General features: G+C 42.7%; 2 protein-coding genes and 1 long non-coding RNA gene across 9 annotated transcripts in view; 1 reads left to right on the plus strand and 2 right to left on the minus strand.

The window, feature by feature from the left end:
- The window catches only part of LOC309525584, a 7,000-nt gene extending 35 nt beyond the window's left edge, over positions 1 to 6,965 (minus strand). Inside the window, exons 1-3 of the long non-coding RNA XR_014216443.1 lie at positions 6,878 to 6,965; positions 219 to 348; positions 1 to 64 (exon numbers count right to left, since the gene is read on the minus strand). The exon at positions 1 to 64 is cut by the window's left edge and continues 35 nt beyond it. This is a non-coding gene — a long non-coding RNA (uncharacterized lncRNA). The remainder of the gene's footprint in view (positions 65 to 218; positions 349 to 6,877) is intronic.
- A 29,845-nt stretch (positions 6,966 to 36,810) lies between these two features.
- NINJ1 (ninjurin 1) lies at positions 36,811 to 60,935 on the plus strand. 2 transcript variants are annotated; one of them, XM_082210851.1, is made up of 5 exons: positions 36,811 to 37,252; positions 47,907 to 48,138; positions 54,298 to 54,453; positions 57,385 to 58,363; positions 58,609 to 60,935. In XM_082210851.1, the coding sequence occupies exons 1-3, from the start codon at positions 37,178 to 37,180 to the stop codon at positions 54,441 to 54,443; spliced, it is 453 nt and encodes a 150-aa protein (XP_082066977.1). In that variant the 5' UTR covers positions 36,811 to 37,177; the 3' UTR covers positions 54,444 to 54,453; positions 57,385 to 58,363; positions 58,609 to 60,935. The 2 variants fall into 2 exon arrangements, with proteins under 2 accessions (XP_082066977.1, XP_082066976.1); XM_082210850.1 differs by having other exon boundaries at positions 57,385 to 58,360.
- A 5,207-nt stretch (positions 60,936 to 66,142) lies between these two features.
- CARD19 (caspase recruitment domain family member 19) lies at positions 66,143 to 102,044 on the minus strand. 6 transcript variants are annotated; one of them, XR_014216122.1, is made up of 7 exons: positions 101,888 to 102,044; positions 87,584 to 87,726; positions 83,787 to 83,940; positions 79,995 to 80,131; positions 76,466 to 76,525; positions 74,300 to 74,371; positions 72,305 to 72,372 (listed from the first exon to the last, which is right to left on the minus strand). XR_014216122.1 is itself a non-coding variant. In XM_082210799.1 (6 exons), the coding sequence occupies exons 1-6, from the start codon at positions 101,901 to 101,903 to the stop codon at positions 72,257 to 72,259; spliced, it is 561 nt and encodes a 186-aa protein (XP_082066925.1). In that variant the 5' UTR covers positions 101,904 to 102,042; the 3' UTR covers positions 66,143 to 72,256. The 6 variants fall into 6 exon arrangements, 5 of the variants coding, with proteins under 5 accessions (XP_082066925.1, XP_082066929.1, XP_082066927.1 ...); XM_082210799.1 differs by lacking the exon at positions 79,995 to 80,131 and having other exon boundaries at positions 66,143 to 72,372; positions 101,888 to 102,042; XM_082210803.1 differs by lacking the exons at positions 79,995 to 80,131; positions 101,888 to 102,044 and adding an exon at positions 96,150 to 96,401 and having other exon boundaries at positions 66,143 to 72,372.
- Between the last annotated feature and the right edge of the window lie 5,256 nt (positions 102,045 to 107,300).

Genomic DNA, 107,300 nt, shown 5'->3' on the forward strand with positions numbered 1-107,300 from the left:
ACTGATATAGGCAGTATTTGGCACTATTGTACCGCAAAGAGAGAAATGTAATTTCCACTTATGCCTCCAGTACTCAGTGGCGTAGCGTGGGGGGTGCAAGGGGGGCTAGCCGCACCGGGCGCAACATCTGGGGGTTAGGGTTAGGGGCGCAAATCCACGGATTAGGGGGCGCAAATTACTTGCCTTGCCCCGGGTGCTGACAACCCACGCTACGCCACTGCCAGTACTGCATAGTTCTTCAGAAACTATGGCCACCTCCAAACCATCAGGACTTTGTGGAAGGGATTCAAGAACATGCTGGCAAATGTAGCTTCCTGCATTTAAAGTGGATTGAAGTGCTTTGTCACCCTAGTGCAACAAATCATGTTTTAGAAAAAGAAAGACTTTTGGAGTTAGGAAAGTGAAGGGGAAATGCATTGGAAAGTGTAGAATGAAGAAATACATAAACACCCCACAAACAAATCAGGATGATATTCATTGTCATATAATCTCCCTGGTAACAAATCAGAAGGAAGGTTCAATAAAGAATGGATTTAATCTAAGCTCTGCATCGGATTTGGGACAACAAAATCAGGACGAATGCTCAATGTATTGGCTGTCTGGAGAAGCACTATACCACTCTGTGCATTCTAGCCATACAAAAGTCAGAGGTTTTTATTCTTGCCACGCACACATCCTCCTGTTTTAGATTAACAGCATTCCCACAATGATTCCTTATTTAGAGCTCTACTTTGGAGCTTTGATGGGGTTTGTTGTGGCACATGCAATAACTTAGCTGGATACAGCCTAGTATATTATTATTGTTGTGGTCATTATTAATGATAGAACTTACATATTATTATTATTATTTATTTGATTCCTTACCTACCCTTCACGCTAAGGTCCCAGGGCAGGTGGCAACAATTTAAAACCCTAAAACAATTTAGAACACATTACAATCATGGAAATAGGGCAGGTCCTGAAAACATGCATTTGATGCGTCAAAGGCCAGGGCTTCTCATGTTCTTTCTTTGTTAAGCTTCCTTTTCCAAGTGGTTTTATAGACAAAAACACACATACACACACACACAAAGTGTAGCCATAACCTGTTAAAGATATGCCCCCCTGGGTTGCTTGGCAGCTGAATAATATTCGTCATGTGGCAATCTGGGAGAGGGCTTGTGGCAGTGCCCTGTCCTTGGAATGCCCTTCCCTCCAACAAACAGTCAGTGAACCTTTGCTAAGCTAGCCAAAGAAACATCTTTACACCCAGGCTTGTGGTTGAGGCCTGCATTCTTCTATACGCTGCTGTCTGAACTGTGAATAAGTTCTGTTCGTTTTAATGGACCTCGCCCTGTTATCGTTTACTTAGTGGAGAACAGGTGATAAATCCTTTTTAATAAATAAGAGGAAATAAATAGCCTGAGCACGGTGCAAGAGTTCACATAGTCCTTTGATCAGCTTCTAATAACGAGAGGGGTAATTTAGAAGTTCACGCTAAAGGTATTTGCTGCTGGCAAAATGGCATTTGCTGAGGTGGAATGAAGTGGTTCTTTTAAAACACATGATTGCAGTAGGCAAGATGTATTCTCCTTTTTATGGACTATTAAAGTCGCTGGCCTATGACACCGAGGGCCTGAGAATTAAGAAAGCCTTTGAAAACCAGAATTCCAGTCAGCCAAAGTCACCTGACCATTGAAGAGAGCCACTGTGTGGGACACGGTGACCAGACTACCAGCCTTGAATGTGAGCGAGCCCAGGCTGAAACCACGGCTTCTCACAGGCACAAACCTCAGTGGGTGGCCTTTGGCTAAAGCGGCCTCCTGCGTTAATTGGGAAGGCAAAAAGAGGGAACTCTGTGTACACCAGCGGAGGAAGGGAAGGCTATAAATGCGAGAGATAAAAGAGAAGCCCTCATTCCGCATATAGCTAAAGGCTGCAGTCTAAAAGATCATATGCACACCATCTGCTGCTCCACCAAACACCTCTGCTCGGAGCAGCTGCCTGCCTCAGAACCACCCAAATGAGGCTTCCTACTATTTGGAATCATTTCAATAATTTGGATTCATTTCAATAATAAATACATGGCTGTGGCGGCTGCAAGAGAGATTTTGGATTGTATATTGCATTAAAAAAAATAAAGTTCTTTCTCTTTCTTTTAGGCATCTGAACTAATAAAAGAAACTCCAGCCTACAGTATGTTTTAAAAAATAGCTTGGAGATAAAGTGTGAACGCTGCGAAGAGCCATCTTCGCTTTAAGTTTGGGGGAGTTAAAAACAACAACAACCGTGGGGTGTTGTTCCTGGGAGGCAGATGCGGGGGAAACTTTCAGGGGGAAAAACTCCTGTTACTTATGCAGATGGAACATACATGCCTCCCTGGATTGCAGCCAACCAAGTCAGCTCTGGTAAAAACATAATTCTAAATTTAGCTTTGGTTGTAAAGAATTAGAACAAGGATCAAAGGAAATAGCAGTTAAATTTGGTCCCTTTCCCTTCCTTCTCAGGCCATATGATCTGTGCTTTCCATCATTGGTTACATGGGAATGGGGCATCGTGGGTGACTTTTGAGGCCGAAATGGCTGCCTTTGGGCTTGCCCCCTCAAATTTTATTGGGATATGTGTGTGAAGACCCCTCAGCCCCTATGAGTTGGCTCCTATGTCTGAGCCCTATTTCCCAGGACCCCTTTCCTGCAACCCAGCACTAAAGGAATAAAGAAGAGAAAGAAGCTTTGGATTTTTTGTTTCCCAAACCCAGTGGACACAGAACTTATAAAACCTTGTACTGTACAGTAAAACATTCCTCCTCACATCTCAAGGGATAGCATTAATGACCATGCAGTCAGTACATGGGTAAAGATTTTAGTGAGAAATCCCAGAAAATTGCCTTTGGAAACCAAAGAAGTGAAATGTCAGAACATAAAAGAATTTTATTAGGGGAAAGAGGGGAAAGGAAGGTCAACCATTCCTTTCACACACTTGGGTTTGCAAAGAAAATCAGTCTAGCCTAGCTTGCTACATTGTTAGCTGCTTGGGTAGAATCTTGGGTTCCAGAGCACGTGCAGAGTTCCTTGCAGAAGAGAGATGCAGAAAGAAAAAGAACATCTTTGGGTCCCTTGTCAGTTGTTTGTTTGTTTGTTTGTTTGTTTGTTTGTTTAACAATACCTAAGGTTGCATCCAGTTCTGCCATTCTGCTCATGCAATGGACTTCCTGCCTGCTCAGCTGCCTCTGCCACTAGTGGAGAAGCAGTGCCAGTTTCCTGTGAGATCTTGCAGAAATCTCACGAGATCTCACCAGAACCCACGGCCACCACCACTTTCCAGGCACTGCCACACAACCCAGGTATGGTAGGCTTCGCAGGGGGCGGGGCAGGGTAGTGGCATTTTCCCATTTTGCCCCAGGTGGCAAAACAGGACATTCCCCGCCCCCAACAGATTGTAGCACATCAGGCCTCCTGGATCTTCACTTCCCCACTGTTTCTTGTTCTCACAAGATACAAGAGCCATGAAGGGAGAGTGGTGTGTGGAATGAGAATTGAGTGAGAAATCTTACCACCAGTTTCCCCTGGGATGTTAAATGCATGTGAAATAATTCTGCATACTTTAAGAATATAACAGAAGACAAAAATGGTACACTGTGTGTGTGTGTGTGTGTGAGAGAGAGAGAGAGAGAGAGAGAGAGAGAGAGAGAGGGAGAGAGGGAGAGAGAGATTTGGGGTCGCAAAATGTTGATTGAAGACAAGGCTATGCCCCCTGCCACTCATTTTTTGATTGTCTCCAGTAGGCACAGCCTTTCACAATCTACATTGGCTGTTTCGTTACATGTCCTTACATGTAATGTGTAATACAGACCTTAGGTTTGGTAAAAATAAAATAAAATAAAAAGCAATGCTTGCCCCCATTTTCCTTCTCTGAAGCAAAAAGGCTGAAATGTTCCTTTTGCTGCCTCAGGGCTGCCATTGCTTCCATCAGCAGCAACATTTGCCAAGCATTGTGTCACAAGCGAATTAAGCTGTGCTAAAGGTTATTGATTTTAAACCGGTTGTCTTTTTTTAAAAAAAAAATTATTAAAAGAAGGACGATGCGTTGGTTTTTAATAAGGCTCCCCCCCCCTTCTCTGCTCAAACCAACAAGGCCAGATTAGTTAAATAAATGGTGAGATGAATTGTTGCCTAGTTCCATTTCATTCCTTGCTATTTAATGAATTATTAATCTTAATAACAGGGGATGCAAAGGACTGTTGGCAGCTTTCGCTGGAAGGTGTCGCAGTTCTCAGCTATCCCTGGTCTAATAATTAAATGGTAGCTTCTGGCACTAACTTGTACCTGAAGTAGAAAGTCCCAAGTTCAAAATATAGAAGTATAAAAAAGCGAGGTGTGGGTAAGTGAGTGGGGGATACACAAAATTGACAGCTTTCATTCAGACTGGTGAGTTCCATTCACAGGTATGAGCATGCGAAAATACTCAAGCACACAACCACATAGTCCTGATTCTGGAATTGTAAGTGGGTTTTTAAAACCTCTCATAGGTTACCACTTGTGCTTAAGGCTCATGGATTTCAATTGGATCACTATTAGGCCTGGGCAATGTACCCAGAACCGGTTTGAGGGCCAGAGCACAATGGCATCTTCACTAGAGGGCATATTGAGAGTGGGATTTGCCTGAGCCTGATTCCCCCCACTGCAAGTGCCCAGTGTGTGGAGGGAAGAACAAGCTGCATTGCGAGGCACCAGGATCAAATTGCCCCCACTCCCACTGAGGGAGCTATAGTTCGCTATGGGTGCTGAGAGGTGTCAGAAGACCCCTATTCCCTTTCCACAGTTACAATTTCCAGAATGGTTTAACAGCCAGTCCCTCTTCATGGGAAACTCTGGGAACTGTAGGTCTGTGAGGGGCATAGGGGTCTCCTAACAAGTCTCAGGACCCATAACAAACTACAGTTCCCATAATTCTTTGGGGACTGTTTAAAGTGGCACTAGAATGCATGTTGTGAAAAAAGCAGGTTCAAAGCTCCATTCACTGCAAAGCTCACAGTGCATGTGACCTCGGATTAATCACACAAGATTGTTACGAGGCTAGGAAGCGGTGGGTGGAAGACCTTGTGTGCTGCCTTCAGCTCCTCAGAAGAAAGTGGGCAGTAAATAAACAATGAGATTCCTCACCTCACCCCTGACTTTGGATTGATGCAGCATTTGCCTTCTTACCATGCTGTATTTGTGCTGTCTTGTCTAAATACAGCCTAGCTGTCATATGAACCATGTCTGGCATATGAACCATGATGATGGGGTAGGGAGAGTAGGGGGTGCATAGGAAAGAGCAAGCTTCTTTTCTCCTCTGTTTGCTGACTTGAACCGCGGCCAGATGAAGGGATCTGACCAAACCCCTTCCCTCATTCTTCTCGGTTTATTCAGGAAGCAATAATTTGTCAGCAATAATTTGTCACTGGCAAAATGACATAATTGAGGACCGTGCCAGCAAATTCTCTCCGCTTGTGAAAGCTGCAGACTGTGCTCTCTGTGTTACAGCAGCTTCTCAGGGTTCAGAGCGTTAGCATAAAGGGAGAGTCCATCTTATGAACACATGAGGTTTCCATTTAAGCTCTAATGATCTAACGAAGGATTATCTGGAAGAAAATCCGATTGTCTCGAGCCCTTCAGTGTGGTAGGCGTTGAGCCAATTAATCTAGTTTATGTGTATCCTCTTATTTCTTCCTTCACAGACTGGCTTCTTTTTTTAGTAATTGTGCAAAAGAGTGTTGGTTTTGACAACACTTGTGGTCTGAAACGTGCTCAAGGTATCACAAACGCCACTGCGTCACTCTGCTTGTGCATGAGATAAAATGAAATAATATAACATGAATAGGTACTTACTAAACTAAAGCTTTGTCCTCCCTCTATTCTCTGTGTTAATCCATGTCATGTGGGGATGTATATGCAATCCTTTATTATGCTTATTCAGAAAAAAAAGTATTGCTTTGCTCAGTGGAACTTATCTCTGGGTATGTTATTTTATTTATTTATCTAGGAGCTCAAGGAGGCATACATGGTCCCTCCCCCCATTTAATCTCCACAACAAGCCTGTGATCTAATAATAAGGTGAGAGAGGCAGTGACTGGCCCAAGGTCAACCAGTGAGCTTCATGGCCAAAGTGGAGATATGAACCCCAATCTCTTAGGTCCTAGTCTAACCCTCTAACCACACTGGTTCACACAAATGGACATATACAAAAAAAACCAGCCTGAACATATTCTAAGGTAACAGTGGTACCCAATGGACATTCTCCAAACCTTAATGGTACCTGCCCCTGCAATATATACTGTAGCATGCAGAGATAAATGCCTGTGATTATTATGGGCTGTGATTATTATTTCTTGGAAGTTTATTTATTTTAAATAGTTACTACCTGCTCTTCCTTGCCAAGGCAATCCCAGAGAAAGGTATGTTAAAATAGTAGGCTTGTATCCACCCTAAATATAATTCTAGGCTCAGGCCTAGCCCAATGCAGTTTGCTGGCTGGCCACATTATTTTGGCACCTAAAACCAAAACAACCAACCAACCAAAAAACCTACAAGCCCCACTCCCTGGCAAGAAATTTACAGTAATAAGTAACGGACAATCTGCAGCCCTTTCATGACACCCCAGACCAGCTGCTTCACTCTTCCTAGTGGCAGGCCTGAACCTGATTTCAGTTCATTTCTTTACAATTCTGGAAGGGGATGCCAAGTTTGTAAGGCCCTGGGAAAGTTGCCATCTCCAGTCACACACATCCCAAGCTTTCCAAAGGAGAAAGAGGGGTGGGTGGGTGCGCACCAGACAGCAGGATGGATGAGCAGTGATGACTGTGTGGTCTTCTCCCAGCTTGGTGCTGTAAAGAAAAGTAAATGGGCAAGGCTCTCACCAGCACCCCTATCTGCAGCAGGGATGGTGAACCTGAGGCCCTTCCAAGGCTGCTGGACTCCAGCTCCCAGCATCCCTCACCACTGGTCGTCCTGGCTGAGGCTGATGGGACTTGGGAGTCCAAAAAGATCTGGAGGGCCAGAGGGTTCCCATCTACATTACCCATAATGCCTCTGGAAGCTGACTCCAAAAACCAGCAGGGCCCAAATATATTGGTTATAATGGCAGCTGCATCCACCTGGCCCAGAACTTCCCTTTATTGTAGTGTTTTTCCAAAAGGAAGTCAGCATTAGCCATGGCAGGTCAGACCCTCCAACACTTCTACGATGAAAATAGAGTTGTCATATTTATGAAGAAGAAGAAGAAGAAGAAGAAGACGACGACGACAACTCTGGGCAGCTTCCAACACTTATAAAAACATAATAAAACATTAAACATTTTTTTAAAAACTTCCCTATACAAATTCAGATGTCTTCTAAAGGTTGTATAGTTACTTATCTCCTTGGCTTGGGGGGTCCATATCCTCCAATATTTCTCTGATGAAAATAGGGATATCCTAAGGAAAAGTGGGACATTCCAGGATCAAATCAGAAACTGGGGTGGCTTCTGTAAATCCAGGGCTGTCCCTGGAAAATAGGGAGATTTGTTTTTTTTTTTTTTTAATAATAATTTTTATTACATTTTTTCCAAATTACAAAGAGAACAAAAAGAAAGGCAGAACAAAGGAAAGAAAGAAAAAGAAAACAGAAAATCTCAACCATTTCAACCACTTATTTCAAATTTCCATTGGACTTCCCCACATCTCCCACATGGATGCATTCTTGATAATAAAATTATCAGCAAATTATACCCTTATTTCGTGTGTTTCTTTATATTTTCAGTTGCAATTTAAGTTTAAATCTCTTATTCTCCAAATACTCTGAAAATATTAGCATAATATCCTTTTTACCCGTTTAAACTTTGATTCTTTCATGAGTGTTATCAATTTCATAAATAATTAAATTTCATTGCTGGGGCTACCATTCCAAATCATACGACGTCTTATGTTTCATACAACTTATGATACTTCTGCAAATAGTCTTTAAATTTTTTCCAGTCCTCCTCCATTGCCTCTTCTCCCAAGTCTCGGATCCTTGCAGTCATCTCGGGAAAATAGGGAGATTTGGAGGGTCTGAGGTCTTGACATTTGCCTCTGCATTCTGGATGCCAAAGGAAGACCTGTCAGAAACTCTGCAGATTGCTAAAATTCACAGAGAAAGCAAACTGGCCATTTTTCTTTTCCATGTTAATATATTTCAATGCGTACAATTTTATACACTGCCCTTCAACTAACATTGAAGCTAATCTAAAAATAAAATGGCTGAGTGACAGAAAAAAGAGAGGGGTGGGGAAGAAACTGGTTTGGCTGGTTAAAAGCAGGACAGATGAGCCTTGCAACATCCCCTTTCATAGCCTTCCTCTGACAATCAACTTGGCCATGACTTTGTTCTAGTGGGAAAAGCCAGTTTTATTATTTGTTTTACAACAAATTAAAATATACACTATGGCTATACAGTGAAACAGATTATGCAACAGAAAAGTCAGAGCACAACAGTAAAAAATTAAATACATCCATAAAACTGAGACCAACACAGAGATCTACAGAGCATTCTCCGAGACCAACAGCCAGCCTATAAATCAGTCAGAAGATTCACAAAGCCCTTGGAAACAAAGCAGCCATTGTCAGGCATCTAAACACCACCAGGGGGGAAAACATCTCTATTAGAGGAGTCTCAGAGTTTTGGTACCACCACTGAAAAGGCCCTGCCTGCAGTAGTCATTCGTTTCACTGCTAGACAATTTAGCCAAATGTATAGAATAAAGCTGTTTCATTTCCTCCCCGCCCCCCAAAGAAATACAGCCACAGGAGTTGGACATTTTGAGGAGATGAATGTTGTATGTTCCCCACTGGTTACCTTTCTTGTAAAATCACCACGTCTGTTTTCCACTCACCATGGTTTCCCATGCCAGACTTCTGAACTAGGCGGGGAGCTCTCCAGACATGTCAGCAGTCCAAGAATCTAGTGCTGAGCAAGAGAGGAGCTGTCCAGACAACTGCTAGGCTAAGAGCAGGTCTATGAATGCTGTTGTATTAGCAGCTTCCAGGAAGTAACTGAGGAAATGCTGCCCCATCCTCCCTGGCTCCTCCTCCCAAGCAAGACAGATTATGGGAGTGCCTTATATTGCCATGTGAGTGCTGACTGAGGCTCATTGATCTTGCTGTTCTTCATGATCCATTGCTGGCTGTGGATCATACAGAGTTGGGGAATGAGCCCCACTGGGGCGGATAATGTCCTTCAATTTGTCAGCTTCCCTGTGTGTTATTCTCTTAGGGTATTGTCTTAGAGGTTACCTTTGGGTCCTCTGCTTTCCCCTGCTCCTGGTTTATGCTAGGGACCCCTGGCAATTTCCTTCCAGGTAGAATCATAGAAAGATTTACATACTTGACATCAAGGCTGCAATCCTAAACACACTGAATAGAGTGGGGCGTACATCTAAAAACACATACAGGGCAATAAAGTAAGGAAACCAGGGAAGTGGTTAGATTAAAAAGAATGGTACACAGCATAAAAAGCATTAGTTCCAGTAAAACGGGTCATTCAAAGCTTTCTGAAAATTCTTGATCAGCCTAGACAGCTGATCCTCACCCAGCAAGACGTTCCAGAGATGTGTTCAAAATGATTCATTTGCATTGCCTGAGAACGGTTGTGTGGGATACACACTATATTGCCATTTCCATGTAGCTGCTGGGAGACTGCGGCTGGCTGAAGGATAATGGCTTTGCTGAGATCACATAGCTGAGATAGATGAGCAGATAACATCTAGACAAATAAATCACAGCCTGTTCAAACATCCCACAGTCAGGAATGGAGGCAGGATTTCTGTTGTGGTGAATTATTCATCAGTTCCCTCTCCTAAGTCCATACTACCTGCCTAGGCACATAGGGCATAAAAAGACAACTCTGACTTGCTTCGTTAGTATTAAAATATAATCTTTTGCAAAGGAGGGAGCTTCGCATCAGGCTTAACACCACCGCCACAAAGCAGAAACTCTGGGGGAAGAAATACGCCCATTCTAACTTCTCTCTTGTCCAGGGCGTACACACAGGCTAAATTAATAATCATGCTAAATATGTTACAGAGAAGGAATTCCCTGCCAATGCTTATGTACTGACCACTCTTCTGTATTGTTCTGTATCGTTCTGCAAACAGTGTATGTTCAGTGATCCCATAATCACAGCTGTGCTCATATTCCTACAGGTTGAAAAATTTCAAGTAGTCAGTTCATGAATAATTGTGTTCAGTCTGGCCCTTCTGCACAGCCTGTACCATCACAAATTTCTGAGTTTCTTGTTTAAAAATCGCCCCCAAGGTTCCTAAACAGATGTTTTATTTCATTTTATTTCAAAAAAGCAGATTGGGGGAAAGTAAGACTGACGTGAAATGAGGGCACCATTCATTAACGCCCTAATACCCCTCCCAATTTGTTCAGAAAATTTTAGTGCTGTCATCGATCAGGGTTTTAAATACTGACAGCTGGGTGATAGATAAGCATCTTTAAAGAGGTTCTGATTACAGCTATCTAGACAAGAGATGAATAAAATACAAAGTCAGATTATTGACAGACCATCTTTTCTAGCGTGGCTGTGTGACTATATTGACCATTGCAGCAGGAGTTCGATGGTTCAAGTAAGGCTTAACTGTTGCAGGACTGACAAGTACCTCCAAGCTACAAACTTAAACCTTCATGAGGAAATGAGACCCCATCCAGAACTGGTCCTATTCCCGGAACAGAAATTCTATTGTACAGAAATGCTATTTTGAGAGGGATTTTCCTTGCTCTTTGTTGCCATTGCTAGAAAAACAGATCGTGATTACCAACCTGATATCTTCTTCAATTCTTTGAACAAATAAATAGGGGGGGGGGAGAGATGCTATTAAGAACTGTTGTCTCTTTCACATTCCAATCCCTGTTCTCTTCATTCTAAGAAAATTATATCATGCCTGCTTTGCCAATGCCAATATTTACTTCTAAAGGCCCAAGAAATTCAACAAGTTTATCCTGACTCTGTTTATTTGGGCAGCGTACCCTTCTGCTGCATAATCCACCTCTCTTCAAATTCTTGGAATAAACAGCAGATTTTAATTTTGTCTTCAAAGCCTGCACCTCCTTCAGTTCCTTGTTCAATAAAAACAATGCTATTTGCATTTGTTTCAAAATGAAATGTTGTGTCACCTGGAGCACCTAATCAGTTCCTCTGACGTTAGACCAGGCTTCCTCAACCTCGGCCCTCCAGATGTTTTTGGCCTACAACTCCCATGATCCCTAGCTACCAGGACCAGTGGTCAGGGATGATGGGAATTGTAGTCTCAAAACATCTGGAGGGCCGAGGTTGAGGAAGACTGTGTTAGACTTTCTGAGAATACATCATGAAAAGACAAAAGCAGCTCCCAAACTATGTAAATATATTTTTAAAAACTTATTGTTACTTAAAACATCTGAGAGAGAGAGAGAGCACTGCTGTCAGATATGCACATTTTTCTAGAATATAGCATTTTCCAGATGTACGGTGACTTCCCCACAAATAATGTAATGCTGACTGAAATATGTCAGACGCAAATGCAGCATTTGTAACAAACGCATTTTGTGAATGTGTGCATTGTACTAGCTGTATGTGCTTTTTCTAGGACAAGGGATGCCAATGCCAGGTGGTCCCACAGTGTCTTCTCTCATCTCCAAAATTAGGTTCAAAGGATGCATTCTGTTTGGCCAGTTGAATAGGTTGTGGTGTGAACTTGGTTGTGGGGTGCACACAACAGTTTCTCTGACTTGCAAGTGGGCGCCCAAAAGTCTGGCAACCTGTGTTCTAAAGCTGTTCTTGTTGGCATCCATCTGTCTTGAGAGACAGTGGAGTTGGTCTCTGCAGGTGAAGTCAAACCACTGTGTCAGCAACACCGAAATGGCCTCCCTGGGGCGCAAGCCTGGGCAGTGTGTATGGAGGTCCTGGGCTGCCCCACTCTCACCCTCACTGATGTGGTCCAAAGGAAAGCAGAGGGATACATTTGGCACCAGCTTGGCTGCAGGAGTTGACCGAAGGCGGCATACAAGGTGCTAGTCAACCGTCTTAGGGACTCCACTCTGGATTTGTGCAGGGTTTACTCCTTAACCTTTTCTTCTCCTGAAGATTTTCTGCAAGGCAGCGGAGGTTTAGGATCAGAGTTTTCCTTCTACTAGATGGACTACCTTCCCAGGTTGGTGAGCCCCATCTGCCCCATAATTCCCTCTCCAGCATGCGCAGAAACCGCCTTCTTGACCACTGGACCTATTACTGCTTTCATCTGCTCATTCTGCCAGAGCCTGTCTTTGCATGAAAGGGAAGTCCCTAACTTACCAAGGGCTTGAGACCCATTGGCTACCTTCACCCGGTTTAGCCAGCCAACTAAGCCATTCACAGGGTGTGGCCACTGTCACATGCTGAAAGCTTCTAGGAGCCACAAGTGAGAGCTGAGTGTAGGGTTGGGATCAAAAGCAGACAGACTACCCCAAAAAGAGCACGACATGTCCCCCACCAGAGATACTAACCCTCCCCTAAGACCCATACACCCTGATTATTCCGATAGGATAAAAAATTTCCCCTGATTATTATAGAAAGAATATGGTGCCATCTCCTGACTCCTATTGAAAGTAACAAGTCAACAGACTGATAAGCAATTTAGGTCCCATTAATTTCAATAGGAAGAGGATGCTACCAACATTCTGTGGATTGGAGTCACACTCCCCAAAAACCTAGGAACCAATTCAAATATGTGATGGAATTGTAGGTCTGCTTCTTTGAAAACATACATATGTGAAAATTGCACCCCTCATTAAACCTTTCTCCTCTGAGGAAGAATGCTTTTAGCCAACAGTCGCTGAACCTTTCTGTTGGTTCTAAGCAACTTAACATGAGAAATCTGTTCATGAAATTGTCTGGAGATGATGGCATACCTGTCATTTCTCCTTTGGTTACATTTTTATTCCTCTTTCAGTTCATCTTCAGTGATCCCAATTCAATACGGCCCTGCAGGCCACTGCAGACATTCTTTTGTATAGAATAAAGGATTAGCCACAAAGCTCATTTCCATTTCCTCATTATCCTATTGTACTAAAGTCAGCTGATATCAGCTATGGATGGAAGTGAAAGTTTTTTTGGAGTTTATTAGTAACATGTTTTGGACTGCTTAGGAATGAAAAGGAAAAGAAAGCCAAAGAAGCATACAGGTTGCAGTTAAAAAACACACACAAAAGCACCTCTGTAAGCAAAATCTGAACAAGATTAAAAACCGGAAGTGGAGGCCGGAGAAAAGCAACACAAAACTTTTCAGAATAATCCTATGCTTTAACCAAAAATGCATGGAATCTTTCTTTGTTTATTATTTCAAGTGTGTAACCTGTTCGACCTTCCCAAAGTGGTTCATAATAATAAAATTACATTAAAAAAAATTCAGAGCAACACTATAATATACAGTGGTACCTCGGGTTAAGAACTTAATTCATTCTGTAGGTCTGTTCTTAACCTGAAACTGTTCTTAACCTGAGGTACCACTTTAGCTAATGGGGCCTCCTGCTGCCGCCGCACTGCTGCCGCCGCACGATTTCTGTTCTCATCCTGAGGTAAAGTTCTTAACCCGAGGTACTATTTCTGGGTTAGCAGAGTCTGTAACCTGAAGTGTCAGTAACCCGAGGTACCACTGTACTACAGGCAGCAGCTGAAACCAACAGTGTAAAAAAAAAAAACCCTCCATAAAACTGCCTGCCACCTGCCTGGATAAATAAAAAGACCTTTAGATGTTTCCTGAATGCAGGTGTAGAGCAGAACTGCCTGATTTCCTTTGGGATGGAGTTCGCATATCTGGGGTTTGGTCAAATGAGCAGATTGCAATGCCAAAGAACAGGACCAGCCTTACCATTAGCCAAGGTAGTGAGGTGACTGACTTGGCTTAGCAAGTGCTGGGAGTCAGGCCCTGGGTTTTCCTTCAGAGTCCCCAAACCATACCTCTCTGTTGCCACTTGGCCTGCCCTGAGCTGGGTAAACTGGGGCTAAAAAGGTAAGGAAGCATTTCATTCCTTTTTCATGAGAACAAAAAGTAGTTTCTGATTGAAACATAGATATTGTCGATCCAACTGAAAAGTAAGGTATTGTAAATCCTGGAAATAATGGTCATTGTTGGTTGTACAATTGAATTTCCAACAGGGAATGTTGCCTAGATACTTGTTGAACCAAAATGTAATTGTTTTGCAGAAAACTACAGATCTGGAAATACTCAGAAGCGACCAGTCTTCGTAGCTTTCCATATAATGGTATAATTGGACTCAACTTCGCTCTGAACAGAAATCATTTTTCAGACATTCTTCCTATTTCTTCAGCTCACTTTTTGCTCTACTTTTGCTTCAACATATGTCAGGGCCATAAAAAACTAGGTCCTTTTTGTTGAAGTGCCCCGGAAGAATAGAATTGCACGGTGAGGGCAAACCACTAAGCTTGGGTAGGCAAGAGGCATATAGTAGGCTGCCATCAGAAAAGAATAAAATAGTTTGATAGTTTAAACCAGCAGTTCCCACCACCTGCTTGGTTCCATAAACTCATCCCCAGTACCCCTTCTCTGTGAAAAGCCTTATTCAGAATAGCGGTTTGCATGACCCACTGAGGAAAATAATAACACAATAAAATTCAAAACAGAAACAATTAATTGCACATTTATTCCAAATCCCATTAAAACTGTTTCATTTAATCAGCAAAATTGATGAATTTGATCAGTGATAATCCTGCCATCCCCCGAAGTGTCGAGAATTGCTGGTTTAAGTGTAAACCTAAAATAGTGGCCACAAATCAAATCCATGCAAGGACTTCTGGGACAAGTTTTGGCACACGGGTTAAATGAATATAGGACAAAGTATCACTTGCTAGTAGTGAGATACTTAGCTTCACTCTGCAGACACCCAGAACCAACTTGATAGCTTCTCAACTGTCCTCTTGCTGAGTACAGTGGTGCCTCGCAAGACGAAAAGAATCCGTTCTGTGATTCTCTTCGTCTAGCAGTTTTTCGTCTTGCGAAGCAAGCCCATTGAAGGATTAGCGGATTAGCGCTATTAGCGGCTTTTAGCGGCTTATCTGCTGATCGGATCAGCTGATAAGCGGCTTAGCGGCTTAGAAAAAGGGGGGGACTAGCAGGAACCCGCAAGACATTTTCGTCTTGCAAAGCAAGCCCATAGGAAATTCGTTTTGCGAAGCACCTCCAAAACGGAAAACTCTTTCGTCTAGCGAGTTTTCCGTCTTGCGAGGCATTCGTCTTGCGGGGCACCACTGTATTTATTGAATTAATTCCCTTGCTTCCTAAGGAGTCAGATCCACAGTCAGTTTCCTAACTAAAGCATCAAGGACCTGAACATAACAATTAAATCAAAGGACACATTCTACTCATGTAAAAACACACTGATTCCCGGACAGTCCGTGGGCTGGATTGAGAAGGTGATTGGGCCGCATCTGGCCCACAGGCCTTAGGTTGCCTACCCCTGCTATAAAAGAAAAACTACAATTGGAAGAGAAGAGTAAGGAGCTCCTGATACCGAATTATGTGCAAACCATAAACTGTATATCCAAACTGATATCAATTATCATTCAATGGCACTCTCTGGGGACTTATTACCCCATAAAAACAAAGCAACATCAATGAAACAGAAAATAGCAAATGAGCAAATACTTTTAAATATCAAGGGCAACATCCAGCAAAAGCTATTCATTAATCAACTAAAACCCCAAAGGCCTACAAGTATGGGGGCAGGATCCTCTCTCTCTCTCCAAACCTTCCACTTGATGTCTGGATGGAGGTGGGGAAAGTGGGAGGGAGATTTGACAATGGGGCTGGCAGGCTCATCCCGGTAATTAGAACCACATGAGGAGATAATAACCAATTAAGGCTTCATGTTTCCTGGACTCTGTCCTTCCACCACCCCCAGAAAAAAGTTTAAATAAAATACAATGTCAACATTTGCAGTATGTGTTGTTGTTGTTGTTTTTTAAAAAAGCATTATATCTGGCTTTCCAATGTAAACACACATCTCCTATTTAATTCACAGGCTTTCTTCAGTTCAAATTTACAGAGTCATGCAGGAAACACATCCGTACAGTTAATTTGTGCCTTTGCCTAGCAACCAGTCTTCTCGGTGCTCAATCCTCTGAAGAACGACAGTTTCATTAACAACTAGGATTACAGTTCCTTTAAAAGAAAAAAAAAATCCCCACCACTGATGACAGTAGAGAAAATGGAGTAAATGTTCACAGGGAAGGTCATATGAAGTTTATAATGTATTTTAATTGCTGCTGTGTGAACTAAATCACCAGGCCGTACTAATGACCTAATCCTCGGTGACATCACCAACTATAAAAAAAACCACCTGTTCCACAGTGCACTGTTTTTTATTGCTCTGCATTAGGTCAGAATGAAAGTCTATAATACCAAGTCTCCAGAGAAAGTCATATTTTAAATGATTTGCATTTAGAAATAATGAGAGGAATTCAGAGTCACGTTCTTCTGACTGTTCCATGAGCAAAAACATTGCAGCTTGCCTGTTGGGATCATACACACCCCTTCTGCACCCATGCACTGTTTTGCGGGTTCACACATTCCCCCCCAGAGCCAATTTTGGGGGGTGGGATGGGGGAGGAATTCCTGTTCCACAAACAGAAGTCCATTTTTGTAGCTTGAGGTATACTTTTAAGTGCCAATACCATAGCCTTATATTCACATGTTGGTATGTGTTAGCCCTGACTCCTGAGTGTTTCCCATAGTTCTGCAGGCAATATAATTCCAGGCACTTTACTACACCCTAACATAATTAATTTTTTTGACACCTTCTTTTCCTTTATCCACTGCTCTAAAAAATTTAATATATATGGTTCTGTTTTCTGGGACGGATAGGGAGACATTTTGACAACCGGGCAAAATTCTTGGCAAGATTAAATTGAAAACAACCAGGATTTATTTATTTTTAAAAAGCCCTGCATATGCTAAGGAAAAGGCAACAACTTACACCTTCACATATTCAACAGTGTTTTCAAAATGCCTACCTGAAAATACATACAGTATCTGTACTTTACTGAAATAAGACTGTAAAAATAGATATTATACCTTTTTGAAGCACATGACCACCATATATATATCATCAGCAAAATTTCTTGTCTAACATTTTCTCAAGGTTTAATACTATTATGTAATCCAATAAAAGCATGCTATTTTTCTAGCAAAGTGGTGCTTCTTTTAATACTTCCCTCCCGCAGCCATTTACAGAGCAATGCTACACTCCCATTACACCAGACGGAGAGATACTCTGCCACTATGCCAGCACATGGATCTCTTAACATAAGAGCATAAAAACATCAGGATACTGTTGCTGGATCAGGCCAGAGGCCCACCTAGCACACAACATCCTGCTCTCATATGGCCAACCAGATGCCTATGCGAAGCCCACAAGCAGGAGATGATTACAACATTTCCCTCTCAACTTGTGGTTTTGTGGCGGTAGAGCATGACTAGTGGCCAGTGGCGTAGCGTGGGTTGTCAGCACCCAGGGCAAGGCAAGTAATTTGCGCCCCCTAATCCGTGGATTTTAGCACTCGAGTGCGAGCGCGCGCCCCCCAGATGTTGCGCCCGGCCCCCTGCACCCCCCCCACGCTACGCCACTGGGGCTGGGGGCGAGTGAAGGAGCCAAGGACCCCCCCCAAAGGCTCAGCAGGAATTTATTAAATTTATTATTTGCGGAGCCCCCGCTGGCCGAGGCAGCCGAAGCCCCCTCCCCTCGGGTGCCTCCCCGCCCCCTCCTCTCCTTGGGCTGTAGGTGGAGCTTCAGATCCGGGCTTGGCGAACGCCTCTCCTCCTCCCGGCCGGCTCCTTCCAGCCGTGCTCCGTCCTCGCCCCCCCCCCGCGGCTGAGGCTTGCGCTGAGAGCCGGAGCCAGCGGCGCCCCCTTCTGCTGGGAGACCCTCGCCCGCCCGCCGGCTTCCTCTCAGAGGGTTTTGGGGAGCGCAGGGCGAGGCCCCTCGGAGCACTCCTCCCTCCCAGTCAGCAGAAGCAACCGCCGCCTGTGCCTGGGCCGAGGGGATGGCGGCGGCGGCGGGGTGCGGAGGCTGCCCGTGCCCGGCCAGGCGTCGGTGGCGGCGGCGGCGCTGCTGCAGCGGCTGCTCCTTCTGTGAGCAGTGAGTGGAGCACAGCCACAGCGACGGCGGGGGGCGCGCGCGCTAGGGCGCAAGGCTGGCGGTGGCGGCGGGGAGCCCGGCGGAGGAAGGAACTTGTCCCTTCCCTCTGGACTCGCGCCCCCCCAGATGTTGCGCCCGGTGCGGCTGGCACCGCTGGCACCCCCCACGCTACGCCACTGCTAGTGGCCATTTTAAAGAAATCCAATTGCCGTCACTACATCCTGTGGGAGCAAATTCCATAGTCTGACACTGTGAGGAAGTTCCTACTTTTGACTGCCCTGAATCTTCCAATAATCAGCTTCTTTAGATGGTTTGAAGGATCCTCGGAATGACTGCTGGACCTTGCATGGGTAAGCTCAGCTTGAGGCCAAACTATTGCTGAATAAATATGAATCCTCCACTGACACAGAGTAAAAGCATATGGCAACTTACCAAATAATAACGTTGTGTTCATGTAACCGTTTGATAACCTCATCGTTGACAGCTTCCCGTCAAGTGGTGAGGAAAATCTTGCTACTCCCATGATTGCTTGGGTAACTGCTGAGATTTCCATCACTACTAAGATGGGCAATACAGATGACCAATTTACCAAGCGGCTACATTCTCAGCATGCTAATTTACCACACAGTAAAGCAAGAGGAAAATGGCCGACCCTCACACTGTCGTTTCAAACTGTCATTTTCTGCTTTCTGTGCTACCTTGATTTCATTGTGGGTCTAAAGTTGTTGTTTTTTCCTGGCAACATCCCCCTCCCCAGCAGTTGAGTGCTGTTGTGACAGGCTCCTGACACAGAAACTCTTAAGAGCCGCCTGGGCTGGAATCTGTGGTTGCTGTTGGGTTCTGAATCTCTTCACTCCCCATCAGGAATGAGGGGAGTTGTAGTCCAACAATATCTGGAAGACCACAGGATTCCCTCTTCTGTTTCAAGCCATAAGAAAGCTCTCAAAATTCACACATGCAACCTGGAAAGGTTATATGCCCATATTCATTATAAATTTCTTCCCTGGTTTTAACAGGCCTGATAGGACTTGGTTTTAGGATTAGGTCCAGGATGTGCTTTTTCTTGTTGTTAACAGCAGTGAGTAGGGATGAAGCCATGAAAGGGCACTGCAAAAGAAGAGGTGTAAGAAATGGTGAAAAGAAAGAGAAGACAGACAAAAGGGTGCAGTCACATAGAGCCATTTCCCTGGGCTGTTGTTCATTGGCATTGTAGCCTTTGCAGGAACTCCAGATAGCACATCATCTTAATGACAGTGCCACGGTGTGAAGGCAGGGGGCCAGCTCAGTGCAACTGCTGTGAAGGGGATGCTGCTGCTGCTGGGGCAATAGACTACTGCTGTCTTCACTGACAGCAGTATAGGATGGAGTTGGAAATGGACTTGCTGTCAAAAAGCAGATGTGCTTCTCCTTCATCTGAATATGAGAGTTTATGTTGCTTCGCTTATGCGCAGCCGTCTGAAAATTATGTACATGTTGGCAGAGGCATTTGCATTCTTTGACCGAGAGAGTTTTGACTCACTTGGTGGTATTCGAGTAAGTTTTGCTCAGAGTTAGATCTGTTGAAAGTAATGGACTTAACTTGGGGCTCATCCACACTTGTCATGTGCCTAGAAAGCACAGGTTCAAGCGGTTTTCTGTTTGTCCCACTAATTTCCCTGGGGAAACCTGCTCATTTGCTCCAGTTCAGAGTTAAAGAGCGAGTTTTCCCAGAGAAAAGCAGCGAAACAAGTGCCAGTCTGGATAAGGCCCCAGTCATGTTCATTCATTTCAGTGGGTTTAACTCTAAATAAAACTTAGTTGAATGCCATCCTCTTTATAGATATCAATGACACACGTAATGTCCTTTTTCATAGCTCATTTGAAAATACAACTATTGATGTTGTTATTAAAAACAATCAGGCTTGTGATGTGCTATTTGGCCTTTTCTTTTTATGGATCTATTGTTTAGGAACTGTGGTGATCCAAAGGCCTACAAAAGCTATCAATATGAAAAATTGCCCCTTTTTTGCATTTTTATTCATGGGTTATTAACCTTAAAGGGAGGTACATTTGTAAGCAACAGAGGAATCTGTTTTCCTCTATTAACAAAGCACACACACAAACCAAGTTGTGACAAAAACATGTCCACAGACTGCAACAGCATTGTTCACTCTCCACAGATAACACAGCTGCGGAATAAGCTTGAAAGGATTATGGACTTGTTAGCACATTGGAGACAAAAATTGATGGGACAATGGAGCAGCCAAAACAATGATAAGCAGAGGCACATTCACAGGCAGCTAGAAAGAATCAATTCACACACATGATCATATTGCCATAAAAACAGAATAATGAAGCAGAGGATTTGCTTCCCTTCCCCACTTTCCCTAATGCCAAAGGAATCTTGTTTTTGTGTACAGTGAAGTAGAGTAGACTTCACTGTTAGGACTGACAGCACTTCCTCAGCAACCTGCTAAAAGGGAGAGGAGGTTTGTACATTTGAGGGGAAAGTTGTTGTTGTTAATATTACATTTAATTGTGTTAGAGCTGGAGTTAGAGTTGATTCATTAGTCAGTTAATGAATCAGAATATTCAAGCAAAGCTTTTTGACTAAAATGGTGCCCCCAGTTAATGGATTCGGACTCTTGAGTTTTTGGTTCCCCTGAAGGAGATATGGATGCAGACTCCTTATTTCAGCGCAGCGGAAGTCTCTTCACCAGAGCACTGGTGTCCAAGTGTATCGGATAACCCGTGCCTCAAAGCGGCTCTTTGTACTTGTTACTACAGTCCATCTGAAGTCAGCACACAATAGGCCCTGTGGTAAGGCTAGCTCTGTATGATGCCTTGTTCTTTGTTTTGCCTCCTTCAAGGCAGAGTTTCAGAGTTTTGTTTTGGAACTTGATCCTGTAGCACCCACAGCACTTGTATAAGTCACAAGGAAGGCATCCAGAAAATAGTCCCTTAGTCACTCTATAGAACATTGTTGCTTGGGGTCGAGGGATGGGCAAATCTGTCAGTGTTGGTTTCTCTCGGTTTCTCATTTTTCCAGTCTTAAATTTGATTCTCTGCATTTCCACATTTTGTTTTATTTTTTCAAGTCCTCATGAAAATTCATCCCATTGTCGCATGCACTTTCCTCTCATACTGTATACACATTTCGTGCAAAGTGTTTTTTTCCTTATGTAAAGTGTTTTTGTATGCTATTTTCACTAATATATACCGTATTTTTTGCTCTATAAGACCCACTTTTTCCCTCCTAAAAAGTAAGGGGAAATGTGTGTGCATCTTATGGAGCGAATGCAGGCTGTGCAGCTATCCCCGAAGCCAGAACAGCAAGAGGGATTGCTGCTTTCACTGCGCAGCGATCCCTCTTGCTGTTCTGGCTTCTGAGATTCAGAATATTTTTTTTTCTTGTTTTCCTCCTCCAAATACGGTACATTCACATGAACATTTCACCCTGGTTTATGCATTTCTGTGTACGTTACTTGGCTGGAGAACTGTGTTGCAAAATTTGGAGAAATGTGACTCTGGAATGATGGCTGTGTTTCAGTTGGTGTTCTGTTTCAGAAAGTGGAAGGAAATTCACTAAGTTCACCTGTGAACTAGTTTTTCCACCATCCCTGTTGGGGCACAATCCACCAGCACAGGTCCCATTAAAATACATGTGCAAGAGGACTGCTATGAAGCCCTTGGGGACAGAACCTACCCTGACATTCTGTAACGCAAGATGCAGTACAGTAAATGGGACATGTACGAAATGTCAGTTCATGGAGCAACTTTAAGTTTTTGCATGTATTTGCATGTTTATTGAAAAATATGTATAGTCCGCTTTTCAGTTTAAATACATTCTTGCAACCAAAGACAAATCCTTAAAATATACTGAAGGCAATAAACTATAACAATACACCAGCCTTCGCCAACCCGGTGCCCTTCAACTGTTGACAGGGGCTGATGGGAGTTGTAGTCCTAAACATATGGAAGGTATCAGCTTGGCAAAGGGTACAATACTCAAGAGGAAGAAATGCAATCAATACATGTAGGCTTTCCAGTAGCTTTTAAAAAAACCTTTACAAAAAAATCTTCATTCATATATGTGTGTGTGTGTGTGTGTGTGAGAGAGAGAGAGAGAGAGAGAGAGAGAGAGAGAGAGAAATTAGAAAGATAAAGTTTTTGGCAGCGTCATCTGTCTGTCTCCAGAGACAATGGAGTGTGCCTCCAAGGGCTAAGTCAAACCGCTGTGTTAGCAGCACTGAAGTAACCTCCCTAGGGTAGTGGGTATGGAGGTCCTGAGCTGCCCAGAGAACAAGGCCCCCCTCTTGTCCTCACTGAGGTAGTCCAAAGGAAAGCAGACAAATATGTTTGGCACCAGCTTGGCTGCAGGGGTTGCTGGAAGGAGGCATACAAGGCGCCATCCAACCTTCTTAGGGACCCCATTCTGGATTTGTGTAGAGTTTATTACTTAGCCTAAGTACACAAATAAAGAGAGTAAAGAAAATAGAATTATCAGGCGTAAGACCCATACCAGCAATGTAATGAACATTATTCATGGCATTAATCACATTGTTTGCCCTTGAGTGCAATATTTTTCTTTCACAAACAGAGCCACAGTCCCTTCCAGATCAGGACCTTGGGGTGAGAAGTATCACCATCATTTTTACTCAGTGTGTTTCTAGACTTCAGGATCACAGCACAATTTTCAATCTTCATATTACAACAATAAAAACATCCATAAGCTAATAACAAATCCAATTCAAAAGTTTAAAACACTGTGTCAAATGCAAAGCAGAAAACAGCGTTTCAGTTTCATCGAACAACTCAACTCAACATGCCCCCCAGAGGCCTAAGGGAAAAGGCAGGCGTTAAGGCCATTACAAAACCATACTAACTAAGGTATCCTATGTAGGCTGATGACTCGAGCTGCTGTGGAGAGTAAGTGGAGGATGAAAGGGTACAAGACAAGAACATAATGTGCACATTTTGCAGCTTCATAGAATAAAAATGCCCTTTATAACTTACTAGAGTTGCCCACTTAAGTTTCCATGAGATCAAAGGACCTGGCATGTGAATGGAAGAGGGGACTGTTGTAGAGGGAAGATGAAGAGTGTCTGGTGTGGTGTCTTTGTTTGAGTACTGCCCGGTCCCCTGCACAGGCAATGGTTCACTAGGCTGCAGGCCTCAGTGAGTGAGTGGCCACTGCCAAATAAAACACAAATGTCCACATGGGAAGAAATCTATTTTCCTGCTGCACACAGTCTTAGTGCAGGTTTGCTCCATCTGCCCAGTGCCAGATTTTCTCAGTCACGCTGTGCATCAAAGCAATCCATTAATTTTCAGGTATACACCAGCAGTTCTGTATGATGAAGCATTTTGGGTTCTGCAATAAGCAGGAGTTCAACTTGCTATTGCAAGTAGAAAGGTTTCAACCTTTTGCCCCTCCTGCAGTCCTGGTCCAGATCAGACCACTCTCACCTGCTGCTTGCGTCAGGGAAGGGGGTAGTCCAGGTGAGGGAAGTTCCCAACGGGCAATGTTTTCCCATGCAAACAGCAGGCAGGAGGGATCAGGATCTGGAATAGGATCACAGTTGGTGCAGGGTCTAGTAGAGGGTCTCGGTCCAGATCAGGGGCCCTGTGCTGGCTGCTTGTGGGGGGGGGGGAAATACTGCATTCAAAAACAAGCCACATAATTAATGTGGCATGGAGTTTGGTCCTGAGTAAGGCTACATTAAACCTAACAGTAAGAATAAGAATAAGGCTGACCTAGACAGCATCTTAAAAAGCAGAGACATCACCTTGCCAACAAAGGACCGTATAGTGAAAGCTATGGTTTTCCCAGTGGTGATGTATGGAAGTGAGAGCTGGACCATAAAGAAAACTGATTGCTGAAGAATTGATGCTTTTGAATTATGGTGCTGGAGGAGACTTTTGAGAGTCCCATGGACTGCAAGAAGATCAAACCTCTCCATTCTTAAGGAAATCAGCCCTGAGTGCTCACTGGAAGGACAGATCCTGAAGCTGAGGCTCCAGTACTTTGGCATGCTCTGGTCCATGGGGTCACAAAGAGTCGGACACAACTAAACGACTAAACAACAACAAGGCTACATCCACACCATGTGTTTAAAGCACACTTATGCCTCTTTAACAATCACGGCTTCCTCCAAAGAATCCTCCAGCCAGATGTTGTTGTTGTTGTTGTTGTTGTTGTTGTTGTTGTTGTTGTTGTTATTATTAAGCTACAGTTACCAGCACCCTTAACAAACGGCAATTCCCATGATTCTTGGGTGGGGGAAACCATGACTTTTAACCTGATTTATATCAGTGCTTTGGTTGTACTGTTGTACCTTGGAAGTCGAACGGAATCTGTTCCGGAAATCCGTTTGACTTCCAAAACATTCGGAAACCAAAGCGCAGCGTCTGATTGGCTGCAGGAAGCTCCTGCAGCCAGTCAGAAGCTGCGGAAGCCCTGTCGGGTGTTCCGCTTCCAAAAGTAGTTCGCAAACCAACAGTCACTTCCAGGTTTGCGGCGTTCGGGAGCCAAAACATTCGGGAACTAAGCTGTTTGAAAACCAAGGTACGACTGTACATGATTCAGGACACTCTCTTGGGGGATGCTGTGGCATAGCTTCACCAGTTGCCCACAACCGTGTATACAGGATCTGAAAATTGCCCCAGGCTGCATCCTCAGCAGCACTGCTATGGATGCTAGACTGCCCTTCACAGATGCTACATGACTTTGCTGGCACCCTTAAACATACTGTCCCCTCCTCGTGGAGTTGCAGAGGCCTGGCTTTTGTTTTGCGCCCTCCTCTCCTGAGGCTTGTGCCCTTTCATTTCCGCTGCCTCACAAAAGCTGCTTTTTAATCCACCAGTTTAATCCACTTTGGCCCAAGTTATTTATTTTCTTAAAGCTCTTCTGAAGGAAACTGTAGAAACCTTTCTGAACGCCTAATTAAATTACTCACGCCAAGTACCTCTTTATCAGCTGATTGGAAATCCTACCAAAAAATGTTAATATACTCAAAGAGTGTGCTATGCTCCCAGTTATGCTACTTTGTCACCCTCCTCTTAGGTTTATTATGCAGCTATTCGAGCCTCGTGTTAATCTCTTCTATATTACACGTTTAATCAATTTCACAAGTGGAGCTAAACAAACTGCCCTGACAAGCAGGAATCTTAACTGTAACCAATGCAAGCCCAGGACCCTTAAGCCAGTTTTATGAGACATCATGGTGAGTCTTTGGCGGCAGAAGAAACTATTTCGGTACCAAAGAAAGTTGTGAAATGATGGATGGAGGGCAGTTCTTTCCTTCTTCCCATCAGTGAGAAAATGCCTCATTTTATTTTTATTTATCAGGGGCAGAGCCATGGGTATGAGCCTTCCCAGCCTTCAATCAAGTGGTGTATAATTTTTATGAAACAAACAAACCTGATGCCCTCCAGATTTTGACTGAGGCTAATGGAAGTTTTAGATCAAAATGGAGGGCACTAGGCTGGCAAAGGCCACCATCCATGGAGGTTTGGTTCACATTACCACTTAGTACGCATCCATGTCCTGATTTTCAAGGGACAGTCCTGGAATTACAAAAAAAACATCCCAGATTCTGATTTGATCCTGGAAAGTCTGCTTTTAAGGACTGAACCCTGACAGGTATCCTGACATCTTTTCCTTTTGCTAAGAGGTGCTGTGGGATGTGTATGTGTGCATGTCTGTGATCTGGATTGGGGCCATGGTGCTGGGAGAGAAGGAATCCAGCATTGTCCCCTGATGCAAATTACTCCCTGAAGTTGCTGTTCACTGTGGAGGGGGAAACATGCAGACACAGCAGGAGTATTTGCATCTGTCCTGAAACTACTGTCATCGTTTTATAAGCCTTTATCACATTATTTATTTATTTTCTGAACTGAAAAGCCCCGGGTGCTTTAGCCTTTCCCCATGAACGTAAGGGAAACGTGAGCTGCTCTGACCTAATCTAAAACAGGAGCAGTGTTACACTGACACTGCATAGCACAGGGCAGTCAGGACTATGTATGTGAGGCCTGTTGCAAGTGCTGTCTTCCTTGCTGCTGCAAGTTTATTCCATCAGTGCCATCAACGCTTCTGTGGCATTATTTCCGCTCGTTATGTTAATTGCACATTAGACAAGCTAGAGGGCGCTATGTTCTTTAAGCTGTTTTGCAAAACGGGGGAGAGAAAAAGAAAATGTTTTAAAAGAAATGAAAAGCATGCTTTTAACTTCCTCATTCTAGGGGGCCAGCTGCACAGTTGCAGGCTATCTAGCATTCGTCACGAAACACAAAGGCAATATTCAACCTAATAGTTTGTCAATAAAATTGGCAAAGCTCAGTCTTCCAGAGACACAGAAAAGAACAGCCAGCTTTTTCTAAATGGGTTCCCACTCCTCAGACACCTCTAGAATGACAAGACTTCTCTAAAAACTTGGGGGATAAACACAAAGTGCTGTTTGGGACTCCAAATATTTAAGCACCAATTTTAAATCTTATAAATAGGATTGACTAAAACCCACAGTGAAAGCGATATCTTAGTTGCACACCCTCCAACATTTCTCTGATGAAAATAGGGACGTCCCATTCCTTAATGAAAATTTTTCTATCTTACTGGGTTGTCCCAGCATTCTGGGCAGTTTCCAACATATATAAAAACATAATAAAACATTAAACATTTAAAAAACTTCCCTATGCAGGATTGCCTTCAGACGGCTCGAGGGTCAGATAACTCCATACCCCCCAAAATTTCTCCAATGAAAATAGGGATATCCTAAGGAAAAGTGGAACATTCCAGGATAAAAACAGAAACTGGGACAGCTTCTGTAAATTAGGTATGTCCCTGGAAAATAGGGACACTTGGAGGGTCTGTAGTTGTAAGGGGCAGCTTGAATGTCACGCAGGAGTGGAAAAGATTTTGAGGTCTCCAGAACTTTTCTTCAGCTGAATGTGAAGCCAAACAAGTAGGCTGGGAGAGTGAAAAGCCAGGAGGCATGAGGAGAAACCGCCACACTTTGCTGTTTTGTAAGAGTCCTAAGATGGTGGGTTGAGAAGTTGAATCCATTTCACATTTAAGGGAGAATCAAATTTAGCACTTTCTGAAATAATAGGGAAACCAAAACACTGTTGTCCTTCAAGATTCATGCTGCCCTGCATTTTTCAGTGTCGTTCTCCAGCCAAGCAACGTTGACAAAATTCATACAGGAGAGTAACATGTGCATTAAAATGCTTATATTAGTAAAAATAACATTCAAATGCATTAAATTAGGGAAAACTGCCTTACAAAAAATGGATGTATTTGGCAAAAATGCATACAAGCCTTCAAAGGCATTTGCTGATGACTTTTCATGAGGACTATTTAAAAAGCAAAAACCCAAACTGATGTGAGCACCCCCAGGGCTGTGCCCAGTGCAACCAAACCAGTCACACTCCTTTAAATCTGCCTCTGAAACTATGCAGAGATGGGCTGGCTGTCAATAGACTGCAGTTTTGGTCCAGGGTAAGGGATGAGATAAAAACATGTCCCTGTTCCAGCTACTAGGTCACATAGTGGCTCACATGCACCCTTTGTGTACACGTCTATGTTGCCGCCATTTGTTCCTATGTGGAAAAGTAACTTACTGCACTTGAACACAGGGCTGAAACCATGCTGCTTCCCACAATGACACTGACAAGGACCCGGCAGGGTGGGGGTGCATTGTATCGCTTTGTGCAGAGTGCTCAGGCCACCCTCAGGGACTCCCCCCAAATATACCTCGCTGCACATCGCCTGCCCCTTACAATGCTGGTTTGTAAACAAAGAGCCTGGCAAGCAGAATACTTTTGCCAGCACTGCACAAACGCCCTTGTTTGCCCCTTGTTTGCCACTGCTCTCTGACCGAGCATTTTCCATCCCACCCCCCACCCCCCTTCCCATTTTGTTGATGTGAAGTGGCTGTTGGCAGGCAGCTGAAAGAGACCTTTTCTTTGAAACTAATGAAGGCTTGGATGAGCAGGCACTCTTCCCCCTCTCCTTTCAAAGTGCGACGAGTCCAGCTGATGATTTCTCCCTGAAATCCTCAAAGTGCTTGGTGGTGGTGGAGGTGTCTGTAGCACTGTCAAGTGCCTTCTTTTCACAGGCATTCCTTCAGCCTTAAAAATGTGGAGCAGTCAAAAGGCTGCGGTGGACGGATGGCTATTTATATATAGATATGCACTATCAACATGATGGCCCTCACAGAAACATGCTGCTGATTAAAAGAGAGCAGGCCCAGGGGATAGAGACCGGCAAGGCAAGCACTAATGTTTGCAGGAATGCAAGTTCATGCAAGGACAACTTTCCTGGGGCAATGGCTGCTTTTTTGCTCAGAGAACAGGCTGCATTATATTGTCCTGTTAAATAAATCAAAAAGGCAGCGTCGTGAAGATAAAACCCCTGCATTCGGCAGCTTTGCCACAGATGAGTCTTCTCTATATACCTGGACAGTTCAACCTGATGGGCTGCTTCTGGTTTATAAAACACGTAGCATGGTTCATTTGCTGCCTGCGTGGTTTTCTGTGTAGATAATGGCATCGATCCAACAGAAGCTGAAAGACTAACGTTGCTGGGGGCAGTGATGGGAAAGAGAAGAAGCAGAATCGCGACCCCTGTGGGTATGTTTCATTTGTATCACCCATCCTCAGAGAAGGGGAAAGAAAAGACTCAGTCCTCCTGATTTTTTTTATTTTTATAACACAAATGAATGGTTATATAACAAAATATCTGGGTATTGTTGGAATGTAGGAGAGCTGATCCTTTGTCCATTAGTCTTCTTTTCAGAGGGCCAGCAGTTTGAAAAATAGATAGGGAAGAATCCATTTTATGAGATCGAGACTTTGTCTCTTAACATTTAAGCACCACACTCACGCCAGTTTGAAGCTGTGACTTTCATTTTATGTTCCCAACACAATTTGATGTAGTGATGCTAGACACAACATGAGAGAGAGGTTGCAGGAACTTGTCCCAGTAGCAAGTTATAGAAATGTACAGTGTTACCTCAGGTTACATACGCTTCAGGTTACATGCGCTTCAGGTTACAGACTCCGCTAACCCAGAAATAGTGCTTCGGGTTAAGAACTTTGCTTTAGGATAAGAACAGAAATCAGGCTCTGGCGGCGCGACGGCAGCAGCAGGAGGCCCCATTAGCTAAAGTGGTGTTTCAGGTTAAGAACAGTTTCAGGTTAAGAATGGACCTCCGGAACGAATTAAATACTTAACCTGAGGTACCACTGTATTTTGTGGATTTGTGTCCTATTTAGTGATCTTCTCCTGATAATTCTATCCACACCACTTCAGTTACGGTATATGAATTTTTTTCATTTACTGTTCCAACTGCAAAAAAAAAAAAAAGAGGAGGAAATAAGATCTGGCTTTACATTTTAAGCAACAGCAGGAAACCCCAGTCAAGCCAAGAGAAAGGAAGGAAAGGTTTGTTGACCAACATAGCTTGGCTTTTGCTACGGAGTGTCACAATGCATTTCTATGGAGGAAGAGAAAGAAAGTGCTCCCAAAAATCCCAAACCAGAAAAGCACACAGAGGCATGGCAGGAAATCCATTAAAGCAATTTGTATTCATACTCTTACAGCCCCAAGGATATATAAACTGAACTGCACAAGTGCAATAAATTTCAGGGGAAAGGTGAAAGCCCTGAAAGAATGGCAACTGTTACTGACATCAAGCGTTGGATTTGTAATCTCTGTTCCCATGTGAATCAAGCCCTCCTCCACTTTCTTTGTATATCTATTGCTTTGTTTCTGTTGTGCATGAATGGGTGACATCCGTTTTTCCAAGTGAGAGAGAGTACTGTATCACATCAAGTTTGTTTAATCTTGTGCACTTGCTTGGAATCGCCAACTTATGTAACAAGCTTTTATAATGGCCACCTAGGTCAACTTTCAACAATGTTCTTTTCATTTTGGGAATCTCTTTGGACACTTTCTCCAGCCGCAGACGATTACGATTTAAAGAAGATTTTTAAAAATATGAGTTTTCAAAAAAGAATAATTGGAGAAGTATTTTTACTACAGCACCATTTTCTTCCCGCTAAATAAACTGTCCTTTCATAAGAACTGTTTTCTTCATTGGAACCTCTTCCTCCCCAAACCTCAAAAGCAGATGTGGAGAGAAGAAAAATGATGGTTTTAAACAAAAGTAGATGTTTGAGTAAAACAGGGATGGAGGAGCCCAAGGCACACGAACAACTGCTAGGCTTTGGCCCCCACAATAAAATATTTGAGGGAGCTGGGGCCCCCCAAAGATGATGGGTATTCCCATTCAAATAGAGTGTGTGCACTGCATCATGTGATTGATTATGTGGGGCAGGGCTTACCTGGGTCCCCACAATATTTTTTTCAAGTTGGCACTCCTGCCCCAAGGTGTTGGTTTTTTTAAAAGAAACCAAAGAAACCAGTTTAAACAAGGAGAGCTAGAATAGATGGGTATAGCATAGAAGATAACACAACAGAGCCTTTCCAAACTCCCTTCTCGCTGTACTCAAATCTTGTTTAAAACTGCCACTTCCCCCCTCGGTGTCACCTCTGCTCGCTCTATGTAAACCTCCATAATTGTTTAAAATCACCACTCCCCCCCCGTCAGTATCTTTCCATTCCTGCTTTACTCAAACCTCTGCTGTTGTTTAAAAATGCCATTTTCCTCTCAGTGTCACTCTACCTCTTCTCAAATTTCTGCCTTTGTTTTAAACAGTTATTTTTTCCCCCCCCTTAAGTATTTGTCCCTTCTCGCTGTATTCAGGTTTCTCTGTTGTCCATTTCTCAGCTGCCAAATGTGAGGGAGATAATAGATGAAAAGCCCTCAGTATTCCAACAACTCAAACAGCTGTTGTTGCTTAAAAGCATCCTTTTCCAGTGTGGTGTAGTGGTTAAGAGCGGTGGACTCATAATCTGGTGAACTGGGTTCGCGTCCCCGCTCCTCCACATGCAGCTGCTGGGTGACCTTGGGCCAATCACACTTCTCTGAAGTATCTCAGCCCCACTCACCCCACAGAGTGTTTGTTCTGGGGGAGGAAGGGAAAGGAGAATGTTAGCCGCTTTGAGACTCCTTCGGGTAGTGATAAAGCGGGATATCAAATCCAAACTCTTCTTTTTCTCTTCTTCTCTCAGTTCTTTCCATCCCTGCTTTACTCAGATATCTGCCATTGCTTTTAACTACAATTCCCGCCCCTCTCAAGGTTTCTCCTTTTTTGGTCCCATGCTATGGCCACTGCTGCTGTGCCTTCACGCTGGCTTCCCTGCCCTACCCTGATTTCATGCAAATCCAGAATTGTGACGCAACACTACATATACTCCAATGTGGGATGCACAATGACATTGTTTCACTTTTATTCTATAGAGAGAAATTCCTCTACTATTTCTTCATCTGATCTTGTAAAGCCTCCTTCCTCCTTTCTTGGAAGACTTGTTTTCAGCTGTTAGTCTAATAATCTAATACTTACTAGCCCATTCATAGGTTTTGTTTCATCAAGTTGAGCTTTTGATATGGTTTATATTTCTAATTAACTATGTGTGTGTGTGTGTTTGTGTGTGTGTGTGTGTGTGTGTATTCAGCATTTCAAATGCTATGTTAGCATTTGTTTTATATGTTCTTTTTTTCCTAATTAATCAGCTTCAGTTTGTAGCACTTAACAGTCCCCACACTCCCTTTAAAAGGATCCAAAAGAAATTGGATGTCCCTTGATAAATGTTTTGCTAGTATCTGAAACTACGCCTTCTGATACCTCCTGAGAATCATTTATAAGAATGAGTACATTGTAAATGGTTTCATTTATAGGAATAACCTCTGGGTTCATTAATTAAAAATATTCAGTTTCCACTGGCAATCCCCTCCTCCATATAATTCCATTGCTACAAGGTTATGATCAGCATGTGCACCTGTTTCAATACTGATTGGTAATACCGCTGATGTAACCCAGATCAGATCAGCTCTTGAATACAAATCATGTAATATTGAGTGCAATGTATAATCTCTCTCTTCTATGTTAAAGTATCTCCAAGAATCTATTAGCAATCAATCTTTCATGTTTATACATGCTTTTTTTCAGGATCCCAGCTTGTTTATGTTTCCTTACAGACTTTCTCTAAGCTCTGTGATCTGTCTACTTTAGGATTAAACATGCCATTCATATCTCCTGCTAATAGGTTTTCATGTAATGCAAACTTTTAAAATTTAGTTTGATCATTATTCATTATTCAGAGCACAAATTCTGCAGTATTCATACCCAGTGATCCAGGGATAAGCAATATAACATAAATCTTCCTTCTGCATTCTACTTTCCATTCATTATTTTGCAAATATATAAAAACAAGTCTCTTGCTTCATTTGTACCATAGGCTTTGGATTTTGTTCCAGCTATTCTATTTTAAAGTATATGGTCCTTTCATTTTCTTACGTGTGTCTCCTGAAAGCAATGGATAGCTGTATACTTGCTTCCTTTTAATCATATCATTAATACCTCTGTTGGCAAAACAACCACATTATTTTATACACTTTCCCTTTGAAACAGCTTCAGTGACAGAAATTCCTAATGTTAGAGATCATTCAGGCAATTAGATATTAGATTAGATATAAAAGATGATAAAGCAGCCTTAAATTAGTTAGGATGCTTTTTGTTGGCTAGAATGGTAGTTTTATAGAATTGACCTAGAAAGGTAGGGTAACAATAAGAGAATGTGCTGACCTACTAAATAGTTCGTTCTCTCTTTGCTTGGTGGGATGGTATGCATCCATGAGTAGAAAACATTGCAAAGAGTGTGTGCAGGCAATGCTAGATTTATGCTTTTTCAGAAATCCAGATATTATGGTACCAACATCCTGGACTTTTGTTTTTAACAAAACAAAAAACTCAGATCATTTTTGAGTTTTTGAAGAAAATACACCCGGTCTTTCATGTATACATCTTTTAACATTTGATGGACCACACAGAGAGTTTGTACTAAGGAAAGTTTACCCAAGCACAAGAAGTGAGAATTGGCTCTATGAGTTCATTTAAAGACTGGTGCCTTTAACCTTTTTAGTAAATCATCTAAAACTACAAGTTAATACTCACATATGGACCAGAAAGATAAATGTTTGGTTTTAGCAATAGTTGGAAAGTGGAAACTATATTTAATCCTATTTTCAAGCAGCCCTGTCTCTATGTAATGAAAATCCTGGCACATTCAAGAAAACTTGAGAAGAATTTCACTTGCAAGGTGCAGATAATAGCTATTTATTTGTTTATGTGTGTGCTTTGGGAAAGATTTGTGTGATCTTAATGATGTCAGAGTGTAAAATGTCAAGGTTGGAGACCTTCTGCTGTTACCATGTTGTAACCTTGGTAGCTGCTTAATGACAGGTTCTGAAAGGCACTCTCTTTTAGTATACAGTGGTACCTCGGGCTACAGACGCTTCAGGTTACAGACGCTTCAGGTTACAGACTCTGCTAACCCAGAAATAGTACCTCGGGTTAAGAACTTTGCTTCAGGATGAGAACAGAAATCGTGTGGCGGCGGTGCAGCAGCAGCGGGAGGCCCCATTAGCTAAAGTGGTGCTTCAGGTTAAGAACAGTTTCAGGTTAAGAACGGACCTCCAGAATGAATTAAGTTCTTAACCCGAATTACCATTACTGTATAGTAATAAGAGCAGAAGCAACCCCCATCAGCCACTAGGTGGTGCTGTTTTATATTCCTAGTGCTTAGCTAAGGTTCTTCTTGGTGTGTTGTCTTAGAAATGCTCCCATAAGGATCAGTGTTGTGCTAGAAGTCTGTGCTGTCAGTTTATCTGCCAGATATGTAATAAAGTGTTTTGTTCCAAGCCAATATCACAGTATTTATCAGGGCCGGATTTAGGTTTGATGAGGCCCTAAGCTACTGAAGGTAATGGGGCCCTTTATATGTCCTGCTGTCCTTTGTGAACAACAAATTGTCGCTGTTTTTATATGCTATATGGTAATTTATGGACCTAATAGGTATCTAAAGCCATTTGCACATAACAAAATATGTATTTTAATATTAGATAACAGGTACAACAGCTTGACCTACATTCAACTGTGCTGCACTGCAGTCTGCAGCTACACGCTACATGTTGCCTGCAACTAGTCCATGCAGAATGTAGGCACCATATATATAGAAATGAGCAAAGCAGTGATATTTTAGGGAGCAGGCTAGCAGGCAGGGCCTATTACTAGGAGTCTACACAACACAAAACACTGTTGCTATATGTAGGTTTTGTTTTATTTGTTTTTTATCTTATATTTTGGAAATGTACATCCAGGGGGTTTTTTCCCTTTAATTTTTTTGCCCCACCCCCCAAGAGAGTGGGGCCCTAAGCTATAGCTTGTTTAGCTTATACATAAATCCAGCACTGGTATTTATAGATGGGACCTATGATTTAGGTGGACTCATTGTTATTGGTCTGGGAAACAGATTCTGGCTGGCTGGAGGTTCTGCTACGTGAACAAAGAACAGTAAACTCAGCCGAAGTCAGCTACGGATCACATGCAAGCCTATTGGTTACTCCAGATATGGTCCATTTACCCGAACCCTACACCATCCTAAAATCAAGGACGAGTTCCCTAAAGTTCAGCATCCCTTTATTAAATACATTTAAGTGAAGGAACGTGATTGGCAGTTGCCCTATTGTCATGGATGCCTTTGGGAAAACATTTGTGTTTGTGAAGGAAAACTTTCTGAACTATAATGCTGCTTTGGGAATACCACCACTCCCTCCTTTCTCGCACCCTTCCTTTCTTGCTTTGATCTTTATTGTTGTTATTATGTATTGCTTTTTGTTTTAGAAAATGAAAACAATACAGAAAGAAAGAACAGTAAATGGAGGTAAAAAAACAAAAACCCTTCAGTTTGTTGAAGATGGAGGTGTGAAACAAAGACCAGGGAAGTGAAGGTGGGTAGCTGAGGCCTGAATATTATGTAAGTTTATGGTCACCATTTGGCCATCGTAAACTGTGTCTAGATGGAAATAGCTGAAATGTCTGCTCTTGGAGGCAGCTGTGAGATGATAGTGACGATGACGGGGACTTGGATGTATGGGAAGCCATGTCTGTAGCTTAAAAATAGCTCAAAACCTTCATTCCAGTTTTTTGAGATTTCACAAAAAAACTCAACAACTTTGGAAAAATACCCAAAGAAACTTTTTTTGCCCTGATTTTTGCCTTTGGAAATATGGGGACCCTATTTAAGCTATTCCTTCCCAGGGTGATAATCATACTTTGTTGCTGGTGATCAGAAGGGGTGGGTGTGTTAGGCTAAGAGACTTTCTTACCAGAAGAGTGCACAAGCAGGCTTTTAAATGCAGGCCTTTCTCTTCCTGCCATTTGCCCACTCAAAATCACCTTGCCCAAGCTACTTTTCTCCCTGCAAAGACAGATACTGAGATCCCATATTTCTGGGATGCTGCCTCACATCTCTGATATGCTAAGCGAGCTGTAATCCAACAGACTCCCATCACTTCATGTGTTTAGGAAAGCCCAGAAGACCTGCTGATCCCTGCCTTCTGCTGATGGCTTTCATTATTGCATACTGTAGTTTGGTAACTTTTGGGGTACAGGATGTTCACGGTTTATTTTAACTAGCTTTTCGTGTTTCTGCTGTTGTGGAATTGCATTGCATTTTCATTGTACGCCACCTTGGGAGTGTTTTTCTCTCTTTAACAATGTCATTATAAAAGTTCAACTAACAATTAAAATACATAAATAAATACATTTTCCCCCATGCCAAGCAAGCTAATTGGCAAATTGTAGGCACTTTTGACTGGACAAAGGGCAAGAAGGCGTTCAGCTAAGAAGATCATTCCACTGCTATTTCATCTCCTCCCTTATCAACCTCTGACAAGGGTTGATTCAAAGTGTTGGTGCTGACCTTTAAAGCCCTAAACGGCCTCGGCCCAGTATAACTAAAGGAGCGTCTCCACCTCCATCGTTCTACCGGGACACTGAGGTCCAGCGCTGAGGGCCTTCTGGCGGTTCCCTCGCTACGAGAAGCCAAGTTACAGGGAACCAGGCAGAGTGCCTTCTCAGTAGTGGCACCCGCCCTGTGGAACGCCCTCCCATCAGATATCAAGGAAATAAACAGATATCTGAGTTTTAGAAGACATCTGAAGGCAACCCTGTTTAGGGAAGTTTATAATGTTTAATAGGTTATTGTATTTTAGTGTTTTGTTGGAAGCCGCCCAGAGTGGACGGGTATAAATAAATTATTGTTGTTGTTGTTGTTGTTGTCTGAGGCTGCTTCTCAAGTAAAATAAAAGGTGGGAGGAACTGTGTGTAAATGTGTAGCTAGGCACTACTAAGAAATATCCAGACGAGAATATGCAACATGTCAGGGTGTGTGTGTGGATTTCTTCTTGAAGATCTAGTTTGAAGAAGAGCCCTGTGTAAGCTTAAAGCTGCCTTAATGCATTGTGAGACGTGAATGGCTACTTTGGGACAGAATATACTTTGATCTACTGTCAGGGTGTCTTCCATCTCGCCATGTGGACTGCAGCATTGTCAAAGAGCGCGCAAAATCCACTAGGATGATTAGGGAGCCAGCTGTCGTCTCCCTCCTTTGTTAGACGTCGAAGGGCTTAGCCGTCATCCTCTGGCGAGGAGGGCGGGCCGCTTTCCTGGGAAATAGGTATCGCGCCGGGCCGCCGGCTGAAGTCATTCTCTGGCAAGGAGAGCCCGACACGCGCCTGGCCCAGGTTGCACCAATAGCAGGAGCAGCAGCAGCAGAAGAAGAAACTGCCCTTTGCAAACAGGAGCAGCGCCGCCCCAGCAGGCAAAAGGGAAGTACCGCGGACCGCTCCCCATCTGTAGCAGCGCCCGGCCCTCGGAGGCGGGACGGGGCTTTCCCCCCCCCCCTGCGAGGCGGGAAGGAAACCCGGCGCTCCGCTTTCTCGCTCCCTCCCTCCTCGCGCTCTCCAAAGTGCCCGTAGCCCACAGCGCGAGCGGAGCTCCCGGGCCTAGCAAGGCTCCCATTCCCGGCTGGCCAGGAAGAAAGGCGGAGAAGGCAGCTCCCACAGCAGCGGCGGCGACGACATGGGCTCCCCCACGGACACCCACGAGATGAATGGGCTGACCGCGGAGAACGGCGACGCGACGCCGCCCGAGCAAGTAAGGAACGCCCCGGGGGGGAAAGGAGAGGGAGTGCGCGCGCGCGGAACGGCTTTGCAGTAGCCGCGGGCTATTGAGCGCGCTTTGCGCGAGTCCGGCGTCGCCGCCTGAAGGAGAAGAGGACGGCAGGCGATGCAGCAGGAGACGGGGAGCTGGCGTTTCAGACGCCGTGCGCCCTGAGGAGCCTTGTTTGTTTCCCGGGCGGCAAAACGGGCAAAAGTCCGCTCTGGGAGGCAGCTGGGGGAGGACGGGGACGTAGAGGAGACCTGTCTTGCCTGGCCGAAAAGACATTAGGAAAGCGGCGAGGTCAGTGCCAGCCTGGCTGCTGCAAATCTCAGCCAGCCTCCCACAAATCTCGGCCTCCAGGGAAGGAGGGCAGGGAGTAAACAGCGAGGGCGGCTTCTGGGCGACGGAGGAGGGAAAAGGAGCCTCTGGGCCCAGGCTGGCAGTAGATTTGTGCTCCCTAGTTCGGCTGCACTCACAGCTGCTTTTGCATAGTGTAGCTGGGGCAACCCCGGCAGACGGGTGGGCTACAAATTATTATTATTATTGCCCATCACTGTCACAGTGAAGAGTGTTGGAAATGAAAATAGCCCGAAAGACGAGGAGCCAGAGGATAGCTTTCTTCTACTGATCTACAAAAGAATGTAAACAAGGTGACATGTAGACTTCAGAATGAGCAGGGAACTGCATCAGGCCCAGGAGGAATTCATGTCCTTAAGCTGAAGGCTTGCCAACTGAAGTTTACTTGTGTCTCCCCCATGACCCACCCAGTTACCACCTTAGAGACAAAAGAGGTGTGGAGCGGTATCCGTGGCAACAGAACCTGATTTCACTGAAAGTCTGTTTTGATGCAGTGGCCCATCCACCTAGGTAGATCAGGGGTCAGCAAACTTTTTCAGCAGGGGGCCGGTCCACTGTCCCTCAGACCTTGTGGGGGGCAAACTAGATTTTGGAAAAAAAATGAACGAATTCCTATGCCCCCCCAAATAACCCAGAGATGCATTTTAAATAAAATGACACATTCTACTTATGTAAAAACACACTGATTCATCCATGACAGGTGGCCATCCAGCCTCTGTTTAAAAACCTCCAAGGAAGGAGAGTCCACCACGTCTCGTGGGAGTCTGTTCCACTGCTGAACAGTTCTTACTGTCAGAAAGTTTTTCCGAATGTTTAGTCGGAATTTCCTTTCTTGCAATTTGAAGCTATTGGTTTGAGTCCTACCCTCCAGAGCAGGAGAAAACAAGCATGCTCCCTCCTCCATGTGACAGCTCTTAAGTTTTTTGAAGATGGCTATCATATCTGTTATTTTTAGTTCTCTGCAACTATCTTCACTTAAATGGTTTTATCCCAGCCATTTTTAACATCTGTATGAAACCGTTTGTAGAGAAAGCCTGAAGTTTTGGAGTACAATGTTAGCAGCATTCTGTTGACACTCACCTCTGTATTCTTCACATCCAGGGACACCAGTCTTAGAGCATAAAATGAGATTTGGTGGTCATGGAAAATTGAATGAAAACAAATAAGCTGACACTGAATTATTGCAAAGAAGAACTAGAAGTATTGATGGTTTGAGAATTCTAGAATCTGTGGAGATCCACTGGTGATCACTAGAGTTGTAGCCCTGGTAGTGATCAAGTACAAATCAAGTGTCATACTGCAGATCATATAGTCCTAGGATAGAGAAGTACCTGTTCAGCATTCCTGAACAGTTTAGGAGATCTGTGGTACTTTAGGGATCAGCTGAACCCTTATATCCCAGCTCTGTTGCTAAGATCACTGTTGATTGTGTCCTGAGTTGGGGAGGCTCATCTGATGTCGACATGAAACCAAGTCTTTGTATTATCATCCCAGTCCTGTGGAAAACTCTTCCAGTAGATATTCGGCAGGCACCTTCTGCATTAAAACTGCTTTTTAAAATTAAATTTGGCATATAAGTATTTTTTTTAATAAACAAACTAATTAAAAGGCAAGGGTCAAACTGGCAAGTGGTAGCCCATATATCTCCAAGCACCCTGCTCACACCCCCAAGCTCATTTTTCTTCCCCTGCCCCACATGAGTGTTTCGAGTAACTTCTGATCAGGTGTGAAAGTAAAGAATGGACAGAGTGAGTTAAATATATAACAGTTACAATCAATCAATCAATCAATTAATCAATATGGAAGGTTTAGTTTTGCATTCCACACACTTCCCCTCCCCCCCCACCCCGCCCAATTCAATGTGTTCTGAAGGCCAGTGGTAATATTAGTTGGGCCAGAAATGCATACTTGCATACCAAATTTACCATGCAGAATTAAACAATTAGGCTTACTAGCTAACCATTTTTATTATATATACATTTTCATAAGGCAGCTGCACACAGTTCAGTGGTTCAGTGGTTCTCATTTGTATGAAAACAATCACTAGCAGCACAGAACTGCTAGTCTGGTCGAATTTGACTTTCAGCTAATTACTCCATGCGTGAAGGCATTAGAAAATGCCTGTGTGTCATAACATTAATCCTATGACTCAGATCCCTGTTTATATTCTGAGCTTATGCAAATGTAGGTCTATGTGCAGGCATGAGTACTTGCAACATAATAGTATGCCCACAAGCCACAGCAAGATTCTGCTGGATATGATTTTTTTGGAACATCTTCCAAGAGAATATTCCTGAGTAAATTAAGACCTTGACATATAGACAGGATATAAAATGTAAAGGCCATATTTTGAGAAACTGCCATTCATCTCAGGAAGTCTGACCTACAGATGGGAATGTTTTCACATGTGGATCTACTATAATGCAAGGACACAACTGCACTGCTATGAGTGTGAAATGCAGCAATTTCCCTGCAAACCTTTCCCTCTTAGTACAAGAGCTTCAGGAGTACTGTTTCCGGAGTTTGCATAATCAGGATCCAAATCTCTGAATACTTAAAAAAAATGTTTTGTTTGCTTGAAATTTGTTTCAAAAAAGGAGATTTTTAAATATGTACTTTTAAGGGAATAGCGCAAGTCCTCGCTATGTTGAATCAAATGTTTGTTATAACAGGGTGGGGTTATTCATTTAAAACCACTGAGCTTCACATTTGAAGGCTAGGTGCAGCCTCGGCATAAGCAAGTCTGCAGCTTATACTTTCCCCCATGAGGTCACACATGCAGGATTTTGGTGTGAGACTGTCTACATGTTCCTTATAAAACAGAAGCTGGAAATGGTCTCCATGTGATGGGAGTCTTCATGTACTGTGTGCAATCATCCATCACATAATTATTCCGTGGTGAGTTTCTGTCCCAGCACTGCCATGATAATGTGCTGCTGGCATAGAAACTTCTTGTGTAATGTGAAAGAATCAAAATATAGTTAGGTAGTGGTGTGAATGGTCCATTGTATCAAGGTTGCTTCTATGTATCTTCTTTGTGATGAAGCTATTTTGTAGACAGGTCCTCTAGAGTGGTTCTGCACAGTTTTAAGGGCCTAACTATCTGTTACTTTAAATCTATGGTTTGGCACAGCATGAGCGTTACAACCATTAAACGTGGAAGTTTCCAGTTCACATGGGGACCCTGTAGAGAAGCAGGGAGGTGGGATATGATCCACATTTCTTCTAGATTCTAGTCAAATATTTTAACAGGCTTTATTTATAAATGAAAATCTTCTCATTGTAGTACAGTGGTGCCTCGCAAGACGAAATTAATTCGTTCCGCGAGTTTTTTCGTCTAGCGAATTTTTCGTCTTGCGAAGCACGGTGTCGGAAAAGTTTTGGAAAAGCGTCAAAAATCACCAAAACCCCCAAAAAAGGCTACCACACCGCGTTCTATGAGTTGCTCCTCGAAGTCAAGTCGCAACTGTATTAACGGTGTTAAGAAAAAGGAAACAAACTTGCAAAAAACGCAATATGTTCTCGTCTTACGAAGCAAGCCCATAGGGAAATTTGTCTTGCGAAGCAGCTCAAAAACCGCAAAACCCTTTCGTCTAACGAGTTTTTCGTCTTGTGAGGCATTCGTCTTGCGGGGCACCACTGTACCGTATTTTTCCGTGTATAAGACTAGGTTTTTTCCCCTTAAAAATAATGTTAAAAATTAGGGGGAGTCTTATACATGGATACATTTTCTCACATTTTCTTAAATCTGAATCCCCCAAAATAGGGGGTGTCTTATACATGGGGGCATCTTATAGACAGAAAAATATGGCATTTAAATCATACTTCTTTACCTACATTGAAACAAATTTATTGGTAGAGTTATCAACCAAAGACTGTGTGGAATTTTGAAAATACTAGAAAGTAGTGGAACAAGGGGGAGGAAGGTGGGAAAATTCCTCCTTGCCCCCCATCCCCCCCAATCCAATGCATGCTTCTTATATTTTTTTTAATGGGAAAGCTATTTTCAACTCAATGAACGATTAAGATTTTTATCGTAGAAACAATATTGTGAATTAACTGCACGTATTCCTGCGAGTGGTTCAAATGAACGCATTTCATTTAGGTTTTTGAAGGCTCAGATGCCAATTTTATTAGATTAAATGTTTTTAATTCTATCCTCTTAGAAAACATATGCTTGATGGGAACAGAGCGTAAGATGCTAACCAGAACAATACCCACCCACATGCCAAGATTAAAACACCACTTTTAAGTGCTTAACAGATGTAAAGCTTTTTCTAGAAGAAAAAGCAAGTTAAAAAGAGAACAAGGAAGAGCCAAACAACACAGATCACAGTTTCAAAGCGAATAAAATAATTCTGTACATCTCATGGTTCCAAAAACATTATAAATAAACAAGAAGTCTAATCCACCAGAAAAGCAGTTAGTATTAAAATGTATGTTTGCTAATCATAGGCTTATAATTGTGAAGACCAACATACAGCCCCAAAATAAGGAGTGGGAAATGATTTTCTTTCAGGTTAAAATGGACTGCTGCATTGGAGCAGCTGCAGGGAGGCACCTCTTCCTACACTCGAGTAGGACCCTGGCAGAGACACATGCCCGACTGGCATGTTCTCTCCCTCCTCCCTGTAATATCTCCCTCAAACAAAAGTCTCAGTTCTTTCCCCCACTACCCCGCTGTTTCAGCAGTTTTGGTGCAAGCAATCAGAAATGAGAACATTTTCCTGTTTCGGGAATTAGGCAGGAGGGAGATGCCCACCTCTGCCTCACTTCCTAAAAAAAAAGAAAAAAGTATCTCAGTGCTGGACTTTGTTGTTTGCGGCATTTAATTTTATTTCACTTCTTGTCCAACAGTTAATATTTGTGTTTTTTCTTCATGTATGCACTTGTTTATCCCAAAAAGATGTCAGAAATGCATATTCCTGATAGAAACCTGGATAAATACTATGACGGGTCATTTACAAATCTCTAAAAAATGCAGGGCAGATTGTGTTCATGGGCCCAGAGGGGGCAGGGGGGAAAGTCAGTGCGGTGCAGTGGTTAGAGAGTTAGACTAGGGAGACTCAAATTCAAATGAGACCTACTTTGCCATGTAGCTTAATGGGTGACCTCAGCTGGCCTAAGCCATCTCACAGACTGTTATCAGGATAAAGTGGATGGTGTATGCTGTCTTGAGCTGCTTGGACAATGTATAAATATACTAACAAATCAAGACCCCTGACCTCACTTTAACAAGGAGTATGCCCCACCCTACACCATCCCACATTTTTGCACAAATGTGCAAAAAGATGGTATTCAAAATTAGGGGAATAAAAAGTGGGTGTATTTGCACAAAAACCAATGTAACTTGAAAAAAAGTTCTAATAACAGGGTGAGCAGTAGCAGGGAGGTGTGGAAACAGATGGATTTAGTTTATATCAGGGGTCAGCAAACTTTTTCAGCAGGGGGCCGGTCCACTGTCCCTTAGACCTTGGGGGGGATAACAAATTCCTACACCCCAGAAATAACCCAGAGATTCATTTTAAATAAAAGTACACATTCTACTCATGTAAAAACACACTGATTCCTGGATCCGGCCCCCGGGCCTTAGTTTGCCTACCCATGGTTTATATTAACAAGAAGACTTGTACCTCTTTAGTGAGGCAAGACAGCAAAAATGTAGTGGAATGCTAATGGCTGGAAAAAGACAATATATTTATTTTCCAGATGGCATCATAGAAGCTTTGTTGTCTTCTGTGTTGTGTCACCCTCATCCACTGCTGTCTCTTTTCACAGATTTAATGCTTCAAAACTCTGCAAAATCTGTTTCACCAGAGTCAATAATGGAACAAGAAAATTTCTGCATCCTGTTCCTATGAAACAAGATAACATCTGATTTTGTCCAGATCCTAAAACTCAACCATAAAACAATATTCCCCCCCCCCAAGTTCTTCATAGGCTTGAAATGTTTAATGAGATTTTGCTGATCCAGGGCAGTGTTTACCAGATGACAGTAGGATGAAAGTACTGTACATGCTGCACATATGTGTATCTTGGAAATATATATGAAAGTTTTCAGGGTCCGGATATTGGGGTCCCTTCTTAGCCTTAGATATTTTGATTGCAGGGAAGGTCTGCCCAAGTGTGTATATTTTGCAAAAAGGTCAGAAACCTGATTATTAAGTAAATGTTGGGAAATGCTTGCCAAAATATTGCACATTGAAGTTCCACTTCCCCCACAACTCAGAGCTTCCTTGATGGAGTAGGACCAAAAGTTCACATGGCACAGCACCCTGTTCCCAGCAGTCTCTGCTTCATAGACGCCCACAAAGTTCACCACCCCAGCTCTGTTCCTTTGGCATTAAGCTCTCCCATTCCTCCTCTCTGCAGAGCCAATGCAGCTTTTGCGTCCTGCTCTTACAACTGCTTCTAATCATTTCCTGTCACCTCTCCCAGCACTGTCTTACCCCATCCGATTCCATTCCACCCATCAGGAGGTGTGTGCTGGGCAGAAAGAAATGCAAAAAAGAGAGCTGTAATGACCAGAGAGCTGTTGCCTCTTTTCCACCCAGTGGCTCGCATGGGTCAGGGGAGGTACATGTGTACTCCTTCTCCTACCATATATACTACTACTGTTTTCCTGGCAGCCCTGTTCTTCTTCCTTAGACTAAATGCATGTGGTCCATAGGGTAGGGTGGGGCACAGGAAGCATGTGAAGCATCTGCCTGCCCAGGGAAAGATGCACTATCTGTGCATGCCTTTAAGAATGTGTAGGATGTTGCTGTGCTCATTCATGGAGGTCCCTGTGGAACTGACACTGGTTTAATGGCAGAAAGATCCACTGGCAGCAGATAGGCTTCCCTCAGAACAACTTGGCTCCCATGGTCCTCTCTCCTCTCACACACAAATGCCAAAGTTGTTCCCTCTTTGGCCAGCTGCACATGTGCACAAGAGTGCTAGCGTGATGACAGCCATACGTTTTTATGTATATAGGAAGATACCCTGAAATTAGGGCAAATTTACCCTGTTAATCTTTTTCCATTAGTGTGAAACACTGGCTTCTTTTATGTTTTGTAACTAGTCATATAACTTCTTTCTGCACAGAAAGTATGTTCTTGTAAACTGAAAAGCATGAGTCATACTGGGAAATTTCCAAAAACACACACACAAAACCCCCCCTCACTGCACATTGCATTGCATTGCAGCAATACTGAAGTGTCACGCTTCTCAAGGAGAGTTCCTAACCCCCAATTTAGAGCTCAAATAAAAGTGACAAGAAAGGAGGAGGGCATGTTGGAAGTCAGCAGAAAAAAACCCCCATCAAACTGATTTATGCTGTTAGGAAAAATATCCAACCACATTTTACTGCAAATACATGATCTGTGGTGGCACAATTAACAAGCTTACTGGATGCTTAATTGCACACCTTGTTAACTTTTTGCTTGGTAAACTGAAATTTACCAGCTGATGATGGACAGGTCAATGTTCCATTTTTCATGAGCACCTCCCATTCTACAGTGAGGGAAACCGCATTTGCCTCAAGCAGGTTGCTGATGTGATGGTGAGGCCCACAATATCCTTTGATATTCAGATATTCAACAGGGGTAGAGGAGCAATGATTTGTGAGCAGAAGCTTCTGATCAGCCATTGTCATTTGAGAGGAAGTCTCTCATTCAACCTGATTTTAATTCCACCCTGTGCCAGGAATTAATTTACCATAAGTATTAGAACAGACCCAAACTACAGTTTCTTCCAAACAAATGTCAAGACATTGGGATAGGGAAAGGATGCTGACATGACTAGTTATAGGAAGCAGCAAGGTGTCGTAGATACTGGGGCACAGAAGCACATGAGAGAGGGAAGGGCTGGTGCTGCAGCCTGACACAGATGTGGAGGGGGCACTTTTCCCTTTGGAATAGGCAAAGTGAGGGGACAGCGAAGGAAGGGCCATCTGTCTTGGCAGCTGGGATGGGATGAGCCGACAAAGGCAAAAGTGAAACCACTTTGTATGTATGTGGGGGTGGTTGGGCTCACCACAGATTGGCTGGCAGGCTGAGGGCATCTGTGGCGCAATGTGTGACTCTTTAGAAACCTAAGGTCTGATGAAATGTATAACTTACGGAAGATTTCATCAAATATCTGAAAGGACAAATCTCAACACTAATAGGGTTGCCATACATCCTATTTGGAATACTGTAGTGTCTGGGCTGAAATCGGCAAAAATGTCCAGGGAAATCCGGCCACATGGCAGCCCATTAAAATTGCCAAAAAAGGCAAGTTTTTTTGCAATTTTGCCAGAAAAGCTTGACAACTTTGCAAAAAGAAAGAAAGAAAGAAAAGAGGGCCACAACATTTCAGTCCAGATTTTCACTGTTTGGAATATACCAACCGTAACTAAACTTGTTAGTGTAAACCAAATCGTGGTAATAAACTTCATTCTGTTATTGTGATGGGGCATGATTGGTAATTTAAAAAATAGCTACAGGCAGCAGAGTATAAAACTTATCTTTGTCAAACAGTGCAACTTTCTCCAAGTAGTTCTGAAGCTCTTACTTCCTACCGTTTAACCAGGACTTTACACGAACATCCATCTTACTCACTTCTTCCTAGAACATAACTTTTCAAATGGTGAAGGAGAGCTGCTTTCAACCATGAAACAACCATGGCCAGTTGGTGTTCTGTATTTATGTCACACTGTCCTGCCAGAGAGCACAGAAGGGCTTATATGGGGTTTCCCATCTCAGCACTGCTCTTTGCTTGCTTTGTTGAAATGTATTTTCAAAAAGGGGAAAAGAGAAGACCCAAATAATTACCGCCCAGTCAGTCTGACATCAATACCAGGGAAGATTCTGGAACAGATCATTAAGCAAACAGTCTGTGAGCACCTAGAAAGGAATGCTGTGATCACCAATAGTCAGCATGGATTTCTGAAAAATAAGTCATGTCAGACTAACCTGATCTCGTTTTTTGACAGAATTACAAGTCTGGTAGATGAAGGGAACGCAGTGGATGTAGCCTACCTTGATTTCAGCAAGGCATTTGACAAGGTGCCCCATGATATTCTTGTAAAGAAGCTGGTAAAATGCGGTCTTGACTATGCTACCACTCAGTGGATTTGTAACTGGCTGACTGACCGAACCCAAAGGGTGCTCATCAATGGTTCCTCTTCATCCTGGAGAAGAGTGACTAGTGGGGTGCCACAGGGTTCTGTCTTGGGCCCGGTCTTATTCAACATCTTTATCAACGACTTGGATGATGGACTCAAGGGCATCCTGATCAAATTTGCAGATGACACCAAACTGGGAGGGGTGGCTAACACCCCAGAGGACAGGATCACACTTCAAAACGACCTTGACAGATTAGAGAACTGGGCAAAAACAAACAATGAATTTTAACAGGGAGAAATGTAAAGTATTGCACTTGGGCAAAAAAAATGAGAGGCACAAATACAAGATGGGGGACACCTGGCTTGAGAGCAGTACATGTGAAAAGGATCTAGGAGTCTTGGTTGACCACAAACTTGACATGAGCCAACAGTGTGACGCGGCAGCTAAAAAAGCCAATGCAATTCTGGGCTGCATCAATAGGAGTATAGCATCTAGATCAAGGGAAGTAATAGTGCCACTGTAGTCTGCTCTGGTCAGACCACACCTGGAGTACTGTGTCCAGTTCTGGGCACCACAATTCAAGAAGGACACTGACAAACTGGAACGTGTCCAGAGGAGGGCAACCAAAATGGTCAAAGGCCTGGAAACGATGCCTTATGAGGAACGGCTAAGGGAGCTGGGCATGTTTAGCCTGGAGAAGAGGAGGTTAAGGGGTGATATGATAGCCATGTTCAAATATATAAAAGGATGTCACATAGAGGAGGGAGAAAGGTTGTTTTCTGCTGCTCCGGAGAAGCGGACACGGAGCAATGGATCCAAACTACAAGAAAGAAGATTCCACCTAAACATTAGGAAGAACTTCCTGACAGTAAGAGCTGTTCGACAGTGGAATTTGCTGCCAAGGAGTGTGGTGGAGTCTCCTACTTTGGAGGTCTTTAAGCAGAGGCTTGACAACCATATGTCAGGAGTGCTCTGATGGTGTTTCCTGCTTGGCAGGGGGTTGGACTCGATGGCCCTTGTGGTCTCTTCCAACTCTATGATTCTATGATTCTTTGATTCTATTCTGTGCAACCTGCTTCCAATACAGTGTACCGGTACTTTTAAACACAGCTGTAGCTGATAGGAAACAGGGTATTATCACACTCTGACCATGCTTCTAATGCTGCCTGAATCATGACTCTTTGAAATGTTGTGCCTTTCAGCCTCGAACACAATGGCTACAGAGAAACAGACAAATTAACATCAACCATTATGCCAATAAGAAGAGTGCGGCAGAAAGTATGTTGGACATTGCTTTGCTTATGGCGAATGCATCCCAGCTCAAAGCAGTTGTGGACCAAGGAAATACCTTTTCAACCTACGTTCCACTTGTTGTCCTCATCGGCATCTCACTCTCACTTCAGATCATAGTAGGCGTGCTTCTAATATTCCTTGGTATGTATAGTCACAGGAATTTCTTCTGATTTTGTGCCGTTTATAGTATTCGTTTCTCTGTTTCAAAAGAGGCATGCTCATATTTTGCAAAAATAATTGCTACAATCTTGGTGTTCATTTTTCTATTTTAAAATGGGTATGTAAAAAGAAACTTCTTTTAAAAATAGCTATATCCTACTCTTATAACAAAGTTCCTTTAAATAGTTCCATATAAGTGGATGGGTGTATTATTATATTTTATTATTATTATGTTCTTATCAGATTCTGTGCACTGCGTGAGAGACAAAATGAATACATAAAATACATGAATAAATACAATATAGGACCAGTTCTCTTTGAATATGAATATTATTGATTAGCCCCTTTCAGGTAGTCCCCTTGATGTTATTGCAATTGTGTCAATGGGGAAGGTGGAGCCAACTGCTAGCCTAATCCATAGGTCCCTCACAGGTCATACCCCCAAACTTTGTAAGGGACATCAACAAAGGAAAGCAGACTCTGTGCCCTGTGTGATCAGGTTTCCCATTCATGAAGAAAATAGGCTTCCATCAGACTACGAACATGTGCAGGTTAGGAAATATATGTGCAAACTCTACAGTATCTTTTGTTGGGTTATTTTGCAAGGCTGCCATGGAATTACTTACATGAAATATTTACTGAAATAAGATACTAAATATATTCCTTTCTGAAAGCTTTCCTAAAATTTTACCATTCATGTTGTGGAAAAGAAGTATCAAAAGACTACAGTTATGACATTTGTTTCTGAGGAGTAATTTTTAGCTCAAGAAGTATATAGGAACTGTCCTTCCAAACCCTGAATTTATGTAGCCTGAACTATACTTTTCTTCCATCTGAACTATACTCTTCTTCCATGCTGAGGAAGTCATACTCAGTATTTTAACTACTCTGTCATTTTCTCAGATCTATAAATAGTTTTATTTTGGCTTATAGCATTACAACACTATAGTCTCATTAGGAAATAAAAGTAATTGCTTCAAAAGCAAGCCCTCCAAGGTTTTGAAAAGGAAAGTAGTAAATATGGCTTGGAAGCCAAGGACTTGTGACTGGAAAACTCCAAAGCTTGTATAGCCTTTCACCACAATGGGTTTATTATATAGAATTCCCTTGGGCATCTTATCAACGTCAAAATAGTTTTCTATTACATAATGTTCCAAGGTACTTACGAAAGTAGCTAAATGACATTTCTGCTTCTGCAACAGGAGATAATCAGTCACTGACCACATTTTGCTTTTACTTTTCAAGAATATTTATAGACCACCAGTTCATAATAAATATCATGAAATATCATAATTAAATCATTGTAAAACCATCAAATGCACAACAAGTGACCAACACTGAATAACATTCATTCTCTATTGAGGAAAACGAAAATGTTTTAAGCAGGCAACAAACTATCAGGATTGTAGATGCTTGTCTGATTGCAATAGGAACATGGTTCCAAATTACTAGTGCTACTATGCTTGGTTCACGCAGAAATGAAACAAATGTTCATCTGTTTAGAAAGTATAAACATGAGGTCAATTTATAAGGAAGAAAAGCAGCTTAAGATGCTGTCCCCCTCCATGTCATCTGGTCAGGAAGGGGATAATGTTTCTCAGACACCTTGTGGAACATTGAGTTAGATCCAAATTTGCTCAGAGCAGACGTCTCTGAACTAAATGCTCCCAAGTGCAAAAGCAGAGAAGGCAGTTTTTGGCAATTCCTCTTTCTCCATACAGCCACCTATCCTCCCTAACCGCCCCCCTGCCAAAAATCCACTTTTCGCAGAAGAGTGAGTTTATACCCAACCAGAATTTTCAACAATTGCTGTGATTTTATATTTTGTGTGTATGAAATGAAAGCACGTTGTGAGGGCTTGGCTTTAAAAAGCACTTTTACACTTTTTAAAAAATAGATTTTAAATACGTAACAATTAATGTTGGTAGAGTATGAGATTCTTAATCCTGGCGTCGTGGGTTCAAGCCCCACATTGGGCAAAAAGATTCCTGCATACCCATCCAGTACAAAAGGCAGGGTTGAAAACATTGGTTTATTGGCAGCCTCAGTTTCACCTCAAAGTTTGCCTTTAGTAATCATTTTTCTTGATTCAGGGTAGAACTGGGTAGTCCAAATGTTGGGCTACTTTTCCCCCTACCCACACAGGGATATTGAGAGGTTTCTAGGAGCAGCTCACTTGTTATCAGGCCTGTTCATTTCAGGGCAGAAAGGGAAGGAAGGAAGTGGTCAGATCCGTAGCCAGAGAGATGTTTTGTTCCAAATGTGGCCTGGCAGCTTCTCTTGCCAGATTCCAAGCCTATATTTTAGCAGTAGGACTCTTCCCCTCCCCCTTTACAGTGGTACCTCAGGTTAAGAACTTAATTGGTTCTGGGGGTCCGTTCTTAACCTGAAACTGTTCTTAACCTGAAGCACCACTTTAGCTAATGGGGCCTCCCGCACCGCCGCTACGCGATTTCTGTTCTCATCCTGAAGCAAAGTTCTTAACCTGAGGTACTATTTCTGGGTTAGTGGAGTCTGTAACCTGAAGCATATGTAACCTGAAGCGTATGTAACCCGAGGTACCACTGTATCTGTCTTTTAAATTGCGAGAGCCAGAGAAGTTTAAATCCTTCACCCCTGTGTCCTGTATTGCCATGCTGCAAATGAGAGCATAAATTTACTTTCCTTGCTCCAAGTTGAACTGGGAATTGAGCTAAAGTGAACTATTAACCAGTTTTAAAATGCCAAGATTACCTGCCCAGATCACACTTTAAAAGAAAGAGAGAGCAAACACTTTGCATGTGGAATGTCTCCTTTTGGTGGCACTGAAGTTCAAATTTATTCATAAGGCAACCAAATACAGACATTCATCCCATAGATTCTGTAGTACCAAAAACCCTTTTGTAAGACCTTTTTCATTGGCAGGGGGATGAAATAGATTAGGCTACATGAAATGACAGTGGGATTGGATTACTATAATAAAATGCTTAACAATACCTGTACTTACTAATGGTTTCAAGTTTAGCTCTATTGTGTAGTACTACAATAATGAAATAAGATTACTGCAATTCCCTCTGAAAGCTCGGAGCCTGGCTTTGTTAATAGACGGTGTTGCATTTTAAAAGAAATAATCAAACCCATACTTTATATCTCCAGTGCTGGTGAATCACCTGAAACTGGGTGATGTCTGAATGCATAAACCAGGGAGTTACACCCTGAGCTCACTGGTTTCTTTCCTGCCAGCAGCCCACCTCATTGATTATTACAGTATTATTTTTTTTCTAACAGCTGTGTCAGCTCTTAAAAATCGTGTTGTGTAATAGTAGTCACTCTGGACTGCTTGCATTTCTTGGAATCATATTATTGTGATTTTAGAAGAAAGAGGATAGCATCCACATGATTGAGTCTGTACACCAAAGTTAATTTTAGGGCACACATTTCCCACAGAGAGCAGCTCTTCCCATCATACAAGATATTGCTTTTGAAATTTTTGGGAGTTTCCAAAGCTGCTAATGTTGTAATATGGGAAGTCTTCTGTTCAAATAAAGAAAAAGAAATTTCGTTGAACCTGCACATGCTTCAATCTGGCATTTCTCAACAGGTTCTTTGAATCGTGGTTCATATCCGCTGCAAACTTTATTTTGAAAAGTCTGAATTTAAAATTAAGCATTTTTGGATCCTCTCCAGTCGCTTCACGGTGCTTTTCTCTGTCTCAATATGAGACTATGTTACCCATCCTGCCTAATGCTTTTGAAAAAAGTATCTTGCTCTTCGTTGATTGAACTTTGTTACTATTTCCCCCCCCCCCATTGTACTCTGCTCTGTAATAGATTGATTGTGCTGTATCAACAGCTTATCACTTTTGAATACTGAAATAACAGAGCCTCGTTTCTCCCTTATTACTCCTAATTCCTCATAGAATGCAGTGTTCTGGCAATTAGGAGAGCCTGGTCTGTTGCATTGTTAGGAATTTGCTTGTGGAGAAACGTGTCCGGGTTTAATTTTGGAGGACCAGGAGGTTCACATCATATAGCACCCATGGGTCATGGCTCACTGATTCTTCAGATTCTGCCTCACGTCTGTGCAAACTTTATTTTTAAAACTCTGAATTAAATATTAAGCAATTTTACATGGTTTCCAGACAAGTGAGAGCATTTTGAAAGGCAATATTTATAAAACATGAAGAATCTGTGTATTTGGAACTTTTATTGTGCTTCTTATTTTGCACAAGCCATTTCAAACAATTCAAAATAAGAGGAGACTTTGGTGCTAAGTCTTTGCTAATGCCAATTTCTCACAATAGTTTCTGTCTCACAAATTTCTGTGGTAGGAAAAACAAGACAAAACCATCACTGCTCAAATTGCCCTAGTCATCTCCTGCCTTATGGAAAATCTGCTCATAGAAGGTCGTCTGAGGAGAGCCTTCACTCTCTCCAAATGTGGAGCAGTTCCTTCAGACTTCATGCAATTCCATACAAGAGCATGCATATTTAAGACGGCCCATTTATACATTTTTCAAAACCTGGAAGTAAAAATAACACGATGCAAACCCCATCTCTCTTTTCATCCTGCTCTCTTTCCACCTCAGCCACTCAGGCAAAGAAAAAATGCAAGAAAACAGCAGGTAATTGTGATTCACACAACTGAAGCCCATCGCTTGCAAGTCCATGTCATTTAGTTGAGCAGGCATAAATGTTTTCTTTAGTAAAAAATAAAGCAGTAGGAAGTGAGCAGTGAGCTCATTTAGAATTCAAAGGTCGGAGAGACCAGGCAGAAACCTGTGGTAGAGGCTTTTAAATAATCTTAAGCAGCACTGTCTCCAGTAACAAGGTAGCAAGAAATGGATAAAGCAAAGCAAATGACAAAATGTCACATAAAATTAGGGAAACTCTAGAAACATTCTAGCTTAGGATAGAAGACCTCAGGCCTGGTGCAGTGAGGTTGAGGGAACATTCTTTCATATGTGGTGGCCCTGTAAAGGGGTAAAGGAGTATTGGGAAATAATCCATAATGAATTAAAAAATTTAAAGTACTTTCCCCCAAAAAACCAGCGTCCTTTTTGTTGGGGATAACTCAGACGGAAATTCCCAGGTGTCAAAAAAGGTCATTTATGTATGCCACTACTGCGGCCCGTGTTTTGTTAGCCCCAAAACTGAAAACGAGCGAGGTCCTGACTAAAGAAGAGTGGCAACTTAAACTCATGAAAGATGCACAGCTTGGTGACCTAACATATAGAATGAGAGGACAAGAAGAACATACATTTAAAGAAGATTGGAAAATGTTTATTGAATATATGGGGAGGAATTGTGTACACTTGAAATCATTGGCAGCATTAAGATAAACTCAACAGTGTAGACAAGTTTTGAGGGATGCAATAATGGAATACTGAGTGGTTCAGTTTATGTAAAATTTGCAGGGATTTATGATATGCAAAATGAACCATGGAAAGAGAAGGGAAGTCGCTGATACTTTAAGGTTGTTTAAATGAATATTTTTAATTGTAAAACATTTGGTGTTCTCTTCAGGCTATGTCCTGTCAAGCCACGCCTCCTCACCAGGCCTGCTCCAAGCCACCCTCAAGAGCTCGAAGGTGTCCTTGAACTGTGGCAATGCTTGCCTGGATGGAGAACAGGGATAGGCGCATGTGTGTGAGTGTGTACGTGTAGAAACCTGGCTTTTGTGGCTGGAATGTAGCCCACTTATGCAAAGAAAAGTGCTCCAGCAATTGCTCCACCCACTTGGCTTCTGGCTTGTGGCCTCCGAAGATTGCCAGCTAAAAAATAATGTCCCTCAGGCTGAAAAAGGTTCCCTGGCTGTTGTAGTTGATAAAACCTAGTTTGTATGGATGATTAAAGCAATAATTTCCTTAATAAAAAAAGCATTTCATTTCACCTACTACTTCAAATATTGGCCTGTGATTGCAAATTCTTTGTCAAGACAGCCACTGAAAAGCATCCAAGAATAATGTTTTTTTGCTTTTTTATTATTCAGATAGTTGGCACACATATCTCTCTTGAGTTCTACTGGCACACAAATTTTGTTACCTTCCCTTGCTGATATCTCCCCCCCCAGCAGAATTCCAATAATAACAACAACATAGTTCTCATATTTGTGCTTGTTTCTCATTGGTAATATTTCTTTTGTTATTTCCCCCCCTTGCAGTCAAATATGACCTTAATAATCCTGCAAAACATGGCAAGCTGGATTTCCTCAATAATCTGACAACTGGACTGGTGTTTATTATAGTGGTTGTGAATATCTTCATTACAGCCTTTGGAGTTCAGAAGCCAATGGACTCAAAAGTATAGGTCAAAGAAGGTGAGTTCCTACCCATAATATAGTTTCCCGATTATTTTTCATCTGTGATGTGGGCCTCTGTGTCCCCAGATCTGAGGCACTGAGGGATCCCCTCCCTTGAATGGAGCAGCCCGTATTTCCTCCTCATCTGTATTTTCCTCACGATTTTCTGGCCATGGTTGTGGTTTAGCATTCCATGCACAAACCTGAGGCTTCTGGGCTTTCTTTTCCCACAATGAGACTAGAAACGTTCCCTTCCATTTTCAGCTACCCTTGGTTTGTTATTAGGGCAAAACCCTAACAACAGAGTTGTGATTATCCAAACTGTGGTTCAGGGAAACAAGACAGGCTTTGAAATTGTGCTTTGAGGATGGCTTCTTTCACTAAACCGTAGTTAAGTTTGACTAGTGTTGTCTGGGTTCACCCACAACAACCAAAGGCAGTTAGTTGAAAATGGAAGCAAAAGCTTCTGAACTCTTCACAGTCCCACCAAGTTACCGGTATGTCTGAAGCTTGTTTGTGTAATGTTAAGCTATGGTTTAGCATTGTGTTTGAATGCAGCCACTGAATCAGGATATGGATAAAGATTTAGAGTGCAAAAAGGAAGAATAACTAGTGGTCTTTTAGCCCCTCTTTCCCCCTCCCCTTGTCATAAATGGCATTCTCTCAGAAGCAGAAATGTTTTCTCTTCACTGTTGCCCATGAGTGAAAGCACAGTAAAATTAATGTCCTCTGTCATTATATTATAATAAATAACCTTTTAATGCAGTCACGAATTTGCATTAAACCACATCTGTAAGCATTAAATATATGGGAGACTCATTCTGACGTAACCTAAATATGCAGTTTTTAGACTGGACAGTGTTTCCCTCTGGTCAATACACTTCACCTCGTCTCTACAGGAAACCCAGCCTAGGAAATTCTGAACCACAGTTTGAACCACATATTTGTGGAAACTTAGAACTGTTTGGGCTTTTTCCTCACTAGATCACTTTAAGAAAACCAAGCTGCCTCAAAGCACCACCCTGCTCTCCCCCCCCCCCCCCGGCTTGTAAAGGGTCAAAGTCAGTGCCTGGTTAATATAAGAAATTATTATGGAAATTCACACCTTCCACAAATACTCATTTACTACCAGTGCTCCACATTTAGCCCTTCCAAAGGCAGCAGAAAGGCAGAAGTGCAGAGCAGGCAGTGAGCTGATCAAGTATGAGAATGCTAAAGGAATGGAGTCAGCAAATTGTTAGAAAAGCAGAACCCAGCACTGTACCACTGTGAAGGAGGAAGTGGGACAAGGGGGTGGCGGGGATGTAGACAGACAGACAGACATTCAGAGAGAGAGAGCAGCAATGAGTGGAAAAGACCAACCAGTGGAAATGGGTGGCTCCTTGCTTACACAGTCTTCTCATTTACAGGGAGCTGGTAAAATTTGGGCTCCTCCCTTGAGGGACTGTGAGGGGTGTCTCCGCACCCCTCACCCTTGTTGACACAAACGTTAACAAGTTCAGGTTATTTTGGACCAAGATGGAATTTCTAGGCCCTCTGACAGTACACCTACTCTCAAATGTCACATTGCCTTGTCAAAATACTAACACCAGTATTTGCTGACACCATCTATCAAAGTGACAGGAGGAGAAACTGTATTTCAGGTAGCATGTTATCTGGGAGACGTTAGCTTATATTAAGGCAAATGAGTTGTAAGGAGCTACTGGGCCACCTGGAGAGCTCTGCATTCTGGGGTGTGCCAGAAAGGGTGTGGCGAGGCTACATGCAGGAAAGAAGAAAGGCATGCAGTCACCAGCCAACCTGCTGGTAGGCAGCAGACTAATTTAGAGGGGTAGGCCGTCTGCATGCCCAGTATTAGAGCATAAGAAGAGCCTGTAGGATTGGGCCAATGACCCATCTAGTCCTCCCTGTGGCCAACTGATGCTTGTGGGAAGCATGAAAGCAGGACCAGAGCTCAGCAACACTCTGTCTACCTGCACTATTCACACTTCCTCCAACAGTGATGGAACATCACGGCCAGTAGCCAGTGACAGCCTTATCCTCCATGAATTTGTCTAATCTCCTTTTAAAGCCATCTGGGTTGGTGGCCATCACTGCTTCCTATGACAGCGAGTTCTGTAGTTCCATTACATGGAGAAGTAATGTATTTTATCCCATCTTGAATTGTCAAACATTCAGTCACATTTGGATGTCCATGAGGTCTAGTGTAATGAGATGGAGAATAACTTTTCTCTAACTACTTTCCTCATAGGGGAGTTGTTCCATCCCCTTGATTATTTTCATTAGTTGACAAAAAAGACAAATGACTGGGGAGGAACAGCTGGAGGCTGTTGCCATTACCCGCAACATCTGTTGCCTAGGGTGGTTGCTTACTCTGTCTAATGGCAGGTCCAGACCCAACAATTCAGATTGGAAGCTCTTCCTGTAGAGACCTGTTCTCTTATACTTTGTAAAATGGCATGCCCATTTCTAGTTTAAGGAAAGTGGTGGTGTCGCTGGTGCAATCTACTGGGGGGCACAGCGTGACCCAGTTGTGGGTCATGACTCACCAACTGAAGGTCAATAGTTTTATATACTTATCCTTGTATTTAGCATGCTCTATAGAACAGTAGGAATCAAAAAGGACTGGAAGGTCATATGGGAATTTTGGGGTGAAATGGTGAAGTGACTTCAAAAGGGAATGTCTTACAAAATAGTCACCATTCTGCTTATAATAATAATAATAATTTATTATTTATACCCTGCCCATCTGGCTGGGCTTCCCCAGCCACTCTGGGCGGCTTCCAACAAAATATTAAAATACTGTAATGCATCAAACATTAAAAGCTTCCCTAAACAAGGCTGCCTTCAGATGTCTTCTAAAAGTCTGGTAGTTGTTGTTCTCTTTGACATCTGCTTGCATCCTTTTAACTACTTTCTTTTCTTTTCTTTTTTCTTTTCTTTTTACAGAGACCCAAGATCTTAAATGTTGGGAGATAAATGTTATAAACTTGAGCCAGTATCTCTTAAATGGAAAACATGAAGAACCTGAAGCAATTCAAAAAAGCATTATTCTCTTTCAATTGAACTGTTTCTCCAGGAACTGTTATCCCATGCCTCCAATGGCAGCTCAGAATTCCTTGCTCTCTGTGCCTTATATGTTGAACAGAGAAAGAGGTGATTTCTACACTTGAAAGTATGGGCTTCACAGGAGTAGAAAGACAGCTGAAAATTCTGCACTAAAAGAAAGCTAGTTCATCTTGCAAAACTCAACTTTCTGATCCCAATATTTAACACAAATGAACTAATTTTTGTAATTTTTTCTTTACATAATTCTAGCCGTAAAATGTCTCATATTTGGAGCTGTTTCTCTTCTGCAAAGGCCACTATACCTCATGCTCCTTCAGAACTCAAATGTTCCAAGAAACAAGGCTTCAGCCCCCCAGTTCTTTTTAGAAATAATTTGCTGTACTTCTTTCTGAGTCTTTACAGAAGTGTTGGCGTAAACTCTACTGCTTTGAGAGCAGTATCTTAAAATGCAGTCCGTAGCATACACTTCTCAGTGCAATCCCAGCTTATGATCAGTCATTTAACAGTGTTGATAGATAATAGTAGCATGATACTTAGCTGATCACAACTCTAAAGAGATATCCCCAGCCATCCTGCAGATTTACTCTGAGGAGTGCACACATTTATAAAGACATGTATGAGGGGAAATGTGTACCCTAGTGCTCTCTTGGATGTGAAGATGGCACATGGTTGTAGACTCATGCTCACTATGGACATGGCTTTGTGGTTTTTTTACAGCAATGTGGGGGGATATTTATTTGGATTTATAGTTTATCAAATTTGAGGGCTCGGGTGGCCACTAGTTTCAGTTCTGTAAAAGAATGACAATAAAAACAAATGATATAAGGAGATCCAGAAGGCGAGCCAGTGTGGTGTAGTGGTTAAGAGCGGTAGTCACGTAATCTGGGAAACCGGGTTCGTGTCTCCGCTCCTCCACATACAGCTGCTGGGTGACCTTGGGCCAGTCACACTTCTGTGAAGTCTCTCAGCCCCACTCACCTCACAGAGTGTTTGTTGTGGGGGAGGAAGGGAAAGGAGAATGTGAGCCGCTTTGAGACTCCTGAAGGGGAGTGAAAGGCGGGATATCAAATCCAAACTCTTCTTCTTCTTCTTCTTCTAAAAGAGGGGGCATATTCCCAAACCCTCTCTAAACATATACAAATATCTATGTGAAATAACCCTAATTGGGGAGGAGAAAAGGCTAAAGAGTAAGACCTGTACAAATCCAGAGTGGTCCCAAAGGCAGTTGGATGGTGTCTTGTATGCCCCCTTCTGGCGACTCCTGCAGCCAAGTTGGTGCCAAATGTATTGCCTTGCTTTGGACCACGTCAGCAAGGCCAAGAGGGGGGTCTTGTTGTCTGGGCAGCCCAGGCCCTCCATGCAAACGGCCCGGACTTGCACCCCAGAGAGGCTTCCTTTCAGTTCTTTATTATAATAACCACAAAGTTTCCGATTCAGACTGTGATTCTAACAATGTCGACTCATTGAAGACTTATTGAATTCAATGGGGCTTACTTCCAGGTAAGTGGAGTTAGGATTGCAGCATTATTCAACATTAACTCTCTACTGAAAGGTCTTCTGTCTTTTGATAGCACTAATCATATGATCCTTGTTGTACAACGATTTTCGCAGAGGACTTCTTAGAGGAAAGTCTTAAAGCTTTCCTTATTTTTAGTGCTTAAGGGAGGAAAGGCCATAGACTTTTCATTCCCAGACTCTGTATTAAAGAGGCTCTGTTCAGACCTCTTTGACTCTGCAGTGATGTACTTGAGACATCTACTTTTACTTGAGTTAACTCTCAGGTTCACTCTACAAAAGCCATGGTGCATTTATTCCAGACTTCCAAAGGTAACTCTCAAATTGTAAGCAAAGGTCATCTTCAGTAGGAAAGACAGTTATGCATGCTTACCCATCGAAATGGGCTTTAGGGCTTCTAACTCTCTGCTGGACTATCACTATTTTATTTTTTTTACGTAATGTGATTTCTTATTTTCAGTGCCTTCTTGGGTAATTCTGCATGAACACAAGAAACAAAACTATTCTTGAATATATACTGTTGCTGGCAATTGTATGCATCATACATATTTTCTATAAGAAAATATACTCAATATTTTTCTTAATGTACTGTATGTTAGAACCTGCTCCTAAGATATAGCTATGTAATTATTGTATTCCATTATTGTTTTCATTTATTATATGTATAAATATTTAAATGTACATAGAACTTAAGGTAATTAGTCAGAAAGTGTGGCATTTTCATTTACCATTTCAGTTGCTATTTTCCCCCACTGATTGTAAGAATAGCAGATTATTAGGGACTAATTTTTGGAGTAATATTCCATGGTAGGCATCCTCAGAGTAGACCCACTGAAATTTGTATACTTACTTAAGTTTATTGATTTCACTGTGTGTACTTTGAGGAAGACTGAAGTTGGCTATCACCAAAAGAATTATTATTATTTTTCTGTTTTGCCAGTAGGAAAATAGAGAATAAGAAGAGCACAGATGTCTCTTGAGACATGAGGTGGTTCTATTTCAGTGAAAATGGTTGGATTTTTCTAAAACTGTATATTAGTGAGAAGAAGAATGTGTCGTAAGACATGCAATGTACAGTTTCTTCTTGTTAGAATATAAATGTTCCATAAAGGGCTGCAGAATTAAGGAGTGGTTTGGCTAACATGTATTGTGCTTTCTCATCCATTTCAGCTGCTTAAATAATGCAGCACAATATTCAACCCTTGGGGCGTAGTGAATGGTGCAATAAAATAAGATTTCTCATTTATAGAAGAAGTGCAATGCTTTTTTATGACCTCTAGAGGTAGTGCAGGTTTTTTGTGAACTTTTTCAAGAACAGAACGTATAACACTGATTTTACAGATTTTTAAAGAAAGCTTTAGAAATATAGTTACTTAAACTTTTGTGGCATTAAGGATGCAATCTTAAAGAATACTTACTTGGAAGAAACTTTTAAGCAGATATGCTTAGGATCTGCCTTTATCTTCCATGCTCCTGGTTGCTTGCAATTAATGTGGAATGGAGTGCATTTATTCCCGTAAGTTTAAACATGCTTTTTTACTCAATATTGTGTTAAGGCTGTAAGTCCTGTACTGTACACATTCACCTGGAAGAAAGGACTATTAAACTCAATGGGACTTTCTTCTGAGTAGACATATAGAGCACTGTACAGCATAAAACATACATACAATTTTTTAAATGGGAGAAGTGTGCAGGAGAGGAAGGAGAATAGAATGCTAATGACTTCCAAGCCATAGAGGACCAGATTTTTCTATCCTGAGTGCCTCATCCCAAAGCTGGAGGCAGGAACTGAAATGCTTCCGATCCTTCTTCTCAGGTTGGGATCTTTATTTTTTTACTGCCGCTGAAACATGTTTTCCAGTGATGAAGATGAATTTTCTTTCTCTGATAAATAAAGCATTTTTGTTCGTTGTGTATATCATTTGTTTCATTTCATCTACACTGACCCACTGATCCAGTTGCAGTACTTAAAACATGAATCTGGTGTGAATGAGGACCCCCGTGAGTGCAGGCCGAAACTCAGTTGAGTGCTCCAGGCAACTCTCCCCCGGCAAGACACCCTCACTGACCCTGCTCTGCACCCTCCTCAAGTGTTTTTGCCTGACTTGTTGTTGTTTAGTCGTTTAGTCGTGTCCGACTCTTCGTGACCCCATGGACCAGAGCACGCCAGGCACTTCTGTCTTCCACTGCCTCCCACAGTTTGGTCAAACTCATGCTGGTAGCTTCGAGAACACTGTCCAACCATCTCGTCCTCTGTCGTCCCCTTCTCCTTGTGCCCTCCATCTTTCCCAACATCAGGGTCTTTTCCAGGGAGTCTTCTCATGAGGTGGCCAAAGTACTGGAGCCTCAGCTTCACGATCTGTCCTTCCAGTGAGCACTCAGGGCTGATTTCCTTAAGAATGGATAGGTTTGATCTTCTTGCAGTCCATGGGACTCTCAAGAGTCCTCCAGCACCATAATTCAAAAGCATCCATTCTTCGGCTAGAACGTGCCATTGAACACTGACAGTGCTTCTTGCATGCTCGGATGAAGGGTGTGGGATGGTTGAGTGGGTAGAAATTAGCCTACTGTACAAATAAAATGGAATGTGCTGCTCTGCCCACATTAGCCTCTAGCCCTGCCTGCCACAAGCATGTCCCCCCCTCACCCCGCCCCCCAGAGAATGTGGCCCTTGATTTGAGAAGGGTTCATCATGCCTGGAGTCCAGTTTTATTTACCTCCCTATTAACCTCATCAGGTATTCAAGGAACTGGCTCTTTCCGATCCACAAAGTATGGTCTGGTGACATAAAAGCACATTCGGTGAGGAGAACAAAGCTTTAAAATGCTCTCATTTGTTCCCCATTCAAGGAATTCTTGTCTTGCCTTTACCCTGTAACTTCACCGTTCCCCCCACACACACACCCCAGTACCAGAAACTGTGCTAATATGGCCCACTGAAGCATACCTCTGTTCTTTTCTGTAATGCCTTCTCAGCTGACCTTGCTGACTTTACACATGATCACAGAGTTGGAAAGGACTTCAGATGTCATCCAAGCTACCCTTGCTTGAGAAAGGCTGCACCTACAGCATCCCTGATAGGCAGTCATCCAGCCTCTGTCCAAATACTTTCAGGGAGAGAAATCCCAGCACCTCCCAAGGCAGCCTGTTCCACAGTCTAACGATCTCCTAATGCTTGAGATTTGCCTCCATGTAATTTCTGCCCTTCCTTTTAACAGGCCCTGCGGCTGGGCCTTCAAGAGCAGATTGATATAGGATATACAGCAGTTAGCAAGTCGCTCTGTGGTTGTGGTTTTCTTTTTTTATCATCCTATTATGAAAAGCCTCATCACCTGGTGGCTGCAGTCTGTCGCAGGCTGCTCCCAGCTCCCACCTCTTAGTGATGCCATAATATGCAGTTGTTAATGTTTCCTACAAAGACCACTAGCCCAGTACAATCCCCAAACTTACCTTTATTTAAGCCAGCAATTTAAGCCTGGAGCTGGCACAGAGCTGTGTTGCTTACCTCCCTATGCACACCTGGGAGAAGAACACAGACAGGTGCCTGCATGCACCTGGAACCACTGAAGCAAGAATTGGGAAATCTTTGTTACTAAGCTGGCAGTCGGACTAGATCAGGTATGGGGCTCCTGTGTCCCTCCAGATGTTGCTGACAGCTGCCATCATCCCTGGGCCCTTGGCCATGCTGGCTGGGGCTGATGGGGTTGTAATTCAGCAACATCTGGAGGCCCAAAGATTCCCCACCTCTGGGCTAGGTAGCTGACAAAGCCCCTCCAGCCCTTATGATTTCATATGGCGAAGGTGACCAAGATTATAGGATTTGTTTCATAATCCCCACTTCCCAAACAAGCACTAAAGCAGCCGCAATAAGCTGCTGCTAACACTGCTAAGAAACCTCTCGTTTTACAGGAATCTGCACAGTAAGTGACTTAAGGGTTGTATTGTTTTGCTTCCCTTTACAACTTTTTTTTTGTTTAATCTGCTCTCTACATTATCGCTGTTTCCACATTTGCGCCATTCCTGCTCACTATGCCTATCTCTCATGTTCCGTTTCCTTATATCTCCCCAGAATATCCCATTCAACGCCTCCCATTTCCTTTGCGTGGCCGTTTGAGCCTCATAAAACAAAATTCCAACTATGAAGAAACACGATTACCCAAAAGGAAGCACGTTTTTCTTGTCAGCACTTCCTGCCTCAGGGGTCAATGTCCTGGTTATGGGAGACACCATTTAGCACTATCTCTTGACAACATGAAGTACACAAAAGTCACTATAAATTTTCTTCTAATAAGGGCCAAGCTAAAATTGGCCTCCTAAATTCTGCACCCCAACCCCCGAAACATACATTTGTAAATTGGCGACAGGGAGGAGGGCGCTGTGGCATACTGCAATTTAGGAGCAAAATGTACACATCTTTTTTTTAATGTTGTAAATTGTTTTAACTTTTTTATCGATAATTGTAATATTTCTTGCATACCGCTTAGGGTTTTACCACAATTAGGCAGCATACATTACTTTGGTTAAATGCAATAAACATTTTTTGTTTAGGCAGGCCTTCTCAGTAGTGGCGCCCGTCCTGTGGAACACCCTCCCATCAGATGTCAAGGAAACAAACAACTATTGTGACTTTTAGAAGTCATCTGAAGACAGCCCTGTTTAGGGAAGCTTTTAATGTCTAATTTTTTTCCAATCTTTATGTGCTGTAAGCCGCCCAGAGTGGCTGAGGAAACCCAGTCAGATGGGCGGGGTATAAATAAAATTATTATTATTATTATTATTATTATTATTATTATTCAGAAACTGAGGTGTTGACCTGTTTCAAACTTTTTCACTGTTAATTTTATTTATTTTCAAATGTTTTTTAAAAACAAATTTAGCATTTCTTGTAAACTGCTTAGAGGTTTTGTGACAATCAAGTGGTATATAATTGTGCTAAATCACTAAAAAAAAATATCAGATTACTCTTATATCCCATTTAAATAGGCATTTTTAGTTGGCATTTCAACACCACCAAAGAGCATTTTGGTGAATAGACTATTTTTGTGGGGTGAGGGGTGGAATGCCACAGACAAGGTAACACAAGTGAAATGGCACTGTTCCTTACTGCCAGCCACCTCCCTTCAAGGGTGGAGAGCTTTAATAGTGAGGCAGGTTCAAATGGGAACAGATACCCCAATCTCAAGCTATTTAGGGCTTCATTGGTCAAAGTCGCCACAGCGAATTGTGCCTGGACATAGGCACCGACTCCATGGGGCCTGAGGGGGCTCGAGCCCCCCAAAAAATTTTTTTTGGGGGGCTCAGCCCCCCCAATAATCTCGGGCGCCCTTCCAGCAGAGCGCCGCCGCCGTCCCCCGCCTCCTCCCCACCTGCTCCCTCGCCAGCCAGCCAGCCAGCCGCGCGCCCTAGTCGGAGAGCCCCGGCCGTCCCCCGCGAGATTAGGGAATCCCCGGGGGCGGGGGCTCCTGCCTCGCTGCTTCGCAGCACCACCGCCACTGCCAAGGCACTGCCGGGGGGAATTTCCTTCCTCCTGGCGGTTTCAGCGGTTTAGGGCCGGAGCGGAGGGGGCTCGCCCTCTCTTCTCCGGCTAGCCCCACGTTTCCCGCATATCAGCTGTTCCGGAGCTGATTAATAGGCACAGCACGCTCTCCCCTATTCGCTCACGAGGAGGCGGCGCCACTTTATTTGCATATTCATGAGCTTATTTATTATTCATGAGCTTTCCCGGGGCCCCCCCCCAATATTTTTTATAAGTCCGCGTCCCTGTGCCTGGACACATAAAATGGAGGTCAGTGAAGCTCTTTTAAGTACTGGCAAGATACAAGCCCTGTTGCCAATACTACTTAACAGCTTTGCCACTGTGTCCTGGACGAAATTAAGTTTTGAAAACAAGTCTTCAGAGACAGGGAAGTGCCTTGCAATAATTCAATAATTTAGTCTAGATGTGGTGAGATCCTGTCTTGAAAGAAACAGGAAGCCTCAGCTGGCATAAAAGGTAAAGGTAAAGGGACCCCTGACCATTAGGTCCAGTCATGACCGACTCTGGGGTTGCAGCGCTCATCTGACTTTATTGGCCAAGGGAGCCGGCGTACAGCTTCCGGGTCATGTGGCCAGCATGACTAAGCCACTTCTGGCGAACCAGAGCAGCGCACAGAAACACCGTTTACCTTCCCGCCGGAGTGGTACCTATTTATCTACTTGCCCTTTGACGTGCTTTTGAACTGCTAGGTTGGTAGGAGCTGGGACTGAGCAACAGGAGCTCACCCTGTCGCGGGGATTCGAACCGCCGACCTTCTGATCGGCAAGCCCTAGGCTCTGTGGTTTTACACACAGCGCCAAACTCCCTAAAGGTATTACAGACCATGGAGAATACGCAAGAACCCATCTGTAAGGCTGATGATTGCGGTACCTAAGATGACTGGGTCTTCACCCATCCTTGTTCTCAGTGAAATTTTGGGAGGGTGTTCGGTCCCCTCTGATGCTCACTCCAATGCCTCTTACTCGCCTCCACTTCTTCCATTCAGCACATATGTGCTTCCAACCCCTGAGGTTGTTATCCTGCCACAATTCAACCACCTCCACCTCTGCCTGCCCCCCCCTTTTTTATTCCCTTCAAACTAACTGGGCTTTATCGTCATTCCAACAGTGGAGAATTATGGCTTGCATCCATTCTGTCAGATCTCCAGCTTAAACCCGACTCCCCAAACCCAAGCCCTAGTAACCTTTAAATAAATACATAAATAGTCAGCCCTATATGAAAAAGCCTGCTATCCAGTAATGCTAATAAATCCAACATACTAAAAAGCAGATTCCAAAGAGAGATTATTTTCAAGATTGAATTGAGACACTTTTATTTTGCTTTTAACACAAATGTTCTTAAAGCCACACAACCATGTTCAGTCAACATTACTTTTTTTAAAAAAGAACGAAGCATTTTATAGTGCACATTACACAAACTTGGTTTTTGTTTTCTTTCGCTCATACTGGCCATACACTTAAGAATGTCATTATCAGAAATAAGTAAAAATTCCAAAGTGTCAAATGCTTTATTATTTTTTTGGAAATTTGTGCACACAGAGACCCCAAAAGCTGTATAAGGTTTCTTGGGTGTTTTTTTTTTTTAAAAAAAAGATATAACCCTGGGATTCATTTTAAGAAATGGAATCTGAGCCCCAAAATCAAGTCAAATACTGTAGGAGCTGCAGCAGATACCTGAGAGAATCAGAATCTGAGAGTGAAGATACTCATAACAGTGAGGCTTCCCTGAAAACTACATCACTGCATTCACTTAATTTATACTCAGTCCTCCTTAGGTTCCAGCTCAGGGGTGGATGGGGGAGAGGCTCTGCAAATTCCAAGCAGATGAGCCTGTGATGTCACACAATCATATAATTTTAGTGTTAGAAGGGATCCCGAGGGTCATCTAGCCCAACCCGCTGCAATGCAAGAATCTCATCTAGATCATATGTGATCACCTTCACCAAGAACACTCCCCAATCTCTATATTAAACATAATATGTATAGGAAGGTTCACATGGTACTTTAATAATAAATAAAAAGTGAATAGCCTAGTTGGAGAAAATAAGAGGATTGAATATATAAAGGCTATGCCAGCATTTGATCTGCTGGCATGCACACCTATCATTTTGCTGTGAAGACATCCTTGCAGAGCAACTGGAGAACTTGCTGTGAATTCTGTTTTTATGTTATGACTATCTTCACCACTAGCATATTTATTGATATGTTTACATCAGCGTAGTGCCCTTATTCAACCTGAATTGGTGCAAACCCAACTGCAGGCCTGCCATTTAAACATTATTCCCTTTGCGTGTTCATCGTGCCCAAACATCGATTCATATGAGCTTCTCCAAGTCAGCATATATAACCAATATGTGCTAAGAATGTGAGCTGAACAGCCCTTTGGGGAAGTTCAGCCAGGGCTGGTCTGAAACGCCTTAGGCCGACAATGATTGATTCAGTTGAGTAACATTTACCACGCCCACTTCCAATGCACTTAAAGAGAAGCTTTAGAACAACGTGGCAAATATGAGCGGAGAAATAAGCAGGTAAATAAATACTGTATGGTGAAGGGATGGTGTGAAGCTTCCTTAGATTTTTGAAACCCGCCACCTTAACACACCAATTTGGTTGTGTGAATTCATCTTCTAAAGCTCTTTACTGTCCTCTAAAGGATTTTGGTTAAGAAGTTGTTCTTCTCCTTCGGAAGCAAGTCAGTCGAGAAAACAATAGCCCAGCTCTAAAGCATTGTGAGGCACTTTGATTGTTACATTAATAAACAACACACAACATTTTGAACAGAGCACCGCTAGCGGTCAAATCACGACAGTAATCTAAAATTTAACCAGGGACAATGCGATAAACAAAACGAGTTGGTTTGGACCCTGCCTTCATCCTGCTTGAATGCACACAAACACACGTCAGTGGCAGTGCTCCTCCAGCAGCAACATGCAAGACACGGAAATTGTGCCAAGAACACAGAGCTGGCAAGCATTGCTGAGCAGCTATTCCACTGAGTTTTGACTTTGAAAGCAAAGGGTAGCTATATAGCAGGAGTACAAACCATAAACTGAGCAGAATAGAAACCTTGATGCTATAGGCAAGAAAGCCCTCCTAGGGTGGCCACTTGCTCAACGTTAAAAAAGAAAGCATCACCAAAACAAGCCAGATTTGCATAAAACTGAAGAGGGTGGGGTTTTTCTTCCCTAGCAATGGGTGGAATAAATTAAGAAAGCTTTCATCAAAATCAGTATTAGTCTGTAGTTATGACAAAACTACACAATCAGTACGTTTTAAGGTTGTCACTGACATCCGTGAGACTCGATCTTGTCGTCTGGGCAACCCAGGAGCCCCATACCTACTGCCCAGGCTTGTACCCAGGAGATGTCACTTCTAAGCTGCAATTGCAATGGTTTGACTTCATGCGCAGAGGCGCACTCCATTGTCTGGAGACAGACAGATGCCAACAACAAGAAGCTTTTATGGAGCACAGTCCACTTCATCAGATGCAAATGTTATCCTGAGTTACAGGAATATGTAATTGGGGCTGGTGGTGGGAAGACTTGAGGAAATGAAATCCAGAAAGTATGTACCTTTCTGCTAGGTATCATTTCACCTAAAGATTGAACCATGCATTCTGGCATCTTACTTGCAAGTAGGCTACAGAAGCAACATGTTAAGTGAGCCTCTGTCTGACACAACGCATAAAGGACCCAGGCATTTCTATGTACATATACAACATCAAAATGCTTTATTCCCTATCCCTGCAAGTAGTGTGTGTGAGAGAGAGAAATCCAGACTTCTACCTGCTCTTTAACTCTTCTCGGTATTGCTCAGAGAGAGAAAATGCAATTTCTCTTTCTAGATGCTTCTAGCATGATGGTGTAAGTTGTTTACTTTGGAGCCGGTTGATATATTGGCCACATAGCCAGTGTGACACTTTAAAACTACTTTCAATCCTCGCTGGAGCCATAGCTTAACTTTCAAACCTGATTTATTTGTCTTTAACTTTGATACTAAAAGTAAACTTTGAAGCTGCTCGAGATTTCTAAGAATTCTTAGGTACACACTGCCCTGCCACAGACTCCATTACAGCATGTTCTGAAACGTAAGTAAGTAATACCCTTTTTCTAAATAAATCCCCTGACTTAACTCCTAAGGTTCCACTGGTGGAAGAGTCCTGTAAGCAGCCGTCTGCTCACAGAATAATCCTATTAATTGAATGGGGGTGTAGTTTTCACTGATCTTCCTTTTTAATTGCAGCTCTTTTGTCCCTCAAATCTTCTGGGTCTCTTGGGAGCGACATGAGAAACGGAACAGGGAAGTTAAGTGAAAAATGCCATTCTGCCCCAGGAGCCTCCACAAGACCCCAGTTTACCCCATGACTGCAAGAAGCTCTTAAGTTTCCAGATGGTCAAAATCTTTATTTCCAAAAGGTTAAGTGGACAGTATCCTTTCCACACTAGTAATTAGATACTCCTATCTCAAAATTGTTGATTGTCTTTAAAATGACTAATGGCTAAGCACTTGACTCCTACTGCTGTGTAGAATATAAGTGGCTGACGCCTCGATTTAGAAGACATTATTTTGTAACTAAGACTCATTTATTTAATTGGAAAATCCAGGTAGCATCAGAAACACAGCTCAGTTGACAGGTCTAATTCTTACTTTATAACATGGGGAGTATAGGGAGATATTTTTTTTTTAACTCTTCCATACTGATTGCCTAACTCCTAAGCAGTAATTGAACTGATGCTTCATTTTAAATTATATTTGCTAACATTAAATCCAAGTGCCTCTCTGTTGGCATATCTGAAATATCTGTGTTCTTTTCAATCCACACAGGAAATCCTAGAACAGGCATAGGCAAATTCGGCCCTGCAGATGTTTTGGGACTACAACTCTCATCACCACTAGCTAACAGGACCAGTGGTCAGGGATGATGGGAGTTGTAGTCCCAAAACATCTGGAGGGCCGAGATTGCCTATGCCTTTCCTAGAACATAAATCTGATGAAAGGAACATGTCTAACTAGAATTCCCCAGAACAGACACAACGGTGCTTCTCTTAGCCAAGCTAAGAACAAGACTGAATTAACAATCTAGCGTTTCTATACTGGCCTCTCTTGCTGTGTATGCAAAAAGCTGCGTGTAGTTTATTGCAAAGTAATTCACATACAGGTTGTGGTGCTCCTTCTCCCTCTCGTGGTGATTCTAGGAAATGCATGTAGATGAAGCTGCTGCTGCTGCTGGGTGTGGTCTCAGCTGTTTTTGCTCAGTCTCTTTAGGTGGCCGTGACACGTTAAATCTTATATATCTGTAAGGTAAACCCTGAAAAGAGGCTACAGCTATAACCATAAAGTCAAATGCCTGTTCACGTCACACAACAGTGCAGATATCTCAAATGAAATAAAACAACACAAGTGAGGCTAAATTTAAACAAACAAACCCATCTATCCATCATAACCATGATGATGTCTTTTTAACTTTAAGGTTTGCCGAGCAACAGTGAAAATTGGTAAGTAAAAAGTTTTTTTGCACCTATGAATGGTCTTCTGATTAAATTTATACAAACAGCATGAAAAGCCTAATCCCACAGCCCCAGAGCTTCCTATTGTCATTCTCCAACTTCCCACATTTTATGGCCTCAATAATTACATTAATGAGTCTCAGACTCATCAGCTCCCCATGAGGAAACCAGAAGCTTCCACTTTCATTCAAAACGATGGTTTATTGAAACAGGCAAACTTCAAACTGTTGCTTATGAAATTAGGCTGTACTGTATACTTAAACCATAGTAAAGATTAGCCAGTTCGTGTCAGAGAAAAAGGGTTGGGGGGGGGGAGCACCCACATGCCTAAAAATGTTCACAAAGCACTAAACCATAGTTTAGCATTGTGTCAGAATCCGGCCCTTAGCCAAAGAAAAAACAATGAGGTGTCTACAATGCTATGATTGTGGCACATTAAAGAAAAAATGAATTTATTAAGGCACAAGGTATCATAGGCTAGAATCCATTTCATCTAATCATGAAGTGGGCTGTAGTCCCAAAAAAGCTTATGCCATAAATAAACCTGTCAACGTGCCACAATACCTCTTACTGCTTTTGTTTCAACAGACTAACGTAACTACCCTTCTGGAAGTCGAATGAAAACAGTCCTTAGAAACCTACACAAAGAAGGTGGAGCCTAGCAGGGTATCACTTAGGGAGGATGAGAGAATATTTGCATGCACACACACACACGTTTCAGACCACAAGTTATGCTTCAGTAATCTTTCTATTTCTGGCCACGGTTTTATATGAGTTTTCACAAACAATGAAATGGTGCTATAGAATAGGTACACATTCCAGAGGCACCAATTAATTTGGGTCCCACCCAGCTTCAAAAAAGCATGGAAGGTGGCTTTGGTTTAGGGTGGTGGTGGTGGTTGTTGTTGTTGATGTTGTCTTACTAGTAACACTGTTATAGGTATCATGAGGTACAAAAACAAAAGCTCTTAAAATGCACAGTCCACCCTCCTCAAATTAACCTTGAACATACGCAGGTCAGGATTTTTGACCCTGCTAAATTTCTTCCCCCTCCCCTCCTACCTTAAACAGGGCACCTGGAATCTGGCCTAGGATAGGCAGTAAATCGTGCACAGATGGACTAGCAAACAAAAAGACAGGTGTTTGTTTTTTGAATTCTTGCATACGAAATACAGAAAGAACATGCAGTCTACCATTTAAAGAAGAAGAAGAAGAAGAAGAAGAAGAAGAAGAAGAAGAAGAAGAAAACCTCTATACAGTGGTACCTCGGGTTAAGTACTTAATTCGTTCCAGAGGTCCGTTCTTAACCTGAAACTGTTCTTAAAGCACCACTTTAGCTAATGGGGCCTCCCACCACCGCTGCGCCGCCGGAGCACGATTTCTGTTCTCATCCTGAAGCAAAGTTCTTAACCTGAGGTACTATTTCTGGGTTAGCGGAGTCTGTAACCTGAAACGTATGTAACCCAAGGTACCACTGTAATCTTAAAAAGGTTTGGGGTTAATTTGTTTCAAATGCTGCTCTAAAGTTAGCATTTATTTTTTTAAGTTCCCTTATCTGAAGCCACCTGAGTTTACTATTTGCACAGAGGATCTCCCACCATTGCTAATGGATTAACTGATGCACCAAGCATGATGTCTTCTGAGGAAACTTCAACCAGCAGTAACACAAAGTTTACACTGATATTCAGGGGAATCCTTCTGTTTGTTCTCTGTGAAGCAGGGAAACACAGAGGCCTTCTATGTGGATTTCATAGCTCTCTGGATAAAGATTGCCTGCCCCCTGCCAGCAGGTATTAGGGTTCAAACACTGAGCAAAAGCTCTCTGTCCATCTTGGAGAGGGAATCACTTTTTGGTATTCCTCTAGACCAGAATAGAATACAAATACACAACATGGAAGGACTTTTAAGACTTTGCAATGACTTAGGGCACATGTTTAAAAGCTTGCATTAAAAATTATTATTTTTTAAAATTCAAGTGATAAATAGTTTAAGCTTGTACAAAAATAAAAACATCCACTCCCACAAGTAAAATACATATATAGCTGACCCTTTGAAAGCCCTTGGAAGCAGCAAATATACATTGCTGAAGCCACAGGTTAGTTATATCTTTGGTATAAGAAAATAGCATATCTTTTTACAATGTAGCCCTTCCGCCGGCAGGAAAATTTCATGCTAGACTAGTGAGCCAGTTTATGCTTATTTGTTTCTTGGTGCGTCTTCCATGTACAACATACAAATATTCCTAACATGTCTTCCTATGATGATTGGAGAAAACCCCAGTATCTTCTTGGCTCCTCCTAGGACTTTTGAATCTAGAATGAAACATGAACAGGGGGGAGGGGATGGAAATGAGAAAAAAAGCTGAAGTGAGTCAGATTTGCAGCCATAATGGGTTTTGTTTCCACAAATGATATTTGACACACACACCCAAAAAAACTTGCCGGAATTTTGGCCAAGGAGATTTGATCTATTCTATGACTTGCAAATTAAGTAACAGAAGAAATTGTGATTTGTAAAAAGAAGAGCTCTTCACCTAATTTTGAGTGACTGATTATTTTTGTCATGAATAAAATATTCATTCAAATCACTACTTCTGCTGAAGTCTACAATTAGCTATAAATCAACTCTGCAGCTTTGACAACCAAATTGTAGGGATAATAAAAAGTTTTCTGCGTGTTTTATACCAGCCTGATGATTTTGTACTATGGAGTATCTTTCCCACTGGCCTTGCCTCGTCAGGTTTGGACCCCCAAAATGCCTCATTTTCCATATTACCAAACTCATACAGAAAGCTTCCCAAGACTAGCAATACAGGATTAAGGAATCACTGCCAAAAAAAGCCACACACGGTAGAGCAGAGGCAGAAAGTAGTGGATTGGAAATTGCTGGTTGATTTCTGTGTAATCTGCAGTAGATCAACAAGGGTTTCTGTGACTCCCATCCACCCAACAATAGACGAAAACTAACACACTCGCCTCCCAAGATTAGGTTGCTGAAAAATAATAAATGGGGGGGGGTACCAGGACCGGGGCTTTTGTATGAAAGAACTTACAAGCTACTAGAGGAGCTCAATTCTATCTAGCACTGTTCACCAATGTAGTGATCCTTAGCGTATGTCCACTTGGTTCAACCACTACTTAGCAGCATTTCTGCTTCAGTTTATTAACCCTCATCCATTCCCTCATTGACTGCAGACACTGGTCCAAGACTTGCACAACCTCAACTTATTCAGATGTTACAGAGGGGTAGAGCTGAGTGTCATCAGCATACCTGTGACACCCTGCCCCAAATAGCTTTCATGTAGGTGTTACATAGCATTAGGGACCAGATGGCACAACATCACAACTTTCAGGGGCATGAAAGACAATCACTGAATGTAACTACCTGAAAATAGCCTGAGAGATAGGATCAGAGCCAATGCAAATCGGTTTTTAAATATGTTTGTAAATCACCTTGAGATTCAGGTAAAAGGAAATCCATTAAATGTATGCATGTATGTATGTATATATGTATAACCCAGTGAAAGATTAAGTAAGATGAACAGGTCCCCTCTCTCAATAATGATCATTCATCAGGGAAAGCAAGGCCGATTCAGTCCCCATCACCAAATCTGAACGCAAACTGGATTGGATCAAGATAATTGGTTTCATTCCAGAATACTTGCAACAGTTGTGCCACAAACGTGGGGGGGGGGGGTACTTGTTCTGGCAAACCAGAGTGGGACCTAGATAGGCTTTTTCAGAAATTGTCAAATCACCACCTCTTTCAAAATGTCCAGGGCCACAAAGATGTGTTGACCACATCCTGGATTCCCCCCCCCCGCCATACCCCGTCAGCAAGCCTGGATGGGTAAGTGTCATCTGTTGGCTGTGTTGCTGTAGGCACCTTGTAGACATCAGGCTACTTCAACTGAAACTGACCCCATTACACCACACTGGAGACTGCGATGAATGACACATGTAGTGTCAAGGCATATGACAAGAGTCATATGTTCCTCACCCAGTTTATATTTCTGACTTCCAGGCAGCTTATGAAGAACTTGTCAGTATTGCCAAAATGTGTAGCCATGAATGATATAGCTAGGGCCCCACACACATCAGCCTTTTCTGGTGTGTTCTTTCATGATCCTGATGCATGAACACTTCCAAAACATGTTTTATGCCAAGATAAACAGTTTAACAAGACAACTACTAAACCTATCCTCTCAGAAAGAAAGAAAAAAACGCAAGAGTAATTTACCTGAGTTACAGCAATACATGTAGAAGGCTAATCCTGCGGCGATGCTGAAGCAGGCAAGGAAGAATGTAGGACCTAGAGAATAAAAAACCGACAGAGGAGGATTAAAATTATGTGTTCAAATTAATGGTTCATCAGTTATCATTGTTGTTACTGTGACTACAGTGATTCAAGTGTAACTGGCACAATTATGTTTGCTTTGGGCTTCATCTACTATAATATATAATCACCATTTCCTGCAGCAATTGTTTTTTATTACAATTATCATTACCATTGTGAAGGCCTCTATTGCTTGTAGCCCACTTATTTTTCTTTTTCGAAAAATTAATCCTTATTAAAAACTTGCAGGGCAAGAGAAGAAATTTTAGGGTCGCATTTAATAGTGTCCTTGTATAAATGGAGCAGAATTCCACCTGAGAATTGGAATTCCCCTTCCTCATCTCCTGTGCATATCCCAAAAGTGCTCTGAAGGGTTGTGAGGAGCCTCTGGAGAACAACTGGTGAGATGCAGTGAGAGGAGAGGAAGGAGAAATTCTGCCTGCTCATGCAACAATGGATATAACCCAGAAATTTTAATATCTTCTAGCCTTTAAAATTAAATCAGGCTTGTCATTATCTACTTATGTGAATATAATAATTAAAACATTATTCAAGCAACCAAATGATTCCTATAGAAATACCACAGGGCTTCTCTATGATGACCAGAGGATAACTCAGTCAGTAGAACACGAGATGCTTAATCTCAGAGTAATGGGTTCGAGCCCCACATGGGGCAAAATATATCTGCATTGAAGGGGGATGGACTAGATGATCCTTGTGGTCCCTTCCAACTCTACCATCCTGTGTTTCTGTCTTTAGTTGTTTCTCCCTCCCCCCCTTTAGCCTTGCTTCTACCCTTAACTATGTGAGTTTTGTGTGCAACTATTATAAGGCAGTTAAACGCCTGCTCTAGTGTTAGAACAGAAAGGGCTTCTTCTTTCTTCCTAGCCTAAGAACCCCTAATATGCTATTTGGGTACAAATGAGCAGTCCCAGCGTTGCCCTCCACATGCTCAAAGGCACCCTTTGCACAGAAACGACGTGCATGCACCTTTCATTTCCCAGGGTCCTGGGTCATGCATACCTGAGCCTTCAGACATATGGGTGTGCACATGTAGGCTCTGTGAAAACAGCATCTCTGAATGTGTTGAGGTCAAGGCAGGGTCCATGGGCGCAGGGCTGATTGTACCCAAAATTTAACTTTTTTAAAAAGAAGGTTTTAGAACAGAAGAGCCAAGAGCGTGCAGGTGATCACTGCACTCTGTATTTCCACGATGTAACGTTAACCGTAACTGCATGCCTGCTGTCCCACCCTGTCTTCTGGCTTTAAATGTGCACAATGAGGGCCAAAGGGAGGGAGCAAGAGCATTAAGAGGGCGGAACAGCTCGACTGAGTGGAGCAGGCATCTTAAATATTATTTGCACTGCTGCCTTAAGCTTATCCACTGCACAGATCTGCAAACTCAGAAGCTCCACAAAACAAACCCAGCAGCTGTACCAGGAAAAATCATGGGCGTGGGTTAACATTAATACAGAGTCGCCACTTAAAGGTAGAAACTTACTGAAGCCTATGCAAATGTTTTAAAATGCCAACACAAATGTGACGTAAAAGGCTGTGCCCCACTGTAGTTAGTACTTTAGAGATCAGGGACACAGTTTTTCTGTGCATGCCCCAGTGAGGTAAATGGGGTCAACAAGCTCTTGCACAACGCCTATTAACTGCAGTGGTGTCTAGATTGTTTCCTAAACACATCCCTAGAAAACTTTGGATTTTATATTATATAAAATGGGAAAGGGTTATGGGTTTTTCTTTGTTTTTGTTTTATTATGTATTTTGTATTTTTATGTTGTGAACTGCCCTGTGATCTTCGGGTAAAGGACAGCAAGCAAATTTAATTAATAACAATAATCATCAACAGTTTGAACAACCCAGAAATTACTACTGGGGAAAAAATTCTTGATTATACATGCGTATCTTTCATTTATTAAAGCCAAAGCACATGCCCAGAGCAAACACACTTAGAATTAGTATCATGACATTCAATTGCAACATATATTTATATATATTTTCCTTGTTAACCTTACTGTCCAATATTGATTTAGCCAACAATACTTTACACGCATTATTTACCCCTGTCATTTAGAATACATTTCTCCTTCTCAGGGTTTATCCCTGTGGAATCTGAGGTTTCTAGAAACAAAAGCAACACACCAAAGAGTTAGTGTAATATTCAGCGCAACACACGTCTGAAGCACGTCATGCACAGTGGGAGGAAAGCAAGGACCAGTTTTCAAAGTACCGCATTTACTCGAGCCTAATGCGCCATCAGATCTAATGCACACCTCAATTTTCAGAACCTTGAAACAAAACAAAGTATTTGCTGGCGAATGTCAATGTGCCATTGGATCTAATTTGCGCCTTAATTTTCACAATGTATTTTGGCCAGCAAAGATGAGCATTAGATTCGAGTAAATATGGTAATACAATAACGCAACATAAAATGGCTAATTCCCCATCCCAACTTTATGTGACGTTAGTGTTCAAATTATGACAGGAGTGGGGGTGACCTTAATGTAAGGTTACCACTTTTTTTTTCAATGAATCCGGGGACACTATTCTACTTTCTACTAAATAGATGGATTTTGTCAGGGGACTGATTTGTAAATCCAGGAACTGTCCCTGGGAAACGGGGACATCTGGTAACTTTACCTTAATGACACCCGCAACCCATACTCTCCCTGATTCCCTCCAGTTTTAGCCAAATAATGCTGTTCTCAAAGAAGCAGCTAAGGGGCAGTTGTAAAAGACGCCCATGGGTCCTGCCCCCCTCTAACTCACTTGAAACTGAGCAACCCATTCTACCCATGGGAGCCCACTGCACACAGGCTTGTCTACCAAGGGACTCCTGCACAGCTGACATAGCACCCCTCTGTGCGGCAGAGGAACAGTGAAGACAGAGGAGTATTCTAGGGAGACACTCCATTCACATCAGATTCTGGGCAGGCTAAAAGTGCATCTAGATCACAACCAATATACCCCCTGTGGTTGTGTGCATTCTCAGGAAAGCTCAATAATGTCGACTACTATTGATCTTCTCATTGGGTAACCCGTGATGAATCACAGGGGTCTTCGAATACCACTAGCACAATTAGGGGCATTAACATATGAACAAAAGGCAGTGGTAAAATATGTCGGCTTAAACATTTGTGTAGGTTGGCTTGCAAGTGTAGGGCCAAAGGCAACCAACTTATCATCTTTGTGCGTTTCATATACAAAGTTGGCGAATAAACAACATTTAAAAGTGGGGTGGTAGAGAACTTTCATGAGAGGCCAAGTACAGTATTAAACCTATCTATTTTCTTTCCCCACTAAATAAGTTTTAATTACAGGCAACGCCATTGTTTAAGCCAAGAATTGTTGTCTTCCAAGGTCACTCAAATCTTTGTGCTCTTTACAGTCAATTGACAGCTTGTGGTATTTTCCAAGGACTTTTTCTCCTTAGTTGCACCTGCAGATCAACCTTCATGCTGCTCTCAGTAGAAGCACTGGAGTGCTGTGCACCAGCCTGCCACGTGGATCCCACCCTGCCAATTTCTGAAAAACGCTTTCAAGCACACTTTTCAGCCAACATCAGGAACATCTGGTGAAGCAGGTTGCTTGGCACGACAAAGATTAATTTAGCTGCAATAACGCAAGCGCTGATTTTTCATTCCACTTTCACCCAGCTCATGTGCAATGCAGACATCTCAAAAGTTTATGTGCACATCAAGTGTAGAAGATGCATAGCGGGATAAATGCCTGTGTTTAGAAGAATCTTGAGCAAACCTGTGTTTTTCGTTTTCTCCCAAACGGTTAAGCATTTTCCTGGCACCATTTGATAATACACTGGTTTGAATGTAGCTGGAACGTGCAATTTGTTTATCTCTCAAACATTTGTTTAAACACCAGTCACTTTCCCCATAAACTCCTCTTCCCTCCTACTTCTTTTTCCATGCATTTTCCCGGACCCAAGTTGGCCAGGTAAGCATGAGTCTGGAAAGCTACAATACTAGCAAGGGTAAAATGCAGTTATGAGTGTGCATGTGGAAATAGTATTAGAGGGAAAATGGCTGGTGGGAAGGGATCCAGTGTTCCTCAAACTTGGGTCTCCAGGTGTTGTTGGACTACAACTCCCATCATCCCTGACCACTGGTCTTGCTAGCTAGGGATGATGGGAGCTGTAGTCTAACAACACCTGGAGACCCAAGTTTGAGGAACACTGGACTTTGCGGTTGTGAATTGTCTCCTTCAAACTTGAAGGCATTTTGCAACTGGGATGAAGTCCTCTGGGGTTTCATTACACACAGCTGCAGTGTAGCATATTGCTTGCTGGAAAGCATCATGCAAAAGGTTTATTTGACACAAGTGGAAAATGGCCTAGAACTCAAGTTTGGAATGAAGCTACTTCACCTTTAAATATAGCCAAAAGTATCTGTTGTGACTGATCTTTTCACTTTCTTACTTGAACATGCTGCCCCTCAGCTACAGATGGAATCAATTAATGTTTGTGTTCTCACAAAGGCTGAAGGTTTCCAGTACTACATGGTTTCTGAAAGTCAGAAAAGCAGAGTTCTGGAAAATATGCCGGCTTTTGAAGACAGTTAACTTCTGGCTAGTTCAGCAATGTGTAATTGGCACAAAGGCTATCGCTGAAGAAATATGCCCATTAGCTGTCAACCATGGTCTTCAATTTGCAAACTGGGTTGCTAATGTATTGAGTCAAAGATTCAGATTAGCTGACACCATCCAGTCCGTGATATATTTCTAATATGGGCCCTTGGTGCTAAATACATTGTCAGCTCCCGAATTAATCTTTCCCATGACACAAAGAAATATATTAAGTGAACATAACTAGGTATTTTATAGCCACTGGTGCCAAAGCCAATGACTTATTTCTTCCCATGATACTGTAGTTCAGTTTCATGCACAGTGCAATCCTATGTATGTCCACATAGAAGGAAGTTTCATTCAGGTCTGCGAGACTTGGGACTTATCCACATTTTCCAGGTGCTTTAAAGAAAAGCCCTTACTCCCAAGTAAACGTGCGTAGGTCTTCACCTTAACTGCCCAATCCTATGCAGGGTGATTTGGAAGTAAGTTCCACTCAGCTCAATGAGGTTTGTTCCCAGGTAATTGTGGATAGGATTGCAGACTTATAGCACCATCACAGTACAAAGTGCTTTATCAGAGGGGTGGCCAGCCTTTAGGTCTCCAGATGTTGTTGGACTACAACTCCCATCATCCCTTTCCATTGGCCATGCTGCTTGGGAATGATGGGAGTTGGAGTCCAACAACATCTTCTGGAGGGCTGAAGTAAGCAGAGTTGCAAAAACGGGAAAAGCCAGTCTCCACAAGAAAGGCATCATAATTCTGGCATGACGTCCTTTGTTCTCCATGTCTGGTGTCAATGGCTAAGGAGCTGGGCTGGCACGGGGAAGACCAGCTTCAACTTTCTGTTCAGAGATGCCTCTTCTGTTAAATTCTTAGGCATAAACCTAAAACTTAAAATGAAGGGCACAAAGTATGTTTAGAAAATGAAGGTACTGTGCAGATATGCATATAAAAGGCAGCCAAGACTGGCTGCAGCTCCCTGTTAACACCTACACCTAACATCACAAACCTGAGTTTGCTGCCACGTAATGTGTAGAATGGCCCTGGGCTCACTGGATAGCCTTGGGCAAGTTTCTCTCCCTCTCTGTCTCTCTCCCTTTCTCTCAATCTTGCCTGCCTTACAGTTGTTGTTGCTGATCTGAATTCCTTGGAGAAAGGACAGAATACAAATATGATTATTAAATCCAGCTCTGAACATATTCAGCATGTCTCAGTGCAGGAGAAAGAAGTCCCAGAATGTTGTTATTTTCTTGCTGTCTATACAAGTGTTATGTGCTCTTCTGGACAACAGAAAATTATTTCCATGTAACCCAGTACACAGGGACATAATATAGCAAGGATTGGTTTCTATCTACCCCCACTGCCTTTCTGGTAGAGCAACCTGGTACTACTAACCTTGATGCCATTTTAGCAAAAGAGGTATTCCAGGAACTAAGTCTATTTGATTCATGTTTTGTCTTAATCACCACAGGAGAGGGGAGTTGGTACAATGTAGTATGTGGCTGCACAAGAGGAAAGGACACCAACTGGATGGTAGATACTGGCTTCATTCAGATCTAACACTAAACCATGGCTTAGCATTGTGAGAACAAATCTCCACAAACCTTGGGATCACATATTCCGCCCCACTCCAATGGTGCAGCTTGAGGAGATTAGAAGTTTCTACTTCCATTTTAGATTACCTAGTTTATGGTTCTGTTTATGGACATGCTAAACTGTGGCAAATCTTAACTATGGTTAGATGAAACAAGCCTGCTTTATAAACTATGGTTTGAAGTTAGTTTGCTTCAAAAAGCCATCACTACGTTTCACCAAAGTTTGGATGACAAAGCGAGCTGGAGTGAAAATTTCCAAATTCCTCCTTACACCTATGGAGAGAAGGAGAAAGGAGGGGGAGCATGCAAGGCAAAGGTTAATTCTTTTGATGCTAACCCATGGTTTAGTGCTGAGTCCAAATGAGACCATGATAGTGCTTCTTCACTTTGCCTGCACCATTTTGTAAATTTATTTATTTTTTAAAGACATTCTTTAGAGCAGGTGTAGAAAATCTGTGGGTCTCCAGATGCTGCCTCACTATCCCTCCCACCTTAATTGGTCACTGACTGTGATAGTTGGGGCTAATAGAATACACTTGGGTGGGGGCTCAGTAAATCAAGACCTCCAGGTATAGGGCAGTATATAAATTGAATAAATCATGATAATGATAATGATGACACCCCTCCCCCTTTCTTTGCCTGCTGAAGGCCCTCTGCCCCATTTTTTATTATGATTAACTTGGGCCTGCCCTATTCCTTTTCCCAGAATGCCTCTGGGCCCCACATGGAAGAGGACAGGGCTGTTGTAGGCCTAGGCCTTGCTTTCCAGCAGGCTGGCAACCCCAACTACCTTAAAAAGGAGGGGAGGGTGCTTCCCGATCACTGCATGGCAGCAGAGTGTCCTTGGAGGTTGGGTGTTTTTTCACAAATTGTCAGCATGCCCCCAGTACACCTAGGAACGCCACCACAGGGGTCTACAGGGGCTTTAGCTCTTTGCCCTCCACAGTAATCTGCCTGGAAGTAAAGGTACCACAGAATGGGGACTTTTTAAAATGCAGCTGCAGGGATGGGGGCCTCTAACTGGATCTGGGCCACAAGGGGAAACAAAGGGTTGAAGCCTTTCCACCCCTGCATGCTAGGATCCCAGCATGAGACAGAGACACAGAGAGGCAGAGACACGGAGGTTGTAGGCAGACAGTTAAGAACAACAGAACCCTGTCGGGCCACACCAAAAGCCTGTCTAGTCCGGCCTGCTGTTCTCACAGTGGCCCACCAGGTTCTTCTGGGAAGCTTGCAAGCAGGTTCCGAGCACAACAACACACTTCTCACTCATGATTCCCAGGAACTGGCATTCAGCAGTAGACTGCTTCTAACACTGGGGGTATAAGATAGGCAAACGTATCCTCCATGACTTTGCCTAATCTTCCTTTAGAGCCATTCAAATTAGTGGCTGTCACTACATCCTGTAAGAGTAAGTTAACTACGTGCTGCAACTTCCTTTCGTCTGTCTTGAATCTTTCAGCACTGGATGCCCCCAGTTCTAGGATTAGAAAAGAGAGAGAAAAACACCTCTCTATCCACTTTCTTCACAATGTGAATAATCTTATAGACCTCGATTACCATATTTTTCGCTCTATAGGACGCACCCGACCATAGGATGCACCTTGTTTTAGAGGGGGAGAACAAGAAAAACAATTTCTCCCCCTCTCTGCGCAGCGCCCCTTCAGCGAAGCGGCAGGAAAAACGGAGCCCCTTCCATTTCTCCTCCCTCTGTACAGCTCTCCCTCTCCCACATTGCCCTCGCCTTCAGTGAAGGCAACCCGAAGCCTCCGGAGCGCGGCAGGAGTTCCCGCCGCGCTCTGGAGGCTTCGGGTTCCTTTCACTGAAGCCAGGAGAGCAGGACTCTCCTGGCTTCAGCGAAAGGAGAGGCGAAAGGAGCAGTCTTCCCACTGCTCTCCAAGCTTGTGGGGCTGGTGGTGGTGGAAGCTCGGCTTTCCCCCACCGCCAGCCCCAAAGAGCAGGTCGGGGCTGGCGGGGGAAGCCTGGGTTCTCCCCCCCCCCAGCCCCAGGGACCACACATTCGCTCCATAAGATGCACAAACATTTCCCCTTAGATTTTAAGAGGAAAAAAGTCTGTCTTATGGAGCGAAAAATACGGTATATGTGGCTCCCCCCGCCCCTCACTCACTCACCTTTTCTCTAAACTTAACTAAATCTGTTATCTTTCCTCCTAAGGGAGTTATTCCAGCCTCTTAGTCATTTTCTGCACCTTTTTCCTCACTGTGGTTTTGTTTGAGGAGTTGGTGTCCCCACGAAACAGTTTTGCATGTTTCCAAATGCCCCCCCCCAAGAATCACAGGGCAGTTTCAGCAATGCGGTATGCCTATCATTAACAACACACATACACAACTGCAAAACACTCTGAAAATGGCAGAACTGTCTAGGCCAAAAAAGACTAAATAGATTCCAGACCAGTCTAGATATAGCTGAGGTAAGTATGTCTCTAGCTGGCCTGTAACCGTTTATCTTATTTGTCTAGAGTTGAACAGAGCAGTTTAGAAACAAGGGTGATGCAGGACTATGTATTTAAATGTAACTGGCTATTTTTAACGACTGTCAGAGTTGAAGAACTGATTGTAACTGGCTATCAAGCTGGGTAAAAACAGAAATCCCCCTGAAAGTTATTGGGAAATGATGGTTGACATCATAATCAGTTGATTATATGATTGGCTGATTATTTACATAGCTACATTTGCCTTTAAAATAAATATTAACAGAAAACAAAAGCCTGGACCTTGGAGATATCCCTTGTGGAAGAAAAGTTGGCCACTGCAGTTTTGAGCTGACTACATAGAAAAACAACCTGGACTCAAAATAATCTCACATTGATCCTGTGCAAAAGTGGGAGAAAGACCCTGGATAGAATAAAAACACTCCAAGCCAAGCACTGAATCGCTTTTCCTGGGCAACAACACCACTTTAGTCCGGAATCCAGCCTTTGCAGCTCATAAAGGGAACACAAAATGTTTTGAAAAGGTTGCAAAGCTGCCAGATTTATTATTTATATATAAAACAAAGATTCAAAATTGCCAGATTGGTGTGCAAGTACAGTTGCAGCAGGTATAAATAGGCATTTGTCTGCCACATATAATTTGGTCAGTTTTTAGGTATATCAAAGCAACAGCACACAGAAAGTTCCATTTAGTCCCTGAAGAGGCAGCATTGTAACAGGGCACGCAAAGAAATCTGCTAGCACTCCGACTTACTTAGAATTCTTCTGCTTGGCAAGTTGTTATACAGCTGTTCAGCATTGATCTGCAAAGCACGGTAAAATTCTTGACAGGGTTTGTCGCCTTCCTTCTGCAAGTGGGCTAGAAGGTTTGACAGCCGACTATGAAGAGAAGCTTTGGGATTTCGGAACTGCAGGGAGGGTGGGAACGCATTTATTAGCAAGGATGTAAAAAACAAACACCAGTTAAAGCAACCTCTGCCTCCCTTCGATGGTACGTGAAAGAATACAAATGTAGCTTTATATTTTTGTTTAAACGTTCTTTATAGCAGAGCGTAAGATTCTATCACGAATGTTTATGGTGCTTCTACGTCACGAGAGTTAGCTATTCCAAAGGAGAATAAATAACAGACTTTCTCCGTTGTACACAGTAGGACAAACAAGCAGCGGTGTCCGTCTTTCTACTATTTGCAGAAGATCTAAAAGGCTATACGTTCAGCACTAAATCACATATAAATATTTTAGATATTCTTTTAATCTTATCGGTCTTTGTTGTATATGGCTTGTGCATATAAATAATATACAAATAAGCTTTGTATAAGGATCAGAGGTCAAATGGACAGAGAAGGAATGGTGAAGACCGTCTCCCCAGCCTGACCCTCCCAGAGAAGAAGACAGTTCAGAATTACAACAGGGGTTTGAGGGAGATCACAGCTCAGAGGAAGATGAGGGGGGAAATTGGGAAATAATGGGAGAGGAGGAGGCGGCAGAGCCAGAGCAGCTGGCTGACACGTTCTCACTAGAAAGCATTCCAGACCCACCATCTCCTAGAATTGGTGAGCCTTAAAAATAGGAGAGCAAAGGGCCCAGAAGCAAAGGGCCCTCAGTGCCAACCGTAGAAGGGATGGTGCATAAGGAAATGGGAGAGAAGGGGAGGGGAGATTTACGCCATTATTCTATGAGGCTGCCTTTCTAAGCCTCTGTCTGTGAACATTGAATAAAAAGCAATTGGCAAGAACTTCCTTGTCTTATCCGTTAGAGGCAACCTACCGTGGGGGTTGGATCCTCTGACACTTGACATCAGACAAATTCATGAAGGGTAAGACTACCCATGGCTACTAAGCCTGAGGGCTATGCCTTACCTGTATTGCTGGACGCAGTAATGCTTCTGAATACCAGTTGCTGGAAAATGCAGGAAGGGAGAACGTTGCTGTGCTCATGTCTTGCTTGTTGACCACTGTGAAAACAGGACACTGGACAAGGTGGGTCACTGGCCTGATCTAGCAGGGCTCTTATGTTCTTTGTTTATGTTCTTACCAATTCCAGTTCCCAGCAAGTCAACAGCTGCCTATGAAGAGCCCTACTGGATTAAATCAAGGGCCGCATCTCATTTCCACAATGGCCAGTCAGATAGTGCCAAGATTGGTATTCAGAAGTATTCTGCGACCGAGCACAGAGTCCGCATAAGGATGTTCCATGGACTTGATGTATACTGATCTATGGCACAGTTCAGCCATTTCCTTAATTCCAGTTTGCATACAAGAACTTTTTGGTGATCTTGATCAATGCCACATGCTACACCTTCCTGCCTCTTTAACAGAAATGCACAGAGATCGGCCTAACCGGCCACAAATTGGACCTGCTCAGAAATAAGAATCTAAGCTCACAGCGTCGTCAGTCATAAGCATTCACATCTAGAAGTGAGAAAAAGATTTATCTGCCTTTACAGCGGCACACTTTTTCTTAGGAATCCAATAGTTATTTCATTAGTGTGAAAATGCATACTTGTCTGTGAATACAAAAAGAGATAATTGAATCTGGTGAGACAGACAAAATTCTGTTCCTAACGGGAAGTTTGGATTGCAAATAGAGGACTACACTGCCTCATGAATATGAATGAACACATGGAAATGTTTACTGTAATTTCAGAAGAAGAGTTCAAACGCTGTGGGTGTACGATCACAGCATTTTGAGACCTGGGGCTTGTTTACATAAACGTTTATGGTTTGTCTTGACAAAACAACTTTAGCTTAAGGTATTATAATAGGGATCTAGGAAGTGGGTGCCATTTTCCACCTTCTGCATAAAATTCCCTACCTATTTATGGAAGTCACTGGGCTTCATCACTCCTTGGACTGCAGATTGCAGCTACTCATTAACTCTCTCCTCAAACAAGAGACAAGCATTATAACACAGAGCCCTCTTGAGATCTTCCCTCATTCAGATTTTAATTCAAACCAAAGAAGAACTCACATTTCTCTCCTTAACCCCCACCCAACCCTCTGTTCCAGTTCCACGCATGGGAGGAAGGAACCGCAACAGCCTGTGAAGTGCCAGGAATGCAATAATTTTTTTCTGGAGCACTGGAGAAATAATATTTCCAAGTTCTTCTGGAACTTGGCTTAGCAGTGCAAGTGCCAGCGAGCAGGGAGGAGAGGGAGATCGCCTCACCAACAGAGCTGGAGCCACAGCTGCTGCTGCTGCTGCTGCCGCCACCCCCATAAAGAAAGTAGAAGAAAGGAGGCTAGAAGGTAGCTGGTGCAGCAATTGGACCTTATTGCAACTGATGGGATCCAGTTTAGTGCAGATATGCATAGAATTAGCCAAGCTATTTGCCAAATGGGAGACGGTTGGAACCGTTCAGCTTTTTCTAATAAACTCGGAGAAGAACCAGGGGAGAAAGCAGTTTGCTCATTCCTCTCTCCTCATTTGCCACTGCATTTTGCCAAGGAGCTGATCTCAGAAGGATTCTCTATTTTTAAAAACCTAAATTATTGCAGCTATTTTTATACCACTTAATCACTTAAGTGTCTAAGTGGTATTGTAAGACCTTGCTGTTGGAACTGGTTTTAAACAACCAGAATTAAACAGATGTGAGTTTTTCTCTGCTCAGGTATACATTTGTGTGTGTGTGTATGCATGCACATGAGAGCGAGTGCTATGCAATTATCTGCATAGGTTCACTCATTGGCCATCAGGGTTGGTGTTCCTATGCTATAAAAGGGTATAATCCTATACACACTTACTTGGGAGTAAGCCTGCTTAGATTTAACTGGACTCCCCTTTGATTGGTTTCCACAGATGATAAAGAATTCTCTGCAATGGCTTTACTGATTAAGAAGAGCTGCCATTCCCCAACTTCCCTGGCAAGAGAGACTGAGTATTAAATCACTCTGAGAGTTCATAGAATCATAGAGTCGGAAGGGATTCCAAGGGTCATCTAGTCCAACCCCCTGAAATGCAGGAATCTCAAAACGCGATCCCCCATCCAATTTGAAACCACACTGGACTCTGTTTAGCTTCGCAAATATGCTTGCAGTTGTAGTTCTGGGAAGGGAACAGTGGTCATCTAACAATTCTCAGCAACAAACTACAGTTCCCAAGATTCTTTGAGGGAAATTGTGGCTGTACAATACTGCTTTAAATGTATAGTACAGTCATCTGGGAAGTGTTTTCTGTTTGATTATTCAAACGTACACTTCACATGTGGAGTCTAAACTTGGCTCATTTTCTTATCTGTTTGAATTTATCAGGTCCAGAATTTTGGTGTGGTTTGTGTTAAGAGGAACGTTGAAGAGCGGGGAAGGACTGATATCATGTGTGGAGAGGAATTTAAGGAAGCTCAATTGCTGTATACCTGAGCTGAACAATAGTTTTTTCTCCGGTTCCCATTGTTTGTCCCCAGAGCTGCCTTTGGCTCTCCTGGGTGCCACCACCCCTAGTCTCAATGAGGTACCAGAAGTTTTGCATTTAAAAAACCAGCAATCCTAATCTCAGGTCAAATGAGCTACAGCACTAGCAAAGAAACACTGCAGGTTGGATTCCTTCAATTACCTTTTCTGCTTCTTTATTGGTAAGAATTTGAGGGTAAACTCTGTTCAGCTGAAGGATAATTTTGTCAACCAGCTGCTCGTTCAGCCTGCCGTTGCTCGTTAGGAATGCCATGTCTTGCCGTAAACGATCACAGTAAGTCGGATCTACAAAACAGAAGCAACACATTTAAAAACAGGCCCCTGGTATCACAAAGACCAACTGGATGGAAGTGCCATATAATTCACATCAGCTACCAAATGTTTCACACTAGGACATGACTTTGTGTGCACTGTCAAGCTTCAGGAACATGCTGGGAGCGCCATGAATGCTCTCAGGAACCATTAAGAGCAGCTGACATTCATGAATACAACAACAATAATAATAATAATAATAATAATAATAATAATACAAATACTGAGCATTCATAGGGTGTATTTCACATACAATGCAATCTTTACACGTTGCGTAGTACACGATCTCAGATAAAACCAACAAGCCACAAGGTCTCATCAGTGGCAGACCACCAAGACAGTGTCTGAGTCTGTGTGTGTAGCGAGGCATTTCCAAGTGGTTTAAATTTCAACATAGCAGCCCTCCCAGTGCACTGCAAGCTACTCTCCCATCCTGCTTGTGGTCTCATGTGTTTCTTCACGTTCCTGAACTCTACTTGTGAACTCACCTCTTCCTTTTCTTTTCAGAGCCAACCATGGTCAGCATCACAGTTGCAGTTTTACAACCATGATCAGAAGTGAGTTTGCAGGGGGCTGAGCCAGGCATCCCCAAACCAGGCCCTCCAGATGTTTTGGGACTACAATTCCCATCACCCCTGACCACTGGTCCTGTTAGCTAGGGATGATGGGAATTGTAGTCCCAAAACATCTGGAGGGCCGAGTTTGGGGGTGCCTGGGCTGAGCTAATGGTTAGAAAACAAAGCTGCATATAAGTCTTGTTACCTTTGAAAATGAAAAGATACAGAGGAAGACAGAGAGGGAGAGGGAAGACGCAGACAAGCTCAGCGGAGAAATAACAGAACAGAGTTGGGGAGCTTCTGATCTCCTATAAATGCTTAGGAGATTGGGCAATATCACAACTGAAGAGGCCTCAGTAAAAAATGCATTTTTAAAAAGTTGGAATGCTCAATTTTTATATCTCCCTTCAAATCCTAGCCACTAAAAGGGAAACTGTGCAGTCTAACCTGACCTCAGAACAATTTCAATTGCTGTATTTTTATTGCTGCATAGCCAAGCATGGGATTTGTTTGCTAATCAGTGCTTCAAAATCCAGAGATTCTGCTATAAAAACAGCGGGATGGCCTTAAAAGAGGATGATTTTGCTGTTCAGCTTTAAACCTTTCATTGCCTTCAGATTCTGTCCTATCTTTTTAAATAAGGTGATATTCCCCAAAAAAAATCCATAAAAACCTCCCATGATTATTGTAATAAGCAAAGGCTTTTTGAGAGCCTGAGTCATTCCCATTAAAATGAAAAAAAGAAAAGCTTTCTACTGGCATTGCACAACTTTTGCAATTCCATAAGTATCAACTGGATTTCCAGCAGACTGTTACCATTCACCCCATAAAATTAATGGTTCAAATGGCAAGCAAAGCATCTTTTTCCGCATTGTCTCAATGCACCTCAATAAAATCCATGTGCTTTCATTATACTGTTTACTAAAATTCTTTTCCAGTTGAGAAGTTATATAGTCTTCTTTTGTTTCAAGATGCAGTGAGAAAGGAAGATTGAAGAGGGCGGGAGTCAAGTCAAGAGCTACGTTTTGAAAGATGTACTGAGAATACATGGATGGGGATAAGGAGAAACCGAAGACAAATATAGAGATGTGACAACACAGCATATCAATGATTAGGGTTGTTTCACATAGGACAACATTTCCCACAACTATATTCTGTCCCCAGGGGTGAAATTAGCAGTGGCTCGCAAATTAGTCATCTCTTTCCTATGCTGACCCCTCACCCCTTACCCACTTTGAAACCTAGGACTCAGCTACATTAGTCAAAAAACAGTGTTTTGAATGCATTAAAAACAGACGCTGTAGAGCACAAAACTTTTCTATGTGTTTCTACAGTGTTTTTTTCTTATAACAATTTATGATTTATTTTTAGCGCCCCCCCATGAGTAGACCCACCCCTAGATTGTACACTTCTGGAGGCAGGGAACAGCCTTTTTTTTTTCCGTAAGTCAAAGTGTACAGTACCATTTCAGAAAATCAAGAATACCTGATTCTCCCCGTCGGAAACTTCCTAACATGATGATTGAAATGTCTTTGAAAGAGGCGTCACACGACAGACACGATTGTCCTTCCATATGAACTCCTCACAGTATACGTCAAGAAAATTAGACATCAAATTCATGTAATTTCCCTGCATTGGGCATCAAGTGAGGTTTTAAAAATGAAACTCCTGCCATATCACAAACTTCTTTTGACGCCATCTGCTGTGCTGCTTAACAAATCAAGGCCAAGGTACTCTTGAGAGTCTTGAGTTCTTTAGTTTCAAGGTTTACCTGTGAGAATGTCCCAATGAATGAGGTAGAACTTGTGTCTAAGGCTGCATACATACCACAAAGTTAAAACACATTTAATGCACATTCCCTCTTTCCAAGAATCCTGGGAACTGTTAAGGGTGCTGGCTACACTGCCATTCTTGGGGGGGGGGGAGCAGGGAGGAATGTGCTTTAAATATGTGGTGTGTATGTAGCCTAAGTGCTGTGAATGAACAGGAAAGCAAGGCGAGCTCAGTGTGGTTTCCCTCCCTTGGCTCTCTCCAATGTCTTCTGCTACAAGTCACATATGCAACAACATACAAGAGCATATTAGCAGCAAAGAGAGTTTACATCAGTTAAGCCTCTCTCTTTTTTTAAAATGTATTTCAGTAAACTGGAATTCTGCCTACAACTGCAGCTCTTTAAATTATGCCTCCAAACAACTGTTATTATCTGCTTTGTGCTGACCCATACAAATCTTGTATTTTATGCAGCACACATAATTATGCAATGTAAGCTTCTCTGGGATTTCAGGCAAGGCTCCTTTTTATTTTCTTCAATCAACGGCAAATGCAAGGCAGCATTATGTAAAGGGCAAGTCCCCCTCCCCACTATGCTACCTTTCTATGAGTTCCGTCTGCTCAAAATCCTTACATGCAATTTAAATGTGTTAACCTTAACCTTCAAGCATAACAATAAATGTATGGTAGGGGTAACTAGTCTTTTCAGGCCAGTGGACACATACAGAATTCTGAAAAAGTGCTGTGAGCACTTGGTCTGTCCACCATTACTGATCTTTCCATTGCAAACTTCCAAGGAACTCTACCTTCCAAAGTAAAGAATTTGGATGTTTCGACTAAACACACCCCAGTCCCATCCAGTGTGCTCCTGGACCTTTCACAGTTCCTTCAGAAATAGCTCTGAGGGTATCAATTACTGCCATTAAAATCAAGTTTTGTCACTGACTTTATCTGAATACATCACAACACACAAGACAATTTGCAAACAATGGCATGCCTAACACTTGGAAGATTTCTAATCAGTCTCTTATTATTTAGGAGCGCACAGAATGCAGAATCTCAAATCCTAAATAGGCCCCCCATTGTACTGTTTTTGTCTACTGTATGGGCCAACAGCTAAATAAAAATGTGTTGTTGTTAAAAATCATTGTAGATCAACTATTTCATTTTTCTTTCTTTGACAGCTGCTCTATCACCATTAACAAAATGAGTTTTTGAAAATATCCAGCCTGTAATCTTTTAATCCAGCCCTAGCTTTATTCCCTCATGAAGCTGTTACCATAGAAGATCACAGACTCTGAAATCGCTAGATGCTGAAATGAATTCAGCCTTATCTTGGACTCCACCGTGGAAACAGATATGCAAGGTAGACTAGAGGTATTTCAATGAAACTTGACTGACATAATGTTTTAAAGGCACTGGTATTTTTTATCAGAGAAAAAGAAAACAGCCTATAAAAATGATGAGGAAAGAAATCTCAGCATTTCATTGCAATGGAGAGACGTATACAGTTTGGTACCTCCCATGCTTGAGGAATGTTTACAGAATTGCTAGCTACAGACCTGAGTTTTGTCCTGCAGCAGCCTTACCAATTGTCAATGTTCAATGCTTTGTTCACTTGTCTTATTCTCCCGTCTGCTGCAGGCTCCAGGGAGTAAAATGCCAGCAGTGAGCCCAGGGAATGCAGAGGTCACTAGTGCTGCACAAGGACCTGTCAAACTGTAACTATGGCTTCTCAGGACTTCCTTTCCCAGGGAAAAGCTTGCATCCACTTTGCTCCTAAACTCTGCAAAGTCAAGGTCTGGCTTAGAGTGTTGCCTGAACGCAGTACAGTGGTACCTCGGGTTAAGAACTTAATTCATACTGGAGGTCCGTTCTTAACCTGAAACTGTTCTTAAGCTGAAGCACCACTTTAGCTAATGGGGCCTCCCACTGCTGCCACACGATTTCTGTTCTCATCCTGAAGCCAAGTTCTTAACCCGATGTTCTATTTCTGGGTTAGCAGAATCTGTAACCTGAAGCGTCTGTAACCCGAGGTACCACTGTATCATGGTTAAACTCATTACTCCTTAACCACAATCTGTAGCCAAGTTTTGTTCTTGGTTAAAGAGGACAGAGCACCAGAGGACACACCAAGTGAAACCTTGGCTTAGCTTCTATGGGTGCTAAGAGGACCCAGAGAAGAGCAAAGTTGGCACCAGTAGGTTCATGCTAAGCCATGGTTTGCCTTAGTGCTACATGCAAACATGGCCCCTGTTGTCATCACCCTGGAGCTCTTAAAGATACAAATTCTGGTGGAATCTACATACATATAAAAAAAAAAACGCTGTGGAAATGGCTTTTAAAAAAATGTTTTGAAAAATACATTGAATTTGGCATAGCTCACTGTCGCCATCTAGTGTCACATTTGTATATTGTACTTTACAACACATTTAAAATATTTTATTTGCAGTTGTATAGCTGAGTGCACTGTTTCCAAGGCTTGCACTCTCCACCCTTAATGCTTAGCACTTTCCTTGGCCAATTATGGCAAACTGGAGGTATATATTGTATGTATATTACCATGAACACATTTATGTTTGGCACGTGTAAACATGGCATAGTTATATTTGGCATGTGTTAGCATTACACTAAATAACTGCAGTATTGCAACACACAATTTTTTTAAAAGACACATGCAAAGAGCTCATTCAACATTTAATCCAAAGCCTATCCCAAAACAAACCACATACCCACAGTTTACATCGTCAAAGCAATTCAGCAATACAGAAAACAATAATGCAACTATTTTAGTACACCAAACAACAAGCAATGCTAACAAAGCAAAATGCTCATCATTTTGGCCTTCAGGCAGATCATAAAATGAGAGAAGATTACTCTTCCCACAAAGCAGGCAATTATAGCACTAACAATGATTGCTGAATGACCAGGTCATTATGATAACTGCAGATGGTTTAAGGCTTTCTCCCTACTTCCATTCATTCTGTTCTTGGAAAGAATCAAACAAATCCATAGTTTGGTGCAGATTCTGCAAACAGACTGAGGATTTTATTGCTGCTGGCAGCCAAACATAAAGAGGAGATCATTTTATGAAAGTAGGATGTTACAAAGCCATTAAAAATCAGGAGGTTTTCCAGATATAGATTTGGAGAGCACTCTTATTTGTTTTTGTTTTGCCTCATTTATGTCCTGTCTGCCTATTTTTTGGGTGTTCTCTCAGATATTCAGACACTGGAGGCAAGCAGTGGGGAATGGCTATCTCTATCTTGCTTGACTTAGGAACTGGTTTCCATTCAAGATGCTGCTATCAACTTTTAAAGCTTCTTGTTTGGTTGGAGTGTTATCTGCTTTTTTGGTCGTGTGTGTGTGTGTGTGTGTGTGTGTGTGTTGGTAGGGGGGATCTGAACATCACCAGCTTTCCTTCTGTGAAACTTTTTTTGTGGTGTCCACAAGAGTTTCTCAGGTTTCCAAATATGCCCCCAAATCCAAAAAGGTTGAAGACCCTGAAGGGTAAGTGTTCAGGGGTAAACACCTGAGGGAATTCATAGAGGTGCAAACTAGCTTCCCAACTTTCATTGGCTCCTTGGCTTCCCAACTCAGGGGTTGGTGGGGTTGTGAGGGAGCTAAATAGCAGACATCTGTCTTTGGAGATACAGTTCAAATGCTCCACAATTGCTTCGCATCAGGGAACAGCCGGCCGATGCTGATAAGTTTCAGTCTCCAATGATCTAAGCTGGATTTGAAGTGATGCCTTCTAAGTGAAAGGTCAAGCAACCAGCCATGTGAAACATGCAGGCATTAGCTCAAGAAAATAGTGTATCTGAAGGCCAGCAGTTAAAATAAAGACTATACAGGGTAGCAGAATCAGCAAACCATTTCTGTATAGGCCAAAAGCACTGCCTCTGATCATTGCAATCTTACGTCTGCTTAACTTTTGTCTCACCTTCACACAAGAGCTAAAATAAATGTTTCCATCTCAAGCATCCGCATGTTCAGATTCTTCTAGCATGAGCAACTTGAACATCACAGCTATTTTTGGAAAAGTAGTTTCTACAGTCTATTATACTAACCTGGCTCGCAGTAAACGCTGCTGTTTAATATATATATAACAAGTTACGTGTGTTACTGTCTAAAACCTTTTACTTACACAACCAAATTATCTTCTTGTGTTTATTTACAAGATCAATTCTGCCAAAGCTTCCTGTAGCTGTAGTTGTGTGTGTTTTTGTACATCTGCGCAACAAGTGAGTAGCAAGTCAAATATTATTGCTGTTATTAATGGCAATTCTGATGCTTTAACCAGTGGCATCACTCTAGTTGCATGATGACCAATGGCTATTGCAAAAAGCATTGCAAAAAGTAAGGAATATGCAGCATCATTATGTGAAGAGCCTACTCCTGATTTAAATGCCACCCTCCCCCATTTACCGTATTTTTCCATGTATAAGACTAGGTTTTTCCCCTTTAAAATAATGTCAAGAATGTGTGGGCGTCTTATACACGGAGGCCATCTCCCCCCCCCATTTTCTTAAATCGGAGCCCCCCAAAATAGGGGGTGTCTTATACATGGGGGTGTCTTACAGACAGAAAAATATTATATAATTATATAATGCAATTATTCATTGGGCATCTTGAGACCAAGCAACATACTGCTCAACTGATGATACGTCAGTAGTAGGGTTGGGGAAAACCAGTGGCACTCTAAATGTTGAATGGCTTTAAAAGAGAATTAGACAAATTCACGGAGGAGAGGCCTATTAATGGCAACTAGTCATGATGGCTATGCTCTGCTGCCACAGTTCAAGGCAGCAATGCTTCTGAACACCAGCTGGCAGAAGCCCCAGGAGCGGAGAGTGCTCTTGTATTAAAAGGCATTTTGTTGGTTTCCCACAGTACAGTGGCACCTCGGGTTACAGATGCTTCAGGTTACAGACACTTCAGGTTACAGACACTTCAGGTTACAGACTCCGCTAACCCGGAAATAGTACCTCGGGTTAAGAACTTTGCTTCAGGATGAGAACAGAAATTGTGCGACAGCAGGAGGCCCCATTAGCTAAAGTGGTGCTTCAGGTTAAGAACAGTTTCAGGTTAAGAATGGACCTCCAGAATGAATTAAGTTCTTAACCTGAGGTACCACTGTAATCTGGTTGGCCACTGTGGGATGCTGGCCTAGATCACTAGATTCACTGATCCAGCAGCCTCTTCTTAGTTTCTTATATTATTAAAGTTTATCCAAGTAGTATTTACTTGCTTTCCCAGTGTACTACACAGAGGCTGCCTCTGTTACTGGGGTTGATGACTCAGGCGGAGAAGCTGACTCACTTGGCATCAATTACTTCCATCTTTTGAAACTCCTGCTCTGAAAAAAGTGCCCTGCCTTGCCCATTATGTTATGCTGTTAGCAAGAGAACCCGACCTTTTTAAAGCGGGTGACAATCAAGAAACTCTAAAACACACAAAGCTTGTAAACAGCTGCCGCGAGCAAACCAATGTCTAAAAGCAACCGTAACTGTGCAGTCCCATTAAGATCGACGCGGCTGGTAACAGGGTGTAGGATTGCAGACTTAAGACAACAAACAGAAATGCAGCTTTAAACAACTTGCTTCCACGGGAGAAGCATCTCCCAACATACTGAAGGCTGTCTTTCAAAGGGAGGGTGCAAAGTTGTGCAGGGCACATTCTTCCGTCGCCTTGCAAGGCAGTCGTGTGCTGACCTCCGCAGAGCTTACTTCTGAGTAAACATGCCTGAGATCGGGCTGCTTAAACGCACCGTCGGAGAGAAACGCCCCGAGGCACTGCACGTCTGCAACCTCGCGCACGCTTCCTCGGAAATAAAACGCGAGCCAGCACCCCCGGACGAGATCCGGATGCACAATGGTAAGAGGAGATCTCGGCTCCGGTGCATGCAAAAGGGGAGCGAAAGTCTCCTCTAGCAGCGCCTGGGGCTTCCCTTGCGCACACACACACCCGCCCTCCGAGGTGTCCTTGCCGCCCTGCTCTGTGCGCCCCCTGCAGCCGGGACTTGGCGGTGGCCCGCCGCCCTCTCCCTCCTCCGAGGGGCGTACGAACCTGGCATAATGGCGTCCAGCGGGAAGGAAGGCCGGCCTGGCAAGGTTGGGAAGGTTCCTCGAGCTGCCGCCGCCGCCGCCGCTGCCAGTCCCGCCCCTACGAGCTCTGGCGGGCGCGTCTTGCTCCTTCCTCCCGGGCAGGCAGGAGGCCTTCCGGACGCGCCGCTCCGCTTGCAGGCCGGCCTCGGCCACGCGGCGCTCAGGCAAAGTTGCCAGAAGGGCCGCCGCAGGAGGAGCCGCCGCCCGGCTGACAAGGGGGGCAAGAAAGCGGCTTCTCCCTCGCAGCTCCTCGACGCTTTCCCTTCTCACTTGTCCGGGCAGGAGGAAAAGGAGCTGCCCCGCCATTCCCGTGCGCAGCGACGAGCAGGGAGTTGCACACGCTGCTGCTATCCCAAGGGCTCATGTTGGGGCCCGGGGCCCTGGGCTTCCTTTCTCCCAAGCGCCACGTTTTCCTTGGGAGTTCATCAATGTGCGGAGCAAAAGGGCAAACGGTGTGGTAAACGTAAACAAAATGAGCCTAGGCTGGATTCAGGCACACAGGGAGCCAAGCAGAGGGGGCGCAAAATTGAGATGATAATAATAATAATTTATTGTTTATACCCTGCCGATTTGGCTGGGTTTCCCCAGTCACTCTGGGCAGCTCCCAACAGAATATTAAAAACAAGATAAAAGATTAAACATTAAAAACTTCCCTAAACAGGGCCACCTTCAGTTGTCTTTTAAAAGTAAAGTAGTTGCTTATTGCCTTGACATCAACTGGGAGGGCACCACTACCAAGAAGGCCCTCTGCCTGGTTCCCTGTAACTTGGCTTCTCGCAGTGAGGGAACCACCAGAAGGCCCTCGGAGCTGGACCTCAGTGTCCGGGCTGAACGATGGGGTAGAGATGCTCCTTCAAGTGAGAAGATTCATACCTGAGAAAATCCCATTTGGGAACTCCAGATTTTGGCCTCGCACAGGCACCATAATACAAAAGATGACCAAAGTCTGCCCCTGTATGAGCTACTGAGAAAGCCGCCTGTTACCCTGTTTTTGATAAACTAGCAAGAAATGTGTATGGTAAATCCCCAACGTAGGCACATTGTGCACATTCAGCTTTATGCACTTGGCAAAATAAATTAAAAATGGGCAGGCATCCAGGGAAAAAAGACTTCAGCAATCCCACCTTCTTTAGGCATGATCCCCAGAATGTAACCCCTGCCCAAGGAAGTTGCGGGCTTACTGTATTGAGTTTTTGCTTGGGGGTAGATGCTGAAGTTAGGCCTGAACCTAAGGGTGCTTCTAGGCTGTCCCTACTTTCAGGTGGGATTGTACTGGCAAATTAAGTTGTGTGATCAAAGTTGATTTGGAGCTCTTGTGCATTGAACCCACTTCGAAAGATCAAACTTCTTGCAGTAAGCAAAGTGAGGGAGAAATGCGCTGGAAAGTATGGGATAGTGCGTGCCTGCTTGCTTTTGGCACATCTCGCCTCCCCACAAGCAAATCTCTAGTGAATGCGCATTAAATCTCCCTGCAAACAAATCAGGGTAAATAAACAAATTGTGCCCATGTTCTTCCTCAAGAATAGCAAATAAATGCTTCCTTAAAAATAAAAACAAAAACATGTTAGAGAAGAATCCGATAACATGTTGTGGTCTCCCAGTCTGGATAAATCAAGTGTCTCCTTCCAGAAGCAGCATCCATCTACACTTCCTACACAACCTAAGGCCTGTGGGCCAGATGCGGCCCAATCGCCTTCTCAATCCGGCCCACAGACAGTCCGGGAATCAGCGTGTTTTTACATGAGTAGAATGTGTCCTTTTATTTAAGATGCATCTCTGGGTTATTTGTGGGGCCTGCCCGGTGTTTTTTACATGAGTAGAATGTGTGCTTTTATTCAAAATGCATCTCTGGGTTATTTGTGGGGCATAAGAATTCGTTCATATTTTTTTTCCAAAATATAGTCCGGCCCACTACATGGTCTGAGGGACAATGGACCAGCCCACAGCTGGAAAAGGTTGCTGACCCCTGTCCTAGATAGCTGGACCTGAGCAGAAAACTTGTACAGTCATACCTCTTGTTACGTTCGGTTCAGGTTACGTTCTTTCAGGATATGTCCCGCAGCGACCCGGAAGTAATGGAACGGGTTACTTCCAGGTTTCACCAGTCACGCATGTGCAGACGTTCAAAATTACGTCATGCGCAGAAGCGGCAAATTGCGACCCACGCAGATGCGGGTTGCGTTCTGCTTGTGTTGCGAACGGGGCTCCAGAACGGATCCCGTTTGCAACCAGAGGTACCACTGTAATGCTGTTAAAATGAATTGGGGTCAGAACTGCATATGCCATACCAGTCCCAACTGCCACAGCCACTACACAAAACCTATGCTCACATGCAAGCACAAAGGGGGGGGGGGAGCTCCAGAGGTGTTACACCCACCCAAAAACACTGAAACAAATCATCTTTGACTCCCAAGTGAAGTGGTTCAGAGCCCAGTTCTCCCCAGTTTATCAGATTATCCCCATAATTGGGTAAACCTGAATTTACAGGGGGAAAGCATGAAGACTGGTGTTTGAGGGTAACATCATCTGGATTACTCAAACTAAATAGGAATGCAAATACTGTAGGTCCCATTGAAAGCAGAGGTTATAAATGGCCAGTGTGTGGGGTTCAACCTCAAAGAATTTGCACAATCTGCTAGCAGTGACCTTTCTTATATAGGGGGACCTCGTGTGTGGGCTATGTCCAAAGTTGCTCTAAGTGCACTTTCATAGAAGAAAACTGGAAATCATGTGACTGCGTTTCCCAATGGCGTATGAGGATTTATTCAAATGTTGTGCCTATGGCAGGGATTATAATCTCTACACAGGCATCCACACACACATAGGCTGTCACAAAGTGAGCCACTTCAGTGCAATGGATGGAGTATTTGTTTCATTGTCATTCTAAGTCTCCTATGTACAGTGCTTTTTTTCTTAAAAAATGTTTAGGGGGTACTCATTTTCCTACTTATCTTGAAATACTGCTCCTCAATGAGGCCAAACTTAGAATCACAAAATGTTCAGGGGTATGCTTACCCCCAGAAAAAAGCACTGCCTATGTGTATTTACTTCCCAAGTGACATGCATGGAATTGCCCTGTAAAACATTTTCTGTAGTTGTAATTATTTCTTTCTAATGGTATAATTATCAAAGCTCTAAAAGGTTAATTTTGTAACCAATTTAAAATGCTTAGATAGGAACAATATTGAACCAAAGAACAAAATTCTATCAGCGTTTCCATTTCCATTTCTTGTCCTGTGAATTGAAATATAATTCATGACTATAAATAAGAGCTGATGGCACATTTAATTCTCTTGTAGTTTGAACAGTGAACATAAATTTAGACACAGAAAATTAATCACCACTTTTGGAAACAATTAATTGTACAATTTCAAACAACATAATTTATTTTTTCACATAAGTTCTCGAATTAAAAAAATTCTACATTTTTCTAATTTGCATATGCAGTTTATTATTATTATTAGAAACATGAGCTCGTCCATTTGTGTGCAGCTAGGAGATAAAATGCATTTTGATACGTTTTGTAGTATAAAAAAGCACTTCCCTAGCTAGGATTTGATGCTGCGATCCCAGGCCCCCCTTCTTGTAAGTAACATTCATTACAAGTAAGCAGAGTGTAATTCCATCTCCACCACAGTGTCTCTTTAGATACCTACAAGTACAGTTCGCAAAAATGCAAATAAAAATAGAAACTTAAAAATATAAGTTTGTAAAATACCGTAAATAAATCCGTATGGATTATGGCGTATATGCAAAAGTGTTGTGTATGCATTATTTGGTTATTGCTAAACGGTATAGGCTGTGATCACAGTGTATATATGCAAACCCACAAGACTCCACTGTCCGCAAAAAATATACATGCCTGTGTCATTGGGGCAGTGCCCCACGGGCAACACTAGCTAAATACAGATCTAAGATAGAAAGCAGAAATCACACTGATCCAACGCTCTAATTTCCCATCCTGGGCATCTGATTAGCACTGTCATAATTAGATCAACATTAAATATGAAGCTAAATATTATTTTAACTACATAAAATTGACCTGTTGCTGACGTGATTGACAACCTACAGCTCAGACCTCTGAATGTTCCTGAGCTGGCTTAGAGTTGTGATTTGAATATTGGGTTGCCATGCCCAAACACAACACGGACAATTACATCACACCAGCAATGTTTTCATACTCATTCCCAGCGTGATGCTTGAATTGTTGCACATTAAAATAATCGGTCCATTTTGTGCTAAGTTTTTAACTAACCCCTGGATAAACATGGTTGCTACACGTGATTTGAACCACCATCCTCCCATCAGCCACAGTCAAAGCATCAGGAAGGCACAAGGTTGAGGAACGCTGCCCTTATTTCAATCATGAATCATTTTTTAATATGCATAAAATGAAAGGAAATATAGGTAAAGATCAGAGCCTGAACTAATCGGAAGCTCTCCTCACTTTGGCATAACTGCCATGGGAATAATGCCAGGCATGTTGTTTCAGATAGAATGAGTTGGGTGGAGTTCAGAAATTGAAATGGCAGTCGGAGTTGCATTAGATATTAACCCAGGCAACAACCTTAGAAACAAATAACCCTCTGTTGTGCCTGCATTTCACAGACATTCTTAGATCAACATGGTAGGGCGTTGCCTTATGGCTTATGCAGTCCTCATGCTGAGCTCTCGCTATCTCTGATGCACCAGCAGGGATGAGGAGAAGCAGTGGGAAAGTATTGTTGGGAAGAGTGTGATTCATAGATTTTTGAGTTTTTATCTACTGGTGAAAATGCTTTTGCTGGGGGGTGGAAGCAGTACAGTGTGATGCTACTGCTAGTTCTGCAAGCCAGATGTATTGTCAAAAGGTCTACAAGCAAGGAATTACAAACACTCAAGGGACCCCATTTAGTAGCCAGTGTTGACCATCATTATACTAGCAACCAAGGAGTTGTTGCAAACTAATCATGTCAATCCATGTCCTGGTGAACTGACAAGGTGGCTAATGTGGAATAGGAACCAAGAGCAACATCTGAAGCAGCCTTGGTATAGCAGATTATGTAAGAGGACCCTTAAAGTTTGCCATCGCTAAGGAACTGTGCGTCACCCACCCCCCAATAAATCCTCCATTTTACAGAAAGGTCTGTGGAAAGTGCTTTGGGGGGGTACTTCCTTGGAAGGAAAACACTAATCTAAATAATTTTGAAAGCAAGCCCACAGCCATCACATGATAATATTGGTCACAGTAGCAATTCTGGAAGAATGTGCGTCTATTTTTGATCCGCAAATAAAATTATCAGTGTGGAAACCTTTCCCTTCAAGCATAATGTTTCATTGCAAGTCCTTGTGATGTGCTAAATATATACTAAAATATTATGTTGCCAGGTGTAGAAAACAAAAGCAGAAAGCTTTATACTGCAGAACAAGTCCCAAAATATTGTTTTCAGTTGAAAAGGGTTAGCAGACCATATGACTACTATTTTCCTATCATCGCTATACAGACAGATTCTTTGTTAAAGATAATGAACAGGAAGAATGACATATCCCAGCAATAAGAATGCAAAAGACATTCACACAAAAGGGCAGGCACTCCCTATTTTCCCCAAAGTCATTTACAGCTGCTCTTGTTTTCAAAGCAAGGCTTTTTGTCTTGTCTTTTTAAAAATCCCACCTCTTTATGAACATAAGCTTTAGGAAAAATAATTCTGTATGACTTACATTTTCTGAAGAGCATTGTCCATGGGTTTGGCAGCTTTTCCTGCTATGGCTGAAAGAAATCCATGAAATCGGCCAAGTTGAAAATCTGTCCCCTTACTGAAGTTGCTGTCAGGAACGGAAGTTCAGTGACGACTTCGGGAGGGCGAAAAGCGAAAGTAAAATCTGAGAGCCAATTTAAGGCTTTGGCCAGCAGAGGTCTTCATTCCGCCCTTGGAAAATAAATGGATGCCGACTCTGTAAACGGTTCACAACGGAAGAAAATGATCACTGTGACCCGATAACATTTGTCCTTTAATATCAAGCAGTGAGGCTTTTGCAGTTTTAAAAACACTTGAGTAAAGCTATTAAATATGTATGCACACAATCGCTTCTGTTGAACTTCTCCAGCCTGTTCCAACACTTGCTTCTGCAAAAGCTGCCTTAAGTGCTTAAAATGGGATGTGCCAACAGGTGTACTGGCACACACTGTAACAAAACATTGCATACTTCCCACAGAAGTTTTGTGTTCCTGGCAGAAACGTTTTAAAAAACGACTGTGAAACCTTTTTACAAATTTTCCATAGCATAGTTCCAGGTATCTAAATAGCAGGACTACAATGTTTAATGTAACAGATTAATCAGTTTTAAAACAATTAATAAAAAATGAACATACTCCCAAGAATGATATTTTTGTTCCAAAACATCCCAGTGATTAGAGGTTCCTCAATGTTTAAAGATTGGCAAAAAACTCTTTCGAAATTTATATGGCAAGGGAAAAGACCGAGAATTAGATTCAAATTACTTACAGATTGGAAAGAAAGAGGGGGCTTCTCGGTACCTAATCTGAAATTATACTTTGAGGCCTCCTGCCTCTGCTGGATCAGAGATTGGATTAATTTGGAAGACACCGATCTGTTAGACTTGGAAGGCTTCAACAACAGATTCGGTTGGCATGCCTATTTGTGGCTAAATAAAGAAAAGGTGTTGTTGTTGTTTAGTCGTTTAGTCGTGTCCGACTCTTCGTGACCCCATGGACCAGAGCACGCCAGGCACTTCTGTCCTCCACTGCCTCCCGCAGTTTGATCAAACTCATGCTAGTAGCTTCAAGAACACCATCCAACCATCTCATTCTCTGTCGTCCCCTTCTCCTTGTGCCCTCCATCTTTCCCAACATCAGGGTCTTTTCCAGGGAGTCTTCTCTTCTCATGAGGTGGCCAAAGTATTGGAGCCTCAGCTTCACGATCTGTCCTTCCAGTGAGCGCTCAGGGCTGATTTCCTTCAGAATGGAGAGGTTTGATCTTCTTGCAGTCCATGGGACTCTCAAGAGTCTCCTCCAGCACCATAATTCAAAAGCATCAATTCTTCGGCGATCAGCCTTCTTTATGGTCCAGCTCTCACTTCCATACATCACTACTGGGAAAACCATGGCTTTTACTATACGGACCTTTGTTGGCAAGGTGATGTCTCTGCTTTTTAAGATGTTGTCTAGGTTTGCCATCGCCTTTCTCCCAAGGAGCAGGCGTCTTTTAATTTTGTGACTGCTGTCACCATCTGCAGTGATCATGGAGCCCAAGAAAGTAAAATCTCTCACTGCCTCCATTTCTTCCCCTTCTATTTGCCAGGAGGTGATGGGACCAGTGGCCATGATCTTAGTTTTTTTGATGTTGAGCTTCAGACCATATTTTGCGCTCTCCTCTTTCACCCTCATTAAAAGGTTCTTTAATTCCTCTTCACTTTCTGCCATCAAGGTTGTATCATCTGCATATCTGAGGTTGTTGATGTTTCTTCCGGCAATCTTAATTCCGGCTTGGGATTCATCCAGCCCAGCTTTTTGCATGATGAATTCTGCATATAAGTTAAATAAGCAGGGAGACAATATACAGCCTTGCCGTACTCCTTTCCCAATTTGGAACCAATCAGTTGTTCCATATCCAGTTCTAACTGTAGCTTCTTGTCCCACATAGAGATTTCTCAGGAGACAGATGAGGTGATCAGGCACTCCCATTTCTTTAAGAACTTGCCATAGTTTGCTGTGGTCAACACAGTCAAAGGCTTTTGCATAGTCAATGAAGCAGAAGTAGATGTCTTTCTGGAACTCTCTAGCTTTCTCCATTATCCAGCGCATGTTTGCAATTTGGTCTCTGGTTCCTCTGCCTCTTCTAAATCCAGCTTGCACTTCTGGGAGTTCTCGGTCCACATACTGCTTGAGCCTTCCTTGTAGAATTTTAAGCATAACCTTGCTAGCATGTGAAATGAGTGAAATTGTGCGGTAGTTGGAGCATTCTTTGGCACTGCCTTTCTTTGGGATTGGGATGTAGACTGATCTTCTCCAATCCTCTGGCCACTGCTGAGTTTTCCAAACTTGCTGGCATATTGAGTGTAGCACCTTAACAGCATCATCTTTTAAAATTTTAAACAGTTCAGCTGGAATACCATCACTTCCACTGGCCTTGTTATTTGCAGTGCTTTCTAAGGCCCATTTGACTTCACTCTCCAGGATGTCTGGCTCAAGGTCAGCAACCACACTACCTGGGGTGTACGAGACATCCATATCTTTCTGGTATAATTCCTCTGTGTATTCTTGCCACCTCTTCTTGATGTCTTCTGCTTCAGTTAGATCTTTACCACTTTTGTCCTTTATTATGGTAATCTTTGTACGAAATGTTCCTTTCATATTTCTGATTTTCTTGAACAGATCTCTGGTTCTTCCCATTCTGTTGCTTTCCTCTATTTCTTTGCATTGCTCGTTTAAGAAGGCCTTTTTGTCTCTCCTTGCTATTCTTTGGAAATCTGCATTCAATTTCCTGTATCTTTCACTATCTCCCTCGCATTTTGCTTGCCTTCTCTCCCCCGCTATTTGTAAGGCCTCGTTGGACAGCCACTTTGCTTTCTTGCATTTCTTTTTCATTGGGATGGTTTTAGTTGCTGCCTCCTGTATAATGTTGCGAGCCTCCACCCATAGTTCTTCAGGCACTCTGTCCAGCAAATCTAAATCCTTAAACCTGTTCCTCACTTCCACTGTGTATTCATAAGGGATTTGGTTTAGATTGTATCTTACCTGTCCAGTGGTTTTTCCTACTTTCTTCAGTTTAAAAAGAAAAGGTACATAAAGGTTTTTCAAGCCACATTATTAGAGGGCCACTATATGAAGTTTGGGAGAAAAATAAAAAAAAACTTCTGGAATGGAAAACACCCTGGTGGTTATCTCCAATTGATATTTTAACAACCAAAAAAGCAAATATGGAAGGAGAAAGACTGACACATGAAGACCTACTGATAAGATCAGAGAGTGGATGGAAATTGAGAACATATGAGGAGTTGAAGGACAAATTAACAGGCTGGCTGCAATTTCATCAAATAAACGCAGTATGGAAGGAAGACAAAAAAGTAGGGATAAACGAGAAAAAAATCTAAATTCCAGATAGAAATAATTGAAGGTAAATCCAAGTTACTATCTAAAATGTATAACATATTATTAGATTGGGACACTAAAGATGAAGAAATAAAGGAGGTCATGACAAAATGGGCAATGGACTTGGGATACAATATAGAATATGATAAGTGGTTGAAATTATGGACTAGTGGAATGAAATTCACGGCATGTGTCTTACTCAGAGAAAATTTGGGAAAAAATTATGTATAGGTGGTACCGTATTTTTCGCCCCATAGGACGCACTTTTCCCCCTCCAAAAATGAAGGTGAAATGTGTGTGCGTCCTATGGGGCGAATGCAGGCTTTCGCTGAAGCCTGGAGAGCGAGAGGCATCGGTGCGCACCGACCCCTCTAACTCTCCAGGCTTCAGGAAGCTATCCGCAAGCCTTGCAAGCCCGGCGGGAGTTCCCGCAGGCTCACAAGGCTTGTGGGCAGCAGCCAGCAGCCCCGGCGAGTGTCCACAAGCCTTGCGCGCCCGGCAGGAGGTCCCGCCGGGTGCGCGAGGCTTGGGGCGGCAGCCTGTCGCCCGAAGATTCAAGGAAGAAGACAAAGAACTGTAATGGATGTTATTTTTGTGCTATGTATGGATATTTCTTTTGAATTTGTTGATTTGTGTTTTTTTCTTTTGTTTTTGTAAAGAGAAACTCAATAAAAGGAAATTAAAAAATAAAAATAAAACTATTAATCAACCTAAAAGGTGCCCCAAATTAATAACTTCAGCAGTTTTTTTTTTAAATTAAAAAACTATATATTTAATACTTTTAAAAAATGAAGGTGGCAAGAACCATATTATTGAGCTTGCTGCTTTTTTCTCTTATGCTGGAAGAAACATCTCTTCTCAGAATATCTCAGCCATGACTCATAGACACAGAATCTTAAAGTTGGAAGGGACACAAATCCTGCCCACAGTCTCAAACCCCAACCTTCTGGTTAACAGCCAGATGCCCTGATCCACTACGCCACTGGGAAGGTCTAAGCATCTAAGCTTGAAAAAGTACACTTCTTGCTTCAGAAATCATGTTTACCCATATGCAAGTTCAATGAATAGATTAACCATGAAACTCATATGAATGATTAAATGCATTACTTATTCCTGAGGTGGGAAGGCTCTGGCCCACAGCCTAATTAGGTCAGACTATCACATCAGACCCCTCATGTGATAGTACCCCTTTGTAGGTCTGGTAAAACCACAGTGTCCAATTAACCCATAAATGCATACAAACCAGAACTACCTTAGATAATAATGGGCCATCCAGGGTAAAAGCTACCTGGGTAGCCTAATTGTACCCCGGAGGCCATTGCCCTACAGAATCAAAGATTGTAGAGTTGGAATGTATCCCAAGGGTCCAACCCGTTGCACCCCCCCCCTCCGAATCTGGCCAGAGAGCACTTGTGGTGTTGAAGGTGGGCCAGTGGAAGTCCTCATTCTAGAAGTCCTCATTCTTTCAGTGCCTTTATGGACTTATTTGGGCTGCTGTTGGCTTGGCTCGCCCTGTTAGGACCAACAGAAAGCCAGTAACATCTTGTACAGATTGTGTAGTGGGAGTTCAGAGATGGGGACTTCCCTGGAAGGATGGCTTGTCCAGGACTGAATGCTCTTTTGTGCTGCCACTGCAAAAGTGAACCCACAGGAGCTGCCTGCCGAAGTTCATTAGATGGTAAACACTGGAAGAGGTTAATTTAATGAACAGGTTCTCTTTATGTGTTGGCTTAATACTCTCCACTGCTCTCATCTTTCTCAGGCACTTCTTTCTGATGATACGTAATTTTTACATGAGCAATAAAGCAAGTTCCGGGGTGGGGGTAGCTATCACAAACAAAGCATATTCGCAGGCATCGCCAAATGATCTGAGTGCAGTTTATTTATATAGCTGTAACTATGCAGTTAATAGTACCAGATTGTTTAAATAAATTACAGTGTTCTAATATTGTCACTTCTGTATACACACCTATTGCTTCACATTAGTCCTTATCTCTTGCTCCAGCCATTTCTTGCCCGCTC

This window comes from Podarcis vaucheri (assembly GCF_965113315.1).
Source record: "Podarcis vaucheri genome assembly, chromosome: 2".
Lineage (NCBI taxonomy): Eukaryota > Metazoa > Chordata > Lepidosauria > Squamata > Lacertidae > Podarcis > Podarcis vaucheri.

Excerpts from the sequence above, each read along its gene's own strand:
- CARD19 (XM_082210799.1), bottom strand. Across the intron at positions 83,941-87,583 it reads CCAATAAAGAAGCAGAAAAG|TTCCGAAATCCCAAAGCTTC; the intron begins GTAATTGAAGGA and ends CCCTCCCTGCAG. Across the intron at positions 74,372-76,465 it reads ATGTATTCTAAATGACAGGG|GTCCTACATTCTTCCTTGCC; the intron begins GTAAATAATGCG and ends TTTATTCTCTAG.
- NINJ1 (XM_082210851.1), top strand. The coding sequence starts at position 37,178 with ATGGGCTCCCCCACGGACACCCACGAGATGAATGGGCTGACCGCGGAG. Across the intron at positions 37,253-47,906 it reads ACGCGACGCCGCCCGAGCAA|CCTCGAACACAATGGCTACA; the intron begins GTAAGGAACGCC and ends TGTGCCTTTCAG. Across the intron at positions 48,139-54,297 it reads CGTGCTTCTAATATTCCTTG|TCAAATATGACCTTAATAAT; the intron begins GTATGTATAGTC and ends CCCCCCTTGCAG.